Source organism: Pongo pygmaeus, chromosome 13, assembly GCF_028885625.2.
Source record: "Pongo pygmaeus isolate AG05252 chromosome 13, NHGRI_mPonPyg2-v2.0_pri, whole genome shotgun sequence".
Classification (NCBI taxonomy): Eukaryota; Metazoa; Chordata; class Mammalia; order Primates; family Hominidae; genus Pongo; species Pongo pygmaeus.
The window spans coordinates 45,037,632-45,181,810 of record NC_072386.2 but is presented as its reverse complement, the minus strand read 5'-3'; positions in this window follow the sequence as shown (position 1 = coordinate 45,181,810).

The window sequence follows — 144,179 nt, the reverse complement described above, 5'->3', positions numbered from 1 at the left end:
AGATTAACACAACTCTCAACATTAAGATATTATCAATTGCTCTACAACAGTTATTTTTAACAGCTTTTCAAAGCTAAAAAGAAACATGGTATTGTAAAATGATAGTTTCAGAAAGGCATGTGAAAAAATGCCTTTTGTATATACAAGAAAGAAACTGAAAAGAAGGAATAAATGGTTTACAGTCTGCTCACTGACCACCCCCTCAAGCTCCCATCAAGAAGTAAACTGTAATTATACACACATCTCCCCTCAATGCACACTCACATGCACATGTATTCCCATACAGACCAGCATTATTGCAGCCAAGATCATACATAGCCAGTCCCTGAAGGCCTCCAATTGAGAGTATTCAAGTTAGCAGAAAAGTCTAAATAAGCTTCTTGGGTTTTGTATTAAAGAATTCAGAGAATGAAATGTGTGAGATGTTTCCAAACGCAAGTCTCCAGCTACACAAAGAGCACAATAGATCATTTCTCAGTGAAATAGAAATCTTTAGCTTTGTATTAATAACCTGTTTCTCCACTTGGTTTACTAAGTGATTTTCTAGTCAGACACAATCAAGAGAATGAAAATTAAGATTGTTTCTTTAAATGCATTAGCAAGGGATCAGTGCAGAGGAAATAAAAGAAAGTCATGATTTCAAGTTCTGGATGTCACCTGTGTATCCTCTCCGAGCATGTGCAGAAACAGCTGCAGGCACGCAGGGGAGGGAAACTTCATGCAATGCAGTCAAATACTCAACCCCTACCTCTTGGCCCTTCTCTCTATACTTTTGTTTTTAGTGCCTTTTATGCATTTTATTCACAGATATAATATTTTAGATGAAACATTTGTCTAATACTGCCCTCTGCAAAATATTTGGCCACATTATCTGTATGTATACTCATAAATACACACACGTATCTATATGCATGTCGTGTGTACATATTTTTATATATATACATATACATATATATGTACATATACATAGTTTAAAATTTTGTCAGCATATTAAATTCAAAAATATTCTGAACTTATAAGGGCCCATTATATATATTAAGTTTATCCCTTAAGACAGAATGTAGTGCAAAGGTTTAGAGATTTAAATGTTAACCCTTGAGAATAAAATGAGGTGTGTGTGTGTGTGTGTGTGGTGCCACAGGTACACGTATATTGAAGCTAAGGTGTATTCCTAAGAATATTCCCAAGAAAATATTCCCAAGAAAGCTGTGTTTTTTTCAAGAGCATGTTAATCTTCTATTTATGTATCACAAACTGTTTTTCTCCAAGTGTTATAATTTTCTGTTCAAATGTATTGCACCTTTTACATGATTTTTGGCTTTGGCGTTCAGAGGCCAACACAGAACTTTGGTAAGATTTAACAGCAGCAGCAGCAGTAGCAGCAGCAACAACTACAACACATCTCTTCTTCATGAGTCTTTGTTGACCATTTATTAGCCAACACATGTTATTTGGTGAATTTAATATTTTGGAGAGTAAAATGATTAGTGGAATCTCAAAAGAGAAATTGTACAGACATTTCTGATATTCAAGTTTAATTGCTGATCATATAAATAAAGGACATGGCTTGTGTATTCAGATATTCTGAGCAAACCTGGAGTCTAAAGCAAGAATCAGATTTAATATAATTTGTCAAATAAATAGTAACCATATGACTATTTTCATGTAATCATATGGATTGAACTTGCAATATATGTGGTGAGATTTATTTATTATGATGCTTTCATTACATAATTTTAAATGTCAGTAGTATGTACATTCTCCCTCTTGATATCTCACATTCTCTGTAACACAATAACAATTACAATAATGCAGGTGAATATTTTCATTTTTTCAATATAAAGCATGTGTTTCTTTTCAAAATTGCTCTGAAAAATATTAGTTATTTCAAGCAGCGTGAAAAACGACAGAGTGTAAGAAAGGCTTATATGACTACAGGTCCCTGAAGAAGGGCGAAAATACCTGGAACATCCTGCAATGGGTTTACCCACCTACAACCACAGAGGGGCCAATTATACCAATAGAGGATGGCTTGACAGAATCAAGAATGAGTTCAGGAGACCCTGAGAGAGAATCGAGGATACATCAATACAGTTCTGGCATAAATGAAAAAAGAAGTAATTAATAATACTGGAGACCAACCAATAAATTAGGCAATCGTTTTAAGGAAATTGAGTGGGACTTTTGCTGTCCTAAAATGTCTTCAGTAATCACATTTAAGGTTTAGGTTAGTCTGTATTTTTTCCATGAATAAAGCTTTCTGGCTTAATTTACTAGCAGGTATTGGAAAGGAATTAAAATTGATATTAAGACTTTAAATATATAACAAGTGTTTAGCACAGAAAACAAGGAAAAGTCACAATGCCAAGCCATGGCTGATGCCTGTGTGTCAGAAATAAGTGACCAAAAATTTATGAACAAAAATTTCATTTGTAGATTATATTAATAATTTCTGAAAATTTGCATTTGTAATTCCGTATACATAATTCCTCATAAAATCACAAACATATAATTAAATCAAATTTTATAGTAAAAAACTAACAAAGTTTCAGAAAAACCAATTTTTCAAAATTGATATAAAGGTGTCGTAACTTATGGGGACTGTTTTATAAATGTTATTAATTGTACTTTTTATTACATATTTACTAATAGAGATGTGAAAGTCATTCATGAAATTTTGATAATATCTAAATAGTAGCCTATGAAGCTCTGAGAAGACTTTAGAAAATCTTGTGTCTACATTTTAAGGTTTTCTCTTTCCATGGCCATGCTATTGTTTAGATATTGGTCCACTGAAAAGTGCGTGTCTTTCTAAGTACAGCTTGTCGAGACATTCAGAGTTGACTGTTGAATGGCATATTTTGCTCTTTTCTTTTTCAAACAATTACTACTTTATAAAATCAGCTTATATATCAATAAAATTATGTTACCCAAATAGTTAAAATAAGTAAGATACCAATAGAAAATACTGATTTTGCACACATACATTATCTAAAAATTTGGAACTAAATTTTGAATTTAGCTGACAATGTTTAATCACATACTTGTTACATTAGTAAGAAGTTGCATGTTATATTTGCATTCTAACACTGTGCAAAAAATTACCACAGTCTTACAGATTGAAGAAACACTCATTTATCATCTCACAGTTTCTATAGGTCAGAGCGCAGATGTGATGTAGTTGGAATCTATGTTCAGTGTCCGGCAAGGCTGAAATCAAAGTGATCGCTGGACTGCATTCTAATCTGAAAAGTTGATTAAGTAAGTATCTGCGTGCAAGCTCCTTCAGGTTGTCTGCAGAATTCATTTCCTTATGGCTACAGACTCATGGCAGCCTGCTCCTTCAAAGCTAGCAACAAAGAAAGGATCTGCTTCTTCAAGTCTTTAACTTCTCTTGTAAAGAGATCACATGATTAGGTCAGACCTACTCGGGATAATCGCCCCTTTGATTAATTTAAAATCAACAGATAGGGGCCTTAATTATATTTGCAAAATCCTTCACTTTTGCCATACAATGTAAACACATTCACAGTTTCCACCCACTATTGGAGAGGGCAGAACCCTTCCAAGTTTCAACTCTTCTTCCGAAATTGGCCAAATCAATTCTTCCCTATGTTTCTGCTGACTGTTTTGAGGTTCTCCTGTTCTCAGCTCCTCAGATCCTCTTCCACTTGATCCTTCCTTTTCCCACAAAGAATCCATACCATGCAGGATTTGGACTACTGGTGGCCAAATTGCTTCTATTTTAGAGTTCATTAGGACTTACCACCTGGTTCTGTTGTAAATGTTGTTTACTGATTGTTGGTTTTGCTATCTTGTTCCTCTATAATTCCTTGTACTGACAATTTATGTTTTATTTTTTGTTGTTGTTGATCTGTGTTACTAGAGGCTTATCAACTGTAATAATTTTAAAGACACCCTTTGGTTTCATTGGTTATTTCTATTGTTTTCTGTTTCCTAATCCATTTATTTCTGCATCTGATTATATCCATCCTTGTACTTACTTTGAGTTTAACTTGCTCATCTTCTTATACTTAAAATGAAAGTTTAACCATTGATTACAAATATTTCTTCTTTTCCAATATAAATATTAAGACTATGATTGTCCCTTTATAGTCTGTTTTAGCTTTATTCCAAAATGTTGATATGTTGTGCTTTTCATTATCATGCAGTTTGAAATACTTTCTAATTTCTCTTTTGATTTATTTTTAAGTACATTATTAATGCTCAAATAATTAGGGATTTTCCAGGTATGTTTTTAAATTGATTAATAATTTAATTCTGTTATGGCTAGAGAATATATTATGTATTATTTCAATCCTCTTTAAATGTGCTAAGTCTTGTTTTATGGCATAACATATGATCTGTCTTTGTGAACTTAAACAGAATGTGTATTCTTATTTATAGTGTCCTGTTAATGTTGATTAGGTCCAATGGCTGGTAGTGTTTTAAAGTCTTCTACTGATTGTCTAATCGTTTTATCAATTGCACAGTGAGGAGTGTTGGCGTTTCTAATTGTAGATTTATCTATTTTTATCTTCATTTCTGTCCATTTTTACTTGATATAATTTAATATAGGCTGTTTACATAGCGTATCTCAGAAGAGTACATATCTCTTAAGAATCAATCTTACTATCTCTATATATCATGAAATGTCTCTATTGTTAGTAATACTCAATATCCTGATGTCTAATTTGCTACAAGTTCCTAGAACTACTTCATTTTTTCTCACAATTAGTGTTGGCATGGTATATTTTGGGAAAGAGCAAAGGAGCTCCTGACAACAAGGAACTAGCTGGATACAGAGAGGTGGGCACTGGTGTTCCTAAGAACTGCCCTGGCCCTCACAGCTGGGCTGTTCTGTTCTCTTTATCGAATGTAAAAAGTCTCAGAGACTACCAGCATTAGACAAGATTACTCTGGACCACAGTGGAACAAGACACAAGCAAGACCTCTCATTAACTGTATATAAGCACAAACGTAAACAAGGTCATTAATCAAACCACAAAAATTATCAAACACCCTTCTCCTGGCTAATAAGAGTGAAAACCACTTCTTGCCAATATAACTTTAGCTGTATGCTGTTCTTTTCCCCTCTAGATACGAGCCATTAATAGACCCAGTCATAAAAGTATCCCAATTTATTAACATCACTCAAACAAATGTAAATTCCACTTCATTTGATCTGCCTCAAATTCATCTAATACAAGCCAAAATTATACAATAAACCCCTTGAACACCCCCTTACTGAGATGCCCCTGGATCCCCCATGCTGTACTGTGTTGTTTCTTTCAGTAAGTCAATAAAACAATTTTATTTAATTAAAGATATGTTTTTTATGACATTAAATTGATGAGAATTACCAATATATTTCTATACTTTTAATCTATGTCCTTATATTTAATATCTGTCTATTGCAAACAATATATAATTGGGTCTTTTCTGTTTATGCATTCTGATGATTTTTACTTTTAAATTGAAAAGTTTACACTTAATATAAATAATAATGTGTCTGAATTTAAGTATATCGTAATGCTAGTTGTTTTCTGCTTGTCTCAACTCTTTGTTGTCCCTTTTTCTTTTCCTGTATATTTGTATTGATTGAATATATTTTCATACTCCATTTTATTGCCTGTATTTGTTTATTAGCTAATTCTATTTATTTTACCCATTTTCTGAACTTGCTTTAGAATTTTCAGTATGTAGCTTTAAATTACCACTATCATCCTCAAAATACTATTATACAATTTTACCTATAATATATAATTGCCTTATAGCAGTATATTTGTTTCCCCTCTTTGTATTCTGTGTGCTATTATTTTCATGCATTTTACTTCTATATATATTATAAAACTCATTTTTTCCATTAAAAGTCATTTTTAGTTAAGTAGCAAAAAATTATATTTGCATACATTTACCTTTTAAAAAAAAATTTTTTTTTTCAACTCTTTTTTTTAGTTTGGGGAGTACATATGCAGGTTTCTTACATAGCTAAATTGTGTGTCGCTGAGGTTTGGTGTACAAATGATTATGTCACCCAGGTATTGAGCATAGTATCCAAAAGGTGGTTTTCTCAGCCCTCCTTTCCCCTCCTACCCACCCCTCACTTGTAGTCCCCAATGTCTAAAATTCCCATCTTTATGTCCATGTGTACTCAACGTTTAGCTCCTACATATAAGAGAGAACACATGATATTTGGTTTTCTGTTCTTGTGTAAATTTGCTTAGAATAATGGCCTCCAACTACATCCATGTTGCTACAAAGGACATAATTGTTCTTTTTTATGGCTGCATAGTATTCCAAGGTGTATATGTACCAAATTTTATTTATCCAGTCCACCACAGATAGACATCTAAGTTGATTCTACGTCTTTGCTATTGTGAATAGTGCTGCAATAAACATATGAGTGCATGTGTTTTTAAAAAATTTTTTTCTGTGATCTGGGTTTACTTCTGTTATCATTTGATTTTATCTTGCAGAGTTTCCTTAGATATTTCTTGTACTTTAGATCTGTTTGCAATAAATTATCTCAGCTTTGTCTGAAAAAAGTATTTATTTTTGCCTTTACATTTGAAAACATTTTTTCTGGATGAAAATTCTAGATTGAACTTTCTTCCTCCAGCGCTATATTAATTCATTTCATTGTCTCCTGGTTTGCATTGTTTCTGATAAGAAGAGAAATGACCAATGCTTCTTATTATTGTTCCCAGTTTATAATATGCCTTTTCCTACTTTGGCTGCTTTTAAAATTTTCTCATTACCATTTTTTTTAGTTAAAAATAAACTTTTTATTATAGAAACATTTGAATATATTCAAAAAAAATAAAGACACCAGTATAATGAACTCCCACTTACCTATCACCCAGCAGTGATAATTACTGCTATTATATATATATATATATATATATATACATTTATTTTAAAATTCCATATATCAGGGTCTTCACAGTATGTAGCTCTAATTTGTAAGAGCATATTTTCAAAACATAACCTTCATGTCATTATTACAGATAAGTAATTAATGGTAATTTCTTAATATCACTTAACACCTAGTCCATATTCCATTTTCCCAATTTTATTAGTCAGGGTTCTCTAAAGGGACAGAACTAATAGTATACATTAATATGTATGTATGAAGGGGACTTTATTGGGAGAATTGACTCACAAAATCACAAGGAGAAGTCCCAAAATAGGCCATCTGCAAGCTGAGGAGAGAGGAAGCCAGTCTGAGTCCCAAAACCTCGAAAGTAGGGAAGCTGAAAGTGGATCATTTAGTCTGTGGATGATGGCCCAAGAGCCCTTGGAAAATCAGTGGTGTAAGTCCAAGAGTCCAAAAGCTGAAAAACTTAGAGTCTGATGTTTGAGGGCAGGAAGCATCCAGCATGGGAGAAAGATGAAGGCCGGAAGACTCAGCAAGTCAGCTCCTTTCACCTTCTGCCTGCTTTTTTCTCACCAGTAATAGTGGCTGATTAGATGGTGCCCACCCAGATTGAGGTTGGGTCTGCCTCTCCCAATCCATTGACTCAAACGTCACCCTCACAGACACACCCAGAAACAATACTTTGCCTCCTTCGATCCAATCAAGCTGACACTCAATGTTAACCATCACACCAATTGTCTCAAGGATTTTTATATATATATATATATAGTTGGGTTGTTCACCTCAGGACTCAAACGACGTCCTTATATTGCATCTCATTATTTTGTCTCTTAAGTTGGTTTTATGCTGTAACAGTCTTTTTGCCTTTATAATTTTATTGCTTTTTGTTTGTTTGTTTATTTGAGACGGAGTCTCTCTCTGTCGCCCAGGCTTGGAGTGCAGTGGCGTGATATCCGCTCGCTGCACCCTCCACCTCCCGGGTTCACGCCACTCTCCTACCTCAGCCTCCTGAGTAGCTGGTACTACAGGCACGTGCCACCACGCCCCACTAATTTTTTGTATTTTTAGTAAAGACGGGCTTTCACCGTGTTAGCCAGGATGGTCTCGCTCTCCTGACCTCATGATCTGCCCGGCTTGGCCTCCCAAAGTGCTGGGATTATAGGCGTGAGCCAGCTACCGCACCTGGCCCACCTTTATAATTTTAAAATGCCATTGATTTCTTGGGCCATTTGTTGCAGAGTGTCCCAAATTCTTTATTTGGCCAATCACATTCTTAAAGTGATTACCGGTTTACCACATTTTTGGTAAACTGGTAATTGCATCAAGGGGATTAATTAGATTTAGGTTAATTCCCCCCACACACACCCCTGATTTTTAGCAAGAGTACTTTATAGGCAGTACTTTTCAACATGTTTAATTGGTAAACTCTCCCTCATCTTTGCATTCTCTTCCACCTGCCCATCTTCTTCCTCTCAATCCACAGTGGAACATCTCCAGAAAGTTGTTATCTTTGCTTTCTTAATTTCTTCACCTTTCACTCATTTTTCAACCCATTCAGATCTGGCTTCTGTCCCTGTTATTCTCAGAAACAATGACATCCATACCTCCAAATCAAACAGAGATTTATTTTTTCAATTCCTATGTTTTTCCAATTAAAACATTTGGTAGCTTAAAATGGGAATGTATTTTATCTCTCGTGGTTCTGTGGAATGACTGGATTTAGCTGCACAGTTCTCATTTGGGGTCTTTCTATGGGTTGGATTCATCTGAAGGCTTGAAATCCAAGATGGCTTCTTCCTTCATATGGCTGGTATCCAGGTTGAATTACTGGAACAACTGGGGTCTGGCCAGGCATACATTTCTCTCTCTCTCTCTCTCTCTGTCTCTCTCTCTCCCCACCCACCCCCAACTTCTTCTATAGTGCATCTTCCATATCGAATCTTCACACTCTTAGTTTGGGCACCTTCACAGCATGGTAGTTTATGAGTCAGCAGACATCTTGCACTATGGCTAGCTCTTGAAGTTTTCCCTCTGAGAAAGAATTTCAAGAGACAAAGATGGATGTTTCAAGGATTCGTATGACATCTAAAGTCACATAGTGTCCCCTCTGCTTCAGTCTACTGGTAAAACAAGTCCAGCCCCAATCAACGTGGAAGACACTACATAAAGCTGTGAATTTCAGAAAGAATAGTTCACTGGAGGCTCCCTATCACACTATATCTTTAGATATTCGACAATTAGCACCTCAGCAAACTCTACATTCTTTGAAACACTCTGTCCCCTTACTCCCATAACAAGCCAGTTTTCATTTTACTTAATATTTTACATTGAGATATAATATTTGTGCATATTTATGAGATACATAGTGAAGTTGCATTATTGATAATGTACAGTGATCAGATCAGGATAATTAGCACATTTATCATCTCAACATTTAGCATTGCTTTGTGTTGGAAAAATTAAATGTCTTCCTTCTAACTATTTGAAGCTAAAATATATTATCACTAACTCTAGTCATCCTACAGTGCTATAGAATACCGCCAGTAAGTCATATCATAATCACATATCATACTGTTTATGATATGTCTTCGTGGCAGTGGTGATAGTGTAGAGTGTATGTATGTGTGTGTATTCTATTTGGTTAGGTTTATGGAGCTCCTTAAATAGGTGGATAAAGGTTTTTCACATAATCTGAACATTTGCCAACACTACTTTTTAAACATTTCCACAGAATCTCTTCTGTAATACCAATAGCAATTATGTTAGATTGTTTGATTGTGTCTTAGGCTAATGAACTCTTTTCATTTTATTTTCCTCTCTTGTTTTCTCCATGATTCACTTTAAATAGTTTCTATTGCTCTGTGATCGAGCTCAGTGGTCTCTTCTTCCACAGTGTTTAATCTACTATAAAGCTATCAAACCAATTTTTAAAATTCCTTTATTTTAGAAACAGGGGTCATACACGCAGATTTGTTACATGGATATATTGCATCTGGGTAGTTATCATACTACTCAATAGGTAGTTTTTCAAGTCACATCCCTCTCCTTACCTCTTCTAGTAGTCCACAGTATATGTTATTCCCAAGTTTATCCATGTTTGCTCAATGTTGACTCCTACTTACATGTGAGAATACACAGTATTTGGTTTTCTATTCCTGTGTGAACTTGAAAAGCAATTATTATTTCTACAATTTCTATTTGATTATTTCATATAATTCTCACATCCCTACTGATATTATTTTTAAAAATTCTTTCATTATGTTCACAGTACTTTTTTCTTACATTCTTGACTATAATAGCTATGTTAAAGTTGTTTTTCTGCTGATCCCATTGTTTTGTCATTTTTCAGTCTGTTTCTGTTGACTCATTTTGTTCCTATGTATTGGTAATATTTTTCGGCCTTCTTCACATATATAGTAGTTTTTTGTTGTATTATTTTCATGTTAAGTTGTTGAATGTGTGGATTTTTTGGTGCTTTTATAATAGAGAATAATTTCTCTGACAACTACATGCAGTTCCTTCCATGCAATCCTTATATCATAAGTGATGGTTTCAGAGCCTGTCCTTGTATGGTGTGTTGAAGAAATATTTATAAATTTTGTGTGGTTAAATCTTGGGAATCATAGAATGTGCAATGCAAAGTGGTTGTTGTGGTGTGGTAAGAAGTCTTCATTATAGAAGCTAAAATAAGGAAACTTGTTGGGGCTAGATTATGAATCCTTCAAAGGTTGTTGTTTTTTTTTTATTGTTGGGAAAAATCTGTGACTTTCCATCAGTTATTATTTATTTTTATTTTTATTTATTTTTATTTTTTTGAGACAGAGTCTCGCTCTGTTGCCCAGGCTGGAGTGCAGTGGCGCGATCTCGACTCACTGCAACTCCGCTTCCCGGGTTCATGCCACTCTTGCCTCAGCCTCCCGAGTAGCTGGAGTAGCTGGGACTACAGGCGCCTGCCACCACGCCCGGCTAGTTTTTTGTATTTTTTAGTAGAGACGGGGTGTTTCACCGTGTTAGCCAGGATGGTCTCGGTCTCCTGATCTCATGATCCGCCCGCCTCGGCCTCCCAAAGTGCTAGGATTACAGTCATGAGCCACCACGCCCAGCCACCATCAATTATTCTTTTAGCTAAAGTCAAAGATTTGTGACCGAGTCTGGAGCAAAATCTGGTTTTGTAAGGAATACCTATGGATTTCCATTCATGAACCTAATCAACTTTCTTGGTGGTATTATTTCAATAGTCATACATAACAATATTTAACATACATGCACAGTCTCTAGAAAGAGGGCAAGACTCTACCCCTATGAATGCAAAAAAAAAAAACTGCTTAAAGACCTTTTATATTTATTTTATCACTTTGCCTCAATACTATTTCCCATGGGCATGAATTATTTAGAGTAAACTGATTACTTGGGAATATGACATGGTTATCCATCCAAATTAATCATTTTCATTACTTCAGATAAATTCCATTTTCTTCTTTCACCAGAAAGGCTCTTCGATGTCAAGATGAGCTAAACCAAAGTCAAGACTATGTCTTTGTATTTGACTGTTAGCTCCTCCTTCTCCTGGATGACTAACCTCACATCTAATTTTAATATTCTAAAGTTTCAAATTCCTCATTTTCCCTAGTAACATAATTTGTGTCTAATTTATGCCATAATATTCTTATCAAAGTACTTTCAAAGGTATAAAAATATAATGAAATATGATGGAATAACTCATAAAAAATAAAAGTAAATTTTAAATAGATAAAAATTAAATTAAGGCTTTTCTTAACAAGCTAACCCTTAAAACAAAGTGTTATGTGAGGACAAAAATGAGGAGGAAACTCAAGTCATGACAGTATTATGTGAGTGTCTCGTAGCTATGTTCATGAGATATCACTGGTACTCAGAGCAGGTTTTTAGACCCAAATAGGGTTTAACACCACCTAAATGATGCAGTTTAGCATTGCTCTTGTAAAACTAGAGCATGGAAATAATGTATTATTTTCTATCTTCTGTAGAACTTGAAGAAATGTCAGAGCAAGGACATTAAATGTAGCCTTTGGTAAAAGCTAAAGCATTACTAAGTCCCCTCATTAAAACATAAAAATCCAAGCTCTCTTTTCAAGCCAGATGAAAATAAAAAATTGCTAATGTATTTTAGAGGGTTCAGAGTGATCAAAATGCATAAAAGAAACTTTTAAAACACAGGTATTAAAAAGAATAAAGATTTTCATAGATATTTCAAAAGAAGAGAAAACTTGAAAAAAATCCATTAAGTAACACAAAAGATTTGGCTGTGATCTGTATTATACTAATACCTCAAAACAATTTTCAAAAGGCATTTATCTATATGATATATATATATTCTTAATACTATAAATTAATATTTTTGAATTTTACCTTAACAAATATAGAATGTCCTTAAGAATTTCAAAATTTAAAACAAATGTCTACCTTTCAATAGCAACAGAAGTTGTCTGATTTATTGCTGGGTCCAAAGGGAATTAATTAGTAAACTTCCCTCATCACTATTAGTTTGAAGTCAAGAGAAAGTAGACTTAGACCAGAGTATAGACCTGGAAAAAAGAAAGTGTTGGAGGCATGAAAGAAATAAAGAATAATCTTCATTGAAACAAACCTGTCTTGTAATTTAAAAGGGATACTAGTAAGTTAAAAACAGGGTCATTTATTTTAGACGTTCTTTAGTGTGGATCAAAGTATGCAAAAGAAGGATTCAACTTTTAAGTTAAGTTTTCTGCTTTAATTCACATACTCATAAAGCTTTTCACTTTCAGTTTTGCCTTAATAAATTTACCATTTATATATTAAGTGATACTATGCAAGCACTCTGCTAATTGCTGCAAGCATGTAACAGTAGATAAATATAAGTTTATTTTCTCTAAGAGTTCACAGTCCAGCAAGAAGGATGGGGAAGAGAGATCCAATGACCAGTACAAATAGTTTCTGAAGTTATATACTGTACATTAGGCCACATCGACAGGGATACTGTACTCCTCATAGATATTGTAAGTTTGTGTGTATATTAAAACAATTTTGGGCAGAAGACAACAAATTATCTTATTCTCATGACTCTAGCGGGTTTGTTTGCTTTTTCCTTCTTTTTAAATATAGGCATTTGAAGGGCAGCAATTAGCAAGGATACAGAACCGCTAGCAGAAAACTTTCTTAATATAGTCAAAGACGGCTTATGATGATTAATTAAATATGGCCCTAATTAAGTCTGGCCTTATCTTTTCATGCACAAACTTGATTAAATAAACAAAATCTCTAGTATTCCTTTAACGGTCAACTAAAAAAGATACCGACACTGATCATTAAAAGCAGTATGAAAGTGCATAGATTTATCTGGGCAACAGAAGTAACATGTGAATCAGAATATTTGTGTTTATAGAACCAGCACATTCCCTTCCTGCATGCACATTGACAAGTCATAATTAGCATATGGTTTGATGAGAATTAGAATAAGGGTGGTAACATAGATGAGTAACATATGTATTAGTAACAGGGCTAAGGTAGCCTAATGTGCATGCATATATATATATATATATATATGTGTCTATATACACATATATAATATATATATCACATATATTATATATGTGATATATTATATAATTTGCAATTGGAATACTCTTGACATTGAGCCCATAATACTCAAAGATTATGACAAATGCCTAAGTCCCCCTTTACGATTAGTGAGGTATCATTAAAGGAGCAGTAATATCTGAAGTCTACTAAATTAGTCTCCCTTTCATATTATATATGTATATTAAATATATATTTAGACTTAAAATATATATATATATAGGGATTGAAATATAGAGGGTTAAAATGTGTATATTTAGATGGTCATTAACACCATTAGCCTCTCTGGCTCTTCTTTTTCTTGGTTTCCGTTTGTCAACTCTTCTGGCTAACACATATTGCATTTATATGTGTTAGTACTTTCCCACTGGCCTCTGGTCAAACTGCTGGTTTTGTCACACATAAGATATGTGGCTGACATTTAAGTCATTTCATATTGACTTTTAAATTTGTGTCAGAGAACATATGGTCATTGAATTGGGGTGAGAAAAAGTTTATACAAAACTGAAGAATAATCCCAATACATATTTCCTTTATTATTTTTTAATAAAGTGAAATATTATTATGGCTACTAGCAGCCTTATCCCTTCTTGTAGCAGTTATGACACTTTGAGTTTCTAGTTTATTTAAAATGGGGATTATATAGCAAGAAGAATCATGAAATTTTATGGAATAAGTTGTTTCACCACATATGGAAGTCAAGCAATATTTGCTAACACAAAGCATAAGAAAGAAAAACAAAAACAGTTGTTATAAAGATTTGTAAGCCCAAACTATTACATTATCTTCCTAGTAGCCCACTTGGCCAATATATAACAAAAGTAGATGGAGAAAGGTGGCTAATGCTGTCTTGTCTGAAAATGTTCCTCCTTTAAGATTCCTTGACTTACCTTATCACCAATACTGAAATATTGGCCTTTAAAGATCTCACATTAATTGAATATTATATGTCAAAATAGACTGATGGCTATAACAAGGATGAGGAAAAATAAGAGTGGTGTCCCGAAGTGTTTAGTTAGGCAAAAGAAATAATTACCAAAAAAATTATAGAAATAAAAAACCAATTAAAAACATTTAAAACCACACTTTCTTGAGGTGATAATTGGATTAATGGGAAATTTGACACACTTAATTAAACCCTTTTTCCCATATAAGGTTATTTCCATTTTTATTTTATTAAGTCGCTATATAATTACTTATATTAATTATTAGAGGAACAAACATAGCAACAGCCACATTGTGGCATGAAATGCAAAATGTGCATGCTATATTAAAATAGATAATAAGTTTTCAAAGAAATGTTATGCTTATAGTTGTTTGCTTTGACAGAAACATCTAATACCTCAAAGGGTGTGTACTTTTATTCCAATGGGTACTCCTCAGTAGAAAAAAATTCAGAAGCAAGTCTAGATAGCCTCTAAGGTCATATCTAGCAACAAACTTTAGATTTTTTTCGATAAAAAATATGCTTGTTTCAAGTGACAGAAATGCAAATAATACTTGTTTAAAAGAGAAAGAGCTCAGGAAAAATACAGAGGAATATTAGTTTGAGCTGTTGCTGGACATGGAAGCTAGGCAGGGGACTCACTGTCATTTCTTCCCTTTTTGTTCTCAGGCCGCCTCTGTTTGTGTCTGGCAGCTCCAATTTTGTATCAGCTTTACTCCTACCTTCTATTTTCCAACCATTCCAACGAAATTCTCAGAATTAGACTTTTTTTTCTCTTGGCTTAGGTTTCATATCCATCCTTGAATGTGCCCAGGGGAAAGAACCACATAATTTGCTGAAGTGTGGGTTATGTGCCCATGTCTTGGCTGAGAGTGGCAATAAGTATGTACCTCTACAAAGGAAAATTCAGGTTCTATATCCATCCTTCCCCTGGCTGTTAGTTGATCCTATAGAAAAGACTTATGAATGAATGATCAATCTGTTTCCCTGTTCTTCAGTGTTCTTACCTCTATCATATTTTAAGTTAGAGTTCATTTTCTTTCAACAATAATGGTCACACAAATTAAAATATTGCCATTTCTCCTTGTCCAATGTACCATCATCTGGTGGACAAGAATTCTCCCAATGGGAAAAGAACTATATGTACGTGATAAGATATTTCTGTCACTATCAGTGGCCTTCTAGAGTAACGCATCTTAGCACAAATACTCCTTTCAAAGCTTTATAATACGGAACTGGTGCTTCAAACCTGGTACCCTCATGAATATTGATCTTAGAGTATGTAGTCAAAAAAATCAAGAGAATAAAGCCCTAATGCAGCTTTGTCCAGTGGAAATTTTTGTGATAATGGAAACTGTGTCTAATCTGTGCTGTCCCATATAGTAGTTACTGGTCATATGTGGCTGTTAAGCACTTGAAATGTAACTAGTGTGACTGAGGAACTAAATTTTTTATTTAATTTCATTTTAATTAATTTAAATTTAAATAGCCCCACGTGGCTGATGGTTACATATTGAACAACAAAGCTCCAGACAATAAGCAACATGAGGACACGTCTCTACTGCTCACTGTTGCACTCCCATGTGGTGCCATTTCTGGAGCATAGCAGCACCTAATATTTGTTGTTACTGTATACTGTTGTATACAAATATCTTTTATTCACATCTAGGTTAGATGTGGGGCATCTTTGTAAAGATATTTGTATAAAGTGTATAATATATGTATAAATAAATGTAAAAATGTACAATACAGGTTAGATATACAAACACAAACACCCTATAAAAATACAGGGTGTTTCTTAGATGCCCAGAATGTTGTGATAGACAATAAAATAAACCAGTCTATTATAATCTATGAGTTGAGTAGTCTCAATTTAACAAAATATTCCCCTAGCAGAATATAATATGTACACCACCACCACCTTTAATAAGATCAATATTGATCCTTCAAATTTGGCAATGAAGAAAGAATACTCATGTAGAGGTAGATGTTTACACTTGTAGCTGCAATTCTTTTCCTCTGATAGACTATTTCTGACTCAATTATCACATACTTTATCTGCTAATGCATTAGCAAGGTGATAAACATGCTGTGTTTACCATTATTTTTCACTCTAATGACCTCTCACAATTGAAATTTGTTTTTTTGTTTTGTTTTGTTTTGTTATTGGAAAGAAAGAGAAATGCAAATCAAAACCACAATGAGATACCATCTCACACCAGTTAGAATGGCAATCATTAAAAAGTCAGGAAACAACAGGTGCTGGAGAGGATGTGGAGAAATGGAACACTTTTACACTGTTGGTGGGACTGTAAACTAGTTCAACCCTTGTGGAAGTCAGTGTGGTGATTCCTCAGGGATCTAGAACTAGAAATTCCATTTGACCCAGCCATCCCATTACTGGGTATATACCCAAAGGACTATAAATCATGCTGCTATAAAGACACATGCACACGTATGTTTATTGTGGCATTATTCACAATAGCAAAGACTTGGAACCAACCCAAATGTCCAACAATGATAGACTGGATTAAGAAAATGTGGCACATATACACCATGGAATACTATGCAGCCATAAAAAATGATGAGTTCACGTCCTTTGTAGGGACATGGATGAAATTGGAAATCATCATTCTCAGTAAACTATCGCAAGAACAAAAAACCAAACACCGCATATTCTCACTCATAGGTGGGAATTGAACAATGAGAACACATGGACACAGGAAGGGGAACATCACACTTCGGGGACTGTTGTGGGGTGGGGGGAGGGGGGAGGGATAGCATTGGGAGATATACCTAATGCTAGGTGACGAGTTGGTGGGTGCAGCGCACCGGCATGGCACATGTATACATGTGTAACTTACCTGCACATTGTGCACATGTACCATAGAGCCTAAAGTATAATAATAATAATAATAATAATAATAAAAAGAAAAAAACAAAAAAAACCAAACTTGGGTAAAACAGGGAATCATACAAAAATGACAAAAATAAATAAATAAATAAATAAAATAATAAAATAAAAAAAATTATTATGATCTGGAAATGTAGCATTGGCACAATACTATTATTCTTTTTTTTTCTTTCTTTTTATTATTATTATTATTATTATTATACTTTAGGCTCTATGGTACATGTGCACAACGTGCAGGTAAGTTACATATGTATACATGTGCCATGCTGGTGCGCTGCACCCACCAACTCGTCATCTAGCATTAGGTATATCTCCCAATGCTATCCCTCCCCCCTCCCCCCACCCCACAACAGTCCCCGAAGTGTGATGTTCCCCTTCCTGTGTCCATGTGTTCTCATTGTTCAATTCACATCTATGAGTGAGAATATGCGGTGTTTGGTTTTTTGTTCTTGCGATAGTTTACTGAGAATGATGATTTCCAATTTCATCCATGTCCCTACAAAGGACATGAACTCATCATTTTTTATGGCTGCATAATATTCCATGGTGTATATGTGCCACATTTTCTTAATCCAGTCTGTCATTATTGGACATTTGGGTTGGTTACTTCACTTTTATACTTATATTATTTTCTCATAGTTTCTTCTTCAATCTCAAATTCTTTAATTAGGGATTTTACTTAAAAGAGAATGATGAAAGAAACAAAGAGATTTGATGTCAAAGCAAAGTACCTAACTGAAAAATATTCAAGTGAATTCTGTGTTTGTTATCTTAAAATAAAACTTCAAAGTAAATGATGGAAGATATTTGGGCTCCTAACTTTTAAATATAAAAGCAAAAACAACAGAAAAAAGAAATGGTGAAAAGCCATGTGGATGAATAGTTATTTATAATTGCACATGTTATTGCCTACTGGACTCTTTCTAGCTTTTCATTTATTTTCTTTCTGGCTTTTTTATTTGGATAGAGGGAGAATATCATTTCTTAATAGTGGGACATTATGAATAATTTCAGTACATCGCTTAAATATATGACACAAAAAGGTTTCCTTAATCAAAGGATATGATTTTGTGATACAATTGCTGACCCACAGTACAGGACCTGGCTCCTAATGTTTAAAGATATCTGGTTACCATGACTATAATTACCATAATTTTACACCTATTAATTTTTTCTGTAGAATTAATTTCCATAACTTATGACTTGAAACAAAAACATCAGCCTTGTTCCATAGTTTCCAAGAGCAGAATTATTATAAACCTCATAAATGCCAAATGTTATTATTTTTTTTCTTTTTTGCTCTCTCTGAATCCTCCAAACTGGTTTCCTCTTGTTAAAATTCAAACAGCTGTGAAATGACCAGGCGATTTCAAGACGAAAGTAAATGTGAAGTGACCTTCATCCATGCTGAACAAATAGAATATTATAAACATACTTTCCAGTTGAAGTTACACAAAGCAAATTAAGAAATACCTAGGGCTATAATTTACTACAAAAATGCTTTTTAAATTTCTGACAGTTTCATTTAACTGACTAATTAAATTTGCTTGTAGGCATCTTAGAGACGGAGCCTAATAACTGCACTGTCAGTTGGGAAGAAAATGAAAATTACCTTTTTTGTAAGAAATATGTTTTTAATGGTCCAGGTCTCCTACTAAATATTTGACAAATATCTGTAAGTGGTTATGCCTAGTTGTATTAGATGATAATGCCAATTCTATTAGAAGGTGATTAAAAGAAAATCTCACAAGTAATAGCTTGGAAGTGTAAATGTGCTGTTTCTAAAGAATCTGCCAAGGGGAGAATTTAGAATAAATTTCCACAACATGAACAATATGCATAATTGCATATTTTGTTTACTCATTTCATAGAAATCATTATAGGAGGATGACCCATTTTGCAGTTCTTCATTTGTGATTGTATGCTGCTTCTTCCCATGAATGACCAAGAGCAAATCACATCCCCAGGAGTTTGTGTTTCCTAGATGCTAAACAGAAATTGTTGGGAGGACTTAGAAGTCAGTTTCCTATACAAGGTCTCATGTTGAGAAGGCTAATGGATTTTTGGATTTTTGGATTTGTCTCTAATGAAGCCAAAAATAGCAATTCTTTTCTGAGGCATGTTGTAAGGCTGCAAGGAAAAACATTCAAATAAAGTTTTGCAAACAGTATGTTCAGGTGAATCTTACAATAAAATATCCTACAATCTTCTGTAATTGTACCCCAGAATTGTGGATAATGGTCAAAACACTGATTTTCTCTTTTTATTCTCTTTAGAAACAATCCAGAATCTTGGCATGCAAAATATAAAACACCTGACAGTGTTTAATAATTATCTCCTTTCATTATGTGTAATTGTGTTATTCATTTCATGAAAATGGCATTTAAAAGAAAAATGTGAAAGCTATAATTATATAATTATTTTGCCAAGTACCAATGCTAATATGTCATGTAAAAACCAGATTAGCTCAGGGTTTAAAATTTCAGTGAATATATATTCAAAATTATCCACATTGATTTTAATTCCTCTTACCTCCCATTAACCTGTAATCTCTTTGAAGCCATGAATTGGTATTTGCTCATCATGGAATGCCCTTGAGCCCCTAGTATAGGACCTGACACGTGGTAGTCATTTGATATGCATTTGGTGACTTGAGTTGATGGAAGTGATTAAAATGAAACTAAATTAACAGGGTGTGAAAATCAGCGAAGAGGCAAGTTGAAAAGTTAAATCCTCTATGGTCTTTACTATTCTAATAATTTTAGCCTTTCTCCATGATTAAAAAAGAAATCAGTGCTCTAATCTGTAGCAAATATGAGAACATATTTCTCCTATAGCAAAATTTACACTATTATTGGTGTTAATAACCACAGAAAACTGGGAGGTTCTACACTTCTGATTTATTTTGCTGCACAAGAAATTTAAATTGATATGATACTTAGCCAGTCCTACCATCTCAACTTTATTTTTCACAAGCAGCTATGAATAAAATCTTGGCCTCAGACTATACTATAACTGTAGTCTACATGAGACAGGCAGGCAGGTAAGCCCTGAAATTAGGGCTCAGCCCAGGACAGTGCTCAGGAAAAAATCCAAGAGCAAGCCAGTGGTGTTAGATAACAATCTTTAATATAACAGGATCTGCTCCTTGCAGAGCAGGGTTACTTGCTAGGAAATGCACCCAGAAGCAGAAGTTGTGGGCTGTGGGCTAGCTGTATTTATATCCACCTTTAATGCAAATTAAAAGGAAGGTTTTGCAGAAATCTCTAGAAAAGGGGCAGTAACTCCTAGGTCCTTACCATAGAAAAGGGCAGTAACTCCGGGTCATTGCCATGACATTTGCAAACTGTCACACAGCTGGACAGAGAGATGTATGCTAATAAGCAATGAGGGCAACTAAGGGGTTGCTTTCTATGTCATCTGCTGGTTCCAGCTGGTTTTTGCACTTCATCCTGTCAGACTAGGAAATAAGTCCTGATGATCTCTTACTTCATACACTCCACATTACACGTTACATAGATATTTTAGATGGGTCATTTTTGCCATATTTCCATGGTTACTATCCACCAGCTAAAGACCACCAGAAACATATCTATTGTCACACAGAATTGGGTTTATTTAGCCTACTGCAATAAGAGTATGTACCAGAGTAACCATGGGAAGTCTTACTGAAGGGGAATTTGGAGGGTGTATCTTACAGAATTTGTGTTCATTCTGGGTGATTTTAAGGCAAGCTTAGAAATGTGGGTGTCAGTTTTGGATTGGATAATATCAGGAAGTGGAAACAGTTCGGTCGTTGGTTGTCTTGATTTTTTTTTTTTTTTTTTACCTAGGATATCTGAAATTAAGGTAGGGATATATTTGTCAGGGGTCACGAAATGACAATCACTGAAGTTAGCCAGAAGAAGGGGTAACTAGTTCTTTTGTTATACACTTTATTTGCTTAGTGTATCTGTCTCTGCCTTATTCCACTATGGTTAGAGAGTGACCTTTTGTAAGTTTCATTTATACTCCACGTTTTATACATCAGTTTTAAACACAATAAACTGAGAGCTTCAAGCTGCCAATTTGTGCAGTTTTCTTTTACTCTCTTACCAGATTTTATATATAACTATTAACTTTTCTTAACTTTTAAATTATGGATTGATACTAGACAGGTGATGAGTATGTCCTTTTGTGGCTGTTTTATCAACACGAATCCTCTCATTATGAAGGCAAGCTTGTTCTTTCAATGTCAGATGTCCTCTTAGTCCTGTTATTTAGGAAAACCCTATAAATGGAGAAAGTTATCTGGATACCCTCTTCCTATGGCATAATCAAAAGCAGAATTTCAGTAGCAAAAGTCTAGGATAAGAAATAGAAATCAACTATCTTGGGAAACTTTCTTTCAGGTGGAATTTCATAAAGATTCATCAGTCTCATCAGTCTAGAATACAATCAACCTTGATAGTTACCCATTTCATATTATACTCTATAATTATTCTTGGTATAAAAAACTTCTAATTTTACATAAAAGTAGGCTGAGGTAGTTGTTCTTATTTTCTGAGACCCAACCAGATCAAAAGAGAAAAAGTGCTCATATCAAAGCTAAGTCATTGAGAACAAGAGTGTAGATTCAGCAGCCAGTGCTGACTACCCGTGAACCAGTATCAGATTTAAATACACGAGGATATGTAGGTAAACTGTGCACTTTCAACCAAAAGCCTTCTGACACACACCTGTTGTTCCTTAATCAGTGCGCCTATAAAAGAGTAGAGATGGGGAATGTGCTGGGGAATAAGTGTGGATCTAATATTATTGGAAGCATAAATAACATTTTCATTATGGATATCAATGATTCTTGCTTGAAACATATACACACACTGGGCCGGGCACGGTGGCTCACGCCTGTGATCCCAGCACTTTGGGAGGCCGAGGCGGGTGGATCACGAGGTCAGGAGATTGAGACCATCCTGGCTAACATGGTGAAACCTCGTCTCTACTAAAAATACAAAATATTAGCCAGGCATGGTGGCAGGCGCCTGTAGTCCCAGCTATTCGGGAGGCTGAGGCAGGAGAATGGCGTGACCCAGGGAGGCAGAGCTTGCAGTCAGCTGAGATAGCACCACTGCACTCCAGCCTGGGCAGCGGTAAGACTCCAACTCGAAAAAAAAAAAAAAAAAAAAAAAAAAAAAAAAACATGTACACACACTGGTCTTAATTTTAGGCATAGTGAAATTTTCCAAAAGCAATGCAGCACTTCCATAATACCTAGTGGCAAACTATTTAGAACATTTTCTAGCTTACAGAATAGTATTGACTTGACATTTTACTTTACATTTTTTGTCATTCCATTAAACTAGAATAAAAATAAGGGGCTAACAGTCTCTGATCCCTCTGATCTACGATTCTATTTTCCTAGCAGATAAGTTCAAGAATAGTCCAAGGAAACTTAAAGTAGAAGCATCACATGTCATGTTACTCCCAGCTAATCAGTACTATAGCATAATAAATTGGGATGTTAAGGACCCAGATGAAGCAGACATTTAATTGTGAGGGCATCTTGCAAAGTAGTTTCCACTCTTAGTCAAGTATCTTTATATGGCTCATTTCCCTTTGGAAGAGGAGTATGGGTCTACTATTTAAAAAGATATAGAGTAAAGGCCTCAAGCACAACAGCAGCAAACAAAGGGGTAAATGTTGACCACATGCATGGAATTAACAACTTGAGAGAAAAATAGAGGCAGGAGAGTTTGCTTAGCAGCAGGAGAATCTTGCTTCAATATCAGGTTTTATCAACATAAAATTTTTAAGGCAGCCTCGGCCTAAAAATTATGAGTAGCTCTATAAACCAAGATTCATTTTGATTGTGAGTTATAGAAGCTTTAACTAAAAGAAGAGAAAAGCTGGGGGAAGTGAATGAAGGAATGTATTGATTCGTGTTTCTAGGATACTGGAGATTGACCTTTAAGCACAGCGGAGTCTAGGGTCCTAAATAATATTCAGTATCAGATTCTTCCTATATATTATTTTCTTTTTTTTTTTTCTGATTCTGCTTTTCTCTGTATTGGCTTTAGCTTCAGGTAGGTTCATTACTCATGAAAATCCAGATCCTTCCCAGCAGCCCGAGAACTTCTTCCTTTTAATTCAGTAACAGAGTAGACACTCTTCATGCCCTGTCAACAACCCCTTGGCACTAATTGTTCCCAACCGTGCCGGTGGCTTCTTATAACAATAATCTGCAGTCTCCCTGCTTGGGGACTTTCTCTGGGTGCAAGAGAGAGGGCATGCTGAAAGTCTGGAGGAGTTAATGCCCCCTGGAACAGCCCTCAAGTTTAAGAGTTGCTCTTCATCATTGTCCCGAAGTTCTCAATGACAATGAAGCTCAGATTCCCAGAGCACTAACCTTCTTTCCTTTCCTGACTTCCCCATTCCCCTGCCAATGTTCTTTTGGATCACTTCTCAAATTAACTACTTTCCCTCAAGTTTTTGTCTCAAGGTCTGCTCCTACAGGACTCCAATCTAACATATGGAGCCCCAGAAGAAAGATTTTTTTCCTTCCGGGTATTAGAAAAATGTAGTAAGTCTAGGGTACTCTGAGGGCCAACTCCAAGTCACATGCATTCCTTTTTGCTAAGCAAAGAACCAATATGTGTATTTCTTACATAAAGTAATATTTGTATGTTCTAATACATGTGGAGCAGGCAAAATGTTGTAGTTTTACAAGAGTTGGGATATCTCATGAACTAAAAACCATTGTATGAGGCAAAGAATAAGAAACATCTACTTCTGGCTTCCAACATTTATCAGCCAAATTACTACTGAGCTACCCAACCCCTCCACAGTCGTTCAGAGTAGCATTCTAAGTCTGAATAATCCAGTATCAATTATAACCTATTTTAAGCTATTAGTTTTGGTGCCTGTATCCTGATACTGAATTAAGTCCCTTTTGGAAATTACCTTAAAAAATAGAAAACAGTATATAATATAGGTTATAGACTACAGAAAATAAACTTTTCTGTTATTATTGATTATAAGACAAAAAATGTGCTAGACCCTGATGAAAATAAGAAACAATGGAAACAGTACTGGCAAGTTGGGTATATGAATTCTGGTGAATTTGAGAATAAGCTATATCTAACAAAGTGTTTTATACAGGCACACCTCATTTTATTGCACTTCACTTCATTACACTTCATGGATATTGTGTTTATTACAAATTAAAGGTTTTTGGCAACCTTGCATTGGACAAGACTATTGGTGTCATTTTCCAATAACATACTCACCTCGTGTCTCTGTATCGAATTTTAGTAATTCTCTTAATATTTCAAACTTTTTTAACTTCTATAATGTTGGTTATAGTGATCGGTTTTCAGTGATCTTTAATATTACTATTGTAATTTGTTGGTTGAGGGTGCTCCATGAATTTTGCCCATGCCCATATAAGATGGCAAACTTAGTTGATAAGTGTTGTTTGTCCTGACTGGTCAGCCAGTTGGCCATTTCCCATCTCTCTCCTTGTCCTCAGCCCTTTGAGACACAATAATATTAAAATTAGGCCAATTAATAACCCAACAGTGACTTCTTGGTATTCAAGTGAAAAGAAGAGTCACATGTCTCTTCCTTTAACTCAGAAACTCAAAATAATTAAAGTTAGTGAGGTAGGGATGAAGAAAGCTGAGATAAACTGAAAGCTAGGCCTCTTGTGCCAAAAAACAAGCTGTGAATGTAAAGGAAAAGGTTTTGAAGAAAATTAAAAGTGCCATTCCAGGGAACACACAAGTGATAAGAAAGCAAAACAACCTTATTGTTGATATGGAAAAAGTTTCAGTGGTATGGATATACGATCAAACCAGCCATGACATTTCCTTAAGCTAAAGTCTAATCAAGAGTAAGGCCCTAACTGTCTTCAATTCTATGAGGGCTGAGAGATTAAGAAACTGGAGAAATAAAATTTGAAGCTAGCAGAGGTTAGTTCATGAGGTTTAAGGAAAGAAGCTATTTCTGTGACATAAAAGTACAAGGTGAAGCAGCGACTGTTTATGGAGAGGTTGCAGCAAGTGTTTATGGAGAGGTTGCAGCAAGTTATTCCAAAGATCTAGCTAAGATTAGATTATTCATGAGGGTGGCTATACTACAGAAAAGATTTTCAATGTAGATAAAACAGCTTTCTATTAGAAGAAGATGCCATCTAAGACTTTCACAGTTAAAGTTAATGTCTGGCTTCAAAGTTTCAAGGGATAGATTGACTATCTTGTTAGGGGATAATGAAATGGTGATTTTAAGTTGAAGTCAATGTAATTCAACATTCTGAAAATTCTAAAGCCCTTAGAATTATGTTAAATCTACTCTGCCTGTGCTCTATAAATGGAAAAATAAGGCTTACAAAACAGCACATATATTTACAATTTGGTTTACTGAATATTTTAAGCCCACTGTTGAGACTTACTGCACTGAGAAAGATATGCCTTTCAAAATATTACTGCTCATTGACAATGTACCTGGTCACCAAAGAGCTCTGATGGAGATGTACAAGGAGATTAATGTTGTTTTCTTGTTTACTAACAAAACGCTCATTCTGTATCCCATGGATTAAGAAGTAATTTTGACATTCAAGTGTTATTATTTAAGAAAGATATTTCATAAGACTATAGTTGCCATAGATAATAATTCCATTGATGGATCTGGGCAAAGTAAATTGAAAAACCATTTGGAAAGGATTCACCATTATATGCCGTTAAGACCATTTGTGATTCATGGGAGAAGGTGAAAATATCAACTTTAATAGGAGTTTGAAGAAGTTCCAACCCTATGGATGACTTTAAGGCTTTCAAAACTTCAGTGGAGAAAGAAACTACAGGTTACAGTGGTGGAAATAACAAACAAACAAAATAGAATTAGAGGTGGAGCCTGAAGATGTGACTGAGTTGCTGCAATCTCATAATAAAACTTGAACAGAAGAGAAGTTACTGCTTATGGACGAATGAAAAAGGTGGTTTCTTGAGATGGAATCTACTCCTGGTGAAGATGTTGTGAACATTGTTGAAATTATTATATAAACTTAGTTGATAAAGCAGTGGCAGAGTTTGAGAGGATTGACTCCAATTTTTAAAGAGGTTCTACTACAGGTAAAATGCTATCAAACAGCTTGGCATCGTAAAAAGAAATATTTTCTGATAGGAAGAGTCAATTGATGCAGCAAACTTCATTATTCTCTTATTTTAAGAAGATTTCACAGCCACCCAGCCTTCAGCAATCACCACCCTGATCAGTCAGCAGCCATCAACATTGTGGACAAGACCCTCCATGAGCAAAAACATTATGACTCTCTGCAATGTTAGATAATCATTAGCATATTTTTGGCCATAATGTATTTTAAATTAAGGTATGCACTTTGATATCTAGGCAATGCTTTTCATATGTGATAGAACACAGTATAGTGTAAACATAACATATATATATGTTATATATATATATAGTATAAACATAACATATGTATGTGTGTGTATATATATATATATATATATATATATATATATATATATACTAGGAAATCAAAAATTTGTTTGAATCCCTTTATTTCTGTATTTGCTTTATTGCAGTGGTCTGGAACTGAACCTGCAATATCTGTGACATATGCCTGTATCAGCTCCAGTGTCAAATACTGTAAATATCTATGCAAATTGTGGCCTTTAATAAAAACATAGGAGGATGTTTTTCTTTTTATTTTGTTTTCATTTTTTTTTTAGTCAAATCTCCACTATAACCCTAAGTTCTTTCAAAGAAGCCTTGTCTCTACTGAAGGTCTTCTTAACCCTGGTGTAAGACTCATCCATAGGGTTTATTCTGGAGTCAGATGCAGGAGTGGAAAGGCACAACTAACATTATCATTTCTATGTTGAAGAATTTACTTGCTGACTGGTGGGGATGAAGAGTGAGGTAACTTTTCTAAGTCATACATGTATCAGAAAAAAAATAAGCTACACAGTATGAAAATCAAACCTAGGGACAGAAAATGTCCGTAGGGGAGCAATTAGCATTATGATCCTAGGTAGAAAATTCATTATTAATCATATCAATTCATTTGCTAGTTACAGAAGCAGTGAGAAGCCATGGGTCATTGGATATCACTGCGGGAGGCTAAGTAAATTCAAGTTCACCTCTGAAAGTGCGGAAACTATTTTGTTATAGAGTTCATGGGAAGATACAGGCAAAGCAATTCATACTCAACATTAGATAAACAATTGACTGTCCTAACACTAATTGTGCTAACTAGAAAGGGTCTGTCCAACTCACCAAGGTAGACAGCTGAAGTTCTGCATAATAACATGTGCATCTACTGTGACATGGCTTCACAGGTACAGACTACTGAACAGGTTACATATTAAGCAGAGTTAAAGAGTTATCATTACAGTACTTGTAATACAAAACAAACAGTATAAACAAAAAATCCTCAGCATTAGGAGGAAGAGTATATTTCATTTGGTTATCACAGAATAAACAGCATCCCTCTGATTAAATTTCAAAATAATTAAATGGGGAAGTGTAAAATAATCTTAGAGTAATAAAGAAAATGAAAATTATACAAAAGATAGCATATTGAATTTACGTGTCCTTTACTTTTCCCTGATTTATAGGTAACATTTTCATGGCCCTACATATATTCTGCTGTTTCAATTTTGCAACATTTCATGTTTTACTATCATTCAGGGATGAGAGAACCTGTTGACGTTCAGCTTGATGGGTTTTGGCAATGAAGACATCAAAATCTGGGAATGTTAGATACTTAAAGAAGATTGACAGTGTTTTCTCACTGAATTAAAACAAAACAAAACAAAACAAACATTTTTAATACATGAATGATAAATGATTATTCTCCCACAGGCCTGCAGGAGGGTTAGGTAAGATCCCAGGACAGATGTGATCAAAATGCATTCTTGAGGAATGTCAAATGGTCTGTTGATTTTCCAAATGTGCACTTGGTAATTGCTTGAGTGGACATAAAGTCTACTGCAAAAGATGAGAGGAACAAGCCAAAGGATGAGAAAAAAATGATAGAGAATGTCAGCTGTGTATAAAGCGCACTCACCTTCACTCCCCTAAAAGGCTGAGAAAAGCATAGCTATCATACCCTGCAAGGAGGATGGAAAGGTGCCCTGGAAAGAAAACACCCAGGGTGTGACACTGGGCAAGTAGTATTACTTGGCTGATTCTCATCTCTAAAATCAGAGAGTTGGATAAGGAAGTCTTTGAAGCTCCTTTCAACCCTAATATTCTTTTACAGTGTGACCTTCCATAAACAGAATTCCTATTTTTTATATGCTACAGGGAAATTAAAAGAAAATGAATATACTTTATAGAGCCATTCAGTCAAATGAATCATCTGCTCTAATTCATTTTGGAAAAATGTGTGTAACATTTAGAAAGTCAACAAATCATCTGAAGACATAATAGTATCTTAGCTCTTCTTTAGGGTAGTTTTAAAGAGGAACAAATGTGGATGTGATCAAACATGACATCACTCTGCTATGGAATGCCTTCTAACGTCCCCTCCAACAATGCTGTACTTCAGAGGCAGCTAGAGAGGGAAAAGTCACTGTATTCCAGGTGTTAGAGGTGGTAGGGGAACTGAGACACATAATGCCAGGGTTTTGTTTAAGCTTTGGCATGGATTTGAAATGTGGTCTAAAATAATTTAATAATCTCTTTATTTTAATTATTTTTCACAAGCAAAATTTGCTTCATGTCTGCTCCTGTCTTTCACAGACATATATGTTAAGGAAATTGTAAAGACAATCTGTGGAAGGCCTTGAGCTGCTCCAAAGAAGTGGCATAGAAGCATAGTGCTGTTTTTAATCATCATTATAGTGCCATTTATTTTTACTGGGTGACTCCATTTGACTTATAGAGTTGGCATTACAGCAGTGAAAACAAATGTACTTTCTCCTTGGCAAAGCATTTCATGTCTTCTTAGGGAATGTAAGAGTGCCTGTTGAGCATTTCAGAAGGTGCATTTTCATGTAATTTCTCAGCTATTTAAGCTGAAGGAGCTGTTTAAACTTCTGTTTTCGGATTTTCTTTATTTCTGATATTTGAACTTCATTTCAGTTAAATCTTACTAATCTGCACCATGCATTATTCTTATCTGTAGGTTTCAAACAAAACCAATAAAGGGGTAAAAGAAAAAAATGATGGTCAGTAAAAGATTGTGTATTATATTCAAATATCAACTGTTAATACGTTGTCAATTAACAAACATTAAATGATGCTAAGATTATTTCTTATTCACAATTAAATCATGCTATTAAATTTTTCAATTCATAGAACATTTTGAGGAAAAAAAACTATTAAACATTTTATTTTATACCCAAAGCACTTGTTTGAAGCTTAAATTTTGTGGCTGTATATATGAAGTCAGTTGGCAATAACAAGAATAGTAGCTTCCTATTTGCCAGGAACTCTTTTAAAAGAGGGTTTCCTATTATTATTTTCCAGGCAGTTGTGTTAGCTAACTTAATATTTATAAAAATTATTGGTTCAAGTATTATTGTTATTTCATTTAAAATTTTAGAAAGCTAAGTCACAGAAGAGTTGAGGTGTAACTAGTTTGAGCCTAACAGCTAGTGAAGGTACAATTGGGATTTGAATGCAGGCAGTCTGGTTCCAGAGTCCACACATTGACCATAATTTTATAAAGGTTCCTATCCTAAGGGTGGAAGAAATTTTCCACTGATGTTGTGGGGACTCTGTTACTGTAGATATGTAAAGTTTTATCACCAGTGTCATCTACTAAGATGTGTTCACACAGTGTTAAATAATAAATTATGATGAGGAATTGAAACACAGCATTTGGGTGAGAGTTAGAAGACACAGTTTTAGTTCTGACACCTCTCTTTACTTAATGTTTCATCTAGAGCAAGTTATTTAATATCCTTGGACCATGATTCCTCATTGGCAAAATAAAACTTTTAGGATGCAGAATCAATGAAGCTTTTTCTCAATTATTAAATGCAGATCCACAATTACAATGTGCTTAGTTTTGTCTAAAAATAAGTGATATGAACATTTTCAGTTTAGTGGGCAAATAAACATTATTGCCATAAACATAGAGGAAAAAAAAATTTCATTGTCATTCCATTGACGTGATCTGGATCTTTGGTAAGGACCACGCTGGTTCTTAAGATAACAAAACAATAAAATATCAGAATAACCATCACAAGAGGACATATGGAAGCAATAAGAAAAACAAAATGGGTCATAGGTTTACACTTTGAGTTCAGTACACTTTTGACTGAAGAAAAGGAAAATGCCTTCATAGAAAGAATACAAAATGCCACAACAAGGATATGACAAATAAACAAACCATGTTAAAGCTAAGATTTAATTACAACAAGGAAAAGGGCTTTTTCCTGACTTGCTAAACCCAGAATCATTTGGGAGTGACATACAAACATTACAATAAATTAATCAATATGCTTGGGTACATAGTATACTTCAAGTTTCAAATAGGAAGGCCACAGCTGAGCGCGAAAGTTCCTACCGATTCTCATACTCTGGGCCATCTGTGTTGGAAGAATACTGTAGGCATCAACTTCCAAGTAGCAACACAATGTAGGAATTATTAGACATTAGAGGCACTCTAAATATTCACGTTTCATATTTTTCTGTAGTATTTTCTGTAAACAAGAGAAAGTGGGAATATGTAAGTGAACGAGAAAATGAAGTAAAGGATGTTTGCTGCAATGAAATTTTGGTAGAAATAGAGTCAGGCGCTCTAAGGTTTTGTAATGGCATCCCTGTGATAATGATCAACAAGGGTGAAGGGAGAGCCCTCCTGGGATTCACTGTGCTCTGGCATATCTTCCTCTGTCATTAATTAGAAGCATATCATCTCGTATGTGCAGAAAGAAAAAAGGTTAATAGAGTCCCCAGGCATACATAAGTATAGACTTTGGCTTAGATAAATTATGCTAATAAAGTTATCAAAGCATTCAAGATTTTCCAGTGACACCATTGCATCTGTAGAACAAAATCCTTGAATACACACAGTCTCAAAAAATTGTCTGAATATCATGTTCTGTGAGGCATGATAAGCAAATGACACATTTGGGGATCAAATCTTGCCTTTAAACATCTCAAAGCACTCTCAGATTTTATGAACTGGGAAACAACCAAACAAAATAGATAACAGTATCCCCATTTCTCATGAGGAGAAACTAAGGTTCAAATAAACTGAAAATTATACAATGCCATTTGACTCTACAGTACAGTTAGGATTTTAATCACAGTATCATTCTGGAATTTAAATATTTTTCTGTCCCACTATGATAGTGACTAGCAATCCATGTATCCTATACAACTCTTTGATGGTACAAAAACATTTTGAAGAGTAGGTCCAGTAAAATAATTTTTAACCTATGACTCATTAGAAAACAAAAATAGCTGCAGATGTGGCAATAAAACAACTCTCTAGAATGTATAGAATTGTCTTTTAATGTAACTAACCTGCACATTGTGCACATGTACCCTAAAACTTAAAGTATAATAATAATAAAAAAAGACATGATATCTGCAATGAAGAATACATTGAATTTACAAAAATGTAATAAATATTATCTTTTAATTGGAAAAAAATAAAAATAAAATAAAAACACCTGGCTCAAAAATTAAATCTTAGAAAAACATCTTAAAGACAAAATGTCTATTGTCAAAGTGTTTCACTTTCAACCAGATGTATTATGATATATTACAACTGTGTTGTTAGCTCTGTAACAGCACATTACCACTGCATTGTTGCTTTGGTTAAAATAGATTCTGTTGCTAGGAAAAACTTCCAGACTTGTTAAAGAATGATTCATTTTAATTGATATCTTTATTCCTCCTTTGCTGTAGGCCATATGTCACAACAGAAAGAATTTTGATTTGAAACAAAGAGATCTGGAATTGAATTTCTATTCATCTATTTACCATCTGCAGGATATTAATCAAGCTACTGTGATGGACCTCTCTAATGGTCAATCAGCAGTTTCACAGACTTTCTTTATTCCTACCTATTGCCAGATTCCTCTGAACTCTGCTCACCTGCCAAGATTTCCTATCATCTTTGATCCATCACCAATTTTCTCCTCTGGACCTGTGGGTGTACATAATCCTAAGTTATGGCCATTGCCAGTCAGATTGATGCCAATGAAGCCTCAAGTGACAGTGCTGCAGGCTTTGAAATTCTGGACCCTGATCATTGGTCTGGGTACCCTGACAGTTATTCTGCCAATACTCTTTGCCAAACTCAGACATCATATCTCTTCCAGGCCCCCATTCTGACTCCTGTTTTCCCACTCACTCTTTCTCTTAGTGAATATGGAGTGTGGACTCATGTTTCACTGGGGCTCTTGTCTGTGGATCTTGGAATTGCCTCTGCTGCTCCATTTATTTCATCATGATCAGGCAATGTCTTAGAAACATATTTTTAAAATCATTAATAATTTTTGATAAGGAGATCTTATACAGACTCTTTGAAATTTTCAAAATTATGTTTAAAGAAAACAAATATTTATATATGTCTCATTGAAGAAAATGTAAGTTTAAGTAGCATATGAATGCATGCAATTCATCATATATAACATTGCTGCTATCTCTCTTACAAATGTCATTGCATCTCTTCTGTATATTCTGTTTGTCTTTGTAGGTATGTTTCTTAGTTCCCCTCCTTGTGCCTTGCCCTAGGATGCTGAATTCTATGGACTTCATCACCAGGCTACCTGGCTCTCTGGATTTTAGTATAGTTTGAAAAATGGAAGTCTTCACTGGCAGGAAATCAAAGAAGAAGAATAAAGAGAGACTGAGGTATTTATATCCGAATCCTCAAATGCAGAAGGTCGACAGAGGCTGCATTTCTCTAGTTGGAAAGACCATTCCTTATAACAGCTCTCACTAGATCATAAAAACATTCCATCTCCTTTCCCCTCTTGGCTTTTGCAAGCCCCTTGTTAGTTTCCTTGGTCATACCCACGCTTTTGTACATAGTTAAATTCTACTCAACTACTCCTTTTGAATGTGCCACCATTTCTTTTTTTTTTTTTTTTAATACTTTAAGTTCTAGGGTTCATGTGCGCAACGTGAAGGTTTGTTACATATGTATACATGTGCCGTGTTGGTGTGCTGCACCCATTAACTCATTTACATTAGGTATATCTCCTAATGCTATCCCTCCCCCCTCTCCCCACCCCACGACAGGCCCCAGTGTGTGATGTTCCCCTTCCTGTGTTCAAGTGTTCTCATTGTTCAATTCCCACCTATGAGTGAGAACATGCGGTGTTTGGTTTTTTGTCCCTGCGACAGTTTGCTGAGAATGATGGTTTCCAGCTTCATCCATGTCCCTACAAAGGACATGAAGTCATCCTTTTTTATGGCTGCATAGTATTCTATGGTGTATATGTGCCACATTTTCTTAATCCAGTCTATCATTGATGGACATTTGGCTTGGTTCCAAGTCTTTGTTATTGTGAATAGTGCCGCAATGAACATACGTGTGCATGTGTCTTTATACCAGCATGATTTATAATCCTTTGGGTATATGCCCAGTAATGGGATGGCTGGGTCAAATGGTATTTCTAGTTCTAGATCCTTGAGGAATCGCCACACTGTCTTCCACAAGGGTTGAACTAGTTTACAGTCCCACCAACAGTGTAAAAGTGTTCCTATTTCTCCACATCCTCTCCAGCACCTGTTGTTTGCTGACTTTTTAGTGATTGCCATTCTAACTGGTGTGAGATGGTATCTCATTGTGGTTTTGATTTCCATTTCTCTGATGGCCAGTGATGATGAGCATTTTTTCATGTGTCTGTTGGCTGCATAAATGTCTTCTTTTGAGAAGTGTCTGTTCTTATGGGATCCTGACTGATACAGTCTCTCTGCACCAAGTTTAACCGAGCAATGTTAACAAGTGCTCAGCCTCTTTTATGGAACATTTGGTCCCTGTACATAAATGGAAGGGGAAACTGGCAGACATAGTTTATGATTCTTCGGTCAGCATTTTAAAGTTTGCTAGCTTGCTTAAGAATATCTAGCTTGCTTAATTTCTAGCTTGCTTAAGAATGTCTAGCTATAATCCATAGATACATAAAGATATATGAGTAGTCAAATGTAATAGAAAGTTTTATGTACTTTAATAAGGTTTAAGACTTAATTCTGTTAAATAAAAAGATATTCAATGTGAAAGAATGTGTGCACAATATTTTACCTTCACTATTCAACTTCTTTTATACATAAGTTAAAAAAATCTTTTCCAATAAGTGTTGGAAATTCCTTGCTCAAAAATTAGGTCCATAATTATGATCTTGGGAGTGTAATGATTTTACATTCTCCCTTTCCTTCTACCTCTTTTTGAAGCTGCATCATTAAATTGTCATTTGCACATCTTCTTTTTTTATTCTTGTGTAACTGATGAATAGCACATGGAAATTCTGAAAAATCAGGTGAGCAGTCACATTGACTTTCAGAGGAGACATTCTAGTTCTTGCTTGATAATCTTCCAGAGAGGACTTGCTTTTTTAGAAAACTGCAGTAATCACTTAGATAATATTTCCTTTCATCTAACCTAAAATTTTAGCTCTAGAGATACTTATATTTTGTTTCATTATACTACTTATAAGACTAATCTGTAACATTTTCTTTAGTAATTATGTGACATCAAGGTTTTCTAGCTTTCTTAAAGTTTATAGACTTCCCAATCATGTTTCAAGACATTGTTGGATGACTGTTGTAACAGAGGCTGATGGCTCTCCTCTGAGCCTGGCCTTTTCTTCCTGAACATACCACCAGTTTACATTTCCTGGGTTCTTTTGATCAGTTATGGTAATTTGACAGGTTTCCACCTCACTCTGAGAATAAGTAAGTCTCATTCTTAAACCTGGCCTAAGAAAACCTCAAACCACGCAGTCGTGTTCTTTCCTTTTATTGGCTGGATTACATGGAGATAACCGTCAGACTTACCATGAAATTTGTGTGAATAACAGTAGAGTGATTATCAGCATTGGTTGCTGAATAACTTCATAGAACAGAACCCTCTCCTGTCTGTGCAGAATTTGTCTTTTACTGAAACTGAAGAAGAAATACACTTCTGTTTTGTTTGAACGAATGTACATTTTTGGTCTATTTGTTGTAAAGGTTAGCCTACCTTGACTAACAAAAATTAAATGAACAAATTAATTATTTCTCATTGGTTTTAAAATTGTTTTATTATTGGTGTAGTGTGTTTACTTGACACTGTATTCTTTTATAAATACTATATTTTTCTTTCCTGTTTCAAAGAAGCATTCAAAAAATAAGCCGCTTTTACAAGCACATTTAATGACCAAAGAGGGATCAGTAAGTTTCATGAATTTTGCTAGGCTCTTGGAGTGATCAAAGACTCTTGTCTCATAGATTTTGTTGATTGGTGGAGAAGACAGACATTAATCAAATAATGACATAAATAAATGCGTATTTACAAATGGAGATAACTGATTTAAAATAAAAAAGTAATATGAAGCACCGTAAATGAAGCTGGCTTACTGTAGGGGAAGAATGATTATTTAATAAAATGATGTTCAAGTTGAAATCAATAACAAGAGTAGGATTAGACTGGGGAAACAAAAGTGTAGACTGTATCCCAAGCAATGGAAACACTGTGCAAAGACCCTGTGGATGAAGGCATCACAGCAGTACAAGGACTTGGTTGAAGGCCATTGTGCCTGGGGAAGAGCCATCCCTAAGGTATGAGATAACGCCAAAAAAATTGCTGAGAGCCAGCAACTTATTGAACACTGCCTCTTTGTAGTTACTTCCTCTTCCATTGAAAATATTAGTGTCACAGTCCCTTCATTCATCTTTAATATCATGTCAGGTTATATTTTCTAAATGTTGCCACAGCAATAATTCCAGTCTAATTTGCTCTTCCAGGACCTTGCCACTACCCCATCTAGAGCTGAAGTCTATTTCCTCTTTCCTTGAAAGGAGGTAAACTGTTAAGTCTATCTCAACATGTAGTATATAACAAGTGATGTCACTTGACTTCCCAGACTAGTTCATCAAAGGTAATACAGCTACCTGGCTTTCTGTATTGAGATGATCACCCTTGAATACAACCATTGTCATATGAAAAAGCTCAGGTCACATGGAAAGGCCACATAGAGATGTTCCACTCAAAAACATGCTAAGGTTTCAGCCAGCAGACATCATTAACCATCACATTTATGAGGGAGCAAGCGAATGAATTCCAGTCTCTGGTTTTCAAGTTGCTCCAGTTGATGATGAGTGAAACGAAGACAATCTATCCCCACTGAATCCTGTCTAAATTGCAGATTTATAAGCAAAGTAAGTGTAATTCATTTATTCCCCTAGGTTTGGGGGTAACCAGAACAAGTACCTGGATTCCTTCCCATTTTTCTTTGTTTAGTAGTTTTCTTTAGCATAATAGTGTAATAAAGTATGTTTTTTTTTCCAAATTAGGTTTCCTCGCTTCAAATCATCACTCTATTACTTTTTGACTATATAAAAAGAGTACAAGTTATTGTATCTCATTTTCTTCATCTGTAAAATGGTGGAAATGATGGTACTTACTCCATGGTATTATTGTAAATACTAAATAAATGTTTCATGTAAAACATTTATTACAGTACCTAGCACATAATAAGTACTCAACAAATGTGTTGATTTTAGTTTAACTGTGAAATCTTGACATTTGCTAGCATTCCCTCCGTGATTATCTTCTATTATCTTCTTTGATGTGTTATTTCAAGTATTCTTAATGATTCCTGTTGTTTCAACTGTCACTTTTTTCCAAACGACATTTTGTTTCTTCTTTCTTAATTAGGATTTTAGGCTATAGTAAAAACCAATGGCATAGTATAATTTTTGAGAGTTGTCTCATACGCTTCAGTATTTACTTCTTCCTTTTTAGCATATATGATTACTGTAGTATAATAATAAGAAATCAGTATGTCCTTGGATGTCAAGTAAAAAGTATGAGAGTCATCTTACAGTTATATGACTTCTTAGTAAAGTGAGAACCCACCCCCCGGCCCTGCCAAAAAAAAAAATCTGAAGCTGGAAGAGAATGAGACTGTAATTTGAGAAAAAATAAATTTTTGATAAACTTTGTTAAGAAAAAGAGAAGATCCCCTTCCAAGTAAAATTTGGGGAGGTATAAAGAAAAGAAAAAAAGAAAAAGAAAAAAAACCTCTACTTAGAATGATTTGAAAAGTCATGTTACGTTTTGGTTGTTTTTAATCTCTCAATGATTGTGAAATTGGCTTCTTGTTTTATCTACTAATCTGCTTGAAGTGTGTGCCTAAAAGGAAGTATATACTTCTTATAAAGAATTTGAAAATGTAACTTTTAAAATGCATAACTGGGTCTTAATATTAGTGATTGATCTCAGTGGGAGTAATCCATGCTAGTGATCATGAGTGACGTGGCAGAGTTGGCTTATAGGGAGTGAGTATTCATAGCAATGAATCTCTCCAAAATGTAATCCGAGCTGCTCAGGAGGCTAAGGCAGGAGAATTGCTTAAATCCGGGAGGTGGATCACTTGAACCCAGGAGGCTGCAGTGAGCTGAGATCCCGCCACTGTACTCTTGCCTGGGCAACAGAGCCAGACTCCGCCCCGCCAACACCCCCCCCCCAAAAAAAAAAATTATGTCTATGAAATTTCTCATACTTTATCTTGTCAAATGTAGTCTTGTGCATCACTTTCTGGTTCAAGGCTAATAATCCTAATATTAGAGAACACTTACACTGTATTTAATTATTTAATATTATAGAACATTTACAGAACTCTAAGCTATTTAGCTGATATAACTTAATTAATTATCAAAACAACATATTGGTACTATTATAATCTCAATTTTTAATGGAACAGCATGCATAGAAAGGTTAAAATCTTGTTTAACTCTAGGTGCTTATGTTGGAGGTTGGGATTTTAGTGCCCACTAACTGGCTCTAGACCCTGCTTGTCATCATTATGACATTTAATGGGCCACTGGGGTCTGCATTATAAGCTCCAATCTCTTAAGAATGACAATTAAGATCCAAGTCCTTATTTCCTACCTATCTCTCCTTCTCACCTTTTCTACACTAACTAGGATCCAACTAACCTAGAAGAGTGACCATTTTACAAGCCTACTCTGGATTTTTCTATCCCATTATTTTTTGTCAAACTCAAAGTGTATATGATATGCTTTTATGCCTCTTTTTAGATTGTCAAAATCCTAACAATTATTCTCAGCTAAGTTGTGTCTTCTCTATGTATACTTACTTGATCTAGCCTATTTATGAAGCAGAGAGGAAATCTCTGTCTTTCCTCTTACCGCTCATACATTTTTTTCCATAGGTTACGCACTAAGCTTCCTAAAAGCAGGAATTACTGTCTTCTTTACTTGTGTCCCCAAAATGGTATAAAGCCTTACAAAAAAACATAAGTTCTAAAAATGTAAAACTACTAGAAGAAAACATAGGGGAAAAGCTCCACAACATTGATCTAGGCAATGACTTCTTGGATAGGACTCCAAAAGCACAGGCAACAAAAACAAAAATAGACAAATGGGATTGTATCAAGCTGAAAAGCTTCTTCACAGCAGAGAAAACAAATAACAGAGTAAAGAGACAGCTATAGGCTGAGAAAACATATTTGCAAACCGTACATCTAATAAGGGTCTAGTATCCAGAATATATAAAAGGAACTCAAATAGCTCAATAGCAAGAAAACAAATAACCCAATTAAAAAATGGACAAAGGATTGAACAGATGCTTCTTAAGAGACATAATTGACTAATAGATAAATGAAAAAATTTTCAGCGTCTCGAATCATCAGAGAAATGCAAAATAAAACCACAGTAAGATATCACCTTGTACCTGACAGACTAGCTATTATCAAAAAAAGAATGATAACAAGTATTTGTAAGAATGTGGAAAAATGGAAACCTTGTATGCTGTTGGTGAGAATATAAATTAGTGCAGCCATTTTGGAAAATAGTATGGGAGTTTCTCAAAAAACTAAAAAAAACTTACCCTATGATCTAGCAATTCCACTTCTGGAGATATATATATATATATATATATATACACATATATGAAATTTCACAGTAAAATTGAAATCAGTATGTTGAAGAGATATCTGCCCTCCCATGATCATTGCAGTATTATTCACAATAGCCAAGATGTGGAATCAACCTAAGTATCCATCAAAGGATAAAGAAAATGTGATATATCTACACAATAGAATACAGTGTTTAAAAAGGAGTAAATTCTGTCATTTGTGACAACGTGGATGGAACTAGAGGACATTATGCTAAGTAAAATAAGCCATGTACAGAAAGACAAATACTTTATGATCTCAATTATATGTGGAATCTAAATGAATTGATTTCATAGAAACAGAGAGTAGGAAGGTGGTTAACCAAGATAACAGGAAAAGGGAAGGAATGGAGAAAAGGAAGAAAATGATCAAAGCATATAAAGCTCCGCTTAGACTGGAAGGATAAGTTTTAGTGATTTATTGCACTGCATGGTGACCAAGTTAATAAGGTATTGTCTATTTCAAAATTGCTAAAGTAGATTTTTAATGTACTCACCACAAAAAAAAGATAAATTGCTGAGGTGAAAGTTATGTTAATCAGTTTGATTGAATCTTCCTATAATGTATACATAGACCAAAACATCACATTGTAGCTATAAATATACACGACTTTTGTCAGTTTAAAAAAGGACAAAACTGTGCCTGTAATCCCAGCACTTTGGGAAGCCCAAGCAGGCGGATCACAAGGTCAGGAGATCAAGACCATCCTGGCTAACATGGTGAAATCCTGTCTCTACTAAAAATGCAAAAAATTAGCCAGGTGTGGTGGCACACACCTGGAGTCCCAGGTACTTGGGCCTGGACTCCCAAGAGGCTGAGGCAGGAGAATCGCTTGAAACCGGGAGGTGCCACTGCACTCCAGCCTGGGTGACAGAGCAAGACTCTGCCAAAAAAAAAAAAAAAAGGACAAAACTAAAAATAAAAATCAGTACTCAAAAACTCTTCCCGGATGAATTGAATTATCTCATTATCTTATAGCTCTCTAGAATATAGCAAACATTCTAAGCAATTACACAGAACCACTGTTTATAAAAACCTAAAGAAAAATATTTTACATTAACATTTTTTATATTTTAGGTATATACTATCCATGTAAAATACATAAAGTAATTGACTTTTTAAATTAATTTATGTGGTAAAATATGAACAACAATATTCAAATTATTCTAATATACCAAAGATGACTCAAATGCCAAACTCAGATCTTTAGGAAACTGACAATTACAATGTTATCTGATTAATCTAAAGTGATCTTGACATTCAGACAGGATAATCTAATCAGAAAGAAAAGATTATGTGTTTTGTGTCTTGAGTTGTTTTTCTTAATCTTTATAATTAACTTCATGCAACGAAATGCACTTCTTCAAAATAGAGATGTCACACTACATCCCTTAAAATAACATAATAAATGTTCATCTCCCTGTTAATACATTTGAGTTTTATGTACTCTATGCTGCAGACCAATAGATCTCTGCAGTAAATGTGTCAAGATAACAATGACATTTTCCTCACTTGGTATTTGAATTCTTCTAACAACATCTAATTCTGTGGAAGAACAGGATTTTCCTTAGTGGCCATCAGTCTTGTACTTTGTTTTTTTTTTTTTTTTCTTTTTCTGATATGTGAGGAATTTAATCAGACCGTCGTAGTCAATTGGTTCATTTCTGTTTGATCTGTTAAATTATCTCTCTCTCCCCTTCCCTCCCCCAACTCTTTCTCCCTCTCCTTCCATCCTCCCTTCTCTATCTCAAAATTAATGAATGATTACAGTTAAAATGTTAATTCTTAATTAGAATAAGATTTTTTGCTTGTCTGATTCAATATGTGGTTGTCAAGAAAGCTCCTAATTTAGCAGGTACCCAAACTGCTTCCTGCTGTATTGACACAGAGCCATTTATATTAACATTTACAGAAACCAATTGCTTTAGCTTCAAGATAAACATTCCCAAGGGCGAGAAAATATTTTGTGGCTTGACCGTCCAAGAGTGGGAGTGTTTGATTACGTGCACTCTCAGCGAGTTGTATAAACCAGGTGGAATAACCAGGGAGTGCTTAAGTTTAACATTCTTACAAGAGGGATATTGACTGCACGATTTTATCTAAAAAGAATTACTCTTCTGTGTATAACCACACATTTCAATCACTTTGAACTATTACCCAACCACTTCAAGCAAGTTTAGTTTTCTTAGTGGAGCTTAATCAGACTTTTACTGAAAATATTTTTACGTAAAATAATTAACCAAATATAATTCTACAATTCATTTTTCCCTTTTCTGGCATGTCTTGGAGATCTGACCTCTTTAGGAAGGCTTTTAGACAATGGGAAGCCACAGTCTAATATCCTTAGCTTTAAGAGACACTGAAGAATACACTGCAAGCACAATTGCAGAGCTTCTAAAAGACGGACAATGCATACATTCCATGTGGGAGAAGACCTCCAGCTGCCGCATATTTGCAACCATTTCCTAAACCTCATCTTTTTTAAGTTTCTTCCTATTTTGATCCTGATCTAAGCCATCCTTTGTGGCTCTTAGCTTGGAGTTTGTGGTCACTGAGTTTTTAACTGGATAATTTTGACCAATTGCAGTTACTCTTCTAAAGCTAAACTTGCTATTTCAAAGGGGTTTTATAATCTCTTGAGTTTTGTATTTGGACTGTAAACCCAATTGCTGGTATTTAGGCATCAAAATGACTTTTTTTAAGTGTTTAAATAAGGATAAGGCTTATAATCAATAAATATGTTTAGTGGTACAGTGTTTTGGCTTATCTTTCTGGAAAAATATTTAAGGCAATTCTAACAATTGTCGAAAATATGTTATTTCTGCCTGAGGGCAAAAACATTGACTCAGACTTGTCTCATGTATCAACCAAGGAAAAAAAAGTTGATCTGTTTTAGTTTTTGAATGTGTAATGTTGATGTTGTACAAGTGAGTGTATTTAAACACACAAGTTAGCAGTAGAGATTGTTAAATCTATAAATTAACTATATTTTTTTCTTTACATATTGCAGACAAAATGATTTAAAAATACATCTTAGACATAGGGGGAGTAGTCCCCTCCTCATCCAAGGTTTCAGTTACCGCAGTCAACCACAGTCTGAAAATTAGGTAAATATAGCACAATAAGATATTTCAGAGAGAAAAAGACCACATTCACATAACTTTTATTATAGTATATTATTATAATTGTTCTATTTTATTATCAGTTATGGTTGTGAACCTCATATTGTGCCCGATTTATAAATTAAACTTTATCATAGGTATGTGTGTATAGGGAAAAACATGGTACAGATATTGCAGGACAGGCAAGACCCCAAATTGGAGCTTAGCCCAGGAGGGTTCTTGGCTTTGCCAAGGAAAGGATTCAAGGGTGAGCCAATGGTGTTACACAGAGATTTTTATTGAACAATACTGCTCCTTGCAGAGTAGGGCTAACTCATATGCCATGGGTGCAGAACTGGTAATGTATTCCTATTCATGTAAACCCATTTTCAATTACATGCAAATTAAGGGGCGAGTCAAAGCAAATTAAGGGGAGGGTTATTTAGAACTTTCTGGGGAAAAGGTGATAACTTCTGGGCCATTGCCATGGAAAGGGGTAGTGACTTCTGGCTTATTGCCCTGGCATTTGTAAACTGTCATGATGCAGGAGGAAGTGTTTTATGCTAATGAGAAATAAGGGCAATGTATTAGTCAGTGTATTAGTCTCTAGAGGGACAGGACTAACAGGATAGATGTATATATGAAAGGGAGTTTATTAAGGGGTATTGACTCACATGATCACAAAGTGAAGTCCCACAGTAGGCCATCTGTAAGCTGAGGAGCAAAGAAGCCAGTCAGAGTCCCAAAACCTCAAAAGTAGGGAAGCCAGCAGTGCAGCCTTCAGTCTGTGGCCAAAGGCCACAGAAAACTACTGGAAAACTACTGATGTAAGTCCAAGAGCATGAAAGCTAACGAACTTGGAGTCTGATGTTTGAGGGTGGGAAGCATCCAGCACAGGAGAAAGATGAAGGCTGGAAGATTCAATCAGTCTAGTCATTCCATGTGCTTCTGCCTGCTTTTATCCTAGCCACACTGGCAGCTGATTAGATGGTGCCACATAGACTGAGGGTGGATCAGCCTCTCCCAGTCCACTGTTCAAATGCTAGTCTCCTTTGGCAACATCTGCACAAACACACCCAGGAACAACACTTTGCATCCTTTAATCCAATCAAGTTGACACTCCATATTAACCATCACAGGCAGCTAAAGATTCCTTTCTTCTGACATCCGCTCGTTCCCACCAGTTTCTTCCCTTTATCCTGTCTGGGTCAGATCCTGTTTTGCTCAGCAGGATTGTGACCAGAGAACAAGTCTGGCCACTCTCCTACTTTATATACATGGCTTAAAACTTTCACTGGAGGCTAGACATTCAATGGGAATTTCAGGAATTCACTGAGGGTCTTGGAACTTATCTTCCACAGAGAAAGGGAATTACTATACTAGGGGATCAATTTAGTACAAACATTAAAATAAATAGTACTTTGTAAATGTATCTAAATTAGGTTTAGAAGCATCTATGAGAGTCCTTGATTAACTTCAGCACTGTTCCCACTCAATATAAATATAGCCTGTGGCTGTGTACATTGTATAGATCATTTGTGCTACTCAGTAACATCTGAAGAATATTAATCAGGGTAAAGTAAGAGATACAAGGCTAAGGAAATTCAATATAAACATGTAACAGAGTGAACTTTCTAACCTCTCTCTGTTGTACAGAGTTAAATCTATTACTTAGAATTGGCCAACAAATACACAGGAAGGATTTGCCAAAGGGTTATCAGATTTTATAACAATCAGTGACAATGATGGGATGTTATTGTGAATTTAAGAACTGAATTTAAATTAAGTGAAATGCCCTAGATTAGGCATTAGATAAAGCTGCCCATTATATTATTAATTTTAATTAGATTCTTTGCCGCCTTATGTTCTTTGATCTGAGCTAAGTAATTAAGCCCATTTTACTTTCTAATTGGATTATACTGCATGTCTTGCTAAATCCAAAGATAAGAAAATGTGCAGGCCCTAAATATATACTTCTTTGTTTTTGATGTCCTATCTATAGAATAGTGCTCTGGGGATGTAAGAATACGTTTTAAAATTTATTTGTTCGACTAAAATATAGAGTTGATCTTTCCAGGGACATTGTAAAACATGATTTCTTACATCATTTATGTGATCTGTCCTGCTGAGTCCTTACTCTTCAAGCAGAGGCTTTTGGAATCTTGGAGGAAGACATTTTCAAGTGAAAAGAATTTGAATGATGCTAGTATGTAAAGAGAGACCCAGGGTTTCAGAAGGCAAAATGTAGCCCACTTAAAGAGGGAGAGATCCCTAAGTCAAGATAAGGCCAGACTCTGATGGATTATGGCTACTGAGCAAGATGTTTAATTTGATGGTGCAGCTTAATCTTAAACTAATTGTCAGAATGATGAGAACTTTGAATTTTATGTTGAAGATGACTTTTGGGGTTGAAAATAAAGATAAAAGCTAAATTTTAGCATTTATTACATTCAAGGCACTATGGTAAGCATTTTATTTGAAAAATTGCATTTAACCTTAACATCTACCCATTAGAGTAAATATTTTACTTAAGCACACTTTACAGAAAATGAAACTGAAGCTTAGAAACTTAGACTTGGCCCTGGTGATATACGTCCAACCTGAGCCTTGAACCAATGTCTGTATGATTCCAAATCTTATGTCACGTCCCTCTATAGCAATTCTAAGTTAATTATGAGTATTGGGAACCTCTCTAAGACTTCATTTTCCTATATGTAAAGTGGAGCCTAAAGCGCCTACAACTCAGTGATACTGTATATTTTTGAATGATTCATATATTTTAATGATAAATGTGACATCAGAGAACACAATAGGCTGACCAATGGTTTTATTTTTTTCCCTTATATCATAGCTAAATGGAATAGTCATCTGCTTGAATCCAATAGCATTTATTCAATGCAATGATAGCTTCTGAACTGGTCTCTCTGCTTTCCTCTTACTCTTCTATTGCTTATTTCCACCTATCAATCAGCCAGAATGGTCCAATTAAAATGCAAGGCAAGTCACGTCAGTTATTTGCCTAAAACCTGTAAAGGTTTCCCACTTCACACAAAGTATAGTTCAAGGTTTTCTCCATAGTTTACAAGGCTCCCTGTGGTCTGATCACACAATTGGTGTGATTTTGTGTCATATAGCACACCTCCTCCTCCAAAGTCAGTCAGCCTGACATGCCCCTTTGTTTTTTCCTAAATTGTGGGCAAGTGTTCTTGGTCTTGGGCTTTTATACTTATGATTCCTTCCTTTTCTTTTTCTTTTCTTTTTTTTTTTTTTTTTTTTTTGAGATGGAGTCTCACTCTGTCACCCAGGCTGGAGTGCAGAGGCGTGATCCCAGCTCACTGCAAGCTCCATCTCCTGGGTTCATGGCATTCTCCTGCCTCAGCTTCCCCAGTAGATGGGACCACAGGTGCCCACCACCACACCCGGCTAATTTTTTGAATTCTTTAGTAGAGAGAGGGTTTCACCGTGTTAACCAGGATGGTCTCGATCTCCTGGCTTTGTGATCTGCCCACCTCGGCCTCCCAAAGTGCTGGGATTACAGGCGTGAGCCACCGTGCCTGGCCCCTTCTTTTTCTTATGTACATGTCTTGCTCCATCTCTTTATTCAAGTCTCACCTCAAATGCCTTCTCTGACTGTGTTTCCTGACCATCGTACACAAAATAGGATGAAATAGCACACACACTCTACCGACACCACTCTGTCCTGTACCTTTCTCCTGACCTGTTTGAGTTTTATTTTTCGTTGCATATATTATGTGATTATTTATTTATTCACTTATGTATCTTTAATTTTTATTATTGCCTTACTTTTACTGAGACAGTTTTCATTACAGGAAAAGACTCAGTTTTCTTTGTTCACTACAATATTCCAAGAGCAGAAAAAGAATGGCTCATACATTGTATGAATTTAGTTTAAAAATTAATAAATGATTAGTGAATGAATGAGTGAATTAGTAGGCATGCATTAATGACCATTATGCTAAAGATGCTGTTTTAGGCATTATAAATTAAGTTGGTTTTTAAACACATATTTTCCAAGGACATTCACTTCTGGCTAGGTGTGCATATTTAGCCAAGATGTACATGAACTCTTTTAGCATTTTTACAGTGTTGCAGCATGCTGTGGTCAGTGTTCAGAGTGTGAGAAATGGGTTTTCAGTTAAATTCCAAATAGCAGCAAACAACTTCTCTGAATATCAGAAAATTCTACCATAGGTCACTACAGTAGTCTTCTATTAATCTCTAATAAAACAATAGTGCAACATACTTTGTAAATCAAGTGGTTTAATATGTAAACTACAACTTTGTCATAGGACATAATTCAAAGATTACATGAATTTTCAAATGGTGAAGTTGAGTTGTTAAATTTTTTATTTAAAATATTGTTTTTTCTCTGTCACATGTTGCTATGAATAAAATAAGTGCTATAAATATAAACGACATAATTTCTTGTGATACATATTAAAGGCTATCTTTATGTCAAATGTGAGCAACATTTCTTTTGAGCTACACAGAAAAATTCAAAATTAATTAAAATCTTTCTGGCATGGGAGGGAATCCCACTTAACTCATTACATAAAACTTACCCATCATTCCTAAAATAGAGCACCATGGCATGTACACTAAACACGACTCTTTGAAAGTGATGACTATGCCTTCAGGCCAATAATCAGTAGAGCATCTTGAGTTTGGTTAGCTATTCAAACTTCTCTTCTGCCTCTTCTGCATTTCCCCTTTTCATTGCTAACATTTATTACCTTGGGTTGGGTGAAATGCATGCTTTTTGTGTGCTATAAAAATTCCACCCTTTTGGTGAAAATAAAAAAACCTTAAAGAGCCCAAATTTACATATATGTAAATGATTTCTTCTTTTTTTTTTTTTTCTTTTTTTGCAGAGATAACCAGTGAACAGGATAAAGGATGTTTCCTTTCTCCAGATAAATTTTAAACATTTTATTGAGATTTTAAATAGATTTAGACAATTGCTTTTGGGGGTATGTAATACTATCCATTGTTTCACTATGTCCTTGCCATTTAAAGAGTATGAAGATAGCAAACAAAAAGTTTCAGGTAGTCAAAGCTATATCAGGATCTCAACAGGAATATTCAGTATTATTAAACAAGGCATTTCTCTTTTAAAAGGTGGAAGTTCATTCCCATCAGAGGAGTCATTTAAAAGTATCAGTGTGGCAATGCAAGTTTTGCTGGATCTATGTCAATTAGATTAGCGTTCTGTTAAAAATTAAGCTAGGAACTCTGAGCCTGTACTTTGGGGTTCTTTATTAGAAATAATAATTACGAACAATAATTATTTTGAGAGAAAGTAAAATTTTAAGCAAATTGAATGTTTTCTTTAGGAAAAATGGCTTAATGCATTTTATGGAGATGTTTAAATCTATTAAAACTGTGGTTTACATTGCGTTAAATTTATGATTATTGTTTTTTGGACAGTGAGCATGCTCTTTAATGTAGGCAAGTTGTAAATGTAGCCAAGTGACAGCTGTTGCTTGGGAAATGATAGAAAGAATCTAAACAAACATATCTCCTACTCAAAAGAAAACTGCTTGAGAAAAAGAAAAATGTACTTCTTTAATAGAATAGTCAGAAGTAATCTCCTTCCTACCAGGAAAAATCTACCTTCATAATTATACAACTTGGTATTTTACCTCTTCCTTCTTACATCCAGAGAAAGGAAGGATATGATCTAAAGAAGCTCACACCACTGGAAAGGGGTTTTGCCCTAGACTGAGAAGAAATTTAGTCTTAAAATAAAATATCCAGAATTTGTAGGTGGGTGACAAAATAAGAATATTGGCAGAAATGTTTTATCCAGCAAGCTAAGTCTTTTTTAACTAACTGTAAGATGTGAATATAAAGAAATGTGACTGAAAAAAAAAAAAAAACAGGATGGAGGAGTACAAGTGACTACTCTCCCCTCTCAAAAATTCCCAGTGTCTATTGTCCCGTTTCACAGGGTGACAATAGTGCACAAAATATAATAATGCTTCCACTGCTCTAAAATATGTTAGCTCCAGCTCTAAGAGGAAATTAATAATGTTAGAGTAGGTTACAGTGGAAAGAGCTTGGGGTTTAAAGTTAGTCATGGAAGTTCTAATGCCAGTTCTGCTTCTTACAAACTATACTATACTAGGCAACTAACATGAGCCTCGCTTTTGAAAATTTCACATTACAGTTGTGAGCATGATACATAAATAACACATAAAGCACCTAATATCTGTTCAATGCTTATTTTGTACTTTCTTTTATCTTTTTTCCCTATCATGATTACAACCCCACTTTGCTAAATATTTTAACTAATATAGTTGCTACCTTTTCCAATTTGTTTCTCACTAATTTGAATATCCCACTCTTACATGCAATCTATCCTCTAGTCAAACTTAAATCTTTAAATATGCTCTTAGTTTATAATTGTTTTATTTTTCATGTAATTTCTTTTGTTAAAATGCTACCCCCTAAACCTCAACTTAATCAATCACAATTTTACCCATCCTTCACCATTCAAGCAACATGTACAATTCAAGGAATTTTCTACTTCCAATGAATGTAACTCCTTCCTCTATGCTTCCATGTAACTAATTTCTATGCCTGGACATCGTTTCACATCACTGATCACATTGTTAGTATTTTTAAATTAAATTGGAGGACAGTTTATCTTGAAGTCTTCCACAGTAGATACCTCCAGTACATATTCAAAAAAGATGTTTTGGGTAACTGTCTATGAAATAAGAACTACAAATCTGTTCTGCTTTCCATCAAAGATCTGTAATACAAACAGGTTCTTAAATCACTCCACAGTGTGAAGAATTCAAATTTGTCTACTTAAATAGTTCAAGATAAATTAATTTGTGCTATATGCTATTTGTTAGAAAAAGTACAATATAAAAATAGTATGAAAAACGTTTTGCTAAACTCAACTTTTGCAACTTATTTATCCTTTGGATCTTTTTATATAATGTTTACTACTTTCAAATGAAAAGAATTTATCTCTCTCACCCTCCCCGTCCTGTTTGAAAAAATGTGCAAAAAGTGTACTATATGTCCTTGATACTGTTCATAACTTGACTGGTGAAAGACTTGCAATTGTCATTTTGACAACTGGATGTAATTAAAATTATCAACTATTGTATTATTATTATCTTCCTTAATTGCTGTTCAAATTTTAGATGCCACTTGGAAAGTAATTATAAAACTCGATATTTTTCAATGCAGTCTTTTCCCAAGTCAGTCCTCATAAGTACATATCAGTTGGTTCTGTTTCCTTTTGCAACTAAGAATATTTCATATCTGATTTTACTTTCTCATAGTCACTAATTTCTTGCTATCCTCTGTTGTTAACATGTGTGCTCTGACTTTGCTAGCAGGACTGATCTTGTTGATTTTCTATTGAACTAGGTAGAGAAATGGCCTTGTATTATCTCCAAAGATAGTCAGCCTTCATAAGTCATTTATCAATTCTTATTGCCGTGAATGTAGGAGTAATTGAAATTCTGTATTATCATCACCCACTGAAGTGACTTGAATTTTTCCCTGTGATACTTCCCTATCTCTTCTTATTATACAATACCTCTACTGCTAATTTATGCACACATTGAATATTCCAATTCTGTTTTGTGTCATAGGAGGCACGTGAGTATTATGTAATGCTGCTACAAAATAATTTATAAGAAGAAAAGGAAGTTTAATATATGACAACCATATTGTTACAAGATGTGCTTTAATGTATAGCATGTGAAATTGAAGAGAGAGAGACTGAAAAGAGAAGCTACATGTTTATCTTTTCTCTGCCCAATAATGAAAAATACCTCTAGCTAAACTTACCAAAATATGTACTATATGTTATTGTATTTTTCATCATGTGCTAGGCAGATTAGCCCTGCCACAGGTTTGATGACTCATTAAGAAATAAAATATGAAGTCTTTAGCACAACAAAAATTTCCTCAAATGCTAAAGAATTTTAACACTAAGTACTTGCTTGTGCTCTCTTTCTAGTCATTTACATAAAAGTCACCAAGCTTGGGATTCTGGGGTCTTCTAAGTGTTTAGTTCTTAAGCCTATTTGGATTGAGATTACTATACTTTAAGTAGGCTTCTATGAAGAAGAGGAGAAAGTTGCATCTACTCATCGGTATCCTTTCCACTGCTTATTTACTGGTGTAGCAGCCAATTGAGTGAATGCAAACTTAAACACTGCACATGTCATCATTCACACCTATTTGTACATAGACTGTATGTATGACCTATTCCGTCTCACTCCAAATGTACATTTTTTTAAAAAAAAAATGAAATTCCTTGAATTAACTTCACCAAATCATATCCCTAAATACTTCTGGACTTTCTATTCCAGACATTACCATTATCTTAATGCAAGTGCTCATAATTCTTTCCTAGATAATTACGAGAACATACAGACTGTCTCCTCTTTGTCATGCCACACTGCTTTCAGATAGGTCTTTGTAAAAGGAAATCCTAGTAATGTAACTTTTATGTCTAATAACCTCCAATGATTTGCCATTAACAACAAAAAGTCCATGCTTCTTAACATATTAGACCCTTCTTCATCAGAATAACTTTTTCAGTTCCTTTTCTTATCATTGCCCTCTTTGCAAATGACCTGTAACCATTAGCTGTAGTTTCCAATACATGGGATGCTTACTCTTATCTCTGTTTTTTTATATCCTTCTTCTTCCTAGACTTTCCTCCCCATACCAGTCAACATCTTTACTAAAAATCAGATCTCATGACTCTCTAATTTCTTAGATAAAATTACTCATATATACAAAAATGTTTCATTGTTAGTATATCCATTATCACTCTACTATATATTTTAATGTGTTTCAGATGGGCTTCCTGAAAGCATAGATGTCCTAAACCATCTTTACATTCAATATTTTATAAATTTTCCTACACTTATCATATGTGCAATGAAATTTGAATGGAATCATTTTGATTTAGCAGATTTTAATTATTCACCTATGTTGGGATAATATTTTGTTGTATGAATTTATAATTATATCATATGTGTTAAATCAGAGTAGAGTACTTTTATGCAGGGTGGTGTAGGAATCTGACTTATATATGTCCTATGTATAAAAATAATGATATCTAATTTGTGCAAATCAGCTAATTTCTTCTTCCTTGTTGAAAAACCCAGATCCCCAAGAACGGTTTATTCTCAGAAAATACTGCTTATGCTATAGAGTTCTTATCAATGGAATTCTTCCACCTCTCATCACATTTTTATGTTCACGATTGAAGCCCCTCTTCAGACTTCATCCCTGGCTAAGATTTTCCTTGCCAGAAGTCCTTTCCAATTTCCTCCTATCAAATATCTGCCTTTACTCTTGGTGTCTCCAATATAAGTTAGAATGGATAATATTAAATGATAGCTTTTATAGTATCTCTTAAATTATAGTTTTGCTTGTTATAAAATGTATTAGTACTTACTGTTTAAGTAGGGAAAATAACCTCTAAATGTATTATTACATATGTGAAAAAAGATTATTCTGAGTTCTAAACAAGTAACTAGCATGCAGACTTACTTCTTATCTAAAAGAATCTATTTTAAATTAAAATTTGTTTTGAAAAAAATAATGAAAATAAAAATACACTCAAAAAGCAGGAGAGGCTGAAGGTGTCTTATAGATCATATATTTTCACCTACTAAGCTTAAAAGTCAAATGAAAAAAAACCCACTAGGACAAAGGTTAGTTAACGTGCTTGTCTCAAATCACATATACAGTTAGCAAAGTATCCAACATGAGAGCCCCAATATCACAGGTTCCCAATATAGAGCTACATGTAGGGTATCATACAGAATTTCTGAAAAATAAAAATAATTATCTAGATGCCTGACTAGGAATCTTATCTGCACTACAGCTAAAAGAGACCCATGTTCTAGACATTCAGACAACATTTTCACTCTCACATGAAATTTGTAAACAATCTCCTTGCCCCCATTTCTTAAATCAGGAGTATACCTTGAGAGTTGACATTAGGCTTGCTTTTGATTCTTCCGAGAAAACAAGTGTTCATTCATACTTATGTTTGTACACTCCCTGCATATTGAAGAAACTAGATATTGCCTTTTTGAGAATAAGTATCAGCATAGCTTGATTCAAGCCATGAATGCTCTTGACTTACTTTGATGCAAACTTGCTTCATGTGAATTATGCAACTGCTCTTGGCAACTATCTGTGGCTGAATTTATATGCTCTGTTAAGCATCCAATCATCAAGACAGCTATTGCTACCCTTGCCATCAGAAAACTATATTTCCCTCTCCTTACATTTAGTATGTGCTATAAAACTCACATTTATTCAAGCTTGCTCAGGCCAAGTTTTATATTTCTTCTTAGTGCTGTACTGATTATTCACCCATGTAACTACACTGAGAATTAGCATCAAAATGAAGATATGAGGACCAACCATAATAAAGATGTTACGAATACTCGAATCTTCAGATCTGAAACTTTCTACTTTAAGAGCCTAGCACATAAATGTCAGAGAAAAGCACTAACCTTGGGATTTATGAAGAGACCTCTGATGCCATCCTGTGGACAGTCAAGAAAAGTCTCACATTTTCCTTTTACTAAGGCAGCTGTGTTTAATGATATGCAGACCAAAAAGAGAAGGACATGTGAACATGCCATAAATAGCCGGCACGTTGGCTCAGTCTATAAGCATGTTGGGGGGCCAAGGTGGGTAGATCTCTTGAGTCTAGAGTCTGAGACCTGCCTGGGCAACACGGTGAAAACCCATCTCTACAAAACAATACAGAAGGTAGCTGGGTGTGGTGCACGCGCCTGTAGTCCCAGCTACTCAGGGTTGGAGGGGTTGGGGAGTGTGGGGTGGTGTTTGGGGCAGAGGCTGATGTGGGAGAATGGCTTGAGCCCAGGAGGTCGAGGCTCCAGTGAGCAGAGACCATGCTACTGCACTCCAGCCAGGGAGACACCCTGTCTCAAAAAAAAAAAAACAAAACATAAATACATCTTCAAAACACAAACATGTACTCAAAACAATATATATTTATATAACAGTAATGATTATAAATGATATATATGTATATACATATATATATATATGCATGTGTGTATATGTGCATATGTGAGAAGAGAAAACAAGTAACTAAAAGGATTAAGCCAAAATGCTAACAGTGGTTATGTCTTAATGGTGCTGTTTTTAAAACACAATTATGAGGTCCCGAAGGATATAAGTCCTGAGCTGAATTTCAGAGCTCTGAAAGACTTTATAAATTGAATCATTTACAGACAGAGATAAATAAACCAAAGCGTCTTTAGGTAGAGGAAATAGAGACCCTGAAATACTCAGACTTCAAAAGTACATGCTCAAGGCCAATATCCCTGATGAATATTGATGCAAAAATCCACAACATAATACTAGCAAACTGAATTCAACACCACGTTAAAAACATTATTCTTGGCCGGGCGCGGTGGCTCACGCTTGTAATCCCAGCACTTTGGGAGGCTGAGGCGGGCGGATCACGAGGTCAGGATATCGAGACCACGGTGAAACCCTGTCTCTACTAAAAATACAAAAAATTAGCCGGGTGTGGTGGCGGGCGCCTGTAGTCCCAGCTACTCGGAGAGGCTGAGGCAGGAGAATGGCGTGAACTCGGGAGGCGGAGCTTGCAGTGAGCCGAGATCGCGCCACTGCACTCCAGCCAGGGGGAAAGAGACTGTCTCAAAACAAAACAAAACAAAACAAAACAAAAAAAACCCACATTATTCTCCATAATCAAGTGGGATTTATCCAAGGGTTACAAGGATGGTTCAACACACACAAATCAATAAACATGATACAACACATTAACAAAATCAAGGACAAAAAGCATATGAACATTTCAATAGATGCTGAAAAAGCATTCAGTAAAATTCAACGTCCTTTCATGGTAAAAACTCTCAACAAACTAGGTATCAAAGAAACATACCTCAAAACAATGAAGGCCATATATGACAAATCCACAGTTAATATCACACCGAATAATGAAAAATTGAAAGTTTTTCCTCTAAGATCTGAAAGAAGACAAAAATATCCACTTTCACTACTTTTATTCAACATAGTACTGCAAGTCTTTTTCAGAGCAAACAGACAAAAGAAAGAAAGCGCATACAAATTAGAAAGAAAGAAGTCAAATTTTCCTTGTTTGCAGATAACATATTTTTAGAAAAACCTAGATTCCACCAAAATAAAAATAAAAACTGTTAGAACTTATCAAATTCAGTAATGTTGGAGGAAACGAAGTCAACATACAAAAATCAGTGGCATTTATGGTTGACAACAGTAAACAACTGAAAAAAACTTAGGAAAGCAATTAAATCTTAAATAGCTACAAAAATTATAAAATATCTTGCAATAAACTTAACCAAACATTCTTTAAAGAAAATTATAAAACAAACACCAATGACATAAAATAAGGATATACACATGAAAGGAAAGATATCCTATGATCACTGAATGAAAGAATTATTATTGTTAAAATGCCCGTACTACCCAAAGTAATCTTCAGAGTAAATGTCATCCCCCTTCAAATTTTTATGACATTCTTCGCAGAAATAGAAAATGCAATCCTAAAATTTGTGTGGAAGCACAAACGACCCTGAACAGCAAAAGCAATCCTGAGCAAAAAGAACTAAGCTGAAGGCTTCACATTACCTGACTTCAAAATAAGCTACAAAGCCTTAGTAACCAAAACAGGATGGTAATCAGACACACAGACTAATAGAACAGAGTCAAGATCCCAGAAAAAAATCCATGCATTTACAGCCAATTCATTTTTTACAAACCCACCAAGAACATACATTAGGGAAAGGACAGTTTCATCAATAGATAGTGCTGGGAAAACTGAATAACCACATGCAAAATAATAAAACTATACCCCTATCTCTCATCATATATAAAAATTAAATCAAAGTTAATTAACAACTTAAATTAAGACCTGAAAATATGAAAGTACTAAAAGAAAACATAAGGAAATGCTTCAGGACATTGGTCTATGCAAAGATTTCTTGGGTAAGACCTTTAAAACACAGGCAACTGGAGCAAAAATAGACAGATGGGATGAAATCAAGCCAAAAAGCTTCTAAATAACAAAAGAAGCCAGAGTAAAGAGATAACCTACAGAAAATATCTGCAAACAATCCATCCAACAAGAGATTAATAAGGAGAATACGTAAGAAATTCAAAAAACTAAACATTAAAATATAAATAATACAATTAAAGACAAGAAAATCATCTAAAAGCACATTTCTCCAAAGAAGACATACAAATGGTCAGAAGCATATGAAAAAATGCTAAACATCAGTAATCATCAGGGAAATGCAAATAAATCCATGACATAAGACCTCACACCTGTTGAAGTCACTATCATCAAGACACAGATAAGTGTTGACAAGGATATGGAGAAAGAGGAACTCTTATACACTTCCACTTAAAAAAAAAATCACAGGCAAATGTAATGCACCCAGCCTTGGTCAGCTGGGTGTTGAATCATGTAAAAATACAAGATTTGGATTAGAACGTTTGTTCAAATCCTGGTGTAACATGAGGGTTATCTTAGCTGAATTATCTAATTGTTCTTGTTTCAGACTTCTCATCTCTAAAACAAAGACCTCTGCCATATGTACTGGTAGCACTGGAAAATTAAAAATACTATGCAAATGAATTATACTGCTACTAGTTTGAAACATTACATGAACAGGATATGTAAATGTTGCATGCATTATCCTTTCTTATTTTTTCAAAGGGATCTTGCAGAGAGTATGCTTGTGGAAACTTTAAACAACTAAAAAATATATCTTGACATTTTATACTGTGCTTTTATATTGTCTCTAGCGGAAATTTCTTATAAACTGTATGAAAGCCTGTCTTGGATGTGATTTGTGAGGCAAAGTTTACATGGCTTGCTAGAATAGAAGCCCAATTATCTAGAATATCGGAGTTTTAACTGAAAAAAAAATCTAAAAGCTAAAAGGAAGATATGCTGTGAGTTTTCTAAATAATATCTACTCAGATATTACTCAACTTATTCATAAAGCACCTTTCAATAACAGCAATTCAGTAATTCTTTCCAAGCACACTTGGAATATAAAAAAATAGAGAAAAAAGATATACCCACAATATGATTTGGATTTTATTATATTTGAAAGTGTGTGTTTGTATGTATTCAACATTTGAGCTAAATGTAGACTCAAGAATTAGATACGAAAATCACTATAATAGGATAGTGAATCTGTCAAGAAAACTCAAGGACGTACTGTATCTTCAGTTATATGCAGGCATGGATTACCTACAGTGAGAAAGGCAGAAGACCTGCAAGGCCATGGCACCAAAACCCAGAGCCCAACATAAAGTCCAGTGGCCAGCCCCGAACCATAATTCCAGGGTGGCAGCAAGGACAATTTAGACCCACCATCACAAACTCAATGGCCAGGAATGGAAAAATGTAACCATGATAGTAAGAGAGAGAATAACTCAAAATTTTCCAGTAGCTTCCAAGCTGCAATCCACCTAACTCTGGAATCCCAAGGGATATATTTTTGTGTGTGCAGATGTATGGAGTACCTGATGCAATTTGTTATATGCATATAATGCATAGTGATAAAGTCATGGCTTTCAGGGTGTCCATCACCTGAGTACAATGCATTTTTGTTAAATATAGTCATCAAATTCTGCCACTGAATTTATTCCTTTTATTTTGCTATATGATTGTGGCCTTTAACCCACTTCTCTTCCTCCTTTCCCCTCCCCACTGCTGACACTTCCAGTCTATTTTCTATTTTTCCACTCTACCTCCATGTGTACAAATTTTTTAACTCCCATATTTAACTGAGAATATGTAATATTTGTCCTTTTGTGCCTGGCTGATTTCACTAAAGATAATAACCTACAGTTTCATCCATGTTGCTGCAAAGACATGATTTCATTTGTGTGTGTGTGTGTGTGTGTGTGTGTGTGTGTGTGTGTGTGGCTAAATTGTATTCCATTGGTATATAGACCACACTTTTTAACCCATGCATCTGTTGATGGGCACTTATGTTGATTCCATAACTTAGTTGTTGTGAATAGTGCTGCAATAAAGATGAGGGTACAGCTATCCCTTTGATATATTGATTTCTTTTCCATTGGAGAGATATTTAGTAGTGGAATTACTGGATCAAATGGCAATTCTATTTTTAGTTATTTGAGAAATCTTCATACTTTTTTCCTTAGTGGATGTACTAGTTTGCATTCCCACCAACAGTATATAAGAGTTTCTTTTACTCCACGTTCTCACCAACATCTGATTTTTTTTTTTTTGTCTTTTTTATAATAACCATACTAACTGGGGTAAGACATCTTGTTGTGGTTTTGATTTGAGTTTCTCTAATGATTAGTGAGGTTGAGCATTTTTATACATACCTGTTGGCCGTTTGTATGTTTTTTTATTTGTTTATTTGTTTGTTTGTTTGTTTTTTTGAGAAATGCCTACTTATTACCTTTGCTCACTTTTTAGTAAGGCTATTTATTGCTGTGTTTTTTTTTTCCTGTTGTGTTGTTTGAGTTCATTGTATATTCTGTATATTAGTCCCCTGTCAGATGAATAGTTTGCAAATATATTATTCCATTAAAGAGGTTGCCTCTTCATTCTGTTGGTTATTTCTTTTGCTGTGCAGAAACTTTTTAGTTTGAGTTAAATTTATCTATTTTTGTTTTTGTTGCTTATGCTTTTGAGGACCCAATCATGGGTTATTTGCCTAGACTACTCTCCAAGAGAGTCTTCTCTAGGTATTTGATATGATTTGGCTCTGCATCCCCACCCAAATCTCATCTTGAACTATAATCCCCACAGATCGAGAAAGGGATCTGGTGGAAGGTGATTGGCCATGGAGCAGTTTTCCCTATGCTGTTCTCATGGTAGTGAGTGAGTTCTCATGAGATCTGATGGTTCAAAAGTTTGTCACTTCCTTACTCTTTCTCCTCATGCTGCCGTGTAAGAGGATGCTTGCTTCCTCTTCACCTTCCACCATGATTGTCAGTTTCCTGAGGCCTCCTCAGCCATGTGGAACTGTGAGTCAATTAAACCTCTTTTCTTTATAAATGACACAGTCTCAGGTAGTTCTTTATAGCAATGTGAAAACTGACTAATAACAGTATTATTACAGTATTTTCATAGTTTTGGGTCCTACATTTAAGTCTTTATTCCTTCTTGATTTGACTTTTTTAATGGTGAGAAATAGGGATCCAGTTTCATTCTTTTATACGTGGCTATCCAAGTTTTCCAGCATCGTTTATTGAGTAGGGTGTCCTTTCCCCAGTATAAGTTCTTGTTGGCTTTGTCAAGGATCAGTTGTCTGTAAGTATGTGGCTTTACTGCTGGGTTTTCTATTCTGTCCCATTGGTCTATGTGTCTATTTTTATGGCAATATCATGCTGCTTGGGTTATTATAGTATTACATATTTTGAAGTTAGGTAATGTGATGCCTTAAGCTTTGTTCTTTTGCTCAGGATTGCTTTGGCTATCCATTATCTTTTTGGATTCCATATGAATTTTGGGATTGTTTTTTCTAATTCTATGAAAAATTATGTTGGTAATTTGATAGGAATTGCATTGAATCTGTAGATTGCTTTGGGCAATATGATCATTTTAATAATATTGATTCCTCCCATCCATGAGCATGGGATGTTCTTCAATTTGAAGTTTTCCTTGTAGATCTCTTCCTTCTCCTTGGTTAAATATATTTCTAGGGTGATTTTATTTTTGGTAGCTATTGTAAGTGGCAAAAACTTTTTATTTCTTTCTTTCTTTTCGCTAAGTTATTATTGGTGTGTAGAAGCACTACTGATTTTTGCATGTTGATTTTGTAACATACTACTTTACTGAATGCATTTATCAAATCTAAGAGATTTTTGGTGAAGTCTAGGTTTTTCTAGATATTATATCATAATGAACAGGGGCAGTGTGACTTTCTCATTTTCAACTTGGATGCCTTTTATTTCTTTCTTTTGCCTGATTTATCTTGCTAAAACTTTCAGTACTATGCTGAACAAGACTGTTGAAAGTGGACATTCTTATCTTGTTCCAGTTCTTGGAGGAAAGGATTTTAACTTTTTATTATTCAGTATAATGTTAGGTATGGTTGTGTCATATATAGCCTTTATTGGGTTGAAATATGTTTCTTTTTTTTTTTTTTTTTGATATGGAGTCTTGCTCTGTCACCCAGGCTGGAGTGCAGTGGTGTGATCTCGGCTCACTGCCAGCTGCGCCTCCCGTGTTCACGCCATTTTCCTGCCTCAGCCTCCCAAATAGCTGGGACTACAGGCGCCTGCCACCACGCCCGGCTAATTTTTGTGTATTTTTGGTAGAGATGGTCTCGATATCCTGACCTCGTGATCCGCCCATCTCGGCCTCCCAAAGTGCTGGGATCACAGGCGTGAGCCACTGCGCCCAGCTGAAATATGTTTCTTTTATGCCTAGTTTGTTGAGAGTTTTATCATGAAGAAATGTAGAACTTCATAAAATGCTTTTTCTGTAACTATTGAGATGGTCATATGGTTTTTGCCCTTCATTCTGTTCATGTGATGTCTCACATATATTAATTTGTGCATGTTGAACCATCCTTGTATCTCTATATAAATTCCATTTGATCATGCTATACTGTCTTTTTGACATGCAGTTAAAATTAGTTTTCTAGTATTTGGTTGAGGATTTTTGCATCTACGTTCATTAGGGATATTGGCCTACAGTTTTGTTGTTGTTGTTGTGTCCCTGAATGGTTATGGCATCAGGAAGATACTGGCCTCATAGAATGAGTTAGATAGGATTTTCTTCTCTTCATTTTTATTTGAAATAGATGTAGAAGTACTGTATTAATATTTCTTAGTGCATTTGGTAGGATTTGGCCGTACATCTATCAGGTCCTGGGTTTTTCTTTGTAGGGAGACTTTTTAATATTTAATCACTCTCACCATTCTTTATTGCTCTGTTCAGGTTTTCTATTTATTATTAATTCAGTCTTGGTAGCTTACATGTTTCTAGAAACGTATCAATTTTTACGTACATTCCAGTTTGTTAGCATATAGTTGTTCTTAATAGTCTCTTATGATATTTTATCTTTCTGTAGTACCAGTTGTAACGTATCCTTTTTTATTTCTGATTTTGTTTGTTTGAATCTTCTCTCTTCTTGGTTAGTCTAGCTAGTGACTTAACAATTTTGTCTATCTTTTCAAATACCCAGCTTTATATTTTATTGTACTGTGTATATTCTTAGGTTTTACTACACTTAGTTCTGCTCTGATCTTTCTTATTACCTTTCTCCACAAATCTGGGGTTTAATTTGTTCTTGTTTCTATTTCCTTGAGTTACAGTGTTAGATTGTTAATTTGTAATTTTTCTGCTCTTTTGATGTAGGCATTTATAGCTGTAAACTTTCCTTTTGGAACCACTTTTGCTGTATCCTATAGCTTTCAGTATATTTTGTTTCAATTTTTCTTTCAAGAATATGTTTTAAACATTTTTATTTGATTTCTTCATTGACCCAGTGGTCATTTAGCATTATGTTATTTAATTTTCATGCATTTGTATAGTTTCCAGAGTTCCTTTTGGTGTTCATTTTTAGTCTTATTCCTTTGTTGTCTGAGAGGATATTTGATATCATGATGTTAAAAAATTGTTGAGACTTGTGTCGCCTAATATAATAGTCTATCCTGGAGAATGTTGCATGTACTAATGAAAATAATGTATATTCTGCATTTCTTGGATAAAATGTTCTGTAAATGTCTATTAATTCCATTTGATCTAACATTCAGTTTAAATCAAATGTTTCTTTGTTGATTTTATGTATATAGTGGGGGACTCATGTAATTAATTATAGTGGAAACTATAATTGTGGATCAACAAAGAAATATGATATGTGGAAGTCTCCCACAATTATAGTTCCCATGATAATTACATAAGTCTCCCACTATAATTTTGGGAGACTTCCACACATTATGATTCTTTGGTACAATGTACCTGAGTAGTGTACCACCATAGTGATGTGCGAAAGTCTCCCAGTAGAATTGTATTGCAGTCTGTCTGTCTCTTTTGATCTATAATAGTAATAGTTGCTTAATGAAGCTGAATGGTCCAGTTTTTTGGGTGCATATATATTTGGAATTGTTATATTCTCTTGATGGATTATTACCTTTGTCATTATGTAATGACCTTCTTTGTCTTACTTTGCTGTTCTTGATTTAAGTCTGTTTTATTTTATATGAGTATAGCTGCTCCTTCTTGCTTTTAGTTTCTGTTTGCGTGGAATAACCTTTTCCATCGTTTTCCTTTCAGTTTATATGTATCTTCATTGTAAGGTGAGTTTCTTCTCAGCAGCATGTAAAAGTATTACATTTTTAAATTTATTCAGCCATTCTATATCTTCTAAGTGTGGAATTTAGTCTGTTTACATTCAAGGTTATTATCGATATGTGAGGGTTTGTCCCTGTCATATTGTTTTCTGTCTTCTGGTTGTTGTATACATTCTTTATTTCTTTCTTTTTCTCTTATTGTTTATCATTGTGTTTTGGTAAATTTCTACAGTGGCACTACTGGAATCCTTTTGTTTACTCTTTTATGTGATTGTCTTACCAGTGAGATTTATGCTTCCATATGTTTTCATGATGGTAAATATCCACCATTTGCTTACAGGTTTAAGACTCTCTAAAACATTTCTTGTAGGGTTGACATAGTGGTGAAAAATTCTCTCATCATTTGCTTGTCTGGAAAAGAATATTATTTCTCCTTCATTTATTAAGGTTAATTTTGCTGGATGTATATACTTGCTTGACAGTTTTGTTTTTGTTTTGTTTTGTTTTTCTTTCAGCACTTTGAATGTATCATTCTATTCTCTTCTGGCTTGTAAGGTTTCTGCTGAGAAATTTGCTGGTAGTTTGATAGGTTTTTCTTTTCAGGTGATTAGGCACTTTTCACTTGCCATGTTTAGGAATCACTTTTTGTTTTTGACTTTAGACAGTCTGATTATAAAGTTTTGTGGAGGTGACTTTTTTTTTGCGTTGTATTTGCCTGTGGATCATTGAGCCTTCTGTATTCAAATATTAAATCTCTTTTTAGATTTGAGATGTTTTCATCTATTATTTTATTAAATAGCTTCCCTAATCCCTTTATTTTCTCTTCATCCTTGGGGATACTGATAATTTTTATATTTGGTCACTTTATGATGTGCCAAATTTTACAAAGGCTTTGCTCATGTTTTAATTCTCTTTTTTTTATTTATGTCTGACTGGATTATTTCAAAAACCTGTCTTCAAGCTCTGAGAGTCTTACTTCTGCTTAATGTAGTTGATTGTAGAAGCTTTCAAATGTATTTTGTATTTCTTTCAATAAATTCTTCATCCCAATAATTTCTATTTGATTTTTTTTTTTAAATATGTATTTGGTAAATTTCTCATTTATATACTTTTTTTATTTTTGTGTTATTTTTTAGCATTCTCTTCTATTTCCTTAGGTTTCTTTATAAGTATTATTGTTTATTATTTGAATAGCCTTACAGCTATAAGTGGTTTTTGATTACTAGGTGAATTGTACTGTTGTGAAGTCTAGAATTTTAGTGTACTCACCACCTGAGTAGTGTACATTGTACCCAATAGGTAGTTTTGCATCCCTTATGGCTCTTCCAACCCTTCCCACTTCTGAGTCTTTTGTTTGTTTGTTTGTTTGTTTGTTTTTGAGATAGGTCTTGCTCTGTCACCCAGGCTGGAGTGCAGTGGCATGATCTCGGCTCACTGCAACCTCCGCCTCCTGGGTTCAAGTGATTCTCATGCCTCAGCCTCCTGAGTAGCTGGGACTACAGGTATGCACTGCCATGCCCAGCTAAGTTTTGTATTTTTAGTAGAGATGGAATTTCACCATGCCACCCAGGCTGTTCTCGAAATCCTGACCTCAAGTGATGTGTCCACCTTAGGCTCCAAAAGTGCTGGACTTACAGGTGTGAGCCACCATGGCTTCTTCTGAATCTTTGATGTTCATTTTACCTCTCTGTATGTCTTTGTGTACTGATAGCTTAGCTCCCACTTACAAGTGAGCACATATGGCATTTGTTTTTAGATATCTGAGTTATTTCACTTAGAATAATGTTCTCCAGTTCCATACAAGTTGATGCAAAAATATTGTTTTATACTTTTTTATGGCTGAGTAGTATTCCATGGTGTGTGCGTGTGTGTGTGTAGTAGCAGTAGTAGTAGTCCATGGTGTGTGTGTGTGTGTGTATACATATATATATGTAAAATCACATTTTCTTTTTCCCCTTATCTGGTTGATTCCATATATTTACAATTGTGAGTTGTGATGTGACAAACATATGTATGCAGGTGTCTTTTTCATAGAGTGATTTCTTTTCTTTTCAGTAGATACCCAGTAATGTGACTGCCAGATTGAATGGTAGATTTAGTTTTAGTTCTTTGCAAAATCTGCATACCATTTTTTTCCATAGAAGTTGTATTAATTTACATTTCCACCAGAAGCATATAAGCATTCCTTTTTCACCACATCCATGCCAATATCTATCGTTTTTTGACTTTTTAATTATCGTCATTCTGGCTGGGGTAAGGTGATGCCTTGTTGTGGTTTAAATGAGCATTTACCTGATGACTAGTGATGTTGAACATTTTTTCATATGTTTGTCAGCCGTTTGTATATCTTCTTTGAGAAATATCTATTCATGTTTCTTGCCTACTTTTTAATGAGTTTTTTTTTTCTATTGAGTTTTTTAAGTTTCTTGTAAATTCTAGATATTAGTCCTATACAGGAGCATAATTTGGAAACATTTTTCCCATTCTATAGGTCATATGTTCACTCTTATGATTTTTTTGCAGTGCAGAAGCTTTTTAGTTTAATTAAGTCCCATTCTTTTATTTTTGTTTTTGTTTCATTTGTTTTTAGGGGCTTATTCATAAATTCCTTGCCCACACAAATGCCCAGAAGTTTCTTTTTCTTCTTCTTCTCCTAGAATTTGTATAAGTTCAGGTCTTAAATCTAAGTCATTGATCCATCTTGAGTTAATTTTTGCTTATGGTGAGAAATAGGGAGCCAGTTTTATTCTTCTACATGTGGCTATCCAGTTTTCCTAGCATCATTTATTAAGTAGGGTGTTCTTTTCCCAATGTGTATTTTTGTATACTTTGTTAAAGATCAGTTGGTTGTAATTATTGGGCTCTATTTCTGGATTCTCTATTCTGTTCCATTGGTCATTGTGTCACCTTTTATATCAGCACCATGCTGTTTTGGTTATTGTAGCCTCACAGTATAATGTGAAGTCAGGTAATATGATGCCTACAGATATTCTTTTTGCTTAGGATTGCTTTGGCTATTTGGGCTCTTTCTTGGTTCCATATAAATGTTAGGATTTTTTTTTTAATTCTATGAAATATGATGCTGGTGTTTTAATATGAATTGCATTGAATCTGTAGATTGCTTTGAGCAGTAAGGTCAGTTTAATGACCATTTTGGTTCTTCTGACCCATGAGCATGGGAATATTTTCATTTGTTTGTATTATCTATTATTTCTTTCAGCAGTGTTCTTTAGTTCTTTTTGTAGAGATCTTTCACCTCCTTGGTTAAGTATATTGCTAGGTATTTTATTTTATTTTATTTTTTATTTTGTAGCTATTGTGAAAGGAATTGAGCTCTTTATATATATATATATACTTTAAGTTCTAGGGTACAAGTGCACAACATGCAGGCTAGATACATAGGTATACATGTGCCATGTTGGTTTACTGCACCCATCAACTCATCATTTACATTACGTATTTCTCCTAATGCTATCCCTCCCCCAGCCTCCCAACTTCTGACAGGCCCCCATGTGTGATGTTCCCCACCCCATGTCCAAGTGTTCTCATTGTTTGGAATTGAGTTCTTGATTAAATTCTCAGCTTGGTCATTGTTGGTGTATAGCAGTGCTACTGATTTGTGTATCTTGATTTCATAATCTCAAAATGGGTATTTGTAGTTCTTGATTTGAGATATTATTTTTTTTATTGTGATTTTTTGCTGGAGATTTGTTGTTCCTTTGTTTGTGTCATATTTTCTGGCTTTTTTATGTTTCCTGTGTCCTTATGTTAGTACTGTGCATATGGTCTAACAGTTGCTTCATATAATTCTTTGAAATTGTTTTCACAGGAGATGATTTTTTCTTTAAGTTGTATATATGTTGCTATTTGAGTAGGGTGCTTGGATGTGATTTTGGGTGCCTCAGTAGCACGACCTCTTTTTTTCAGCATTACACAGCATCAGTGGTATCTGTGATTTCCTTGGTTATTTAGGGTGCAGTTGTTAGTGGAGGCTGTGATGAAGTTTTCCTGAAGACTAATATGCCAGCACAGTTAGTCTTTGGTTCCAGAGGTGGTAGTGATTGGCTATGTATGCCTGTTTTTTGGCCACAGACTGACTTACACTGGCATGGTGTTAGTAGGTCCTAGAGGGTCGATTCTTGAGCCTTCAGGTGGCTTGTTTGAATGTTCATAGAGGGAGTGGTGGGCTGAGTATGTTGGTGGGTTCTCAGGCTTCTGTGCAGTTTGTGTGATGTGAGTGTTGGCAGTAGTTGTAGTGGAACAACCTACTTGAACCCAGGCAGTCCATGCTGATGTTGGTGGTTAATGCAACAGTTTGAGCAAGTCATTACCCTGGCAGGCTGGTAGCACATGTGGGTGGCTATCAACTGTGGTGGTGTCAGTAGGTTGGGTTGGTTTGACTTCAGATCTCAGTAGGAGTGATCGGATGCCAACAGTGGAGAAATGGGCTGGGCAATTCCTAGGCCTCTGATGGCATACTTGAGTCCTGAGGGGATGAAGCTGGACCAGCAGACATGTCCTGAGGTCCCTTGGCAGTCTGTTCAGGCACTGTTTATGATAGGCAGAGACGGTCATCCCCAGGCCGCCTTTGGAATGCTCAGGTATGTGCCGTGGTGGCTATGCTATGGACTTACTGTAACCAGGAAGGGCAGGGCCCCTGTCAGCTGGAGCAGTGTGAGAAAGTAGCTGAGGGAGTGCAGTCTGCTCATTCCTAGGTTTCACAGCAGCCTGTAGCAGGGCACTGGGATTTGTCCAAGGGGTGTGTGGGAATGCCTGTTTCCCCTCTCTTCCTTGACCTAGCACCTGGCAGTAACAAAAGCCATGTCAGTCTGGCCTTATGGCAGGACATAGACCTCCAGGAGCTAGGCTCTCAGAATGGAGCCAAGCCGAAGCTGCTCCTGGCTCAGATTCCCGTGGGACTCCGTGTGAGTTCCCTTTCTGGGGCAATGTCTCTGTGCAGTCTCTAGGCAGCTCCTTATGTTAGTCCCAAGGATCACTGAGTGATTTTTAATAGATGATTCTGGATATCTTATTATCTATTTATATTTTAATATGTCACTTTGTATTTGACTAATTTTACTTTGATATTGTTTATTTTAGAGAATATTTATTAATATATCCAGAGATATTAATTTTCTATAGAAAATTACTACCAGATTTAGACGCATGTCAGCTTAGCACAGTTTGTAATCCTTTCTTTGTGTTTGAATTTGTCTAAAATATGGAAGAGGTAATATTTTTAAATGCAGGGCAGATGGTAGGTCACACAATAAGAAACAGAGGATATTAAAGCAGAAGCAATGAAGAAGTTAATTATTGGCCACTTACATCCAACAGTAAGTTTTTATAATCAGATAGTAACAAAAATGTTAAGTATATACAAATGGAAGTTTTGAGATAAATTATAAATTATTAGAAATATTTTAAAAGAAATTATAAGCAGTTGTGTAGAGCAAAGCAATTTGGATATCTAATCAGTAGAGTAAGTAATGGTGGTGCAGAAGGATAGGAATACATGAATGGCCAAGTCTGAGTAATTTAAAATTTTAATTAGCAGTATTCCTGGTAGTGACAACGTCTAGTTTGCCCTTGGTTATAAAAATCACCTGCTTGCTTTGCCTCACTTTCTCTGATTGTCAATAGGTAATACCAGTTATGCTTTGAAAATTTATAGAAAAATCATTGTTCATCATCTAAAAAACTTTTATACATATATTGGTGACTACAAACTATGAAAAGTTAAAGCTGTATATTATATAAATCATGATTTTCCCCATAGAAAATCGATTAAAATTTAATTTATGCAGGCTTTACTAACATCGTGATTGTCCATCTCTTCTTTTCTAATGTGTTTCCTATAAATAAGCATAATATATAACTTAATTATAAATATGTGTATATATGCATTGGGCCAATAGGTAAATGAAGTATATAGTCACTGGAATATCAATACTGTATTTCTAAATATAAGTTAGCAGATTTTTTTCAGGTCACAGGGCCCAAAATTTGAGAGTACCTTACTATACCCGCCCAACTAGAGATAACCAGTATTTTCACAGCTATGGTAACTGTTCACTCTTACTTTTACAACCTAGGTATGCATTGGTAAGTATTAATTTTTTTCTTTATTTGCACTTAATAAAAATTGATTTAATCTTTGTGTCATAGTTTTTGGTCTTGGCTCTTTTTATTTCCATCTTATGTTTTTATAATTCATTCATGTTTTTATATGCATAAAAAGTTTCCTGCGCGTCCGTGTGAAGAGACCACCAAACAGGCTTTGTGTGAGCAATAAAGCTTTTTAATCACCTGAGTGCCGGCGGGCTGAGTCCGAAAAGAGAGTCAGTGAAGGGAGATAAGGGTGGGGCTGTTTTATAGGATTTGGGTAGATAAAGGAAAATTACAGTCAAAAGGGATTTGTTCTCTGGCGGGCAGGAGTGGGGGTCGCAAGGTGCTCAATGGGGGAGTTTTTGAGCCAGGATGAACCAGAAAAAGGACTTTCACAAGATAATGTCATCACTTAAGACAAGGACCGGCCATTTTCACTTCTTTTGTGGTAGAATGTAATCAATTAAGGCAAGGACCGGCCATATTCACTTCTTTTGTGGTGGAATATCGTCCGTTAAGGCGGGGCGGGGCATTTTCACTTCTTTTGTGATTCTTCAGTTACTTCAGGCCACCTGGGCGTATACGTGCAAGTCACAGGGGATGCGATGGCTTGGCTTGGGCTCAGAGGCCTGACAAAAAGTAATAAGACTAATTAACTAATGTATCTTATTTCTTTGTAGAATAGCTTTGTAAACAAAAACTCAAAACAGAAAAAGTAAAACTGTGGTTGCCCTTGGTAGCTGGATGAGGTGGTGCTGGGTTTTCCCTCTACGCTAATCTTCCAAACCAGAGTATAGTCTACTTCTACATACTAGTTGGCTTACACAGCCTAAATGTCCTTTTTCTCTTTTTGTTATTCTTTGAGGATGAATGCCATATTCTAGGGCTTATACTGCCAACTGGCTTCTATAACTCACTGGCAAGAATGAACATCATGTACTATAAGTCTAGAAATAGACTTTGAAGTCAGTCTCCTCACTCTGGAGGGCAAATATCAAAGCTGATTTGGTTGGCAATCCAGAAATATAAAATTCTACCATGGGTACCACATAGGAGTGAATTCTATTCTATTTGATGGCTATTATCTCCTCGTTTGGTCTGGAAGGAAAAGAGGAAGTTCAGCGATAAATATTATTAGTATAAAGTATTTTAAGATTTGTAAAAACTTCAGGTAAAATTTTTTAAGAGAAGGATTTCATATCTTCCCTCTCATTAGTCCCTAGGTATTTACAGTATTGATGCAGTAAGTAAGTGACCTACAAGGTTAAAACAAAGGTTTAAAGTTAACAGTTAAGTAAAAAAGGTTTTTCTGTCATGAGAAAACCCATACTATTAATATTTCTGGATCAATATTGTAAACATAATAAATAATATGATATAGTTCATGTATTTAAATTTTCTGATAAGTATGAACATTAGGCATGTGTACATAAGGTACATTTATGTACAGATACAGATACATGTATCTGAATTGAGGAGAGAATATAATTCTAAATTTTCCCTGAATTGTTTTCTGATTTTGCTTTACATCTCTTTATTTCACATTTCAAAAGGAGAAATCCCATTAAATGTAATTCTGGCTTCCACAAGTATGTGGTAGGATTTTTTATTCCTGTTTAGCTTAATGTGTTTAATTAAGTAAAACACAAAAAAAATCAACTATCAAAAATGAGGCAAAAACATGCAATTAAAATAACATTGCTCGGCAATATTTATTTTAAAATATGTTGCCTTGAAAAATATTGTTAAGCTTGAGATCAAAAAACACTTTTAAATCTTGAAATACATCTACTCATGTTTAAACTGTATTTTATATATTTTTATAATATTTCATTAAGGTATTAGCATTATTTTATTATTTCATTTGTCTCTACCCACATACAGAATACAAATAAAGTTATCAAGGTGTTATTAATTTATCATTTACAAAGGGCTTTCTTATATACATATTTTTCCTTTTATTTCAAACAGCTTACCATTCTTCCTTTACCACTCTTTCTAGTCAACTTTTCTCTTTTCTCCTAAAAGACTTACCATTCTGTCATTACCACTCTTTCTAGTCAACTTTACAGTTTGTCTAGGATCAAATGCGATTTTTTTCATTTGATCTAGGGTGTTCATAAATGATTGAAACCTCCAAGAATGTGGCATATAGCTTTCTCAGCTGTGTCTGCAATGAGTGTATGAAAATATCATTCTGTTCTCATTGTTATCGATGTGCTCATTGTTGCCAATCAGGAGAGAATTATTAGATTCATAATGATCCTAATCTTCTGAGCCTTCAAGAGACTTTAAAAAATCTTTATTTATTCTCTTCTTATTCACTGTGACATTTCCTCACTGGTTATCATTTTTAAAAAAGTGCAGTAAAGTTCTAAACAGAGTCTTTTCCAAGCCTCCATTTTCTTAAGAAAAAGAAACATATTTCAGCCTAAAACCCAGAAATTTCCAACAAAAACGAATACCCTGACTTGAGCTTTAACTAGAGGAAATAGCCTCCTTAGAGAAAATTGAAAGGTTAAGCACATTCAGATAGGATTAATAAAAAGTTGCATTAAGTGCTACAGCTAGTTATAATTTTCACATAAAGTACTTTCATTTGATTATCATCTTGATTTTGTATAAAATGAGCATATTATCATTGTCACCATATATTAAATGAGTATATGAGGCCCTCAGTTTCTGTAGTTTGCACAAAGACAGTGACTGGTGAAAATGAAACTCCAAAGGCATATAAACAGAGCAAAAGACAGAGGGAATATTTGAAATTCTAAGATTGTCTTCCTACCAATGGAAGAACCATATATTAGAGGAGTCAGGAATCTCATATTGAAATAACACAAGCCACAGATGTTTTAACTCAATCAAGAAAATGCCCGTATGTCTGTTGCAATGGAATATAAGGAAATTTACCTTTATATGCATACTTTGCTTCCTTGAAGTAACAATGCTTGTTGGTTGCTACAGCTGATACAAAAAAGCTTGCCAGAAGATCCAGGAGTTTTCAGAGCTTTAATACTTCTTTTAAGAGAAAAATGTACAATAATAGAGAGGACATAGTGGCTTGTTGGCATAAAAAGTCACAGCACAGTACCATCTATCTTGTGGTCACTAACATCAGGAATAGGACACCTCCTTAGGACTAAATCTAAATCTATGGATCTGACTTAGAATGATAAAGGAATGATCTAAGAGGTGAGAGCCACAAAAGAAAATATCTCTATATTACAGAAGTGAAGAATTCCAGATTTATCCACAATATCTAATAATGTCTGGAAAACTCTTAGGCTAGCAAATGAAGAAGAAAAAAATCAAGCTGGCCACAGATGTCCAGAATATGCACCTTCATTTATTGTGCAGTCACGTAAGAGGAATGATCTCTCCAGAAGGTACAATATGAATGATTAAAGCTCTCTTTAATGCTCCAAACTACTTCCAGAGCTCAGTGGGAACTGTATTATGTACTTCTGAATAAAAATTGAGTAAATATAAGTGCATAATTTTTTCTTGTTAGACCACATCCTTAAATTTTTTCTATATTTTTATCAAATAAAGGATCACTATGTTCTTTTTTCTCCCAAATATTATGGATACTATATCTATATAATTTAAGACAACAAGAGTACCCAAGTTTTATTATTGTATAAAATAATTTCACCTACTCTAAATATAGGATGAATTGTCTTTCATCTCTTTAGAGAAAGGTAAAAAAAAATTTCTTTGTTAATTTAAATATACATTTAGCTGAGTGAATTCTATTGGCTTTTTCTGTGTTGGCATCAAAGTGAAGAAGAAATTGTTGGGGTTGGATGGACTTTAAAGCACATCTTTGAAAGTAAGAGAGTTAATCTCTTTTCTAGCTGATGGAGAACAGAAAAATAAAAAATGGTGCATCCAGATAATTGGAAGTAATATGGAAGCTGATTGTGGAAGGTTTCAGAAAATAGAAAAAGCCAGTGGATATTTGGGGTTATAGTCTTATCATGAAACCAAATAATGGTATCTGGGGGTGAGGGCAAGAAATTAAAAAAAAAAGAAAAGAATTTGATTATGAATATAAAAATATGCTATCTTAGTTATGTAGTTTTTCTCAATTATAGCAAGTTTCTTTACTTGAATATTATTTGCATGGCAAAGCCATAATTCAGAATAGATAATAAATAACTTGGGGAGAAAAAAGGAGGGAAATCAAGAAAGTGAAAGTGAGTGAGACAGAAAAGAAATAAAATAAAACCCCTTAACTGCTGAGCATCCCCAAATTTTTTTGTGTTGACCCAGAATTATCCCTGATACCTTTCTGTTATTTCTCCTCACTATATCTTTCCTTGAGTAATACAGAAACAATTTTGCATTCTATCCCCATTTTCCTCCACTTACATATTTCCCTCTTTTTGCAAAACACTGCAAGTTGAAAAATTTAGTAAAGAATAAACTCATGTCTATGCTTGACCAGCTCTAAGGCAGCAGCCACTGATAGACTTGATGGCATTCCCTCTGCAGATGCAAAGGTAACAGACAAATTACCGGATCATTTAATCAGATCGTACAATAGGTAAAGACAGTGTTTTGTTTGTTTGTTAATGGAAGCACTGAACTAAGAAAAGACGATATGAATGGATTCTTACAGATACTTTTTTTTCCCTGAAGTCACCAAATTATAAAACCTAATCAAAGGAGAGCCAACATCTTTTACGTGAGAAAAATTCTAGAACCAACTCTGACTGCATGCATTCCCCAGTGAATGAATCCAGTGAGTGCTGGAACAACTGCTCACCATGCTGGCATCCTTTCCAATAAGTAATTTATTTACCTTGAGGGTTGATTACTAAAATTATTGTTTTATAGTGTCTATTTTTGTTTTCATATTTTAAAAGTATTTTTAAGAAGCTAAAACTTACCTTTCACTCTAAATCTCTTTATACTAAAAGAACAAAACTGGAGGAATCACATTACCTGAATTCAAATTATACTATAGGCCTATAGTAATGAAAACAGCATGGCACTGGCATAAAAACAGACACATAGATCAATGAAACAGAATAGAGAACCCAGAAACAAATCTATCCACCTACAGTGAACTCATTTTCAACAAAGGTGCCAAGAACATACAACAGGAAAAAGACAGTCTCTTCAAGAAATGGTGCTGGGAAAACTGGATATCTATGGAGAAGAATGAAACTAGAGCCCTATCCCTCACCATAGACAAAAATAAAATCAAAATGGATTAGATACTTAAATCTACAAAATTAAACTATGAAAACAGGACATTGGCCTGGGCAAAAATTTCTTGAGCAATCCCCACAAACACAGGCAACCAAAGCAAAAATAGACAAATGGAATCACATCGAGTTAAAAAGCTTCTGCACAGCAAAGGAAATGATCACCAAAGTGAAATACAACCCACAGAATGGGAGAGAATATTTGCAAGCTACCCATCTGACAAGAGATTAATAACCAGAATATCTGAGGAGCTCCAACAACTCTATAGGAAAAATCAAATAATGTGATCAAAAATGGACAAAATATATGAATAGACATTGCTGAAAAGAATACCTGAAAATGGAAAACAGGCATATGAGAAAATACTCAACATCACTAATCATCAGATAAATGCAAATTAAAACTACAATGAGAGGTCAGGTGCAGTGGCTCACACCTGTAATCCCAGCATTTTGGGAGGCCAAGGGGAGCGGATCACCTGAGGGTCAGGAGTTCAAGAACAGCCTGGCCAACATGGTGAAACCCCGTTTCTACTAAAAATACAAAATTAGCCGAGTGTGGTGTTGGGAGCCTGTAATTCCAGCTACTCGGGAGGCTGAGGCAGGAGAATTGCTTGAACCCAGGAGGCAGAGGGTTCAGTGAGCCAAGATCGTGCCATTGCACTCCAGCCTGGGCAATGAGAGCAAAACTCCACCTCAAAAAAAAGAAAAAACAATTCCTTAGATATATTAAAATGATAAGTTATATTACAACATTTTTAATACTGTATTACCTTTGCATTTCTGAGATAATCTTTATCTGTTTAAACTATATTATTCTTATATTATTCTTTTAATCTGTGCGATATGGTTTGGCTGTGTCACCACCCAAATCTCATTTTCAATTGTAGCTCCCCTAATTCCCATGTATCCTGGGAGGGAACTGGTGGGAGGTAATTGAATCATGAGGGCAAGTCTTTTCCATGCTGTGCTCATGATAGTGAATAAGTCTCATGAGATCCGATGGTTTTATAAAGGGGAGTTTCCCTGCACAGTCTCTTGCCTGCTGCCATGTAAGACATGACTTATCTTCTCATTTGCCTTCTGCCATAATTGTGAGGCCTCTTCAGCCATGTGGAACTGTAAGTCAATTAAACCTCTTTCCTTTATAAATTATTCAGTCTTGGGTATGTCTTTATTAGCAGCATGAGAATAGACTAATATAGAAAATTGGTACCAGTAGAGTGGGGTGCTGCTGTAAAGATACCCGAAAATGTGGGAGCAATTGGGTAACAGGCAAGTTTAGAACAGTTTGGAGGGCTCAGAAGAAGACAGGAAGATGTGAGAAAGTTTGGAACTTCCTAGAGACTTGTTGAATGGCTTTGACCAAAATGCTGATAGTGATATGGACAATAAGGTCCAGGCTGAGGTAATATCAGATGGAGATGAAGAACTTTTTGGGAACTGGAGTAAACATCACTCTTGCTATGCAAAGAGATTGGTGGCATTTTGCCCCTGCCCTAGAGATCTGTGGAACTTTGAATTTGAAAGAGATGATTTAGGGTATCTGGGGAAAGGAATTTCTAAGCAGTGAAGCATTCAAGAGGAAGCAGATCACAGCAGTTTGAAACATTTGCAGCCTGATGATGCAATAGAAAAGAAAAATACATTTTCTCGGGAGAAATTTAAGCCTCTGCTGACATTTGCATAGGTAACAAGGAATGGAATATTAATCACCAGGACAATGGGGAAAATGTCTCCAGGGCATGTCAGAGACCTTGGAGGCAGGCCCTCCCACCACAGACCTGGAGCCCTAGGAGGAAAAAATTGTTTCATGGGCCAAGCCCAGGCCTGGGGCCTCCCTGCTGTGTGCAGCTTAGGGACTTGTGGCCCTGTGTCCCAGCCACTCCAGTCATGGCAAAAGGGGCCAAGGTACAGCTCAGGCTGTGGCTTCAGAAGATACAAGCCCCAGCCTTGGCAGCTTCCACATGGTGTTGAGACTGTGGGTGCACAGAAGTCAAGAATTGGGGTTTGGAAACCTCCACTTAGATTTCAGAAAATGTATGGAAACACCTGTATCTTCAAGAAGTTTGCTGCAGAAGCAGAACGCTCATGGAGGACCTCTGCTAGGACAGTGTAGAAGGGAAAAATGGGATTGGAGCCCCCAAACAGAGTCACCACTGGGGCACTGTCTAGTGAGCCGTCATCTTCTAAGCCCCAGAATAATAGATCCACTGACAGTTTGCACCATGTACCTGGAAAAGCCACAGACACTCAATGCCAGCCTATGAAAGCAGCCGGCGGTGGGGGGGTTCTGTACCCTGCAAAGCCACAGGGGCACAGCTTCCCAAAGCTGTGGGAGCCCACGTCTTGCATCAGTGTGACCTGGATGTGAGACATGGAGTCAAAAGAGATCATTTTGGAACTTTAAAGTTTAATGACTGCACTATTGGACTTCAGACTTGCATGGGGACTTTAGCCCTTTTGTTTTGGACAATTTCTCTCGTTTGGAATGGGTGTATTTACCCAATGCCTGTACGCTCATTGTATCTAAGAAGTAACTAACTTGCTTTTTATTTTATAGGCTCATAGGCAGAAGGGAATTGCCTTGTCTCAGATGAGACGTTGAACTGTGGGCTTTTGAGTTAATGCTGAAATGAGTTAAGACTTCAGGGACTGTTGGGAAGGCATGATTGGTTTTGAAATGTGAGGACATGAGATTTGGGAGGGACCAGGGGGTGGAATTATGTGGTTTGGCTGTGTTGCCACCTAAATCTCATCTTGAATTGTAGTTCCCATAATTTTCACATGTCGGGGAGGGACCCCATGGGAGGTAACTGAATCATGGCGACTGCTATTTCCCATGCTATTCTTGTAATAGTGAATAAGTCCATGAGATCTGATGGTTTTATAGAGGAGTTCCCCTATGCAGGCTCTCTTGCCTGCTGCCATGTAAGACGTGACTTTGTTCCTCATTCGCCTTCTGCCATGACTGTGAGGCTTCCCCAGCCGTATGAAACTGTGAGTCAGTTAAACCTCTTCCCTTTACAAATTACCTAGTCTTGGGTATGTCTTTATTAGCAGCATGAGGACAGAATAATACACTGCTTCTAGAAGTTGTTTTATAATATTTAATGTTTTTGCTTTAATGGTTACAAGAATACTAATTTTTATTTTTATAAAAACCACATCATGTTTTGTATTGATTTTATACTCACGTAATAGAAAGAATTAGGATTTTTTGTAATACTCTGAACAAATTTAAAAACCATTGGAATTATATGGATCCTGAATGCTAGCAAAATTTCTCCATAAAATTCTCCAGGTCATTTGCTTCAGTTAAGGTAAAGGAATTGTTCTAGAACATTCTTTCTTTCTTTGAAGTTAGTTTGCATGTTCTATTTCATCTGGTGTCAGTTTTGATAAATTAAGTGTTTCTAAATGACTAAAGCTTTTAATGAGGATTTCAAATTTATTAGAATAGAGATGATTAAGAAAGGTCTTAGTTAAGTTATTCTTTTAATTTACTAGCCTATGTTTAATTTTTTTACTATCCTGGAACCATTTTCCTATTTTTTGTCTTTTCAACATGTAGCTTCCAGTCTTCTACTTCAGAAAAGTTGCACTTAATCATATTATTAAGCTTTGCTTTATTTGACTGTTACGTTTTTCTCTGAGGAGATCAAGTATGCCTGTATTGGATGTTGTGTTTGCTGTAGTGTGCTGTCTCCAAGGATAGTTGATGGTTGATGTCTCTTAGAAGTCAGTTCTCTCTGGAACTTGCATCATCTGGAGAGAGTTCCTTTATCCAAGGTTCATACCCCCATCCAAATATAGCCCACCTTTAATTATAAGTGAAAGCAGATGCATAAAGATCTGGTAACTGACTCAATATTGTTGATAACTATCAGTGGCCATCCTAGCTTCAGAATGCTATACTAGTTCATCTGAAGCATTCTTATGATTGCACCACAAGACAAATGCCCCCTTTGCTCAATCCCATTTCTTTTTCTTCTCTTTATGAATAGATATCCTGAAAGCACTCTCTAATAAATGTCCTACCTTCTGATCTTCGTGAAAGGCCCCACTTATTAGTGTCTGAATAAGCAGACACTAAATTGGATTAAAGTGATGGATTAGTTATCAATTGCTCTATAACAAATTACTCCAAAAGTTGGCAGCTTATACCATATTTATTATATCACACATTTTCTGAACATCAGGAATCCAGAAGCACTTTAGCTGTGTGGTTTTGGATTAGGGTCCCTCATAACATTGCTGTCAAGCTGTTGGGCAGGACAATTGAGTCTGACAGGTCCATTCCCAAGTTTCCTCATTTGGTTGTCAGCAGGCCTTATTCCTTATTATCACGAAGAACCCTCAGTTCCTTTCCACATGGGTCTCTCCACAGAACTGTCTCATGAAACTGTCTCATGAAACAGAGCATGATCCAAGAAGAGAGAGACAGCAAGAACATGAGACAGAGTAACCTAGTCTCAGAAGTGACATAATTACCATTTCTGCCTTATGCTTAGAAAGTTATCTTGGTATAGTATAGGAGGGGACTATGCAAAGGTGTACATAAGAGGATGCAGGGATTATTTGGGGTCATCTTAGAGGCTAGTTACAACAATTACTCACCACAAGACTGGTAGGTTAGTTCTATGTTGTTGCACAACAACTTACTCCAGAATTCAGGGACTTAAAACAACATTTATTATTTCACAGTCTCTGTGGGTCAAGAATTTGGGCAACAGCTTAGGCTTACAAGGCTGTACTCTCCTCGAAGCTCAGCTGAAAAAGATTTGCTTTCTATCTCACTCACATGGTTGTTGGCAAGATTTAGTTGCTCGTGGCTGTTGGACTAAGGTTTCAGCTCCTCATAAGCTGTTGGCTGGAATCCTTCCTCACTTCTATGCCATGTGGGCCTCTTCATAAAATATCTCATGACAAGCAGCTGGCATGAGAGCAAACATGAGAGAAGGCAAGAGAGACTGCAAACAAGAAAACAGTCTTCTGTAACTGAATCATGAAAGTCACATCCATCATCTTACCATATTTTGTTAGAATCAGTTCAATAGGTTTACCTCACACACAGAGGGAGGGTATTATACAATTATATGCATACTAAAAGATGAGGATATTTGAGAGCCACATTACAACTGGCAATGTGTACCCCATGAGAGTTTGTGGGTAAAGTTAGCTGCAGGCACAATGTGGCTGTGCAATTTTTAAAAACTCACTGCTGGTGAACTAGAAGGTATATATGTAGAAAAAATTACAAGCCAGCTATAAATTAGGCATTGGAGAAATATGGAGGATATACATATAGTAATATTAGGGATAATAAAGATTATTGGTTATTGCTGGAGACAACTGATGCTTGCAGAGAGACAATTTAGAACTGAAAACAATTAACCATCAATTAAATGGTAAAATGGGAGCCAGTGGACCTGCTTGGCATCATCCAAATCACATTTCTTGCAGCTAGAGGGAAAAAACAACAACAAAAACAAACAGGAACAGGCCCATGACTTAATCACATCAGTACACCAGTAACGGAGCTCCAAAGATGGTGAAATTCCCAGTGTACACAAGTTTGTTAAGCCAAGTTCGGCACCTTGATTAGGAAGTAATTAAAATCTAAAAGAGGCATCTGGGTTGAACGATAGTCAAGGATGACTATTTGAGCAAGTTGTTACATTCATTTGAAACCCAGAATATAATTGACCAGATTTCTGAGTGGCATCTCCTACACAGTAGCAATCCCATTGCCTGCCATTCCAACATGTCTGTAACACTATCAGTATCAAGTTGTCTTTTCCAATGCATTGTCCCTGGGTGGTGTCCCATCTTCAATAAGCCCTAGTCAGCAAGCACCAAATTTAATACTAAAAGCTTAGAAGTGATCGGCATGTCACCAGCTGAGAATGAGATAATATTATCAAGAAGAAAAATAGGCCAAAAATTCAAGAAGGAGGAAAATGGAGTTATATCAAAGGCATACTATGTCAATCTTCTTCCCAATTTTGCCGACATTACTGACAACTGAAAGCTGAGCAGTGTCTAATAGCAAGTTTAGAAACCTGTCCAAATGTTACTATTGCCAAAAAACTGCATTTTTCTGGGTCTCAGTGACCTTGTCTATAAATCATGATAATGTTATTTTCACAATGCACATTCTACAAAACTTCAGAAAACCATTTGTTTAGTATAAACGTTATGATCTTAGTATTAGAACAAGGAAAGCTGTTGTTCAAATAGTCACTCACAGAAAATGGGGATATATGTCAGAGGAAAAGTTCAATATCCAAGATAAATTTTAGAAAATGTTAAAACAAAGGTGAGCAAAGGTTACAGAAAACTGAAAATAGGAATACTCAGAAGACCACCAGTTTTAACACTTGCCACCTGCCCACTTGGAAGATGCTTTCATATTTTAGAAATTTATTTGTGCCACTTTTATATTTTGCTATAGTTGAAGAAAGACATGTGTAGAAATGTAAGCTCCAAATAGTTACTAGCCGTCATCTCCTAGAAGCAGGCCCTGAAGCGATTCTCCAGCCCTACTGCTTGAGCTGGGCAGTTGGGTCCCCATGACATTCATTTGTTTACTGTTGCCAGGTCAGAAAGCCTTAACTTCACCAGAGAGCCTTGCCCCCAGGACTATCCTCAAGTTTTGTGGCCCAGGCATCCACAAAGTTCCACCTTAGGTCACTCTGCTCTTGCTGGTCCTCCCTATCTCATTGGATTGCACAGTTATCCTCTAACTCTGTTTCCCATTCTTGGCTGTATACTGTTAACTATGTCCTGAAAAGTAAACCTAGTTGACAAAATGCATCTCAACTTTTTCTTTGTATAGTGGTGGTTAAAAAACTATAAAATTGGAGAAAAAATGACAATACCTATAGTAGAGGAATCTGAATCATCACACAGTTGTATTAATGATTCTGATCAAAGCCATCCATTTTAATAAATATATTGTAGTTATGTTCATCTGGTCTTGTTCCTCCAAAGAGCTCAAAGCATTTTACAAGCATTGAATTTCTATCTATATATTGAAAAAGAAACCTCAAGGATAAATCGTTGGAGAATGAAAAATTACATACTTTTTAAAGACACCTTGTTATTTGCACTATTTCATTTTTATTCCCTCTCTGGAAGGAACAATATGGAGGATCTTTTTTTCCATCATCTTAATGTCAGTATTCAACTGGAAGTGAGGAAACCATTTTTGGATAACTCCCTCTTTGAAGATGTGTGTGTGTGTGTGTGTGTGTGTGTGTGATTTTGTTACTTGGCTAGAGTTGCCATATCAAAGGACCACAAATTGGGGGTTCAAACAACAGAAATCTATTGTCTAACAGCTAGAAACCCAAAATTAACATGTCAGCAGTGTGGGTATTGTCTGAAAGCTGTGTGGGAAGGATCTATCCCAGGTCTCTATCCTTGATATGTAGACAGCTGTCTTCTCCCTGTGTCTCTTCACATCATCTTCCACATGTGTCTCTCTTTGTGTTCAAATTTCCCCTCTTTATAAAGACACAAGTCATATAGGGTTAGGAGCCCTCGTACTCCAATATGACCTCATCGTAACTTAATGACATCTAAAAGTACCCTGTTTCCAAATAAGATCACATTCTGAGTTACTAGGCATTAGGATTTCAACATATGGATTTTTTTTTTCTTTTTTTTTCTTTTTTTTTTTTTTCCCCCTGAGATAGAGTCTTGCTCTGTCACCCAGGCTGGAGTACAATGGCACAATCTTGGCTCAATGCAAACTCCACCTCCCAAGTTCAAGTGATTCTCCTGTTTCAGCCTCCCGAGTAGCTGGGATTACAGGCCCCCACCACCACACCCAGCTAATTTTTGTATTTTTAGTAGAGACAGGGTTTCACCAGGTTGGTCGGGATGGTCTCAAACTCCTGACCTCAGGTGATCCATCTGCCTCAGCCTCCCAAAGTGCTGAGATTACAGACATGAGCCACCAGAAGCCTGGCCTGACATATGGATTTTAAAGGAGATAAAATTCAACCTTTAACACTGAGATAAAGACTTGATACAACTTTAAAAACAGTCATTAACACGAAGGAAAAATGGTAGATTAAAACATACGATCTAAAGGAATAAAGTTCTAACTCTACTATTTGTCATGTCTAGCCTCACAACCTTAGAAAAGTCCTAGAAGCAAGAGTAGTTTTATAGACATAGTTGTATGTACCTTTTTGTGAACTCTGGGCTATAAAACACATCAATCATGGGGCAGTTAATCAAACTGCAGGATTCAATAAGGCACTCATGAAATGCTTTTCAACTCTGGCTCTTGTATGAGGTAATTTAGTTTTTGAAAATTATCTTTTCACATAAACTAGACAAAACAATATCACTTTCTTACAGTAAGATAGACTTATGATTGTGATACAGAAAGATATTCCACATTGGCAAATAGAACTTCTGACTCTAATGGCTAAAAGACCTAATGAATAGTTATACATTGTTTCTAAAAAACACAGGAAAAATTATAAATTCCTTTCATCTTCTTTTTTAAAAAACTTTCATTAGCCATTTGCTTGAATCAATTGATGAAAAGCCTACAGTTTGACCCACGTTTCCCGCTGAGTTAATTAAACCAACTAATTATTTGAATGTCCAGAAATCATGCAAACCCTAATACATATAGATTTTTTAAAGGTAAAGCCTGCTTAGAAATCCTATGTAATAAAGAAATCCGTCCCCTTACCTGTACACCTGCTCCATGTAAATTATATAAAGAATAAAGTCAGGGATTAACTAATAGATCTATGAGTTATGAGTGTGTAATAGATGAATTAAAGTGTTGGTTTTCAATGTAGATGATAGCCTGAGAATGTTGATAACGCTTTGTGTTAAAAGGGCTAGTAAATTAAATATTATTGTGATAGAAAAGTATTAGAGAATTCAATTCAGTCTTCTATCAATTTTAATTAATATAGGGCTCTTTTTCCCTGCCACCTATTTAATTTCTTAAAACTTATCCTCACACTTTAATATATCATGAGGCATAAACTACTATTGGCCTTCCTCACTTCTTGTTACACATGTTTTTTAATTTTAAGTTACTTCATTAAACATTTATCTAGAAAACAAATATTTTCTAGAATGTGATCTCTAACTTAATGGTAAAATGAGGTCAAACCTCCTTGCTCATTTTTATGTAGGCTCAAACAAACTGTCAATTAAAGTAAATGCTCCCCAAACTACATTCCATAAACACCTGGGGTATTAATGAGCCTATAACCTCTGTCGTTTTCCTTTCCCTTGACACTATAATTATAGAAGGATTCTACCACATTATATGGGAGTTATAGCTCTCATATTTAAAGAGACTATCTTAGGCTTTACAGATTTTTCTTTAATCTTTAAAATATCCCTATCTGGCTCTTTAAAGCAACAACAACTTAAATGTTAGGTGTCTTTAAATAAACAAGCAAATAATAAGAGAAATAGTTGGTTCATGTAAATGAAAAGTCCAGAGGAAGGTATGATTTCAGACAAGCTCAGGCTTTCAAGTATAATTTCTATGTTTCCCTCCCTTCTATACATTTTCCTGTGTGGTTTTCCTTAACACATTGGTTCTACTCAGCTTAACAAACATCATTCTGGCCTTCCTAGACTTTATGTCTAGGCAACTCATCTTCATCCACAGAATCTGAGAAACTAGCAAACATCTCTCTACAACTTCCAATAAAAGGAAGAGAAACATCTTTCCCGATGCCACAGACATTATCTCTTCAGGTCTCATTGGCTCAGATACAATCATGTGCCTTCTAGAGGTCATATTATTCGAATAGCATATCTGAGTATAGAGGAAAGGCTCTCAAAGAAAATCTGATAGCATCAGAAGGAGGAAATGGATGCTGGGTAAGCAAACAATAAATGCCTTCCAGAAGTAGGTATCATAATCTCCAGTTAGTGGATGAAAAAACAAGATGTAGAGAGATTAAGCTATGCTTGTATCAAGATACTGTTACTAGTAGGTGAAAATATACTAAAATAATAGGTTGTCAGCACCAGAAAAGATCTTCAACCACAAAACCATGTTCTACCAAAGAGGTTTAGAAAGTTTAAACCTTACCTCGTCAGCTGGTATAATCTTAAATCAACTTCAGTACGCCTATTTTTATTTCAAAAAAGTCAACATATAAGACAAACAATTTACTTACATATTTTTATACCCACTGTACAATTAATTATTGACTGTCATACATTGCAAATAGTAGCCAAAATAAAGTATTTATTCCCCGGATTACACAAAAACAACACAACAATCATCATCAGACATCATGAGCAAGACACCAGCTTCTGGTTGTATTCAATATACATATTGTGCCATTAATTATCAAGATTTCAATTTGATAATACAGTAGTGGAGTTCTACAAAGGTTCTCTACTGAAATGTAGATGGATACGTGAAGATAATGCAAATATGCTAAGAAAATGTGTACTTTATACAGTTGCCACCTTGCATCATCTGCTCCCTCCTTAAGTCATCCAGCTCCAAGAGATTCTATTAAAAGCTTCTACTGTAAGCACCATTTTTAATCTCTTCAAAACTTAAAAATACTAAATGCCACGTTGCCGCTGGAAACCCCCTGAAATTCCAATGCACTGAGAAAGAAGTCTGTTAGAAGTGCAAATGAGAAGTTTGCTTTGTGGAAAACATTCAAACTGTTTAAGAAACAGGAAAGTGAAAGTTTATTTTGTTAAAGTATCAATTAATCACAACCCTTCTCCCCTTGGTGTTCTGAAGCAATTGAGAAGTTGACACAGAGCCACATAGGAAGAAAAATAGCTACCTAATTAATGGTAACCAGATTGCAGACTGCAGTTGAAAACCGCAGGACTTCCTGGGGTTGATGAGACTTCCTGTGTCCTATCTCCTTCCTTAACAATTGAAAACCTGGAACTACAGACTGGGGTCAACTAGACTTGCCCAACCAGTTGAAGACAGAGAAGCTTGAAGTTTCCCACCCAGGAGAAGCAAGTGCTAACTCATTTGCATAAAACATGGAAGAAACCACCAAGAGGAACCTCTCATTTCTTTTATCAACACATATCAGGAAACACAAGTAAAAGAGAAAAGAATAAATAAGTAGTGACTTTCACCCAGAGCCCATGAATCAACAAGGGAGAAAAGCAAAACTTTTCCTTTAATATGTTTTCTTCCTGGGAAGTAGAGAAAAATATTCTTTCCTCTTTGAAAACTAAAACCCGTGTCCTCCAAAATTAGTACTTGTTGTATGCAGATCAGTAAGAATTTTTTTTTTTCTTTTTAAAAAAGGCTTCCTATGTAGCTCTTCTTTTCTGGAGGGAATGGAGTGTGATGGCTAAGAGACTAGCTGTAAAGTCAAACTTCTCAGGTCTCTGTTCTGTTTCAGGCACTGATCAGCTGTGTCACATTGAGCAAGTAACTTATGTGATCCTTAGTTTTCTCATAGGAAAAATGTGCATAATCATCATATCTACCTCAGAGGGTGGCTAAAGCTTTAAATGAGATCATGTAAGGCAGGACATAGGACAGTACCTCTGCCTTCCTCATTTCATCAAAGGAAAATTGCACTGGACACTTTTTAGAAATGGCAAGAAAGGGCCTGGCGCAGTGGCTCACTCCTGTAATCCCAGCACTTTGGGAGGCTGAAGCAGGTGGATCATGAGAGCTTACAGAGTAAGCTCTACAGAAGTATTAGCTGTTTTTTATTACTATTTCTACTTCTATGGGCTCTGTCCAAGAAAATCAAGTCATGACATTAGTCAGGAGATACTGTTATTCGAAGAGGTTATTGCAGGAGGGGGAAAGAGACTATTGCAATAGCAAGAAATGTATGATCCATGTCTGCAAGTATCTCCAAATCAAAGAGAAAAAAAATTATTTCAGAAGGTAAAGGAGGGGAGGAGAAATAGCAGAATATTTGAAGGGGAATCTGAGCAAGCAAGAGGGAATGGCCAATGCAGTTTGACAAGAAAAGGGTCTCATTGTGTGGTTGGGTGATTCCCAGGAGAAGCTGATGAGAGGGCACATTCTACTTTTTTGTGCTTGGTTCAGGCTTGGAAGAAGTGTAGTTGAGGGGCCTGTAGGAAAGAGAAGCCTGTTGAAAGTTCAGTCAGGACAAAACATAGGGTAAGAAATGAGCAGCTGTGAACACTTGGTCATCTCTAAGTCATCCAGTTCCAAGTTATTCTCTTCTATCTTCACATCCTCAGACCCTGTTGTTCTTCAGCTTGAGTATCTCCTTGTACTGCAGAGGCTTTGTGTTCAATTCTGGGAGTGTAGTGCTGGGTCCTAATTATACACTGCTTCCCTCCATGACTGTAGCAGCTGTGCTGAAAACATTCTCCACTGGGTTTTTCACTGGAGCAGAAGGAACACCACCTACATATGCTATGAAAGTCACTGTTTCACCACTCCACTGAAACCATTTCTGTACTTGTTAGAAACTGGTGAATTTCCCTAAAGTGTTTCTATTTCAATTTTTGCTTTGTGAGAAATAAAGGAAGTAAGCCTGTTCTACCCCAATTGAGCATTGCACCCAGGATCTTCTCAATTTTCTCCAAGTATTTCCCTAGTATTACATCTTTACTTCTAATTTGGGATCCTCCTGCATATTTCATAGAAAGGGGAGAAAAAATAGCTTAGTGGAATACACATGTGCACAGCACAGCTCCCTCTTCTCCATATGCTAATGCTGGAATCTCTTACCTTAGCCAGAAACATCAGTGGTTTTATGAGAGACTGAATATACAAATAGACAATGGCCAGACTATAAATTACAGCACAACTCTGACCCAAAACCTTTGCAGCAACCAGTCCAGAAAGCCAAACCAACTTCTATAGCAACAGACCCAAAATTAAAGATTTGGTCAATGACTGTCTGCTTCCCTAAGTTTTGCCCCCACTCCCAATTCAGAATAAACCAGAGAAAGCAAAGTATCCTCTCCAACCAACGACATAGAATGCTTCATTTCTAGTTAGCCTGCCTCTGGCTTCCTCATTTCATCAAAGAAAAATTGCACTGGACACTTTTTAGAAATGGCAAGAAAGGGCCTGGGGCGTTGGCTCACTCCTGTAGTCTCAGCACTGTGGGAGGCCAACGCAGGTGGATCACGAGGTCAAGAGATGGAGACCATCCTGCCCAACATGGTGAAACCCTGTCTCTACTAAAAATACAAAAAATGACTGGGTGCAGTGGCTCACACCTGTAATCCCAGCACTTTGGGAGGCTGAGGCAGGTAGATCATGAGGTCAGGAGTTTGAGACCATCCTGGCCAACATGGTGAAACCCTATCTCTACTGAAATACAAAAAAAAAAAAAAATCAGCTGGGCGTGGTGGTGCATGCCTGTATTCCCAGCTACTCAGGAGGCTGAGGGAGGGGAATTGCTTGAACCCGGGAGGCAGAGGTTGCAGTGAGCCGAGAGTGAGCTGAGATCGCACCACTGCACTCCGGCCTGGGCGACAGAGTAAGACTCCATCTCAAAAACAAAAAACAAAACAAACAAAAAAAATTAGCTGGGTGTGGTGGTGTGTGCCTGTAGTCCCAGCTTCTGGGGAGACTGAGGCAGGAGAATCACTTGAACTCGGAAGGAGGAGGTTGCAGTGAGCGGAGATTGAGCCACGGCACTCCAGCCTGGTGACAGAGCTAGATTCTGTCAAAAAAAAAAGAAAAAGTAAAAGAAAAGAAAAAATGGCAAAAAAGACTTTATTCAAGACTACGCAATGGGGGCAAGACAATTGCAATTTAAAAAGGATATTAAATTGAACTCTGTTGAAACAAAGGCAAGAATATTTTTTAACACTGGGACGAACAAATGGAAAAATATTGGAGGACTTTAGAGGAGAGGAAGATCAATATTATTAGGCTATCTGTATTTGCTAACTGTCCTTATCAAAGTTGAGCTCCTGCCCTCCCACAGAGATTGGGAGACAGGGGCTCTACCTTTCCTGATTACATTTCATACAGATGGGTCCCAGGTCCTTGAGAAAGATTTTCCTGAGTTGTATAAATTTACATCTGAAAGGGGCAGAAAAAGAATTTACAATTTCAAGTTTTCTAAAGTAAACACTCTAAGAAAAGGGCGGTCAGGGGCTTATAGTTGGGAAAAGCCTCTAAAGTTTAATCGAACTGAGGAAGACGCTGGACTAGATTGGTCAATGCAAACAACCTCCAATAAAAACATATCTGAAGCCCCTCCTGCTGCCTTTTCTATGATAAAGCTTTCCCATTTACCTGCCTACCTTTCCGTCTCTGCTAAACACAAGCGTTAGTGTTGCAGGGCTTTTCCTTAGTTCAGCTAAAGATGAGGTCCTTGTCACATGGCCACAAAAATTTAGGCTTGCAGACAATTTGAAGGGTTAGTAAGACAGGGTTTTATTGGGTGAAAAGGGAAAAAAAAGGGAAACAGGGACCCTCCATGAAGCCAGAGTCCCTGCTGATGCACTTCCTGCATTGCAGTTTGAATCACCAGGTTCCACACAGGAAGAAGAGGGGCGAGGCTCCTCCCTGCTGCAAATGTCTTGAACTTCTATGGCTCCATCCTAGTGCGCATTTATCCCAGTGCACAGGCTGGTTGGAGTTTTTCTGGGGACCCCTTCCCACCTGGCTGTCTCAATAGTGCCTGGCTCCCTTGCTTTAGCAAGCTCCACATAAAGAGTTCCTGCTTATTTTCATTTGGGTTGTCTTCTTTCATTGCCAAACTTGAAAATATAAAAATTTTCTGTAATGGAGATCTTGATATTTAGACATTTTCAACCATTTTACATATGGTGTACCTTAGTCTATTTTATGCTGCTGAAACAGAATACCACAGACTGGGTAATTTATAAAAAACAGATTTATTTCTTATAGTTCTGGAGGTTGGGAAGTCCAAGATTGAGAAGCTGCACCTGGTGAGTAGCTTATTGCTGTTTCATCTCATGGCAGAAGAGAAAAGAGAGGGAAAGAGCAAGCAAGAGATCAAACTCTTAGCTTCAAGCCTTTATAAACAGCATAAATCCATTCATGAGTGTGGAGCCCTTGTGATCTACACTTCTTGCATTACACCCTATCTTCCAACATACTGGGGATTAACTTTGTAATGCATTCTTTTTGGAGAACACATTCAAACTATAGCATAGCCATTATTGTAATTAAAACAAAAACAGAAACAGGTCTAAGGAAAATGATATTTCTCCATATTTCAAATTAATAAAGAAGGCATTCTACAGAATTGTAAATTTAGGAATATTATTTCTATAAATTTTTATTGGATAACTTTTTACCCACGTCTACATCTTTGCTCACAAAAAATATACATATCCTGCAAAACACTAGTAAATTACATAATGCATTATAAGTTTATAAATGCAAAATGATAGAGAGAAGGGTAAAAAGAATCCAGAGTATGGCATAGGTGGAGTGGGTTGTTTTAAATAAGTAGATCTCAGAGTGAATTTCATTAAGAAGGTGAAATCTGAGCGAAGTGTTAAAGAAAATTAATCATGCGGCTACCTGGGGTGTGAAAGAAAATAGAACCTTGAGACCTCAAACTCACTATGCCAAAGGGAAAGTTAAACTTGGGAACTGAGCTGTGCAAACACTGCCTTCCTTTTGTCCCAAACAGACAGCTGTAATTTCACAACCCTATGTTGCGCCTTGCATATAAGCCTGGTTCCTATAATCATTGGAATTCACACATCTCCCCAAATGGACTCCTTCACAAATGGCTTACAAGGAAATTTTTTGAGGGCCCCCAAATCTTTCAGAACGTACATATTTTCCTATAAACTTGTCCTAAAACAGAGTCCTGTGAAATCTTACCCTGAAAATGTCAATTACCAGCTTATCTTCATAGGTACCTGACAAGGACAAGACTAGAAATCATCCTTCCACCCACTCCAAGACAAATTCAAGATTGACTTTTCCCTCTACTCCCTCTTTTCACATGTGAAATGTAGGTTCACTGAGTGTTAATCAAAGCCTTACAAGAATGTAACCACTTGCCTCATTGTCCACCCTTCTTCCTTTCTTCCCCTCTTTCCCCTCCTGCTTGCTCTTTTCCTTTTAAGTAGTAGACTTCTCAGAACAGTCTTTGGAAAAAGCACAGATGCACCTGTGATTTGTGTTTTTCCCAGGTGCATCCTCAACCTTGGCAAAATAGACCTAAATTGATTGAGATTTGCCTTAGTCACTTTTTGTTTTACAGGGGGAATATTATTCCAATCTTTGAGTGTGCTTGATGTGTTTGGAAAATAACAAGGAGGCCAGCATGATTGAAAGGGTGATTTGAAACGGATTGGTGGGAGTGGAAGGATAACAGGGGATGAGGTCAGAGAGACAATGGAGAGAGGAGGTTTCAGATGGCATAGGGCCATAAGGTCTATAAAGACAATGGAATCACATTAGCTTTTACTCTGAAGGAAATGAAGAGCCATTGGAGGACTTTGAGCAAAATAATCATTCAAATAATTTCATGTGATAAGAGAAAAGAACCTTGCAGTAAAGTCAGCACACCTGGCCTCTCTCTAATGCTGATCTTTCACAAACTTGAAAGAAGTCCAATTACAATTTCAAGTTTTCTAAAGTAAACATTCTAAGAAAAGAGTGGCCAGGGGCTTATAACATTTAGGGGCTAAATTTACAGGTAATGATAGAAAATATATATATTTTTTCAGTTTCAAAATGGTTATTCTATCAGATTGAACATTAAATTTATCCTGTTTGCAATCCAAAATAGTTACCAGAAATTTACTGTTTTGTGTGTATGTGTGTGTTTACTTTTATTGTTTTTCTAAACTCTTTGGCATGATTTTCGGGGGGTGTTCAGACTGCCACAATACAAGTTAGGAGAGGACATTTTCTTTGTGCTGCCAATTTTGATCATTTAAATTTTGGTTTGTTTGGGTTGTGACTTTTTTGTTTTTGAAGTCACCAGACACCAGACACTACTACTGCAGTTTTCTTTCTCTCTTTTTTTCCTCTCTTCTTTCTTTCTTTCCTTCTTCCTTCCTTTCCCTCTTTCCCTTCCTCCTTCCTTCCTTTCCTCCCCCCTCCTCCCTTCCTCCCTCCCTCCTCCCTCCCTCCCTCCTTCCTCCCTCCCTCCTTCCTTCCTCCCTCCCTCCTTCCTTCCTTCCCTCCCTCCTTCCTTCCTTCCCTCCCTCCTTCCTTCCTTCTTTCCCTCTTTCCCTCCTTCCTTCCTTTCCTCCCTCCCTCCTTCCTTCCTTCCCTCCCTCCTTCCTTCCTTTCTTTCCCTCTCTCCCTCCTTCCTTCCTTTCCTCCCTCCCTCCTTCCTTCCTTTCCTCCCTCCCTCCTTCCTTCGTTTCTCCCTCCCTCTTCCCTCCCTCCCTCCCTTCTTCCTTCCTTCTTTCCTTCCTTCCTTCCTTTCTCCCTCCCTCTCTCCCTCTCTCCCTCTCTCCTTCCCCCCCTCCCAGTAAGAATTATGTTAGGTAATCTTGTATTATCCCTTATCACTCACAAAACCTCTGCTCTCTAGAAAATCTTTATTGAATTGGAGAAGTTCCAGTTCCTCAACTGGGTGAGAGATTGACCACTGTAGAAACCTAATGTTATGGCAGTTGAAAAAATGATCCAAAAGCCCTCTCATCTCTGATACATTTCCCTAATCTTGATACATTTTTAACAAGTGTTGTTTTTATTCTTTTAATTTTAAGCTTAATTCTGCTAAAAGTTTCTATGATTCAGAAAAGAGCTGCCAAGATACTGTTCCAAAGAAAATATGTTTTTGTAGCTTGTGTGGGAATACTTCCAAAAGGTAACATAGATTCCTCTGGAAAAGACAGTATCAAAATTCTCCAGAGGCCTGGAGCTCTTAAGCCCATTATTGCATTCCATGTGCTGCTAGTAGCATAACAAAGTCAATCAGTACCCTTTGGTCAATAATCCTCTCAACTATTAACGGGAAAAAACTGTGAGCTTGTAAATGAAATATCTTGAGCTAGATAAGGTGCTCATTATCATGAGAGGAGCAATTTGCATGTTAGCATGGGGGAAATATGATAGGGTTTTAAAAACCCTCTTCACTCTCACAGTCAACTAGATTGTAAAGGATGTAATCATTTCCTCTTTTCTGTAAATTGCATTTAATAATTTTGCATTTTCCCCACGACTTTCCACTAAAAGGCAGATATAACAAATAAAGGATTTTAAAAAGTAAGCAAAGGTTTCTTTCAATTTTAATTTTCATCAGTTTTCTATTATACACAATGCAGAGGTATATGTTTCTTGCTTGCTGGAAGTGGTGGGGGAGCTCTTATTTAAACATAATGAAATCTCAGAGGTGGTAGATAAACTATAATTCCCAGAAAAATAAGAGACTACTGTAAAGGCTCAAGACCAGCAAACAAAGGTTGTGTTAAAGCCACTGAGTATAGAACAGATCTTTCATAACATGCCATCCCTCGTCAAGGTAAGAAGTTGCTAATCAATTTAAAGAGATGGAGTGGAGAGATAGGGAGAGAGAGAAAGCAGCAATGGCTGCTGCTCCTATAATAAGGTGACTAATTGTATGCTATTATCTGTTTGATGGTTTAAGCAGAATAAAGTGACACTGATCTGGAAATGTGAGAATGAAGCAGAAAAAGAGAGTGTTTGTAAGAGGAATAATTTCAGGCACCCATGAAGCTTCACATAAAACTCATTTGCACATAGACAGGGCTCTCTTGTGGATGATGGATAAATGTAATTCCTAGTTACCAGTGTTTCTTTTTTTCTTTTCTCTTTATTTTTGTCACTGACAAGGCATTGAAGACAGAATGGAATCTAGACAAAAATGGCTTCAAAAATTAGAATAATTTCGAAATTAATTTAAATTTCTAAGTGATTAGACAATGACTGTGCAGACTGTTCCCTCAGGTCACTAACACCAGATATTCTCAACAGTCATTCCTGCAATATTCAATAGACATCAACAATATTGTCCAATCAAGCTAAAAAAAATGTGAAAATGGGCTGTGAGTTTTAATCAATACTTGAAAGTTTTCAATTAAGTTTTACATAAGAGAAAACATACATGAACTTTAATCTTTTAAGCAAATTCTTACTGAAAAGGAGAAAGGGGGACAATTTTAAAACAAGGAAGTTCAAAGCCAATTCAAGATGTACGAGCGCCATCTGGTGTCCATAATAAAAATAATATCAGTTTTTAGCAGTCAAACTCCCCTTTTGTGGGCTTTGTAGTGCAGAAGGGTTATAGTACAAATGAAATGGGATTTACTCTATGTCTAATACTCAGATGTTACTATTTACTATTTGTTTTAAAAGTAAACTAACCTAAGGAAGTGAAGTTGGTTGAAGCAGTGGGTTTGCTGTTAACACATATGTTCAAACATTTCAGGAAAAATAATTCATGTTTCAACTAGAGAATTCACATAATTGCTGCAGTTTCCACTCTAATTTACTTAAGCAAACCTTCCCTGATACAGGAAAAGTGTTTCTATACTTTCAGAAGCAATGCCTCTATAAAAATATAGGAGAAGCAGATGGGTAGCATATTTTTAAGGAAGAAACTTAGAGGCTTATAATGCTAATGCACTAAGATAAATTTAGCAATATATTAAAAAAAGAAACCCAAGTAGTGATACTTAAGTGTCTTGGAAATTTATGCACATATCTATCAATAGAACTTGAAAAATACACTGTCCTCCATCCTGTTCTGTGACTGATTTTTACTATACCTGTATATTAAATGTAATAACTCATCCTGTTCTGTTAACATTCTGGGTATCATTTGAGCTACAGAGGTTTCTGACAATTTCAAGGACCAGCAGAATATTTCACAAATGAGGTACTTGCTACTCAACAACAGTCAGCCCTCTGATATCAAGAAATCTTTAGGCTTACCGTATGTGGTTTGGTTGTATTAATGAGTCCTAAATAACATTGTGTTTCTTTCTTTGAATAAATGCATTCAGCAAAATTTTAGCTATGCTTCTTTCTTACTGAAGCTAAGTAACATGCACCAAGAACACAGTCATAAAGAACATGAAAAAATAATTTATATATCCTTTGTCTTATAGAATAAGAAATCTGAAGAAGATAATGTTTCTTTTGTTCTAAAAAAAATCTGGACTTTTATTAAGAGACAAAAACCAGTTCAATAGTGTAAAAATTGAGTCTTTAGAATGGTGTACCTTTTAATATCTGGTCACAGATAACTTTTGAAATTATTGCTGCAAAATAAAATGACTTCACAAGATTACAGCTAGAGGTTGGCACCTAATTTTCAAGCAATGGTGAGAAATTTTATGTGCCTTTCACGTGCAGCCCCAAGTAATTATCCCTACCAGAAAAGAACTGGACCAAGAGGCACTAGGGGTGCTGGCCAAGCATGTCTTTCTTGTGTCCCAAGAGAGAACTGTTGGATGTGGCAGAGGAGACAACTGGCTTCTGGGACTGTGATGTCTTAGCACCTGGCAACTTGCTCTCACCCCAGGGCTATGGCTGGCTTGGCACAACAAGGAGTAGGAGAGGGCTTTAATATGATAAAGGCATTCAGAAAGGCTCAGGAGAGATGACACTATTCATACTAAATCATGAAGTTCAAAAATTGTTCATAGGGAACTTAAGTTTTGACTTCGAGCAAGATCAGTTATTCAGTAGCTATTTTTTTCCTGTAATTTAAGAATAATTATGTCAGATGCATTACACTGAATGTCTACTATATTTAAAGAATTTGCTCAGGAATGATAACATTTGTTGATTGCATAAAATTAAAACCCATATGATTCAAGATTAATTCTCTTGTACTAATAAACATAAAAGTACAAGAAATGTCTTCTTAGAGTACATACATTTGTAAAAAAAAATGTAATTTTGGCTTTGAAACATGCATTTACCGCTTAATAAAAACTTCATGTACAAATTTTTTCTTTACATTTTTTCCCAAACATCAAGAATTCTGTGCCATAATACAGAAGATGGCTAGGAGGCAGGCAGTGGAAACATCAATTTTACAGTCACATCACAATTTTTGTTTCATTTTCTACAAGATCTCTGCTTGAATATAAGTTAATTTTCACAAACATAAAAGTATATGTTTTATGCCTTAAAAAGTATTTTTTTTGTCTTTTTGCCCGTGCCGAGTGGAATGACTGGTTTGGGAAAGGAGGAGGGACTGGGTTCAGCTGTGGTGCTTTGTTGTAAAAGGCAATGGCCTTTGCTACTGAGGAGAAAGATGAAGCCTCGGTCTCAAGTCCACCTTTGCTGTACCTTTGCCACATGGTACTGTATGCTTGCTGGATAGAAGGAGGGTGAGGGATTTTTAGAGTCTGAGAATGAGTGTGTGTGAGTGAGTGGTATCCACATTCTCAACTTCAAGTCATTGAAGCTTCTTTTTCCCAGAAAACAGGGGTTAGATGTTGCATTTCCTAAAACTAACTGAAGTTTGCTTTACTGATGCAGCACAAGAGATGTTAAAAAAAAAAAAAAAGAGGAAAGATGCTTTTTAGGTTTTTGTTTGTTTGTTTGTTTGTTTTTGTTACTCTAGGGAAAACACTGATGAAAGGTCAGAGCTCCTATCCTGATCTTTTCATCAAGGCGCCTTTCCTAATAATATGGTTCAACTGTGAATGTAGAAGTTGGGGGGAGGGGGAGAAAAAAACCTCTGGAGTTAGAGGATATAGAAAAATAAAAGTAAAATTGTTACAAATAAAGAACGCAGACTTCAAAAACAAAAAAGTCACAACCCAAACAAACCAAAATTTAAATGATCAGAATTAGCAGCACAAAGAAAATGTCCTCTCCTAACTTGTATTGTGGCAGTCTGAACAGCCCCCAAAAATCGTGCCAAAGAGTTTAGAAAAACAAATATACAATAAAAGTAAACACACACATACACACAAAACAGCAAATTTCTGGTAACTATTTTGGATTGCAAACAGGATAAATTTAATGTTCAAACAATCTGATAGAATAACCATTTTTTGGAAACTGAAAAAATATATATATTTTCTATCATTATCTGTAACATTTAGGAGTACTATCTCCTAAGCTAACATTTTGACTTGGTGATAGCTTGGCATTCTTCTTTGTGTTTTTTGTTTGTTTGTTTGTTTGTTTTTGAGATGGTGTCTCATTCTGTCACCCAGGCTGGAGCACAGTGGCACAATCCCTGCTCACCGCAACCTCCGCCTCCCGGGTTCAAGTAATTCTCCTGCCTCAACCTCCTGAGTAGCTGGGATTACAGGCACCCGCCACCACATCCAGATAATTTTTGTATTTTTAGTAGACACGGGGTCTCACCATATTGGCCAGGCTGGTCTGGAACTCCTGACCTCAAGTGATCCTCCTGCCTCAGCTTCTCAAAGTGCTGGGATTACAGGCGGGAGCTACCACACCCGGCCTCTTCTTAGGGTTTTGTTTACTCTCTGACATTAATTCCAAAGTGACTAATTTTAGATGCTTTTATAGGGGAAGCAATAGCACATGAATTAATGAGAACCTGGATGAAATTATTATATAGCATAAATAAAGCTTTAAATTATAAGAATAATAGTTATAATAATCCCTTGAGAAAGTTTTATTGTATATGATTAATAGTAAGATTTTTAAGGTGCTAACAAAGAATAGTAGATATTTTAGTTTACCAGTTAAAGTTATATTGTCATATAGCAAGAATAACAACCAGTAATTCACTGGCCATAGTAAATATTTGTAGTACTTCAAATCTTATGCATAAAGTGAAAATACTAATGTTTTCATATTCTGTAATTGAGGTTCACATGATACAAGTTAGATAAATGTGACCTACATTTATGTTACCTGTGCTCTAAACATTTTATAAACATTAACTTTGTTAAACTGGCACTACATCTGTGAAGTAAATTACATTATGTCCGATGATGGATAAGGAAACTAAAGCTCATAGACTTTAAACAAGATGTACAAGGCGAAACAGTAACTGAGAGATCCAGAATTGAACCTACTTCTGTTCATTTTGCTGTCCAACACTGAGTTTTCAAATATGGCTCACCTTATGAGTATGGACCATGAGTTGCATCTGAGTTACATATCACCAAAGAGACAGGAGAAACAGACATCAGATATTTTCTTTAAGAAGTGTGTAACTCTAGAGATACACACACAAGGATAACATATACTTTAGTGTGATGGTGTGTGGTGCTGGCTATCACTGTTATAAAGGAGTAAGAGATAATCAGTTGGAGAAGGCAAAGAAAGTTGCTTAGAACAGGGAAATAAGCATTCTGTGCACTCAACATTCCCTAAGCATCTGCTGTGTGCCAGAAACTGCCCAGTCATTGTGTTTACAAAGAGAAACGTACACAATTCTGATCTCAGTCTAATGGGAGAGAAATATAAGTGAATATGAAATTATACTGCACAGTAATTAGGATTTACATAAAGTTTAATATAAGGTTTTGTGAAAGCATCAAAGGGACAATTAATGTAGCCTTTTAGGGTAGGGGTTGGGGGGTGGGGATATTACATTAACAAATAATCCTCCAAAAGGAAATACCTGAAAAATGTTGAAGGTCAAGTAAAAATTACGCCGATAAAAAGAATGGGGATGTTAAAGCACTGCAGACAGAACAAACAGCATGTGAAAAGCTTCAGCTGTGAGCAAGTAGTAGCTACTTAAGACAACTGGTCAGTAGGTGCGTTAAGAGTGGCAAGTGATAAAACAAGAGACAGAAACCAGGGTAAGTCAGGAAGGACATTTTATATTTAAAACAATTGGGAGGTATGGAATGTTTTAAGCCAGAGACTGATGGATCAATGTGACTACAATATAGAACAGATTAGAAGGTCTTGACTAGGGAGGCAAAGAAAAGAGATACTGATTTCTGAAATTAGTTAAGACAATCGTGAATGTTTGAATGATGGATTAAGACAAATACATGTTCAATATATATGACAAGAGGTGACATAAAATGTTCCATTAGTGACAACTAAGTGACAGAAATATGTATTTAACTGTTTTATTATGTTTGTGTTTGAAATTTTTAAATAAAATATAGAAGATCACTTTAAATGAATTGGTAATATACTGTTCATTATATTGTGATAAAAGGTGATTACTGATAATGCAAAGATATTAAAAGATGCTCTGGATGAGACTAATTCAGTGTTTTCTAAAATCAATTACAATGATACATTTCTACATTAGGAACTTTTCGTAGTTCTATGAAAAAGAGTCACATATGCTCTTTAAATAGTTTTTTAATGATATAATTAACAAAAAAAGTTTGAAGAAAAGTTAAATATTCGTAACTCAAAAATAAACAAGATTTTCTTTTTATAAGTGGAATCTACTAAAATTCTCTCTAACAAAAGAGGGACAAGAAAAATACATAAATAAGTTACATATAAGAACTATGTACAAAGTGGAAAAAGTGAAATAGCATTGGTCCTACCCTTGGAGCACTCAAAAGCTTTCTTCGGGACATAGCACCTGGGACAAATCTTTAAGGAAGGGTTTTAGCTTGATGATAGAAGATGTGTGGGTCTAGGCATATTCATTGAAAATAAATAAATTAGGCAGGGCCCAGTGGTTCATGCCTATAACCCCGGCAGTTCGGGAGGCTGAGACAGGAGGATTGCTTGAGTCCAGGAATTCAAGTCCAGTCTGGGCAACATAGCAAGACTCTGTCTCTACAAAAAATTAAAAATAGTCAGGTGTGGTGGCACGTGCCTGTAGTTCCAGCTACTTGGGAAACTAAAGTGGGAGGATTGCTTGAGCCCCCCTTTAGATCAAGGCTGTAATGAGCCATGATTGTACCACTGCACTCAGCTGGGGCAACAGGGAGATCCTGTCTCAAAATATAAATTAATAAAAATCAATCAAAATCAATCAATCAATAAAAACAAAATTTTAAAAATAAAAATGAAAAATGAAAAGTTATTATATTCTTTCTAACCAGTGAAATTAACTAAAGTTTCCTAATCTCCATGTAAGAATAAGTTTTCTTTATTTCATACTACTAGAAATTAAAAGTATTACTAGAAATCCAAAAGAATAATTCTTAATAGTGTAAACATTATGTTAAGAATGACTCAAAGATGATCACATATGTTGCAACTTTGTAGCATTATGCTAAATATTCTAGCTAATGCAATGATATATGAAGAAAAAGAAAAATACACATACCAGAGAAGATAAATACCAGATTAACATACAAAATAAATATCTTTCTATACAACAGTATAACCCATTTAAAAAGAATGGAACATTACAGTTGCAATTGAAGCCTTAAAATAATATAAGAATTAACTAAAAGAAATAAGGATATTTAATAAGGAGATATCCACTTGAGAAAAGTAGAGATATATAACATTCTAGATTAGAAGGCTCAATATTTTTAAATGATGATTCTCACAAAGGTAATGAAAATAAAAAACTTGTAAGATGATTTGTGCATCTTGGCCTTCAGATTCCAAGGTTCTGGAAGGAACAAATTAGGGGAAAAAAGTATAATTTGATTTTTTTTTTAAACGGAGTCTCACTCTGTCGCCAGGCTGGAGTGCATTGGCGCTTTTTTGGCTCACTGCAACCTCTGCCTCCTGGGTTCAAGCGATTCTCCTGCCTCAGCCTCCTGAGTAACTGAGACTACAGGCACGCGCCACCACACCTGGCTAATTTTTGTATTTTTAGTAGTGATGGGGTTTCACCATGTAGGCCAAGATGCTCTCCATCTCTTGACCTCGTGATCTGCCCATCTCGGCATGCCAAAAAAAAGCATAATTTTCAAAGGGAAGAACAGTGAGGGTAGATATATTCTACCAGAGATATAATTTTAAGTCAAGAGAAGTTAAAAGAGTATGATATGAATGAGGAATAAACAAAATAATCAATTCAAAAATTAATAATGCAGAAATAGATACATGAGTATAAAGTCACATTTAAAATAAAAATAGAATAGGTTTTTCAATTTATAACACAAAAATAATTTGTGATCCGTATAGATGTAAGAATTGTAAAATGAAGTTAGAGGTTCACTTTGCAACGTGCACAGAAATAAATTCTGGATGGTTTAAAACCTATATGTCAATTAAAAAACAATGTTAGGAGGAAATATAAAATAATCATATTGTAATTTTATTAGAAGGACAGTATTTCCCAAGCCATATATATCCAAGAAGCCACAGAGAAAAAAAAGACGCACAAATGTGACCGCCAAAATAAATGAAAATCTTCCCTGCCAAAGCTATGAGTTATAAGACTTCTGATGTATTAAAGAGTAAAGAATTGTGTTATGATTGGTAGAACTATTTGCGAATGCTATAATATTTAATGGATAAATATATAAACTATATTAAAAGGTCCAACTACTCAATAATTAAAATAAATTAAAAGAACCTAATAGAAACGAATCATAGAAGTACTATTACTAAAAGTAATGACTAATACTAATCATAGAAATACAAATTTAAACAGAAAAAACTGTTTTTGAGCATGGGAAAAATAATTATTGAAAATATCCAATATTAGGCAGTGATGTGAAATATATATTCTTGCTGACTGTCGTTAAGAGCATATATTGGTATACCAGTTTGTAAGATGATTTGAGATTAGCTATATCAATATGTCAAAAATGCAAACTCTTTTACCCTATTACACTTCTAAGGATTTTTCACGAGCAAAAATGCTATTTCAAAATGGCTGGATTTTCAGATTGTAGCTACACTACTGTGTGATCTCTTTTGTGTAATAGTCAAATACGAGAGAGAATTAGGAAACGAAAGTTAAATTTGTGTGTGTGTGTTCCAGGTCAGTGCTTTCAACTATGTGAGCCATGTATGCCATTTTAAATATTCCGATGACTACACTTTAAAAGGCAAACATAAATGCACAAATAATTTTAATAATATATTTGATTTAGCCCCATATATCTAAAATATTATCATTTCAATTTTGGATCAATGTAGATATTGTTAGCTATATATTTGCACTCTTTTTCCTTACTATGTCTTCAAAATCTGGTTTGTATATTATAAAACACAGCACATCTCAATTAGGATTAGCCATGCTTCAAGTGCTCAATAATCACATGTGGCTAATGGTTACCATACTGGAGAGTGTACTTCTACATTGCAGTGTGTCACACATAATTTTCACCATTATATCTCTGAGATCAGTGATCTGCACTTAAGCTTATGGATCATACCTATGACATAAGTATGATCTGTTACTGTCACCAAAGCTAATATTAGACATTGGAATCTAACCATCCACTGTGCTCACATTACTGTACATTTTGTACAAAGACCTGAGTGACACCAACATTACCAACTTGCTTTCATTAACAAAAAACAGGATTAAATAGTAGAAAAAGAATTGATGTTTTTAATCAATAATATCGGTTGAATGAATGAGCTTTAACAATTATAGTCCAATTGTGCAATAAAAAGCTGTGTGGTCTTGATCAAATCATTTTGAATCTGTCTATCTCAGAGTTTACAGCTTTAAAACACCTACCTAATAGGGCAGTAAAGCTGTTGTGTGAAATCAGTATCATTGCTTTACAGATTTCTTTATTTAAGCTATCTTTTTCCAAAATGAATTAATTAGTTAACTACTTGTAGACATATATAGAATTCAAACGATAAAAGCAGATATCATTTTAAAACTGAAGAAATTTGGCAATACAAAGTTAAGATACAGAAATAAAATTACAGCAGGGCTAGAATCAGAACTTAATATGCTACCATAAGATTCTATGTAAAAATTTTGCCCCAAAATTAGTTACATTATTTTTCAGACAGAGCAATTAAAAAAAAAAAACAACAATATCTGATTTGAGTTACAAAGCTGTTGATATGGTTTGGCTCTGTGTCCCCACCCAAATCTCATCTTGTACCTCCCATAATTCCCATGTGTTGCAGGAGGGACTAGGTGGGAGATGATTGAATCATGGGAGTGGATCTTTCCCATGGGGTTCTTGTGATAGTGAGTAACTCTCACAAGATTTGATGGTTTTAAAAAACAGGAGTTTCTCTGCACAAGCTCTTTTTTTTTTTTACCTGCCACCATTCATGTAAGATGTGACTTGTGCCTGCTTGCCTTCCACCATGATTGTGAGGCCTCTCCAGGCATGTGGAAATGTAAGTCAAATTAAACCTCTGTCTTTTGTAAATTGCCCAGTCTTGGGTATGTCTTTATCAACAGCATGAAAACTTACTAATACAGTAAATTGGTACATGGGTGGGGTGTTGCTGAAAAGACACCCAAAAATGTGAAAGCGACTTTGGAACCAGGTAACACGCAGAGGTTGGAACAGTTTGGAGGGCTCAAAGAAGATAGGAAAATGTGGGAAAGTTTGGAACTTCCTAGAGACTTGTTGAATGGCTTTGACAAAAATGCTGATAGTGATATGAACAATAAGATCAAGGCTGAGGTGGTTTCAGATGGAGATGAGGAACTTGTCGGGAACTGGAGCAAAGGTGACTCTTGTTATGTTTTAGCAAAGAGACTGGTGGCATTTTGCCCCTGCCCTAGAGATTTGTGGAACTTTGAACTTGAGAGAGATGATTTAGGGTATCTGGAGAAAGAAATTTTTAATTAACAACATATTCAAGAGGTGCCATGGGTGCTGTTAAAGGCATTCAGTTTTATAAGGAAAGCAGAGCATAAAAGTTCAGAAAATTTGCAGCCTGACAATGTGATAGAAAAGAAAATCCCATTTTCTGAAGAGAAATTCAGGCCGGCTGCAGAAATTTGCATTAGTAACAAGAAGCTGAATGTTAATCACTAAGACCATGGGGAAAATGTCTCCAGGGCATGTCAGAGGTTTCCATGGCAGTCCCTCCCATCACAGGCCTGTAAGCCTAGGAGAAAAAAGTGGTTCCATGGGCCAGGCCCAGGGTTCCTGTGTTGTGTGCAGCCTAGGGACTTGTTGCCCTGCATCCCAGCTGCTTCAGCTGTGGCCGAAAGGGACCAAATAAAGCTTGGGCTGTGGCTTCAGGGGGTGCAAGCCTCAAGCCTTGGCAGCTTTCACATGGTGTTGGGCCTGCAAGTGCACAGAAGTCAAAAATTGAGGTTGGGGAATCTCTGCATGGATTTCAGAAGATCTATGAAAACACCTGGATGCCCAGGCAGCAGTTTGCTGCATGGGCGGGACCCTCACGGAGAACCTCTGCTAGGGCAATGCAGAAGAGAAATGTGGGGTTGGAGGCCGCATACAGAGTCCCTACGGGGGCACTGCCTAGTGGAGGTGTGAGAAGAGGTCACTGTCCTCCAGACCCCAGAATGGTAGATCCACTGACAACTTGCACTGTGCCCCTGGAAAAGCCTCAGACACTCAACATCAGGCCATGAAAGCAGCCAGGAGGGAGGCTGTACCCTGCAAAGCCACAGGGACCGAGTTGCCCAAGTCCATGAAAACCCACCTCTTTCATCAGCATGACCTGGATGTGAGACATGGAGTTAAAGGAGATCATTTTGGAGCTTTAAGATTTGACTGCCCTGCTGGATTTCAGACTTGCATAGGGCCTATAACTCCTTCGTTTTGGCCAATTTCTCCCATTTGTAATGGCTGTATTTACCCAGTGCCTATATCCCCTTTATATCTAGGAAGTAACTAACTTGCTTTTGATTTTACAGGCTCATAGGCAGAAGAGACTTGCCTTGTCTCAGATCAGACTTGGACTGTGGACTTTTGAGTTAATACCGAAATGAGTTGGGACTTTGGGAGACTGTTGGGAAGGCATGATTTGTTTTGAAATGTAAAGATACGAGATTTGGGAGGAGCCAGAAGGGATGGAAAGACATGGTTTGGCTCTGTGTCCCCACCCTGTTCCCATAATTCCCATGTGTTGTGGGAGGGACCCTGTGGGAGATGATTGAATCATGTGGGTGGGTCTTTCCCTTGCAGTTCTCATGATAGTGAATGGTTCTCACAAGATCTGATGGTTTTAAAATCGGAGTTTCTGTGCACAAGTTCGCTCTCTTTGTCTGCTGCCATCCACATAAGATATGACTTGCTCCTTCTTGCCTTCCACCGTGATTGTGAGGCCTCCCCAGCCACGTGGAACTGTAAGTCCATTAAACCTCTTTCTTTTGTAAATTGCCCACCGTTGGGCATGTCTTTATCAGCAGCATGGAAACAGAGTAATACAACTGTATCTGTTGGTATTGGGTGTATTGGCTCAAATCAGACTGCCTGAGAATGAATTCTGGGTGACATAGTTTGGCTCTGTGTTCCCACCCAAATCTTATTTCAAATTGTAATCCCCAGGTCTTTAGGGAGGGAACTGGTGGGAGGTGATTGGATTATGTGGGCAGTTTCCCCCATGCTATTCTCATGATAGTGAGTGAATTCTCATGAAATCTGACAGTTTAAAAGTGTGGCACTAACCTTTTGCTCGCTCTCTTTCTCTCTCTCTCTCTTGCTACCATGTAAGAGGTTTCTTACTTCCCCTTCACCATCTGTCATGATTTAAAGTTTCCTGAGGCCTCCTCAGCCATGTGTAATTATGAGTCAATTAAATTTCTTCTCTTTATAAATGACCCAGTCTCAGGTAGTTCTTACAGCAGTGTGAAAATGGATGAATACACTGGACACATCAATTTCTAGGTTTGTGACACTGGCCTTGTTTGCATCTTAGTTTATTAATAAATAAGAGGTATAATAATACTATCTTCTCTACAGGGTTTCAAGAGAATTAAATAAGATATCGTGTAAGATTCTTGGAAGAATGCCTGCCACATAGTATGTTATAAACATTTGTTGTGATTATTTTCTTTTTCTATAAAATTAAAAATGCAGACATAATGCATGCTTGGCACTCAGCAAAATGCCTGACATAATAGTAATTTAATAAATATATGTTAGTTAACATATGTATGTAGCTTTAAAAATCTGAATCAAAGCTATGTTCTCCATATTCTAATAAATGCTAGAAAATCTTTGGCAGAGAAAAGGAAGTAAAAGAAGCCTCTCTCACTAAAAGAGTTAAGTAATCTTTTCCTGCAAGGTCTGAATTGCTATCTCTGTTGATTCTGCTGATGTTGCAACCATTATCCCTTTGTAAGCGAGGATATAAAGAAAAATCTCACTGAGTAGTACCTAATGGGGGCTCTATAATGCAATACAGGGATGGTATTAACAATTTGAACAAATTGTGTCCTTTCAGTAAGTGAATATTGTACAACAGTGCCATATTGTCTTGGGTAATTATCATTCTTGAAGTCTCTCTCTTTTTTATGCTACATATAATTCTATCGTACAACATTCTCCTACCCTACAATGTAACTATCCACTTGTAACTATCTACTAACTCAGCTGTACTATCAACTTAGACACTCAGTAAAGAGCTGTTTATTGAACTGAATTTGCATATACAGACTGTCAAATTCCATTATGACATAAAACCTAAAGAAAAATGGAAACATTTACACCAAAATTATTAGCAAAATTAACTTTTCTGTCCCATTAAAAAGATAAACAGTTCCTGTATGAAAATTTGGTATATATTTATGAACAATTCAAACCCTAATGAACTTGGACTCTCAAGTTTATATTTGACTCTTGCATGTCACATATGAATGTTTGCACATAAAAGTATGTGGTGTAAAATATAAATTTTCACCGGGCACAGTGGCTCACGCCTGTAATCCCAGCACTTTGGGAGGCTGAGGCGGGCGGATCACGAGGTCAGGAGATCGAGACCATCCTGGCTAACACGGTGAAACCCCATCTCTACTAAAAATACAAAAAATTAGCCGGGCATGGTGGCGGGTGCCTGTAGTCCCAGCTACTGGGGAGGCTGAGGCAGGAGAATGGCGTGAACCCAGGAAGTGCAGCTTACAGAGAGCTGAGGTCAGCAACTGCATTCCAGCCTGGGTGACAGAGCAAGACTCTGTCTCAAAAAATAAAATAAAATAAAAATAAAAATACATTATAATAATAATAAATAAGAAATAAATTTTCTTTCTTATTCCAACTCCCATTTTTAAGTAGAACTTGTACAATAGATCTTTGATAGAATTATGTGCTTCTCTTATTTTCCCAGCTCATTAAAAATCTTCATCTTTAATAATTCCCCTAAAGGCTTTGCAGGGTTTCTCGTAATTTGCAGACACATATTGCTGTGTTTAAAACTTTTATAGTCTCTCATACAATAAGGAGTAACTGCTCTTCTTATGAAAAGGGAGAATGAGGCTGATCGATTTGCTTTCACAGTAGTATTGAGACAATTCCTCATCAGATTAATAGCTCTATGTTTCCCCAAAATTCCTTGCTTTTAAGGGATAATTAAAGAGAAATACCACCTAATATCTTCTACCCCTTTTTCAATTTCAAGCTTGAATTATGTATTCCCAAACTTTAAAAGATTATTTTTCCTTTTAAAATCTTTTAAAATCAAGTCTTATCATATTTGCTACTTGCTAATTTGTTTTTAAATTTAAAATCACCATTACATTTCAGTTTTTACTTCAAAATTCAAAACATAAGTATCTTTCACATTACACCTACTCTGTAAAATTGGGGTGAAGGATTCACTTAATTTTCTGCAGTGTATTTCAATACACTGATGCTGGCACTCACACATTATAGGGAAGAGGAAAAATTGCACAGATTTTCCTAATCAAAATTTTGAAATATGTATTGAAGTCTTAAAACATCCATAATCACAACATCCAGCATTTCACTTTTGGTCCCAAACCATTTACTTACATAGAGATTTGTGTAATAATGAAACTAAATGTATTCCAAAATAGTTTATGTGGAGATTAGTGAAAGGACTCTTGATAATTGTTACAAATGAGAAACTAAAAATACATGCAAATATATGTATTGATTAAATATTTTATAGTATGTATATGTAATATATATACCTCTTTAAAGGATGCATAAACATATAAAAATAACTTCCTAAAATATAAAAGAATGTACATTATGAAAAATGTAATCTTGATTACATAGAAAAAGAGAAAATTATGACTACACATGCTAAATTTTAGTAGTGGTTAACTCTGACTGGTTGGTACAGATAATTTTAATTTCTTTATTTGTGATTTCTGGCATTTCCTTAGTTTCCTATCATAAAGGGTTTTTTCTCTGAGGTTAAAAGTATTGAACACTTTTCAGAGGGGAGAAATTATTCAGTAAAAATTATGCCTCCAATATTGTGGTAAGCACATTATAACAGCTTCTTGCAGACAGAGAAAAAATTACAGGCAGTCACAAAACCCAGGTCATGTAATTAATTATCTTGGACAGTGACCCTTTAACCTAGTTCAAATCTAATAACATTGGGCATATCCAGAAGACAAAATAGTTCTCTATGCTCTCAATGTCACTTGGTGTGATGAGGATCCCTAGCCTGTCCTGTCCATCGTTGCATTTATGTACAAAGTATTTTGTTTGTCCCCGTTTCATGTTATTTTTGCAGCTTCAGAATGATAAAACATAGCAATCAGGCATCCCACCTGTCTTGGATTTTAACCAAGGATAAAATAAATCACAACAGCTTTGCGCTCAGTTGAAAATTAATATTCATTGCCAGAGTAACGAATAAAAGGCATGATAATATCATGTAAGTCATTAGGTCTGCGGATGTCACTTTTGTACCATCTAAATTATAATATTCATCATTTTTCAGGCCTTAGTGTGTCTTAAAGGGAGACTACAAAATATATTTAGAGCTTGCCAGAAGCTTGGTGGCTGCTGAGATTCATGTTAAAGGACTTTAAAAAAAAATCCTTGATACTTAATATCATCAGGGTCAAGGGAGTATTTGAGAGACTTGATGCAGCAGAACAAAGACAGGTCGGCAGGCTTGCTGCCATCTAAAAGTTATAAGGCAGAAGAAAACCTAATTTTTGCACTCCCGTAAGAGACTAAATGAGCAAAGCAAAGCAAACAAAGCTATAATAGCCTCTCCCTAAACATCCAGCTTACTGTTCTCTCTTCTCAGAATGTAAATGCTAAACATTTAATTAACTTAGAGTTGTTTCCTAGTATGTGTGGTTTAATTGCCACACACATTTTTTAAGGTAAGCCTTGCCTTAAGCTGGTTTCTTTGACATGAGAAAGAAATCTTCGATTTGATTTCACATCTGAAAGAACATAAAGAATATCATGGAAAAAGAAATTTCCCAATGTCTTGCTAGAAATTGAGATTTAATATTATGATTGTGCTAGAAAAAAGTTGCAAATATTTAAAGGCAATTCTTAATGCTGCCCTCTGTAAAAGTAATTTCATGGAGAAAATAAACTGACATACATTTTCTAGACCTAACGCTTGTCCTTGTTCAAGTTGATACCCTGCCTCACTAAGCATTTTCAGAAGCTGATGATAATCATGAACACTGGCTATCTCTAGGCTTTGTCTCCCCTCCCTTTGTCGTCTCACCTTCTGATACAATTGTTAACAAGCAATGAGAAGGCTGAAATTATCTCACAGAAAACCAGAGAACCAATTCATACTTTAAAAAATATATGCATATGAATGCATTTTACATGTATTAATTACTCCATGTTATGATAGTAATAATTGTGAAAATAATGATAGCAACTATGTATTAAGTGTTTCTATGCTAGAAATGGGACTGAGTATATATTTATAGATAGACAATGATATGATAATTATATGAAATATATATAAAAATATGTGTGTGTATTCAATTGCTTTAACTACATATTTATGTTGTTATACGTAAAGCACTTTCATCACATACTTTATATTTTATGAATTCCTGAAACATCCTAAAAAGATGAGATTTTATTCGCATGAATTTACCAAAGATAAAACAAAGATGTTCTAGAGACTTATGTTTTCTGGTTCATCATGTAAAAAGTTTAGAAATCACCAGTCCATCCTAATCATAAACAAAAAGCAGAACAAACTGAAAAATCAGCAACTTTTTTTAGATCTATCAGAAAAGCAAGGTACCTGACAAACCGCTTCCCCTAAATTGGAGAAGCAAACAAGCAGATACAAAGAATCAAAACTGGCTGGAGCAGAAATTCATGAGCAGAAGGCTTTGTGGGAAGCAGTACTAGGGTAGGAAAATACAAACTGTCATTGTGTTTGAGTTTTGTTGAAGGATCAATATGGACAAGTCTGAAAGTGAAAAATTCCAGGGGGACCTAATCATAAGAGGGCTTCCATGATTTTTTGAGTGTTTCCTCCAGGAACTCAACCCAGTTTCACAAACTGAATATTAGAGAAAAATTATCTCATGCTTCTGGCAGGGGGAGAGGAAAGCAGATCATTTAGAAATAGATCAGAACTCTCTGTTCTTCTTAACAAGGCCTGCCCTCAGAATAAACTATTTTACTAGAACCTATTCTACTGTGGTTTTGTCACAGTCTAGCAAAACTTTTGACTCCAGCTCCTTCTAGCTATCCTATGCCAACTAAGTGTGGGGGCAGAGGATGAAAGTCATTGGTGAAGGTCACAGTTCAGGGACACAGACTCATCAAAACACTGAGACCGAATTACGGGACTATAGAATGCTTCCCTTCACTCCTCCCCACACACCTTAACACTACATTACCAAAGTCCTATTTACTGCAGTTCTTTTACCCAGTACATCATGTACATTTTTCAACAAAAAATTACAAGACATACTAAAAAGCAAAAAGCATATTTGTAGGAGCCTGGAGAAGCCTGAGAACCAGAGTCCGATATGGCAAGAATGTTGAAATTATATGGCTGGGAATTTTTTAAATTATGATTAATTAGCTAAGGGCTTGAATGAAAAAAAGTAGAAAACATGCAAGGACAGATGGATGATGTAAGCACAGAGATGAAAATTCTAGGAGAGAATCAAAAAGAAATGCCACTGATTAAAAACACTATAACAGAAATGAAAAATGCCTTTGATGAGCTCATTAGTAAACTGCACATGGTTGAGGAAAGAATCTCTGAGTTTTAGAATATGACAATAGAAACTTCCAAAACTGAAAAGAAAAGAGAAAAAAAAGGCTAGCAGAAACAGTGAACAGTCCAAAAACTGTGGAACAACTCCAAAAGGTATAACATATGGGTAAAGAGAATTCACAAAAATGAAAAGAGAAAAAAAGAAGCAATATGTGAAAGAATAATAATTGAAGATTTCCCCTAATTAAGGTCAGACATCAAATCACATATCCAGGAATCTAAGAGAATATCAAGCAGAATAAAGGTAAAAAAAAAACAAAAACAAAAAACTACATGTAAACATACCATATTCAAACCTCAGAACATCACAGACTAAAAAAAAAAATCTTGAAACAAGAAAGATGAAAAAAATTTCACCTAAAGAGGGAAAATTATAAGAATTATAGCTGACATCTCAGGAACCACGCAGGGAAGAAGCGAATGCAGCGAAATATTTAAAGTGTTGAGAGTAAAATCCACCAAGCTAGAATTCTCTGCTATGCAAAATTATCCTTCAGAAGTAAAGGAAAAATAAAGACTTTCTAAGACAAAAATTAAAAGAATTTGTTGCCAATAGACCTCCCTTGCTAGAAATATCAAAAGAAGTTGTTCAGAAAGAAGAATTATATGGGTCAGAAACCAGATCTACATAAAGAAAGGAAGAGCATCAAAGAATCAATAACTGAAGTTAAAATAAAATATTTTATTCTCTTGCTCTAAATTGATCTAACATACACTGTTCAAAATAATTATAGCCGCATTGTATTAAATTATGTATGCTTATATATATGCTTATGTATGTATGGATGCTTACATATATATATATATCACCACATATATGTACACAAAACTTAATTATTTTTCTATGTACTAGCAATGAAAAATTTGAGATTTGAAATTTTAAAATACAATTACAGTAGCACCAAGATAATGAAATGCTCAGATATAAATTTAACAAAATATATACAGAATATATATGCAGAAAACTACAAAACACTAAATCAAAGGAATTAAATGAAAACATAGTCTGTACTCATGAACACAGACTATCCATGAATAGTCTGGAAGACTCGCTGCTCTTACAATGCCAATTCTTTCCATCTTCATCAATAGATTCAATAATATCTCATCAAGCTGATTTATTCCAGTGCAAAGTGTTACATCTGAAAATCACTGGATGTAATCAACATCAATGGGGAAAAGAATAAAAATTATCTGATCACATCAGTTGATACTGAAAGTATCAACAAATCCTAAATCTACTGTGGTTAAAAAAAATTCTGATGATGTGTATATTTCAAGATAGCTAGAAAGATTTTGAATGTTGTTGCCACAAAGAAATGATACATTTTTAAAGTGATGAGTATGGTAATTACTCCCACTTGATAATTACACTATGTTTATATGCGTCTGATCATCACACTATGCTTACATGTGTTACACTGTACCTCACATGCATATGCAATTATTATGTATCAATTATAAATTTTAAAAATTAAAAAACAAACTCAGCAAGCTATTTTGTAGCTATCAAAAACTGGATTCTTAAGTTTACATGATAAACCAAAAGCCAAAAAGAAAGCTAGAGAACTCACACTAACTAATTTTTAGACTTTCTATAATGCTTAGGTAACCAAGACACTGTGGAATTGTTAAGAACAGACACAGATAACAATGGAACAGGTCTGATATTTGACAATGGTGCCATGACAAATCAATGGACAATCTTTTTAGCAAATGGTATTGCAACAAATGGCCACCCATGTGCAAAACATGAAACTAGCCACAGACCTTACACCTTTATTAAAGATGACTTCAAAATGGATCATAGACTATAAATATAAAATTAAGACTGTAAAATTTCTGGCTTACACCTATAATCCCAGCACTTTGGGAGGCCGAGGCAGGTGGATCACCAAGTCAGGAGTTCAAGACCAGCCTGGCCAACATGGTGAAACCCTGTCTCTACTAAAAATACAAAAATTAGCTGGGCATGGTGGTGGGCACCTGAAACCCCACCTACTAGGGAGGCTGAGACAGGAGAATCTCTTGAACCCAGGAGGTGGCAGTTGCAGTGAGCCGAGATTGTGCCACTGCACTCTAGCCTGGATGACAGAGCAAGACTCCATCTCAAAAAAAAAAAAAAAAGGCTAAAATTTCTAGAAGAAAGCAGGAGCATATCTATGTAACCTTGAATATGATGATGAGACTTTTAGATAGAACACCAAAAGCAAGATCCAGGAAAGCAGAATTGGTGAGTGTGAGTTGGATTTTAGAGAAGATAAAACCATTTGCTCTTGAAAGCACACTGTTAAGAGAATGAAAAGATGAGGGAGGAGTTAGAAATAAGATACTAGCACAACATGTGAAGCTGCATAGTATTATGTGAAAGTGGACTTTGATTACTTGTAAATGTATATGCAAATACTAACACAATTATTTAAAAAATTTTAAAGAATAATAATAGATTTGCTAAGAAAGAAGAGAAAATTGAATAATATAAAATGCTCAATTAAAACCACAAAGGGCAGAAAATGTTTGGAAGATCAAAAAAAAAAAGTAATAATAACAAATATGGTAGAGATTAATTTAAACACATCAATAATCATCTTAAATGTCAATGGCCTAAGCACACCAATTAAAAGACAGAAATTGTCAGAGTAGATCAAAAACTAACATCTAACTAGATGTTGTCTATGAGAAACTCATTTTAAGTAAAAACAGACATAAAGTAAAGGGATAAGGGAAGATACCTCGTAACAACACTAATCAAAAGAAAGCATGAGTAGCTGTATTAATTTCAGACAGAGGAGACTTCAAAGCATAGAATGTTACTAGGGATAAAGAGGGACATTACATAATGTTAAAGATGTCAATAATCCAAGAAGATATAACAGTTCTTAATGTATATGCATGTAACAACAGAGCATCAAAATACATAATGCAAAAACTGATAGAATTGCAAGGAGAAATAGATGAATTCAATATTATAGTTTAAGTATTTAGCATCGCTGTACCAGAAATGGACAGTTTCAGCAAGGAGAAAATCAGTAAGGTCATAGTTGAACTGAGCAGTTTCATTAATCAACTAGATACAATGGATATCTATAGACAGCAGATTGAACATTCTTCTCAAGCTCACATGGAACATTTACCAGATTAATCCACATTAAATGTCATAAAACACATCTCAACAAATTTCGAAGAATAGAAATTACACATCTTCTCTTAGACAACAGTGATATTAAACTAGAGATCAATAACAGAAAAAGAATTGAAACACCCCAAAACACTTAAAGGTTAACAACATACTTCTAAATTATATAAGAATCAAAGAAGAGTTAAGAATAGAAGTGTGAAAACATTTTGAAGTAATTGAAAATGAAAATACAATTTATTAAAAATTTTGGAATGCAGTAAAAGCAGTGCTTAAAAAGACATTTATAGCATTAAATGCATGTATTGAAAAAAGATCTAAAATTAATTATCTAAACTTCCACCTAAGTACACTATCAAAATAAGAGAAGACAAAATCCAAAGTAAGCAGAAGGTAAGAAATAAAAATTAGAGCAAGAAATCAATAAAATTGGAAACAAGACATTAATAGAGAAAATTGATGAAACTGAAAGCTGGTTATTTGACAAGATCAATAAAATCAATGAGACTATCCAGGTTAATTGAGGAAAAAAGGAGAATGTGGTACATAAACACAATGGGGTACTATTCAGCCATAAAAAAGAATAAAATCCTGTCATTTGCAACAACACAGATGGAACTGGAGGTCATTAATGAAATAAGCCAGGCACAGATACAAAAACTTTGCTGTTCTGACATATTTGTAAGACTTTAAAACAATTGAAGTCATGGAGAGAGAGAGTAGAAGAATGGTTGGCAGAGCCTAGGAGGATAGTTGGGGTGGGCAGTGAGGATGGTTAACAGGTACAAAACATATTTTTAAAGTGTGAATAAGATCTGGTATTTTATAGGACAACAGAGTGACTATAATCAATAATAATTTAATTTTACATTTAAAAAAACTAAAAGAAGATAATTGGATTGTTTTAACCCAAAGGATAAATGCTTGAGGGGATAGATATCCCATTTACCATGATGTGCTTTTATGCACTGCATGCCTATATCAAAGTATCTCATATACCCCATATAAATATATACCTACTATGTACTCACAAAAATTAAAAATTAAAAAAAAAACCCAGCATGTCAAGTATGGTCTTACTTTTGTGCAAATATATTTACATACGCATTGAAAAGAAACCCAGAAGGACATTCTAAAATTTATGAGTGTTTTTTTTAAAGATGGTGAATTTGGGGTAATTTTTTTTCTGTTTTTGCATTTCTGCATTTTCTATACTGAAAGAGAATAAAAAAGTCAGGACTGACACTACCCAACTACAAGGCTTACTATAAAGAGATATAATCTAAAAGTGTAGTATTGGCCAAAAAAAAAAAGTAGATTAAAACATTGATAGAACAGAATAGAGCTCCCAGAAATATGCCCACATAAATGTAGTGGACTGATTTTTGACAAAGGAGTAAAGGCAACACAATGAGGAAAAGAGAGTCATTTCAGCTGGAAAACTGAACACTGGAACAACTAAACATTCACATCAAAAATACAAATCCAGACACAGACTTTCCATGATTCACATAAATGAAGTCAAACTGAATCACAAATCTAAATGTGAATGAAATCCAAAACTATAAATCTCTTAGAGGATAACATAAGAGAAAAGCTCAACTACTTTGAATATGGTGATGGCTTTTGGCATACAAACTAAAGGCATGATCCATGAAGGAAATAATTGATCTGAACTGATCAACTGAGCTGAACTTCATTACAATTTTTTAAAAATTCTGTTATATTGAAGAAAATATCAAGAGAATGAGAAGACAAGCTACAAATTGAATAAAATATTTTACAAAAACACATCTTATAATGAACTGTTATCCAAAATTTCTAAAATATACAAAAAAAACTCTTAAAAATAAGAAAACAAATAACCCAATTAAAATCTAGCCAATGACCTGAACAGGCAACTCACCAAAGAAGATATACAGATGGCGAATAAGCATATGAAAAGATGCTCATTTAATATCATATGTCATTAGGAAATTATAAATTAAAACATCATTGAGGTATCACTATCCACCTATTACAATGGCCAAAATTCAAAATTCTGACAACACCAAATGCATCTGAGGATGTGGCGCTCAGGGACTCTCATTCATTGATAGTATGGATGCAAAATGGTATAGCCATTTTGGAAGGCAGTCTGGCAGTTTTTTTTTTTTACAAAGCTAAATATAATATTACCATATGATCAAGCAATCACACTCCTTAGTATTTACTGAAATGATGTGAAAGTTTATGTCCACAAAAAAATTCTGCAAATGAATGTTATAGCAGTTTTTTTTTCATAATTGCCAAAACTTGGAAACATCTAAGATGTCCTTCAGTAAGTGAATGGATAAATAAACTCTGGTACATCCAAACAATGGAATATTATCCAGCATTAAAAATAAATGAGCTATCAAGTCATGAATAGATATTAGGAAACCTAAATGCATCTTACTAAGTGAAAAGAAGGTAATCCAAAAAGGCTACATTATGTGTGATTCCATCTATGTGACATTCTGGAAAAGACACAACTATAGAGACAGTAAAAGATTAGTGGTTGCCAGGAAGTAGAAAGAAGGGAGGTCTGAATAGGGTATCTCACAGGATTTACATAGAATTTTTAAGGCAGTGAAACTATTCTGTACAATACGACAATAGTGGATACATGTCATTATACATTTGCCAAAATCCATAGAATATCCAACACCAAGAGTGAACCCTAATGTGAAATATGGAACTTGTGTGACAGTGGGATGTCAGTGTAGATGCATCAATTGTAACAGATGAGCCGCTGAGGTGCAGAATGTCGAGAGTTGGTGGGTTGTGCATGTGTGAGGACAGGAGGTATATGGCAACACTCTGTACTTATACTGTGAACGTAACACTGCTCCAAAAAATAAAGTTCATTAATAATTTTTTTTTTATTGAGGTTCAGAGGCTTTAAATGACTTCGCCAGGTAAAATAATTGTTAAAGCTATGTGGAATTTGAATTCAAGTCTATCTTACTTCAGTAGTGTCTCCACAATGCCACAATGTCCATATGTACTTGAAACCTAAAGATGAGGTAGTGTTAATTGACTTCAGAGTCAACAGATTGTCCCCATCTTGGTTGGCCTGGGAAGTTGTTTCAGGGAAAGTAAGTTATAAATCAGGTTGAATGATGGAAATATTTGAAAGTGGATTTGCCTGTGTGAGCATACATACAGAGTTAGGCACAAACGGATGAAAGAAGAAAGAAATAGCCAAGGGAAAAAAGTTTGGAAGGGGACAGCCCCGGTATTTTCAGGAGAGTAATGAGAGATGAGACTTAATTCAAATGTGAATAGAGGGATGTCCATATTTGTCAGGAGGCTGGAATTCAAGGCTAAATCACAGAAGAGATACTAAGAATGTAAAGCAAAAACCAAGAAATATTTAGAAGAGAAAGTTAAAATTATGTTAATGAAAAGGAGTATTTTATTTTTAGTACCAGGAATCTTAAAGAGGAAGGAGGAATTTTACAAAGGAAGGTTTAAACAGCTGGATTATATACGATAGAGAAATAAAAAATCATGATGATATGACATACAAACATCGTTCAAATTTTCAAGTTACAAGTCCTGAAATGTTTCCCCTAGCTGTTGCAACAGTTTTCTTTAGAGATAATCATTTTAAAGTGTCTATCTGGTTTGGTGTATAAACATTAAAGCAATTTCCTCATTTATTAGCTCTCCACTATGGACCTTGTACTATGATAAGGGTTTAGATAGATTGAAAAGATGATAGATAGATAGATTACATAGAAGATAGATAGATGGATAGATAGATAGATAGATAGATATGTGTGTGTATATATACACACACATATAGACACACACAGAAACTCATAGTATATGATATATATGTATATCAATTAAGCTACTACAATCTAACACATATCACTCTCCCCTTCACAAGAATACTCTTTACATTCTTTTTCACACTGCAGCTTCAATCATATGTTTGCTTAACTTGCTTTTCATATTAGAGTAAAAGCTGTTTTATCAGCAGCCTGTCAACTAGAAATCTCTATTTATGGCTACTTTTGCTCATTTGCAGTGCTCAGTCACTCTCCAAGTGATGAAATGTGAATCTCCTATATACAAAAATAACCATTTGCACAGTGCATGCTCCTCTTCCCACTCACTCTCGAGATTGCTCCATCACAGCCACAACTCAAACTGTCCCAACATAAAAACAACACCTAGGTAATTCACTGTGTTCAGTTGCTACATCAATTGAGAAATGTCAATATCTATTGAGCATATGTTATGTGTCAGGTTCTGTATTTGGTATATCTCATGCATTACTGCTTGCAAAACTCATAGATACATATTAAGTAGAGGTTTCATTTCCATTTTTCAGGGAAGAGAAACAGGGGTCAGAGAGGTAATACCAACTGTGCAAGGCCACACACCTCTAGGAGTAAATCTGGCATGTGAGTGAGATTGGACCTAGTGATTGTTGCATACTTGAAGGTGTTTTGATTCATCGGGCTCTACCAACTATAGAACCCTAATTTAGGACATGAAAAGAAAATGCCAAGTTCTCTGTTGATTAATGCTGTCCCTCTGAAAATGCAAATGGATTATTTTAATGAGTTGGGTCATTATAATAAGATACCTGGAAATTTAAATTTGCTATTTAATTGGAAAGAAGGAATTCAAAATGATCTACACCTAATAAAGCTTTCTATAATGAATTTGACTATTTTTTTCTTTTTTTCCCCAAGTGATATGGTTTGGCTCTGTCCCCACCCAAATCTCACCTTGAATAGTAATAATCCCCATGTGTCAAGGGCAGGGCCAGGTGGAGATAATTGAATCACGGGGATGGTTCCACATATACTGTTCTTGTGGTAGTGAGTAAGTCTCATGAGATCTGATGGTTTAATAAATGCGAGTTCCCCTGCACAAGCTCTATTGCCTGCCGCCATGTAAGATGTGACTTCGCTGCTCATTCACCTTCAGTCATGATTGTGAGGCATCCCAAGCCATGTGGAACTGTGAGCCAATTACACCGTTTTCCTTTATAAATGACCCATTCTCAGGTATGTCTTTATTAGCAGCACGAGAATGGACTAACACACCAAGAATATATAAAAGGTCACATGGCATGCCTTTACTTTGTCTGCCTTATAAAAGTTCATTTTAATTCTAAAGTGCATGTATTTTAATTACTTGTAATTTTATGTCTCAGCATAAATGGAGTTCCATTCAGAAACAACATCTTCAGCTGTGATCCTGGTCTATTTTTACTCTATTGTCACTGAAATCACATTATCCTAGTCTGCTCATTGGCTGTTCTTACATATTTGTCATACATTTATAAGAAAACACTTCAATGGATTTTTAAATGAAGGTAAAACATTCAGTACATATTTAAAATATTAAAAAGTATATTTTTACTAAAGATGAATAAATTAAATAAATTGAATAAATATATCAGCATTCTTCATTTACAGGGCCTTGAGGTGTTTTTATCAAGCAAATGGATGTCATAACTTAAACATTAGACTTTATTTTAGCAAGAATATTTACAGGTAGCACTCAGGAATGCTCAAGACTCAAAGGCAGAAATTGAGGAAAGCCTATAGGAGTGGCAAATGAAACATAAAGGAAAAAAAATTCCTGGACAGGAAAAGCAAAAGATAAGGGCAGCTTTAGTAGCAAGTAGAGTTTTTACATGCTTATTTATTCAAAGCACTACCAAATTTTGAGTATCGGGTGGGATACTCATTGAGTATGGAATGGGATGACAGGCATGAGCTATCACAGCAGGCCCCTTTTTTTTCTTTAAATAACAAAAACAGAGACCGCCAATCTCGGAAGTTCAGTAAAATCTTCCCGATGTGATCTCTGGACAGATAGCTGAAAAATGAGTGCAAATTACCTAGATGACCGGGTGTTGTGAGAGTAAAGTGTAGGAATCTTCCACAATGAGATTATCAGAAAGTAAAAGGACCTACGTGAAGAAAAAGCATAATATATTTTAAGAAGTACTTAATGAATCATTATGGCAGAGTAATGGTGTTTAATGTAATTTTGTTTTATTTTGTCTCTTTTTTTTTCCCAATTTTTCAAGCTGTGGGACTTTCTTTAAAGGTACACTTATATGGAAACCCAGCATGTACTCTCTTCTTCTTCCCCACAAATGTAGCTACTGTGATTGAAGGTGAGGTTTGAGGTGGCTCTGAAGTGAAGTTCTGACAGATTCCCACTACACCCTTTAACACACAGTCACAACACCCTCAATACACAAAGACAAACATACATAGACACGCACCAACAGACACATACTTAATTGTCTCTGAAAGTACTTTGTAGAAGACTAGCGTTGTTTATGGCATGATTTTCACACAACTGGACTAGAAGCTGGAGTGTGATGGTAAGAGTCAAAGAAAGGGAGCCAGACTAGTAAATAAACCATTAAGGAGGTTGTAAATAATCTTTGATGTTTGTTTGTGAGTTTATCTGTGAGGTTAAATATGAGTTTAAAACTTATTGAAGGCAATGGAGAGATAATATTGACTGTTATGGGGGGCAGGCAGGTGGGTGATGGATCACATTGTGCTTTAAAAAGTTTACTCTCACCCTAGTGGTAGGGCCAGTTTTGAGGCCCTTGAGATAACCACGTGACACATGATGGGCCTGAGGTTAGGTAATGTCAGTGGGGGTGAGTGGAAAGAAGCAAGTAGACTTGAGAGATGTTTAGGAGGAAAAATTGTCAGATGTAGTGTTAGTTGCATAGGAATGGTTAAAGAGAAAATGATTTCTTCCTTGATCGGCCGCATAGACTATTTTATAACTTATTAAAATAAGGAACATTGAAGGAAGCTTGGTGAAAGGAAATAAATAAATTTAATGGATTAAATGTTGAGTTTGTGGAAAACTTGTTTTATTAATCTTATTTAATATTTTCATAAATAAGATACAAATAAAATAAATTTAAATAAAAATGAGTTTATTCAATAATTTATATGGCTGATTTAATGATTTCAACTTAGTGGAGTTCATTGAAATACATATACTAAATATAAATAACAACTTTCCTTTCCAAGCACTCCAACTCACTATTCTCCCTCTTCATTTTCTTTATACTAGTTAGAAGTGAGAAAGGATTACAGGAAATTTAACACTCCCAATTAATAATTTCTCAGTACGGCTGATTTTTTTTGAGAAATCTACAATATTTTTCCAGGTATTTCTTGCTTCAAGTTTTAGTCCTCTCAGAATAATTAAAGTCCCTCACTTAATCTCAGGCTATCCTTATGATGTTACTTGCAAAAAAAAGAAAATTATTCATTTATTTCTACTCTTTTTGCCAAAGAGGCTGCAGGTATGGGGATATTTGCTTAAGTCCATTAAAGTCTATGGTAGGTCAGGAGAGGTGCATTACCGTTTTATGGTATGGCCCTGCTGATTCCAAATATGGGGACATTCATGAGTATGATTTCTTTTTCTTTTTCTTTTTTTTTTTTTGGTGGCTATCCCCATTGCTCTATTTTAGAACCAATTTCCTGGTTTGGGGGGACCCAGCTGACTCTTACCACACACCTAATATCAAGGATCACACGGGAAATGTGGCTGCTTCCTTTAACCAATTCTAGACTGACAGTGTCCAACCTTATCATGCAGATCTGTCTTTACTGCACTGGGCAGTCTGCAATGGGAGATGAAGAGATAAGACAAATAGGTCCTGCTTTCAGCTCCATTTTTTTTTTTTTTTTTTTACCTTGCCTTATCTCACAGAACACATAGATTTGGCTAGGTGGAAATCTCTCATGAACAATCTTTGCCTTTTCTCAGATTGCTATCTTCTGCCCTTTTCCTGGATTCTTTCTTCATGTTCCAACGGCACTGAGATGACTCAGTAAGCAATCAGCTAGAAAACTACAGGCAGACATGTTCAGTTTCACAGTTTCATGAACTGTTATCTTGAAGCTCTTCCAAATTTGGAATGGGCAGATTAAGCGTATTGACCTCTACACCTGTAAGTTGAAAGATGAAAGGGAAAAAAAAATAGTTTTTGCCTTTATGAACTCATCTCTCCCAAAAATATCTATCCCCACTCTTCCTTACTTTATTAATGGAAAAGTATAGAACAAGGAATCTACCATATTGGTTCTGTAGGAATGTCACCTCTCCCAAATCTAGAGGTGTTTAATCTAGCAGTTTGATCTTTTAGTTTAGAATATGAAATGCATAGAAATTTTTATTTTCAGCTATGAACTGTCTCCAGGATAAACTTTATACAGGTCAATAAGCCTGTAGAGTAGAAAAGGGTACTAGTTCTTATTTCAAATCCAAGGGACAAAGAAGCTGCCATAGACATGTAGATAAGAGTTGTATAATCCCAAACTCTGGCAAGAAAAACTTTACTTAGCTGCTCTTGAAAAAATATGCATCTAATAATGACGGCCCCATTTCTGTCTAGTTGTTTTAGATAACCTTATTTTCAGTATTATTTTGAAGATATTTACACTCATTGATATTAGTGACATTAATATATGCATGTGTGTGTTTGTGTGTGTGTATGTGTGTGTGTGTTAAGGCTTAAAGAAAACTTTTTACTTTATATTCACTAAGAAGGATAGCTGCTGTGGGACGTAAACTAACATTTTTTTTTCCCAGTTCCAACTGGAATTCAATTCCAAATAGAAGCAAAATATAGATCCATATGCAAATCATAGTAATAGCTGGAAAAAAATGTTCATTCATTTTGTAGCAACCATTTTTTTTCCAGGTCTTATAAAGTAAATATTGCCCTTTGTGTTCTCACACAATATCACTTTGGGAACTTAGAGCAAGTCATCCCCTTGCATGCAAATTGAAGGAAACTCTGAGGCCAGGGAAATAATCGATCTGATTTAAAACAAAAACAAACAAAAACCCCAAGATTTTGGACATGGTTGCTAGGCTACATTTACCAGAGCGCTGTGATACCTTGTCGTTATTATCTGAATACTAATCCAATCATGTTTCTTGCACCTCCTTTTCCCATGAAACAAAGGGAATTCACGCTCCAGGGTTTCCCCTAATTTTAATTATATTTTTGCATTTCCTACAAAAGTAAAGCACTTGCAATGAAGGAATCAGAACTTTCTGTGAATTAGAGCCAGGGAGAGCTGCCAGAGAACTGAAAAGAGATTGGAAAGGAATATGAAATACTATTGAATGTTAGCAAGGATGGAAAGACAATGAACGAAAAAAAAAAAGAGGAAACGAAACTTTACCCTACTTCCACCTCCCAAAACACATAAACAAAATGTAAATGCAGCCCATCATGAATTGTGGTGCTCAAATCTACCTAGACCCTTTAGAATAATAACTGAGTTGCATATCACTTTACATTTTGAAAGCATTTTTATATATTATGCCACTAGTTCTTCATAACAATCTACATAGGCAAGTCAGAAACTCTATTATTTTTCCCGTTTTCAAGCTGGAGAAAGAAATGCCAATGCATAATCAAGAAAAACTTTTGTGTGTAAATGAAATTCTTTGTAATAAACCCAATTTGTTTCTCTTTTTAAACAGCTTTATTGAAGTATAATTGGCATACAATTAAAACCACACATATTTAAAATATCTAATTCAGGAAGTGTTGCCATATGTATACATACATTAAAACCAGCACAACAAGCAAAATAATGAATTTATTTATTACCCACAAGAGTTTCTTCACGTTTTTTTGTAATCCCTTCCCAACCTCCATTGTATAGCTTCACCCCAGGCAGCTACTGATCTGCTTTCTGTCATTATAATTTACATCTTCTAGAGTATTTTTTAATAAATGGAATCATACGATATGAACTTTCTCCTGTTCATTCAAAATAAATATTTTGAGATTTACCCACATCATGCTATGTATCAATTATCCATTACTTTAATTGTTGAACAGTAGTCCACTGTGTGGGTACAATGGATATATCACAGTTTGTTTATTTACCTGTTGATGGACATTTGGATTCTTTCCATCTCTCCTGTACAAGTTTTCATATGCATATATGTTTTTCTTTATCTTGAGTAAATATCTAGCAGTAGAATGTCAGTGTCATATCTATGATTAACCTTGAAAGAAACTGCCAAACTGTTCCTCTTCAAAGTCATTGTACCACTTTATACACCAGCCAGCAGCATATGAGAGTTTCACTGTTCTACATCATTCCAGCATTTTGTACAGTCTTAAAATTTTACCTGTGCAACTAGGTATGTAGCACAATATTGTACTTTTTTTTCTCTACTAATTAGTGATTTTAAGCATTTTTATGTGCTCATTTGCCATTAGTATATGTGGGCCTGGAGTTTTCTGTGTAGGGTGGATTTAATTCAAGTTATCTATTTCTTATTGAATGAACTTTGGTAATTTGTATACTTCAATGACTCAAATTAATGATTGGAGCTTTTTAAGAAACGACGGTTAAAAAAGCAAAATAAGTTCAAAATAAGCATTACAAAGTAAATAAGAATAAAAATAGTAATCACTGAAATGATAAACAGAAAAATAATAGTGAAAATAAATAAAACTAAAAGCAGATTTAAAAAAAAGATCTCCACTTTTTGACATTTGAAATGTCTCTACTTACAGTGATCAGAAAAATAAAGATGAGACCTAAATGAACATTATTAATGAACCTATGAAGATTTAAAAAATAAAATATTATAAAAATTTTATACCAATCATTCTGATAAATTCAATGAAATGGAAAATTTCTTTAAGACACAACATACTGAAGCTTAATCATGAAGAAACTTATGATATCTGTAACATTATATCTACCTAAAAATTATATTCACAGTTAAGATTCATCCATGAAGCAAACTCCAGATCTAGACAGCCTGACTGGCCAGTCTGACCAAAAAGATAAGAAAAAATAATACTAATGTTAAATACAATGTTCTATATAAGAATGTTCTCAAAAGTTTCATTCATAGTAGACCCAAATCCAAATGTTTATCAGTTTGTGAACAGATAAGCAAATTGTGTCAAATCCTTGCAATGGAATATGACTCAGTAATAAAAAAGAAAGGACTTTTGATACACATAATGACATAGATGACAATCTCAAGCACTGTTTTAAATGAATAAAGCCAGGCACAAAGTCTCCACACTGAATAACTACATTTATATTAAATTCTAGAAATGGTAAAATTATACTCACTTAAGATCAGTGGAAATGGTAAAATTATACTCACTTAAGATCAGTGGTTACTGGAGCTAGGAGTGGGGAAAAGAGATTACTTATAAAAGGATATATGGAGATTTTTTGTGGCAAAGGAAATTTTCGGTATGACTGTAGAAACGGTCACAGGACTGTATACGTTTGTTAAAATTCATCTAATTTTACATTTAAAAATATTATTTAAAATAATCATAAATACCATGCAGAAAAATAAGGAGTATTTTAAAAGATAGAAATTTGAAAGAAACAATGGTTTAGTTACTGGTTGCTATAGTGAAATAAAGAAAAATAATTTATACAATAATAGTGAAGCACTTTAAAAAATATAACTAATACAATCATGTGTAATCCTCAGAATTCAAAAAGAGAAATTCTTATACCACAGATCAGATCTTGTGAAGACATAATTGATGAACTAGAAGACTGATCTAGAAAAATGACTCAGAATCCAATTTAGAGATTTAAAAAGTTGATAGTTTTAAAAAATATGGAAAAGATACAATGCTGCATATATGTGAAGAGTAACAAAAGAGAGAATGAGGAAAAGAAAATATTTAAAGACAAACTAGTCATGGATTTTTTAGTACAATGCACAAAAATATTTTAATATCACACAAAAAATCAGATTGATTCTCAAGCAGGATAAGTGAAAATAAATTAACAACTATGCACATGATAGACAAACTGCAGAGCAACAGATTCAAAGATAAATCAAAAGTAAAATGAGAGAACAGACATATTAAATGCATCACACTGCTTCTCAGCAATAAATGACAGAATTAAATGGAAAAATAACTTTAAATTGAGGAAGTAATGTCATTTTTGACTTAAAATTTTAAAGCCATAGTAAAGCATTTTGAAAATCTGGGTGTTGCTATCATGTAAAATCCATGAGATATGAATAGTAACCTTTAGGCATTTGAATCCAAGTGTACATTAAATAATTTAATCCTATTAACAAAACAGAATTACAACTAAACCAATAAAAGGAGCAAAATAAGATAAACAAATCTTGATCAATCCAGGAGAAGTAGGAATGGAGAATAAAGCATCAAAGAAAAAAATATTAAAGTGGAAAATATATTAGAAATAAGTTAAAATATATCAGTAATTACAAAAAGAATAGAAGACTAAATAAATGCAATAAAGATTCTCCAACTGCATAATAATACAAGAATCCAGAGATATACATCTTTAAAAGATGCCTCTAGAATATAAGGACAGTAAATGGTTGAAAGAAAATAGATGAAACACACCTACAAGCATGATCTAATCAAAGAATGCTAGTGCAGCAATATCACTAACAGGTAAAGTATACTTTTTATGTCAAAGGACATTATTATGTTAATAAGTATAATGTCAGAGTGACAAAGCCAATTCAGCTGGATAATGCCTAACACATAACTTAATGCATTTAGCAACAAAGCTTCATATTAAATAAAGCAGAGGAGAAGGAGAAAGGTGAGAAAGGCTACAATTAGAAGAAAGAAACACTTGAACTTGGCCCAGGATTCAGCTTAAAGCACCATTGGGTGGAGGTAAGGATTGTTGGTGAATAAAAGTTTTGGTGCTTTAGCCCAAGAAGTCTAAGGCTAGGTGTCTGATATTTAGAAAAGTGCCACCAGCACTTGAGATGTGGAGGATCTGAGGTTCAATGGAAACAAGAGTTAGGTTTCATAGTTTTCCACTTATCTGTTTGTTAAGCAACCTGAGGCTCTGGGGTCATGAGTCCTGGCACTGCACAGATGGTAATATACAATGAACTATTAGCTTTTAAAATAAATTAATTATATCTACATATAACATATAAATGTTGAAATTATAACATTAAGGGAGCAAAGCAAGTGGCAACGTGACATAAACAATATAACTAATTTATGTGCATTTTGGAAATCCACAAAACAATAATGTGTAGTATTTTTGAGACTTTATATGTTATATTTTCTAAATGTTCTCCGGTTATATATATGCATGTATGTATGTTTATGTGGGGTGGGGGGTGTTGAGGGGATATTCTTCTGGATAATAATTGCCCCTGAGAAAGCCAGGAATTAAATACAGGTGTTAGACTCAATACTTTATTTCTTAAAAGAGTTCTGATGTAAATATCATATAATGATACGATTAATAAATTCTGCCTGCTGGGTAAATAGGCATCTGATTTGTTTCACTGTACATTTTTCTGTGTGTGTATATATGTACATATATGTACATATATACACACACAGATATATACATACATGTACATATATACACACAGAATACATATATACATATATACATATATACACACAGAATACATATATATGTGTATACACACATACACATACATTAACAGTTTTAAGTAAAAGAAAAATAAGGACAATAAAAATGATAAACACATATAATTCCATTTTGTAAAGTTTAAACTATTTTTTGACCTTGTTTAATAAAAACAAGAAAGTACTTAGATGTTTGAAGTGTTCAATTATTATCACTGACGTTCCCCTTGAAATGGGATTACAAATAGAAATATGTTGTTGAAACTTAAAGACAAAAATTATGAGAAGATAAAAATAGCTGTGCACATAATCTCAAATGTGACCAGAGACTCCAGTGATTATCAATGATGTATTGCCAAATGCTCAGAAATTTTTGTTTTTGTTCTTACATTAACCAAAACCATTTTTGAACATTTCATCTATTTGTTATTTAATGTTGTACCGATTTCAACTGATTTATTGCTCCAGTTTATACAAGGAAAGATTAGAAGTTATAAAAGACATTTAATCAATACCAAACTATTTTGTCTGAGATTCTAAACATTACAATTTGGAGTAGGTTTTGGTGATGTATTCACTGGGACAGGATTCTCAAAGTGCTGCTCAAAAAACTAACAGTCTAATTTTCTTAACGGACAAATCCAAAGACTTAGTATTAGTAAAATATTTTTTCCACTTTAACTTTTATTTTAGGTCCTGGGGTACATGTGCAGGATTGTTACATGGATATATTGCATAATGCTGAGGTTTCAGCTTCTATTGTTTCCATCACCCAGGTAGTGGGCATAGTATACTTCTAGAAAAACTACCAATAGGTAGTTTTTCAACCCTCGTCCCCCTCCCTCCCCGGCTCCAGTAGTTTCCAGTGTCTATTGTTCTCATCCTTATGAGAAAAAACATTTCGAGGCTTGAAATTAGTATAGTTTGAAGTAAATGAAAGTAGCTTTTGAAGGTGTGTTTATCTAAAAGGGTAAATTTACAAAAGGAACCAGCAGTCTCATAGTCTCTACGGATGGGGACTTACCTAGATTTTAAGGACCCATCTTCACCCTACTACATGGACAGGGGCCAGTCTTCTCCCAGAATCTGTGGGACAGGGCCCAGATTGGTCATGGTACTTACCTGCCTAAAGACATGGGAAATTGAATTTCAGGGTGCAGGAATAAATATTAAAATAAAACTTCTTCCTATGGAAATAGAGTAGACTATTTTTCTGTGTTGACTAAGTGTTCAAAATTGAAGGATATGAAGAAACAGTATGTGGTGGGAGTGATGGTGGTAATAGTGATGGTGTTTTTGGGAAACATGGCAGGGGGAGAAGTGCAAAGAGCCTTCTTGCTGTATTTGAAAAAAATGTAATCTTTGTTGTAACTCTCTTTATGCAGCACAGCAGGCATTCTAAGTAACTGGAATTAAAATTATCGACATAGATGCAATGTATATACTACATATTATATATACTATGGCACTCTATGGAGTGCCAGCCATGGAGATTACTTCACACTGTGGTTAGTTGAAGGGATCATGTACTGCTCAAGTGAAAAGGGAAGAATCATTAGTTTTTGAAGTGGATTCTAATGCAGACTTTCTAATGATTTATTACAAATCTGAAAGAATCAAGCACGAAAGACATTGAAAACAAGTTTTTTGATTGTCTCAATGGTTATAAAAGACACTCATTGATGAGTGTGTGATGGGCCACCAACACCAAGATCTGTTATATGTTTTTAGAATATCATTCTAAAAATAGGGTTTTTTTGGTGTAAATAAGCGTCTGCAACTTACATCATTTTGGTAGGAGTTGAGATAAGCTATTCATCTTCCAATGCCTATTTACAAGCTTAAAAATTCACTTACCTGTTTCTATTCCCATTTTATTTGTGAGTATGTTTTTAAATGCTGTCTTTTGAACGCACAAATTTTTTTTTCTGAGCTCTTATTTGTACATCTCCTCATCCTTAAATACTTTAAAATAAATCTTGACTATCTCTTTGTCTTCCTAGATAGGAAAGAAGCAGCCTGGGGTGAAAGAGCATTTAAGATAAATGTGGTTGATGTATAAAAACAGGACACTTGTCTGCAGACATAAGCAAAGCAAAATTACTCAGTAGCATGATTGATTAAACAACCTGCCCACCCATGCCCCGAAAGCCAGAGTTTAAACCCAGACACTGCCTCAAGATTTGGGATTCTAAATACCCAAGTGTACCACAAGATCAATCCTTTCACCTATATCTTAAGAGACTGCTGTTAATATTCCAAGTATAGGCGGATAATCTGACATGGGCATTTCTTCCAATCTCTGTGGTTTTGTCTAAGAGAGTAGTTTTCTTCTGGAAAGCACTATGTCAGCAAAAAAATATGATAGTTCACAAAACCTGCATTTTTTTTTTCTTTTTTGAGAGAGAGAGAATCTTGCTCTGTTGCCCAGGCTGGAGTGCAGTGGTGCGATTTCAGCTCACTGCAACCTCTGACTCCCTGGCTCAAGCGATTCTCTTGCCTCAGCCTCTCAAATAGCTGAGATTACAGGCGTGCACCACCACAGCTGGCTATTTTTTGTATTTTTAGTAGAGATGGGTTTTAACCATATTGTCCAGGCTGGTCTCAAATTCCTGGCCTCATGTCATCTTCCCGCCTCGGCCTCCCAAAGTGCTGGGATTATAGGCGTGAGCCACTGTGCCTGGCCCAAAACCTGCATTTTATGAGTGAATAAATTCTTAAAAACAAAATAGCAAATGTAATATGTTTTTTCATCCCCAGGATAAATTGAGCACAAGTGCTTCGTATTTGGGTGGAATTTTCTAATGAGGATAGGGGAAAAGCTGAAGTTAAAGATGCCTGTTTCAGCATTTCCTAGAGAAAGAAAGGATTTTCACGTGTAATTTTTTTCAGAATGTGTCTTGAATTAATTTGACATTAATTATTCACTTGATAGTCCAAATTACACATTTTCTTTGCATGAAAACCAGGTGTGTTCCAAATACCCTAAGCATCTGCTATTTTTTGCACACAAGTCAAAGGGGGAATAGCACTGTGAAATAAGAGCATTGCAAAAGAATGCCTCTAGTTTTCACATTCAATGGCATAAAAAAGGCACCAAATAAAAAGATCCTTTTTCCCTCTTGTTTTTTATAATGAAATATGTACTTTTGGTGCTGAAGCAAGTCATACTATATTTAATGGGAATGTACATGATGTCAACTTAAAACGTCAAAAAAAATTATATTTTCATTTTAGTCACCCACAAATCCAAACTATGTCAAATTTAACATCATGTTTTATGCCAATAGGCTATTAAAAATGACTTGTTCATAATCATGTTATCCTAAAGAAGATTACTGTTGGTTTGGCAAGAATTGCATGTTTATAATCATATCCAGATACAGTCCTTGAGGTAAGCTGTGCTTGATTAATGAGTGAAGTGATCCAAAATACAGTTTTGTAGAAGGTTTTATGTTTCTAAAGCCCCAAGTTGAAGGACAAACTTTACAGGGGAGGAGCCTCCTTGGGGGAAAAGGATGGAGCAACAGAGAGCTGCCTGGAGCAGTCTTCGCAAGAAAGATTGCATGCATTTTTCTGGCTGTGTTTACCTAAACAAATAGAGATAAAATATTTGGTATGGTATGATTGCCGAGCTAATTCCACAAACTAAAGTGAGCTCAACACTATCCACAGCAGGCTTTTCTTATTCCCAAATATTGTAATTAGGTTCTTCTACATTTTCTTTCAGATCAACTTTTCAAGAAAGAAAATAAAAATGCATATTAATTTATTAACAGGTCATATGATTCCATTCCAGGCAGAGAATAGGCAAAATGATTGTCTTCTTCATTCTAAGTTGATAAAAGGCCTATTTTCCTGGAAAAAAAAAAAAGCATCTTATATTGTCCTAGGATCTGCTTAAAATACCTGGTAGATGGCCCAATTTTTAGATTTCCATAGCGGATTAGGTTTCAACATAGATATATTTCTTGACAGTAGTCTTACAATGCATTTTCCTCAAATTTTGTCCATTCTGTGGAGCAGGGAAAGATTGAATGTGTCTAAATACTTTTGGAGAAAAATAGTTAAACTCAGCAATGCTTTGTTACTTAAAATGTATCACAAAGCTAAATCAGTTAATGTAAAAAAATAAATACAGATTTCAAATATAGAGAGCAGTTATTTTAAAATGCTCTTTACGGGAAACTATAGACATCCCCAGTTCTCTCAATACTCTGCTCTCAATCAACTCCAAAGATAATTCTCGTTAAGGAATGCTATTTTTTTAAGTTCTTTTTTGTCAGGCATTTGATAGTGACGGAAAAAGTAAAGTCATAAATAACATTTTAGTTAAATGATTTACCAAGTAATATTTCACACCCTATATATAATTTACCCCAATTTTAAACTTTGAAGTAGGCATCAACCAATTTGTTAACTAACATTGTATTTCTCCATTACCAATGAGAACATAGAAAAACTAAGATATTTAGCAAAATAAATATTTCAGGTTTTTAAGTGTGCATGATAAAAATAAGTGAAGGTAGAAATATTTTCCCACTCAACAGAATAATCTGATTGAATTGGGAAGGTACTCATATTTGTTACAATTTTAACATAATTTCCAAATTAATATAGTAATATATTTAACCAACTACAATATGTCAGATACAGCTCTACTCACTAAATATAATTCTGAGGTAAACACACAATGCCCAGATGCTCAAACATTTTAGTAAAAAATATTAATTAATTATTAAAATAAACTTAAAATTATTGAAGTACTGTTAATAATAGTCCATCTTAGCTCACTAATAAGTTTATGTCAACACTAAACATTTGAGTAGCTTTTTGAAAAAGATATATTCTATTACAATATTTCATTATATTTTCATCTAGCCTCTTATTTCCAAGTATTCAGCTCTTAAATTCTTAATTTTTATATAAATGTCTACTGCCTCAGTGATATGGTTTGGATCTGTGTTCCCAGCCAAATCTCATGTCAATTGTAATCCCTAATGTTGGAGGTGGGCCCTGGTGGGAGGTTATTGTATCATGGGAGTGGATCCTTCATAAATGGTTTAGCACCATTCCTCTGGTGCTGTTCTCATGATAGAGTTCTCACGAGATCTGGTTTCTTAAAAATGTGTGGCACCACATCACACTTATTCTAAAATTGACCACATAATTGGAAGTAAAACACTCCTTAGTAAATGCAAAAGAACAGAAATGATAACAAACAGTCTCTCAGATCACAGTGCAATCAAATTAGAACTCAGGATTAAGAACCTCACACAAAACTGCACAGCGATATGGAAACTGAACAACCTGCTTCTGAATGACTACTGGGTAAATAACAAAATTAAGGCAGAAATAAATAAGTTCTTTAAAACCAAAGAGAACAAAGACACAACGTGCCAGAATCTCTGGGACACAGCTAAAGCAGTGTTTAGAGGTAAATTTATAGCACTAAATGCCCACAAGAGAAAGTAAGAAAGATCTAAAATAGACACCCTAACATCACAATTAAAAGAACTAGAGAAGCAAAAGCTAGCAGAAGTCAAGAAATAACTAAGATCAGAGCAGAACTGAATGAGATAGAGACATGAAAAACCTTTCAAAAGCTCAATGAATCCAGGAGCTGGTGTTTTGAAAAGATTAACAAACTAGATAAACCACTAGCTAGACTAATGAAGAAGAAAAGAGAGAATCAAATAGACACAATAAAAAATGGTAAAGGGGATATCACCACTGATCCCAAAGGAATAAATCTACCATCAGAGAATACTAAAAACACCTCTATGCAAATAAACTACAAAATCTAGAAGACGTGAATAAATTCCCAGACACATACACCCTCCCAAGACTAAATCAGGAAGAAATCAAATCCCTGAATAGGCCACTAACAAGTTCTGAAATTGAGGCAGTAATTAATAGCCTAACAACCCAAAAAAGCCCCAGACCAGAAGGATTCACAGCCAAATTCTACCAGAGGTACAAAGAGGAGCTGGTACGATTCCTTCTGAAACTATTCCAAACTATAGAAAAAGAGGGACTCCTCCCTAACTCATTTTATGAGGCCAGTATCATCCTGATACCAATACCTGGCAAAGACACAACAAAAAAATAAAATTTCAGGACAATATCCCTGATGAACATCGATGCAAAAAATCCTCAATAAAATACTGGCAAACCAAATCCAGCAGCACATCAAAATGCTTATCCACCACTATCAAGTCAGCTTCATCCCTGGGATGCAAGTTTGGTTCAACATATGCAAATCAATAAATGTAATCCATCACATAAACAGAACCACATGATTATCTCAATAGATGCAGAAAAAGCCTTCGATAAAATTTGACACAGCTTTATGCTAAAAACTCTCAATAAACTAGGTATTAATGGAACGTATCTCAAAATAATAAGAGCTATTTATGACAAACCCATAGCCGATATCATACTGAATGGGAAAGAGCTGGAAGCATTTCCTTTGAAAACTGGCACAAGACAAGGATGCCCTCTCTCACCACTTCTATTCAACATAGTATTTGAAGTTCTGGCCAGGACAATCAGGCAAGAGAAAGAAATAAAGGGTATTCAAATAGGAAGACAGGAAGTCAAACTATCTGTTTGCAGATGACATAATTGTATATTTAGAAAACCCCATCATCTCAGCCCAAAATCTCCTTAAGCTGATAAGCAACTTCAGCAAATTCTCAGGATACAAAATCAAATGTGCAAAAATCACAAGCATTGCTATACACCAGTAACAGACAACAGAGAGCCAAATCATGAGTGAACTCCCACTCACAATTGCTACAAAAAGAATAAAATACCTAGTAATACAACTTATAAGGGATGTGAAGGACCTCTTCAAGGAGAACTACAAACCACTGCTCAAAGAAATAAGAGAGGATACAAATAAATGGAAAAACATTCCATGCTCATGGATAGGAAGAATCAATATTGTGAGAATGGCCATTGTGCCCAAAGGAATTTATAGGTTCAATGCTATCCCCATCAAGCTACCATTGACTTTCTTCACAGAATTAGAAAAAACTACTTTAAATTTCATATGGAACCAAAAAAGAGCCCGTATAGCTAAGACAATCCTAAGCAAAAAAACCACAGCTGGAGGCATCACGCTACCTGACTTCAAACTACAAGGCTACGGTAACCAAAACAGCATGGTGTGGTACTGGTACCAAAACAGAGCTATAGACCAATGGAACGGAACAGAGGTCTCAGAAATAATGCCACACATCTACAACCATCTGATCTTTGACAAACCTGACAAAAACAAGCAATGGGGAAAGGATTCCCTATTTAAGAAATGGTGTTTGGAAAACTGGCTAGGCCATAAGCAGAAAACTGAAACTGGACCCCTTCCTTACACCTTGTATGAAAATTAACTCAAGATGGATTCAAGACTTAAACCTAAGACCTAAAATCATAAAAACCCTACAAGAAAACCTAGGCAATAGCATTCAGGACATAGGCATGGGCAAAGACTTCATGACTAAACACCAAAAGCAATGGCAACAAAAGCCAAAATTGACAAATGGGATCTAATTAAACTAAAGAGCTTCTGCACAGCAAAAGAAACTATCATCAGAGTGAACAGGCAACCTAGAGAATGGGAGAAAATTTTTGCAATCTATCCATCTGACAAAGGTCTAATATCCAGAATCTACAAAGAAAATAAGCAAATTTACAAGAAAAACAAACAACCCCATCAAAAAGTGGGCAAAGGATATGAACAGACCCTTCTCAAAAGAAGACATTTATGTGGCCAACAAACATATGAAAAAAAGCTCATCATCACTGGTCATTAGAGAAATGCAAATCAAAACCACAATGAGATACTACTTACGACAGTTAGAATGGCGATCATTAAAAAGTCAGGAAACAATGGATGCTTGAGAGGAGGTGGAGAAATATACTTTTACACTGTTGGTGGGAGTGTAAGTTAGTTTAACCATTGTAGAAGACAGTGTGGTGGTTCCTCAAGAATCTAGAACCAGAAAAAGCATTTGACTCAGCAATCCCATTACTGGGTATATACTCAAACTATTATAAATTATTCTACTATAAAGACACATGCACACATGTTTATTGCAGCACTGTTCACAAAAGCAAGGACTTGGAACCAACCTAAATGCCCATCTGTGCTAGACTGGATAAAGAAAATGTGGCACATATAACACTATGGAATACTACGCAGCCATAAAAAGGATGAGTTCATGTCCTTTGCAGGGACATGGATGAAGCTGGAAACCATCATTCTCAGCAAACTAACACAGGAGCAGAAAAGCAAACACTGCATGTTCTCACTCATAAGTGGGAGTTGAACAATGAGAACACATGGACACAGGGAGGGTAACATCAGACACTGGGGGCTGTTAGGGGGTGGGGGGCTTGGGGAGGGATAGCATGAGGAGAAACACCTAATGTAGGTGACGGGTTGATGGGTGCAGCAAACCACCATGGTACGTGTATACCTATGTAACAAACCTGCACGCTCTGCACATGTATCCCAAAACTCAAACTATAATAAAAAAGAAAAAAAAAAAAGAAAGAAAAAAATGTTTAAAAAAGTTTGTTGCACCTCCTTCCTCTCTCTCTCCTTCCTGCTCCAGCTAAGTGAAATGCTGCTTCTCTTTTGCCTTCTGCCATGATTGTAAGTTTTCTGAGGCCTCCCCAGAAGAAGAAGCCTCTATGCCTTCTGTACAGCCTGCAGAAACTGAACCTCCTTTCTTTATAAATTACCCAGTCTCAGGTATTTCTTTATAGCAAGCAAGAACAGACTAATACACTCAGCTTATACTAACAAGCTATGCTCTAAAGGGAAACTGATATTGGAGAAGTAGTCATATACCTAATTGATGCTTCACAATTTTGCATATGTAAAAACAGATATAAACTTTCTAGATATTTTATAAAAAACATCAGACTTAACAGATAATCAAAATACTACATTAATTTATTTATATAAAGGGACATACACTATGGATATTAACATATATTCTAAATGTACAGTATCTTGAATCACCAAATTGATGCCAGAGTGAGAAACAGTATAATGTGATTTTCTTTTTTTATTTCCAGCATTAGACTCAAAGTGTTAAGAAAGTAATATGGATCATAAAAGTTGGATTGCAAAGAATAGATGACAGTGTTGCTAATTTTTATAAAGTATTTTGGATTTTGCCCATTTTATTTTACTATTACATCTCTAGCTCATTGGGTATAATTGTGATCCTTTGCAAATCTAAATTATGAACTAAGTGAATAGGTATGAGATAGTCAAAAGGAATATAGTGAGACAAATAACTGTAGAAAGGTATTTCATTTCAGATAAAAAATGAAATCATGTGTCTCAGTCACATTTAATTAATAGAAGACATCAAAATTCTGTCTTTGTAATTTTCCATTGTATATAATTATCAACATAATTCATTACAAATATACTTTTTTCTTTCTGCTTTTCCTTCCACACAAAGCTTTTATATATCAGCTATTTTATTATAATCAGTGAATTCACCATAAAATAGAAAAATATTCTTATTTCAAAACCGAGGTTCAACAAGGTAAAGTGAGTTTATTCAGGTTATTAGAAAAGTTGAGGTAAAATACGTATGTCTTACCCTTCATTTCAATCTTCTTCCTGCCTTACTACCTAATATTTCTTACACATCTTTTGAACTCCACCTCATCTGCCTTTTAAGATTTAATGTAAGGGTCCACTTCTTTGGGAAGACTTTTCTGACCCTCTACCATGATCATCCTCAGGCTTGCTTTCTCCTTCCTCTGTTCTCTGCTAGCACTTGTAATAAATCTCTGTAATCCTATTTACTCCATTGTACCATGTGGTCCCCAAAAAGTAGGATACGAACTAGTTGGGAGAAGATGTCATGTCTTTCTTATTTGACATAGTTCCCCCAACTCTCAGCAGCCTTAAATTCACATGGTCTAAAAGACACTGAACAAATATTAAAGGAATTAAATTGATGTTATTTTAATTTTTAAGAATATTTTGATAGTTAAGACAGGAACCGCAGTGGAAAGAAGACTGGGTGCAATGCCTGCACACTTTTCCTCACATGTAAAACAAGCAAGGTATTGATCACCATCACTTTTAAATCTTGCTTATGAGAATAAACAATTCTGGGAATATCTTCCTCAGAACCATGGTATACCCAACAGTGATTTTTCAATGCCAGAAATGCTAATTTACCAAGGCTATATCATCAATTGTTGAATCACTTCTGTTAGGAGTGATGTCACTGCATGGCAAGTTGGCAATTATTTGAGGAGTTATTTCAATAACTGCACAGCTCTTGTCTGATTAATGAAACTGCCAATGGATTTATAACTCCAGTTACAGAAATGTATCACTGGAGATTTGCTGAATGGTGTGTCATAAATTCCAGACACCTGAGAAATTACGACAGAATTTGATTAGAATGGCTGCTTTCATCTCCCGTTTTTCACTAAATTCACTCCTCATTATCTACTGCTAGCACTGCCTGTTCTAAGAAAGAAGAAGGTAACTTAGTAACAAAATACTCTGCTTGCTAAAGCTATTATTTCTTTCATTGTCTGCACTATCTAAATTTTCTTGTGGACAATATTTAAACATGCCAGAGCAGATTCAAAGAGAAATAATATCAGAGGAGAAAGTTTCTGTGGAGTCTATGATGTTTCTTTTGATGAGGGGCAGATCCAAAAATATTGAGAAACAAAGGAATAACACTCAGCAAAATATAAGTTATGAGCCAAATATTTTATGCATTGTTAGGAGGAAAGCTTCAGGCAGAATGTAAATAGATACATGGAGCAGGAATTATTGTCCCATAACTCAAAGCTCAAGATATCCAGATATGATTACAAAAGTACAAATGTCTTTGTTGCTTCTCTTAAAGAAGAATATGTTACATTTTAAGATGAGTGTAAAAAAGCACTACTTATTGTCTTCAAATATTTTCAAACTTTTATTTTCATTAATAAAAGGAAATATACGATTGAAAGTAAACACAAATTAACAAGTCTTAAATTACATATATACTATATTACATATACATTTATTAGTATAAACTAGTATTTATCTCAAGAGATTATCAATTTGAAATAAGCTTTTCTCTTAAAATGTGAAAATTTATTTTAGGAAAAATAAAAGGTTGTTGAGACTCTTAATTACCAACAAATTGTTCGTGGAAAAAAATGCAATATTAGGAATCCAAAGATAACTAGACTTTACAATGTGGTCTCCTTGATACAAACCGAATGAAAACAAACCCCTCTCATATTTGTACTTCCACATTTACTGCAGCCCTAGTCACAATAGCTGAAACTTGGAATCAACATAAGTGCCCATCAATAGATGATTAGATTAAATATGTGGTATACATACACAATAGAATATTGTAAAGCTATAGAAACATGTGATACACATACACAATAGAATACTGTAAAGCTATAAATGAAATCCTGTAATTTGCAGCAACGTGGATGGAACAGGAGGTGATTATGCTAAGTGAAATAAGCCAGGCACGGAAAGACAAATATTGCACATTCTCACTCATATGTAGAAGCTTGAAAAAGTGGATTTTATGAAGATAGAGAATAGATTTGTTGTTACCAGAGGCCAGGAAGTGTAGGAGGGAGCAATAAAATAATTACTGGGTACAAAAATACACTTAGATAAAAGAAATAAGACCTAGTATTCAACATAGTAAATAACAACCTCTTGTATATTTGGAAAAAAGGCCAGAAGAGAATAATTTGAATCTTCCCAGTCTAAAAAAAAGATAAATTTTATGGTGACCAAAATTTTAATTACCCTAATTTTATCATTATACCTTATATGAATGTATCAATATATCACATGTACCCCCAAAATATGTACATCTATTATGCATCAATTTTTAAAAATTCTCTCAAAAACTGAGTCAATACAAAGAAATAAACATAGAATGAATCTCAGTTTATAACAATAGAAGCAGATTATTCAAAGACTCTAAACTGTTTCTTCATATTTAAATTAGACAACAATAGAAGCAGGTCTCAGAGACAATTGATTTTCCTTCTTTCAACTTATACCTTATATCATGTCTCTAAGAATTATGTCCTAAGCCAGCATGCACATTTCAGTGAGTATCAGAGAAAGCCCTGACCAATACAGTAGGGAAATATACCAGGAGAGAGATGGCCCATACACAATAATGAACACCAGCCCAAGACTTCCACCAAACCTCCTGCAGTAATAGCCAAAACAGTGTTTATCTTATGCCTGGCACTCTTCTACCCACTTTACATGTATCAGTCCATCTGTTCTCACAACAGTCCTATGAGTCCAAGACTAATAGTATCCCATTTTACAGCTGAGGAAACTGAGCAACAGATTGAACAGTTAATACGTGATGCAGCAGGGACTTATAGTCTGGCAATCTGGCTTCAGAGTCTGTACTCTTTTCTCCTCTGGTGCACAGATCTCAACAGCATCATTCTTCAGATAACCTGTGCAGAAGCTACTCAATAATATATCTCAGTTAAATTTCCTCCAACATGCATTTCATTCATCATAGTTACAGGTACTCACATCTCCTTGATGTCTGGCCACTTAATTTTACTTTCTATTTCTTTACCTCCTACCTCTTCCTTTCCCCACATTTTCAGGTTCGCATTTTTTTAAATGTTACTTTTTTAAGACACAAGGATTTCAACATTATTTAAAGAAAGAAGAAACTATTCCATCATTGAAATCCGTGGGGCTCAGCATGACAACTAGAACAATATCCTTTCACCACACCCTTAATCTGGAATAGGCATTAGTTATTTGAGAAATCAGATAGGATTCTTGCCTTTTAATGTTTTGTGAATGAAAAGAGGAAAACATCGATTTCAAAAAAGTGTTGGCGATTTCCATCCCTGTACAAAATCTCCAATGAGTATACACTGAAATTTCAAGGGAGCAACAAATACAAATTATCTTTTCCCATTTTATGAAGATGTCTTCTGAGTGTTACATTCAGCCATCACCACCAGTCAAACTACACGAAAATCAAATTAGCAAAACTGATTTGCTATTCATTTTAGCTAAAATGTAATTTATAGTCCCTTAACATGGCTAATAAAGTGAATAGGAAGGAGAAATAGAGAAAAAAACAGCATGTGATGTAGTCATATTATATAATCTCTGTGTGAAATACAGAGATTTCCCTTCCCTCCCCGACCCCTATTCTGGAAGGCCAGTAAATAGGACACGTTTCCCTTCTTCAATAACTGAAGCCTGAAAAGAAAGCTTAAGAGAGAAGGGAAAAAATGATGAGTCCTTCTATTGTAAATGTGACAGAACCTCTGTAATGAAATGCTGAGTATAAACAAGGTAACTTGAGCCTCCAAATTGAGGTTGGAAAAAACATACAGATTTCCAAAAAGCCTCAGCATTTTCAGAAACAAAACTCATAAAGTTTGAAAACTCCATAAGAATGGAATTCTCAGCAGGAATACTAAGTCAGAATCAGGGAATGGAAATGAAAGAACTAAGTGAAATATAAAGCAAACTTGCCCAGCAGGCCTCACCAGCCATTGGATAAAATGAATTTTAGAAAAACCAAACAGGGGTAGTAAAATACCTCATGTAATTGTCACTGCAGCTATAATGCCTTGTAGCCAAAGACCTAACCTTGCATAGCTCGTAATGCATGGTGTAAGACATTTATATGTGCATTTTCAGGGCCTAGTGCTTCCTTGAAGGTTGTGATACTAAATGAAGCAAGAACACCCCCTAAAGAGGGAAGGATCTTACCCTTTCTGTCATTCCTGAAGTTGTATCAGATGGCCTTGATAGCCCAAAACAAACCTGAAACAAGTAATGTCAATCATCAAGGTTCATTTAATTACAGGGATTTTTCATCCTCCTCAAAGATACATGGTAGTTAATAATTCTGTCTTGGTGTGTATACCAAGTTCATTCTGGCATCTAATGTTCTGGAGCAAATGTGTGTGTAGGTGTGTGCATGCACACTGGTGTGTTTGTGAGAGTTTGTGTACAATTGTACATTCAATGTTTTACGAGGTTCATTACAGGATTTATAAAGTCTACAGTGGTAACGTTGATCACTTTGATTTACCATACAGGAGAGGCTCTTGCATTCTCTAAGCTCAGCTTTACTGGGCAAATTTTTGCTCTATATTCTTATATGCAATAAAATGTTACTTATTTTTATTTTTGTTGGAGCTATTCCTAATCAGGACACCAAGTTTGAGAAAAGGAACATCTACATAGTCCATATTCAGAAGTTTATTTTATTTTATTATATTTTAAGACAGAATCTCACTCTGTCTTAAAACATGAAAAGGCATGATCTCGGCTCACTGCAACCTTGGCTTCCTGAGTTCAAGCAATTCTCCTGCCTCAGCCTCCCAAGTAGCTGGGATTACAGGCATGTGCCACTGTGCCTGGCTAATTTTTGTATTTTTCATAGAGATGGGGTTTCACCACGTTGTCCAGGCTGGTCTCGAACTCCTGACCTTGTGATCTGCCTGGCTTGGCCTCCCAAAGTGCTGGGATTACAGACATGAGCCACTGTACCCGGCCCAGAAGTTTATCTTAACAGAGCCATTTAAAGTAATTATTATTATTATAACACTTAAGAAAGTCCTTGAATGCTGAAAGGGCCATGTATTTTTCATGTTATGAGGTCCATGACTGTAACATTTATTATACTTTTAGAATGTCCTGTCACATCATTAAATTACATCTAAAGGTTTTACAAGACTAGAAATTATTTACATCAGACTTTAACAGAATCTTCTCAGGGAAAGACAAGAGGTGACATTAATAAACTGTCTTCAATATGAGAGATAGGCAACCTCTCCTATAAGAACTTCAAATGACTCTTTAGAAATGAACCCTGTAAAAGAAATTTCTATCCCTTCTTTTCGGCAGGTCTTGGGTTTTTAAGTCATTTCTTGCTTCATGTTCCATTCCCTTTGATTACTTCTACAAGGAATTCAAATGTAATACTGGGAGCCTACTCACTTAGATGACCTGAAGAGCAACTGAGTGTCTCTTTTCTAGAATACAGATATTAATGCTGGAAATACAAAAGGTTATATTAGGGTCTATTTTGTGGAAAGTCAACTTGTATCAGCCTACCTTCCATTTTAAAATAAAGCAAAAAAAAAAAAAAATCACTCATAGGTGGCAATTGAACAATGAGAACACATGGACACAGGAAGGGGAACATCACACACCGGGGCCTGTTGTGGGGTGGGGGGAGGGGGGAAGGATAGCATTGGGAGATATACCTAATGTTAAATGACGAGTTAATGGGTGCAGCACACCAGCATGGCACATGTATACATATGTAACAAACCTGCACGTTGTGCACATGTACCCTAAAACTTAAAGCATAATAATAAAAAAAAAAGAAAAACGCTTCGAAACATACTGTTGTTCTTTCCTTTGATTCAAGTGCCCTTCATGGTTTCTGCATGGATGCAGCTCAGTTTTATCCGTTGAATCTCAGATTAAATACTAATTCCTCAAAGAGGCCGTACAAGGCCCCCAAACTAAAGTAGTGTTTATTTCCCTCATTATTCCCCATCCCAATTCATTCCTTACATTTTTATTGCATCTGCATCTGCATGAATTACACATTAGGTAATTGAAAGTATTCACAAGAGTCTACAGGATATACTAATAAAGGCTTTAATAAAGGTAAACTGTGTAGCACAAAGGGATTAAAAAAGAATAGGTAAACATCAAAGGGATTTGACATGTTCGGGTGCAGTTTCCTGGACCCTTCCCCAGTTTCTCTGGATGCTCTTGTCTTCAGATTACAAATCAACAGGATCCATGCCAGACCCCTCTGTCTCAAGGCACAAGATCACTGAGGAGTCTTTTACTCTTTACTGGTCACATAGCTAAAACCAGGCGTTTTAACTAGGTAAGCCAGGTACAAACTATCAATCTATTAAATTTTACTAAACAGTGTAGACAAGATGTTATAGGGTGCCTGCAGGGGAGACTCACACTTAATATAGCACACCATAAATCACTATTTAGTACACTTACTCCCTATGCTGGCCAAGGGATTCCTATCCCAACCGGTCTTCTAGTCCTCCCTGGAGATAAGATAGAGGTACTACAATCAGCTGCAAATTAGTTCATCTTTACATAACATCAGCCTTTAATTGTTTTACTTCTGCATCTATTTATATTATTTATTATCCATTATTTGTAGGACCTGGGGCCAGAAAACAAATAGAGGCCCCAAGTAAATGGTCTGACTCATTCTTTTACTACCTCTAAATATTCCAGCACTAGAGGGAACCTCCAGTGTAGATCTCTGGCCTGTGAATACAGTCAGGCTTAAGAATGTGAATAGCATTGGGGCTGCAATGTCAGAGGATTGATCCAGGGAACAAGTAGGTTTAGGGTCATTTGAGCAGGGAACACTGGGGTCCCAGATATCCAAAGAATGATATTGAAATTGTTAACTTCATATACTTGGTCCTGCAATTTCTTCACCCCATGAGCAGGGCAGAACCGAGGGAGACCCTGGATGTAGCCCTGCAAAACACAAGGATTAAGGTAAGGGCTCAGGCACTCAGGTGTCTTAACAGTACCGTCTCTCTTCTATTATTATCTCTCCAATATTAGCAGCCTCCATGACAACAGGGACTGTGATAATTTTCTGTACTATTTTGAGCCGAGTTTTCAGCATAGTGCATAGTGGGCATCCAATCGATGTTGAATGGATATAAGGGTTAAATGAATAAACGAATGAATGGATGACAGAAGCAAAACAATTTCTGAGAATATAAATCTATATTGGAAATGTCGTTTTCAGATGTGACATTGGAATATAGAACATGGTAAGGAATAAGAAGATTATAGATTAACATATAGACTCCGTTCTTATGAACAAACTGCTACTATTAATAGAGCTATTTATGTTCAAAGATTAAAATAGGGATTCACATCAGCTATATAACTTAAGCTGTTGTATAATTTATCTCAGTGACAAAACTAATGAATTAGTGATATAAATGGAATATTAGAGATACAACTTAAAATTTCGCAGCATGTTTTATTTAAAACTTGATGTACTATGCAAATAAATGTTTAAAATATGGTCCTAAATGAAACTGTAAATAAAAATATAAAGCATAGCAGTCTGTAGGACTGAGGAGGGAAGGTGATTCAATGACCATGGGTATTCATCTTGCATGGAAAAGAGGGGAAGCTTGAAATGAGAAGGACAGAGAAAGGCTAACAAAAGGAGAAATAGAAAGAAACATTTTATCATAGTCTGGTGTCACCACCATCAATATTTATTGTGCTTGGCTACTCTGTACTTTGCATTAAAGTAGGTGCTATGAGTAACTGTTCTATCAACACTGGTGTTGCTGAATCATCTGAAACTGAATTGGGGCCAGGTAACAGAGAATTTGGTTGTCCTAAAAAGTTATTTTAGCTGTTTATAATGAACTGAGAAAAGCGAACACTTCCAGACTAGATGCTGTTGCAATGCCAAAATCTGTTTGCAACAATAATTCAGACATTTCAAGTTAAAAAAATCTAGTAAATATTGTTCCTCTGTATTTTGTCTATGTCCATCTCCCTCCCACATTTTATTCTCATGAGGAATTGGTTGTTACCTTTTAAAATTGTATCAGTGAATGAAATTTCAACAACCCCAAATTAAGCTTTTTCTACTGACATCTTTCCTCCATATTTGTTTATCCTTATCTATCGCAACTTTGTTTTGTGTCTCAGTCCAACTCCCATTTTTGCTATTCCTTAGATATTTTGCATTCACCTACAGAAAAAGGGAAAAAAGACTCCCTGAAGATATTCATTAGATCTTTATTCATTTTTCAAGTATTCAACACAAATGTTTTATTCTATTTCAAATTGTAAATGTCAAGAGCCTGATACCCTATCCCTAGTGAAATATAATCAAATATTTTTTTGTTTGTTTCTTTTCTTTTCTTCTCTTTCCTCTACGTGGCTTTCTTGATTTAGCTCTTTTGCATGAAGGATTCACACAACCTATACGCTGCCCATCCAGTTCCTCAAGTTTCAGCTCACACATTCCTCTCAACACAAAACTCGTTTTCCTCCTTTACTGCCTTTTACCACACTTACTGTTCATATTTTATTTGTCCATTGAACTTTGATTGCCAAGTGACTTCCCTTTTACTTTTGAATTATGTTTTTTCTTCATTATTGTTCCCATGTGCATTATTTATCTTTCTGTATTATAAATATAGTTTCACTAATCAGATCATTAGCTACATTTTGTCAGAAACCTTACCTCCTACTTCTTATTCCTGCATAATGCAGAAAAAGCTGTAAAAACAGTAGCAAATCAGAAGTTCTAAATTTTGACATTTCAGTTACCCATACATTCGGATAATGTTTTATATTTTGAACCTGATTATACATAGTTGAGTTTACTAAATCCAATAACAACCCTTTAAATAATCAGTCACATATTAAGGGTGACAGAAAATAATTCTAGAAA